We start from the raw sequence: 144,179 nt of genomic DNA, 5'->3' as shown, positions 1-144,179 counted from the left end.
CTGGATAAATACGACTGAATGATAAAAACCATTGTGCTTGGCTTTTGTAAACTATGAAAGGTATTTATATTGGTTGGAAATTGATGCAGTTATTCAAGCTCTTACGAGCCAAGGCCTATTCTTGTAAATGGGACAGCTACACTGGGATTCTTTATAATCTATATCGCTGCCTTTTGTATGTATGTTGAACGTCTTTCCCACCGTACGTAACCAACCGTGCTAATCGGAGGTGCGGGGTAAGGACTACAAACTAACACACAAATATCAGTTCGAAAGAAATTAGTTTTCAATCTCGATGTTTTACTTTGTCCGAATTCCAACCATCGGATAGGGTTTGCCAAAGACGCAAAAACCCGTTGTGTTGATATAACAAAATACGCGGATAAACAAAGAGATATTATCTTGCGATATTTTGCGCAATGGCCCTACTTAACGGCACTTCGAGAGGCAAGGTGCTGGCGCAACGTACTCCATATCATGAGGCCCGATAATAATTAAATACAACAAATTAATTGTGTTGGCATTAGTTTAATTCCCCTTGTGTGGACTGCAAGTTGAATTAAGGATGTGATACAAATTGCCGTCATGGTGCCGCATGTTCACGTGTGTGTGTGTGTGTGACTGCGTGTATATACGCACACTGGGAGCCGTGGCGCAGTGATTAACGCACTTCGATACATCACAAATGCTTTCCGCAAGCTGTCAAATTGATCGCGGGGCGTTTTTACACCCGACACGGCCTCGAACGTCGAGCGGCCCCATCGACGCAAGCCGCTTTGCTGCAGCTTTTTTTTTTTTTGGCGAGCCCATTCGCAATTGTCATCTTATTACTCGCACATCCTTTATCGGTCGACCCATTTTGTTAACGCCGATAGATTAAACAAAGCCGACGACGACTAGCGTTGCTATCGCGCGCGCTAAAATCAAACCTCGCCCGATGGGGGACTGGGGTAGTGGCATAGCACGGTCGGCATCGTCCCTGTTCATTATCATCGGCCATGATCGATCCACTGCTGGATGAAGGCCTTCACAAGCTGCGGCCCATGTTCCACGGGTCCTACGGTGTAATAATCCACCCAGCACCTGCACACGATTTGATTTTCGTTGCTCCGTCTCCTCGGCGGTCCCTGCCCCTAGGACGCGTTCCAGTCCTCTGCTGCCACTGCGCCATGAATCCAAAACCATTGGCGATCGTTTTGCCAACTTCCACGTGTCAACAAGGAGACTTCGTTGATTGTCCTGCGTATGCTCTCCAATCACAGCGTTCTTATTTCTCTCTCCCCTTTGTAATCGACCCTGCCGTAAGTAATGCAATGTGGGGTGAGGGTCTCCCTATCCAGTCAATGATTCCGTGAAACCTCTGGCCCATAGAACCCCTGTGCAGTTGCACCGCCTGTACTCTCGGACAGTTTTCGCCTCCCTGGTCGGGATGCGGTGATCCGTCCTGGTTTTTTTTGGTGAACGGCTGGGGGCATCTTTGGGAGGGAGGAGACCGACATGTTTCAACGGAGCGCCATTTCTGCGACTGACATCAATCCGAACCGAGCGTGAATTACAAAACGGCGCATCGTGCATCAACCCTCATTATCTGCTCAACAATGCACTCCCTCGCAAAATGCAATATATTTTTCCCTCTCGCTCTCTCTCTCTCTGTTCCCCCCCCCCCAAACTCCCCGTGCTTTCTGAATAATAGAAGTCACACTTTTCTTATTCAGGCAGAATGTCTGTTTAACAAAGTTTTGTTGTTGTTGTTGTAACCATTTAAATTCATACGCATCTAATGATACTTGCAGTTCGGAGTCCACACGCACATTTCAAAATACATCTGACCGTTTTCGCTGTTGTCTGCGAATATAGCTAGTTCATTAACAATAATATTAATAATTACGCTCGTTTTTCAGAAACATATTTAAAGCGATGGCGTTTTTGTGTGTGTGTGCAGTCGTTAATGATTGTGCTGAGAGCAGCCACTGATAAGAACGAGGTTTAATCCCTGGTGGCTGATGCATAGATTTGAACTCAGGATTTAAGCTCGGGGGGCCATGAGCCTGCTACAGCACTCCGATCCCTTCCCTGAGCCACTCAGCCAACTCAGAATAAACCTTTCTAATAACAAACTGCGATAATCGTAGAGATGGAACGTGAGTATGTTGAACTTGTTTCGCACCATACAAAGTCAACCGTGCTCATCGATGGTGCGGGATAAGGACAAAAAACTAAAACAAAAAACGCAGTTCTAAGGAAATTAGTTTTCAATCTAGATTTTAAAGTGCATAGCTCCAGTGGCTTCAAAATATTGGACGGAAGAGCGTTCCAGACGGCCGAGCCAAAAGCCGCCGCTGTTAGCATTATCGGAGTTCGCATGATGATGGTTTATGCTCCTTTACGAGGTCAGCGAGGTATTTTTGCTCGTTTGTAGCAAGCACTTCGTGTGTAACGAGTATGACCTTGGTCGATGTAGCAAATCAATCGACTAAGTATTCTAATCCACTTATATTTTTTTCGTGGTCGATTTTTCTGACCCCTTTAAAAATGGTGGCAGCCCCTAACCAGCTATGGCAATCGTTGAGTGGCTCACGCAGCTGATGACGTCATCAAGCCTATCACCTCCCGTCCAGCGGCACCCTGACCTCTGAACCACTCATCCACCGCTCTTCAGGGAAATTTAGTGGTTATTCTGTCGAGGCACGCTAGCCACGGCCATGAGAATGTGGAATTCCCAGCACTGGCTCAACCCCGCCCCTATTGGACATGAGAGGGGGTGGAGTGGTGGCGGAGTGGTTAGCACACTGCATTGTGAACCCGATGGTCTGAATTTGATTCCTTGCCACGGCTAACATCGATGATTTCTGAACTGGTTCTGGGCACCTCGCCCTGTATCACCCCGCACTGACCAGCATGGTGAAGTATGGTCAAACAATCTCCATGACCCAAACGGGATCGGGAGGGCTTCGTCGAGCAGTGGACTGAAAAACGGCCGATGTCATCATTATTTGTTTTAATCGATGAGCAGAGCTGGGATTTTAATGAATGAACCTCTGTAACCTGACACCTCCGTGGTACGTGTACTGAGCCCCGTGAAAGCCACACGTACACACGTACAACAACCACAACGACACGTCAGACATGGATAATACACACCAGGTGGAGCGGTGGCGCAGCGGTTAGCGCACGCCAGCGGCGACCATCAGTGCGGGTGGTGATATTTCAACCGGTCCTGGGGTTCTCCACACAAACTTGGCCCTCTCACTTCAACAACCCGCAAATGACTCACGTACGGTGACGCAATCGCAAAGGGGCCTTCATCCAGCAGTGGATTGACAACGTTGATTTCACATTACGCTGATGGTCTCTTGACCACCGCCACCACCACCATCATCATCGTATAACGTCGCTTGAGCTACACCTGGTTAAATAAATAAACTTGACGATTAAATATTCTGATAAAACCACAACCACACACACAATGGGCAAGCCAAACATATTTGAGAACCGGATATTAAAAAAGCCACACAGAATCCACCACGCATTACAATAATAATGATAATAAAAACAAACATTTTAATGTAGTAATCGCTCGCTAACATCGAGGGCGATTTCACGTCACAGCGTACGATCGTGTTTTTTCTGCAATATTTTGCTGTCTTTTCTTGGATTTTCTGTTTGCACTCAGTCACATATTCACTTTAAGGTGATTTTTGTTCATGTTTTTTATATGTTGCGGTTGCACCCGATTCAAGAGCCGAAAGGCTCACAGGGCTATACCAAATAAATTAACTTGAACTTGAACCGAGGTGGCGCTCCGAAACGTTATCGGGATTGGGCTGACTTTCTCTCTCTTCTCTCTCTCTCTTTTAGGACATCGCATGCGTGTAACACAGAAACAAGAGGGCGTTTGAAAAAGGCCCAAAAGACATATCCACGCAGGCAGAGCAAGACGCACGCACGCTCGCTCGGCGTGCGCGCTCGGAACATACTGCGGTAAATTACTGGAGAGGGTTACACTTTCCTAATATTGTTAGCAACTGTATCGTACGCGGGGACCCCTTGTGCGCGCGACGCGTTGCATGAATGGCGCGTGTGTTTATGCGAATCGCGAGTAAATATATACAGCGCGCTGACATTTTAATGTCGGAAAAGTGGATTTAATTTTTTTGGCACGCCTCGCCGAATTTTTTCTTTTCTGTGTCGTTGCTGTAAGGGATTTGTTTGTTTCAGAAACCCAAGGCGGGCTAATGTGTATCAGCTGCCACCAGTTACGCTCGGACTGGTTTGTAAAAGAAAACTTTATATTTTTCTCTCTCTCTCTCTCACACACACACAAGGTTTGGAAAATGTTAGCGAGCGGAGTGTTTGGAATTATAAAGTGATTCATGTAAACATTATTTTGTTTAAATTTTTGGTGTTTCCGAAAAACAAGCGCATTATTAAAGTAACTCGCGGGGGATTGCATTGTAAGTCGTTCCATATTGTGGCCAAACATTCTACCCCAGTGCTATAGAAAATAAAATCTCAGTTGCAACACTGCCACGGCCATTCACTGCGCAGCCGGATATTGTTGTTGGGTCCTTGCTTAAATATAATTGAATTATTATCACACGAAGGAAGCGCCATAATTTAATCTTGAGTCCCTGAGATTTTCTGGAAATTGTGTATTTGTACGAGTTATTAAAATAAAGATTCCTAGGGGTAACGTACTTATTATATTTAATATTCATTCATTTGCAACATGCATCCGTAGCATAATGATCACAGCACTATACGGAAGTCGTGTGTTCGATCAGTTGAAACGATGGTGCAAACTTCTTAAATTCTACCCCCCCCCAACAACCTCCCCCATCCAGCAGCGTGGAAAAGTAGACCAAGGTATTCTCGATCGAGACTCTCTCGAGCTGTCCGTTGTGTTGGCTCTTCCGACAGCAGTCACGTGAGGAAGCAATTGCAGGGCTGCGCCTTTGCCTTCCATTAATTGGTCATGTTTTAGCTGCATGTGTATAGAGTGATAGTCGCATTGCTGTTGCGCAACAATCGATTACGAGTCCCAGGTGAATCGGCCGTTACCTGGAGCATCAGTAAACGCCACGTGCTAAAACAGATGCCTGTGCATATCGAATGCTGCCTTACCGTACTGCGTTTACGATACAGAACACAGATCACCAGTGATGAGAGCAGCCGAGCTTCTGTCAGGTTGTGGGTTCAATCTCTGGCCAGGTTCGTCCCAGCTCCACCACCGTCATCATCATCATCATCATCGCCATAATCATCATCTGTCTGCGGTGGGTAAAATAAGTTATCACCTGGTGAGGATTTGCCAATTGGCAAAACTGTTACAGTAGGTCGATGGTAGAATATGGTTCGAGCCACAAAAACAACTAATCAATAAGTCACGGCCATAATCAATCTGCTGTTGGATGAAGGCCTCTCCAGGGCGTTTCATGGATGTATGTAGAACTTCTTTCGCACCGTACGTAGCCAACCGTGCTAATCGGAGGTGCACGATGGATCTTGTTTGACCGTACAACACCACGCTGGTGATCGCAGGTCGGTGAAAGGGGGAGAAGACCGAGAAAAAGTTCAAATATCACTCGCCATTAGCCATCGCCGGGAACCGAACTCATACTTACAGGTTCATAGCACAGTTAGCGAACTACCACCGTTCTAGCCGTAAGGAATGTGTCATTTACACATCTGGCTGAAACAAAAACTGCCCCAACGTTCCTTTAAGCACGGCGCATACTGTAAACATTACTAAAGTATAATTATTATAGCTTGACTGAATAACTTCCATCGTCTTCGCGATCGTCGCAACCGATTATTTGTGTTACAACGATATTTGACGTCAATGTAGTTGTTGTTGTTGGTCTGGCCCAAAAATCTGTTGAAGTGCTATGCCCCTGCTGCACTGCTCGTGGTATAGAGATGACGGGAATGACTCCATTAGTATTATTGCTCCTACCACTACTACTTAAATAATGTGCTGATGTTGCATTCGCAGATATTACGCATGAATTTTCCCCAGTGTCTGGCAGAGTAAAATCCCGCGCACACGCGCACACACATTCGTGTTCTCGGTAGGTCGGTCTTGTTTAAAAAAAAAAGAAAAAATCTCTTTATACATATAAAGCGCAAAGGCGGAACATTTTGCTCTGTCGTGCATCGGTGTAGCATTGTTTGAACAGGTTATGTATTTAGCAAAGCCGGGAGAAAAAAACGCATGGCTACATTGTGCGGTGATGTAATGCATTATTTATGTTGTTGTCCTTGGAGGAGGAAATGGATATGACGGTTTCTCGAGTGTGTGCATTTTACATATACGTGTGCGTACGTCCATGTGTGTGTGTGTCTTTGTTATGCGCTACATCGGTGACGATTATCTGAACCAGTCCTGGGCCTCGTTTAGGTCGCCTCAGCCTCAAATTAGGTACCTGGTGCGGTATGTAAACATCAACAATGGGGAGACAAAGGCGGTCGGGTGTGGTGCTGGCTACTCACCTCCTCGTGTACCGTGCCGGCTTTCATAGGTGCTTACTAACAGCACTTGCCCCAAAAGTCTGTTAAGGCTATACGGGGGATCTTTGTCTTTGTTACAAAAAAATATAAATACATGGGCGCACATGCTTCTGAACACACGCAAAGGCGTGTGTATGGAACATGCCATTCTATTGATTCATAAGCAGATGACATCATATTTAAATTCATCATCATCATGGAGCTACGGTCAATCCACTGCTGGATGAGGGCGTGCTCAGTTTCAGCGCGGTTTGTTTGAGAGCGGATTAAGCAAGTGAGCTCGTGTTGATCGTCTGTGAAATGTGCACTCTTGTACGCGTGTCTGGGTAACACAAACCCACAGCTCTACGCACGCACGTGTGTGTGTGTGAGGCGTGTGTGCGATGTAGCGGGCGGGTGTCGGAGAGAGACGCGGCGGTGATCCGCGTCCGTCATTGCGTGCGCGAGTTAGCCAAGGTCACGCCGAGGTCAACAGCTTCATCACAAATGCTGGTAAGGGCGATTGTCAGAAACGGGCACCGAAGCCGTTCCTCCGTACAATCCCACCCCCAGTGAGGATGAACCGCGAAGGCGATGCTCAGGACCTGTGTAAAGCGGAACGGAGTAATGGCAGCGTCAGAAGGAAACTCGCGCCCTGGGTGATTACGCGAAAGGGATCTGTGTGCATCGGTCAGGGACCTCCTTGCTGTGCTGCCCTCCGATGGCTCCATCGTCAGCCCTGTCTGTTGGGCGGCACAGCGGGCGCTGTGGTAACATTCTAGATTTGAAGCTTTCGTGACTGCAAGGATTCATATTCTTAGGTTTTTTCGGTAAAGTCACGTAGGTAAAAAAAATAAATTCATAAAAGTAAAATAAAAATAAAATAAAAATCACGACGTTTCGGAGGCAACACAAGCTTCCGTCTTCAGGTGGAACCGTCACAGCACGATAGCTGTTGATACAGCTATCGTGCTGTGACGGTTCCACCTGAAGACGGAAGCTGTGGTAACACTTTGTGTGTCTCATAGCAAGAAGGGCCTGGGTTCGAATCCTGATTCGGTCATCTGTCTGTCTGGTCTCCCCCCTGTTCTGCATGGGTTCTTTCCGGGCGACTCTGGTTTCCTCCCAGAGCTAATAAAAACAGCGTCAAGAACGTTAGTCAAACATCCCAATCCTGAAAGAATTACCTGCAAATTACTCAATTGGATTTACGCACAGCAGTAGCAACATCACCCCCAACTACGAAAACTTGGCAGGACCCTCCTGAAACAGATATCTTGAGTCGTAGGGAGGCTCTCCTGAGTAAACCAGCATAACAATAGCGATAATAATGTTGTGAAATGTATAACTAAGAGGTTTTGCTTAATGTTTAAAATTAGTTTTCCATTGTGTTACGGCGTATATAATAATTTGGCTGAGAAAAATTTGTTTTCTCATCGCAATTTTTTTCGGATTTTTTTTTAATTTAGCTTTATTGTAACAGTTAGCAACACTGAACATTCAATCCAGAAGTCACCAGTTCGATTTTATCTCCCCACGAGGCAGTACATACAATGGGGAAAGCTTCTTAAATCTCCCTTCAACGCCTCTGTCCACCCTGCAGCAGTGTGGATGGGTTCACCTAAGCGAGATGTTAACTACCTCGCCTGGTATACAGGAGGTTGTGGGTTCAATCCCGACTCTTACGCCTGTATATTGCATGTCTCTCTCTCTCTCCCCGTGGTCGCGTGGATTTTTCTCCGGCTCCTTCGGTTTATTCCCTCCACATTTAGAAGTCAACACGCGTTCAGAGTATTTGTCTGCTAAACATTTCCACGTGAAAAGCCTCTGCATTGGCCTATCACTTGCGCCAGGTGGCTTCTAAAAATAAAACTACATAGCTCAGTGGGGCCTTAGTTGGTAAAATAGGAAAAATGATTTAGTTTAGTTTAAATAGTTTAGAGTAAGTCCAGCGGGTCGCGACTGGTGGGTCAAGTGCGAGGGCCATTTACACCACGGCAGCAATCCGGTGGGTTAGCGTCGTGTGGTCATAAAACCTCTCCAGCTCAGCGTTGCTTAAAGTAAAAAAAAAACCCATGAGCGGTGTGCGTTTAACGTTTGCGAAGTGGCACAGTCTGGGTCGGAGTGTTGCCTGAAAAGGAAATTTTGACGTGCGTTCATTTAAGGGGGAGTGGGAACAGCGGGTCAGTGGAGCATTTTAACGCACAAAAAACCCATTCATCTGGAAATTATTTTGAACTTTATTTGAAAAGGAAGGGGGGGAATATATATTTATATATAACAAGAAAAGACCCAGATTCTGCCGGAGGGCAAGGAATAAAAAAAACAGGTTTAGCGTACATTTTGGCGACGGGATATAACGAGCGCGACGGAATGCTGATAAGTAAAAATTTTACGCGTGCAGGGACACACTTGCGTAGAGTATGCGTCGCCCGGATTTATTATTATTCTAATTATTTTTCGTAAAATTTAACCGATGTTATCCCGATTGTGCTGTCCGCGTCATGTCGTGAGATGACGAATCCATGTTGACGGCTCGCAGGGCAGCGCAGCCCTCCCTGCTAGAGAACGGCCCCACGGAAATGGATATCACAGAACTAGTTCGGAGATCCGTACTACAGGTCACCTCTGGTCCACACAGCAGAGGACAGCGCTCTCCAATCGACTCTCTATATGAGAGCAATGTTCGTCGCATTCCAATCAATCCGATATATATAAAAACAAATCTAGCCAGGTTAACTGCAGAACCCAATTAATGTGAAAAGTTGTTTTTGGCATTAGTGACCCGGATGAGACCATCATCTCACTGCAGTGGAGTACATGGCTTCACCAACCCAGGAACCCAGGATTTCCCCTACGGCGCCAGCTCAGCGCTTCTGACCTTTGAGCCACGTGGGCACCGCTCGGGTTTATTTTATTATAGAAATCATCTCATTCCCTAGACGGGAATAGTCAGCTAAAGAGGATACCCAAGTAGTTAATGACGAAGAAGAAATGTTAATCCGCTCACGGGTTTCACACAGCGATGCTGGGAGGTGCAAAATGGCATTGTCATAACATTAGGAATTTGTTCATTTCAAGCATCTGACGTTCTTGTTCTGACTTTTTTTGTTGGTTCACAGTGCCAGGTGGACAAACCAACTTACGAGGGTGGTTCTAGCCATTCCCTACACTTTTTCTCGCACGCAAACAACCCCCCCCCCCTCCGTTTAATCTCACCATCGTTGCAGGTCATCTATATCTCAAGATAATCTCCACTAGGGGTGGGCCAACGATGCCAATCAATGACATGATGAAATGTACAGACCGCGTCTCCTGCAACGGTTACAACGGTTACAAGGCTAGCAACAAATAAAATTCAGCATTCACAAGTGAAACTACTTTTCACTTCATCTCTGGAGGCCTTCCAGCCGGCGAAGGCCTCTGGGCTGCAGCCCCTAAAGCCCCACGCCTCAATCAGCCCCGGGTGTGGTCAGGACCGGTTTTTCAGCCATCGCTCGTCAGTGATGTCAGCCGTAGGCACGAATCGAACGTGTTTTCATCATAGATATGCGCGCTCGTTGAAACTGCTGTGTCATGGATATTTTACTCGCGGTTTCACAACCAACATTACGACTCGCAATTGTTTTATTTTGGCTTAGATCATCGTGGAGGTATAATTCCTTAGTCAAGGCGCCCTTCCTTCTCTAACCCAGCTTAAATATACGCTGCCAAGCTTGGTGGTGTTCATTCAGACGCTGTCTTTCCGACAGACCTGTTCTTCACCTGAGGACGGCTGCTTGCGTTGTGGCCGAAACGTCGTGAGAATTGTATTTTATTATGTTAACTTTTTATTATTTTATTATTTCCCTTCTACGTGACTTTACCGAAAGAACCAAGAAGATGAATCCCTGCAATCACGAAAGCTTTAAATCGACAAAATGGCAATTTGTTTTTTTTCACTAGAAGCCTCCACCACCCAGCGACAGAGCCAGACGAATGAAGTGGTCACGTCGCGGGGCGAACGTGACGATGGATTCGTGGAGTTGTTTTAAAATCAGCAACACCGGAGCAAGGCTGCAAAGCAAAAAGCGAAGTGTTGACACTTGTGTGCGACGATTCACTGGGGGTTACATCCAGCATCATCAGTCGCGAACAAAAGCTCAACTCTCGAGTGCCGTGTAATTATTACTCTCCAACAATGAAACGGCAGATGGTAAAGAATAACGATGGGGAGGGATGGAGTTACACCGTCCGTGACGACGTCCACGACGGCGATGACGACTCGTTGATGATATCAGCCCCTGTGCAGGCTCCTGGGTAGACGGGTCGCCACGGTGGCTATGAGATGTTGACTACCTCGCCTGGTATACAGGAGGTCGTAGGTTCGATTCTGACACTGACGCCTGATGTATAATTCGAGTTTGCATCTCTCTCTCTTTCCCCCCCCCCATCCCCCCCGTGGTCGCGTGGATTTTTTTTGCCGGGTCCTGCGGTTTCTACCTCCACGTGATAAGCCACTTCGTTGAGCTATCATTTGTGGCCAGGTCGCTTCTACAAAAGAGCTGCATTGCCCAAGTAGGCCTTGCCTGGTGAAAACAAGTTAATAGTAAATAGATTATGACATCACAGGGGCATGAGATGTGACGACGACAGCGAGAGGAGGTTCCTTCATCCAGAAATGGATTGACCAAGGCCGATGATGATGATGAATAATGGATGATACCTTCACAGACTACCCTGTAATTTTTAAACAAGTGCTTGGAACCGACATGAATTGAAAACGATAAGCCGCGAGAGTGAATGGAACACGTGAGTGTGTGTGTGTGTGTATTAATTCTTCATATATCATCGCGGCTCTTAAACGCTCGCCAACTCCACACATTGTACCATTCGGAATCACTATCGTGTGTGTGTCGTCCATAGAAGGGGGTATTTTTGGGGGGTTACATCGCGTAAATATATAAACGTGTCCTTAAAACCCGCCACCACCCGACACAGCCAACTAGTAAGGGTTGTCACGTAAACAGAACGTGGCCAATTCGTCACTAGTACAGCACACCGGTGTGTTGGAGGGTCAAGCCACAAGATTTACAATCTGCGTGTGTGAGTGCGTGCATAAGTGTGTAGTGGGGAGCGGTGGTGTAGCGGTTAGCGCGCTATGATACGAACCCGGCGACCCGGGTTCGATTCCCGCTCACGGCCAACACCGGTGACGATTATCTGAACCGGTCCTGGGCCTCCCCTAGGTTGACTCAGCCTCGAATGAGTACCTGGGTAAAAACATCACCACTGGGGAGACAAAAGCGGTCGGTCGTGGTGTTGGCCACCCACCCCCTCGTGTGCAGTTACGGCTTTCATAGCTGCTCGCTAACAGCACTTGCCCCATCAGTCTGTTAAAGGCTGTCTATACGGGGGATTTGTATATTTGTTTGCTTAAGTGTGTGAGTGAGCGTGTGAGTGTGTGAATGAGCGTGTGAGTGAGCGTGTGAGCGTGTGAGTGTGTGTGTGTGAATGAGCGTGTGAGTGAGTGTGTGAGTGAGTTTGTGAGTGAGTGTGCGAGTGAGTGAGTGCGCAATAGAGTGAGCGCCTGGGTTTTGGCGCGGTCACTCGACGCTGCGTATCTCGCACGATAGTTTTAATAGTACTCTGGGAAGCGAGTTGTTCGCCCTGTTAAATAGATTAGTGCGTAAGTGTCTCTCGCAGTGACGTCAAGAGGATTTCATTAGCCTAGCCGAGCCTGTGACCCGATTCCGATAAGCCCCTTACACTCCGACCGCTGCCTAGGTTCTATGGCCCCATCATTGCCAATATATGGGCTTAAACTGAGCCAACAACCTGGCCATTAGAAATCCGCGGAAGCGATGGAATCATGTACGGAGTGGTCAGTGGCAGGCAGAGCAGCGCAGTAGTAATACAATATTTACGAGCCACATTCGTAGACAACACTGCCTTGAATAAGGAGCGTAAATATGCGTGCGCAACAGACACGTGCGGTCAGGGGAAGCAGAACCTCGCCTGTCATACTGCAATGAAAAGTAAAAAATAAGAAAATTAAACGTAGTTAGAAATAAAACAAATCACTTTACCGAAAGAATCAAAAAGTATGGATTCCTGCGGTCACGAAAGCTTCATATCAAGATTGAATAAAAGAAAAAATAAGATTGTTTTTTTCCCCCACTGATCTGTGTTATGCCATTTCTGTATGATTCCAATCGTTTTTTATAGTCAAAATCGCCAAATTTGCGGAGCTCCGCTGCAAATGCAGGGAAAGACGAGCTCAGCCTCCACTCTGATTGTGCAACCCCTCAGACACTGGACGGAGCGTGGGCAAATGAGCGCGTGCTTGTTACTATCTCCCGGTAATGATTTGAATCATACAGAAATGACATTTATAACAGATCAGTGGAAATTTTTTTTTTTTCGTAACAGCTATTTTCATTGGAGTATGGCAGGCGAGGCAGCACGTCCCTGGTGTGCGACAACTTCCAACACAGCAACAGCGGCATCACCAAATACCGCAATTTGTTTAATTTTGAAGTATCATACGAAACGTGGTATAATCATTTCGACAACGGCATGTATTGTGCAGCGCTATTGCGCACACGTTTTTGGATGTACTAAATCAAATGCGTGCCGATTTCTTTTTTTTGCAGTTCATTGTCACTGATTAATGATCCGTTTCTTTGTCTTACTCTTCTCCAGCAACTGGTGTCAAATAGAGGGAGGCGCGTTATACGTGGGCGTCACGAGGGCCATCTGCCAGCCACTCGGCTCCAGCTCTGTCACTCATTCATCATCAGCAGCACGGGCAGGGGCCTTGCTCAATCCCCTCCTGGATGAGGGCCTCCCCCCCAAGCCGTCTCCATCCCTCGCGATGTGACGATCCGTGTAGCTCCTGCGCACGAGCATGGCTCATCACTACATCTCCATAGAGGACATCTTCTCGGGCGTGCTTCACTCATTTAGCCTGCACTCCATCGCTACTCTCGACCACAGGCCAACATCCCTTCGTAATTGTAACGTCAAAACAAGAAAAAAGTGAATAAAGCTGCCCGTTTCGATCGTTGAAAAGTACATGATGTTTATCTACGAGCTGATGCGCCAGGAACAGGAATATTTCCCAAGTATCAATCTAGATTTGAAGCTTTCGTGACTGCAGGTTCTTTCGGTAAAGTCACGTATACCTACGTATACCTACGTATACCTACGTGACTTTATGTATACCTACGTGACTTTACCGAAATAACCAAAGAGTATGGATTCCCAAGTATCCTTTTGCTTTGACTTCTCATCCGCAATGTGTGGCAATACGCACGGGGTTCCGGGGTGTGTTTCCCTCCTTCGACTGTAACTCCGACGTTTGTCTCGCCGCTTAAGAAGCATCCTCCCTAGAGGCTCTCATTGTCTTCCTTTCTCCATCTACCCCATCACCACCCCCCTCTTGCCACCAACCACAACCTACCCCCTGATGCCCACGTAATCTGACGCATTATTCATGATGATGCCCCCCCCCACTGCCACCCAGCGACGGTCCTTACTGATTGGTCTGTTAATCCCTGCATATGTGACGGGCCACAGTGTGGACACACAATACAACAATATTCACGGCCAGTGTGTCGGTTCACTGCTGCATTACAGCCTCTCAATGCCGTGTCAGTCGTTGGATGTTGTTCGACCATACTTCACCACGTCGGTCAGCAGTGTGCGTTGGTGAAGGGTGTGGGGGTGGCGAAAGGTCAAGTAGCGGGTCAGATGTCGCTCGCCGCTAATGCTAGCCAGGGCTGGGAGTTCAACTCAGGTCAACTTAGCTTTGTGGCGCCGTGTGCTCAGCGGCTTAAAATATAAATGCGTTTCCGTGTTAGTGCACATTTTTAATATCATTTAAAAAAATAATGCCATCGCTTCTAATATATCCCCTGTTTGATTCCATTTCCATGCCTGCATTGTTACACTGTACGGCGCTATTGTCAGATTCATTAATATGTATTACTCTCATTCATAACGCTCCTGCTTTGCTTTTCAAACCCAGGTCTCTCTTGCAAAAGGGATATTGTGTTCCAGTCGCCTTTCATCTGGCAGTCTTTCCCAACCCAGAGGGCTGGCTGCGGTGAAGCCACGCAGGAGAAACGTGAGCAAACGCTCAGGGCCTTAAGTAACCCACGGGTCGGGAACTCCGATTCATGGGCAACTCGGGATGAGCCATATGGCAGCTTAAATTCAGATCGCAATAGACATAAACCATCTCACGAACGCGAAAAGATAATTAAACTCTCTCATTGTTCTCTCGTCTGTCTGCCTAGCTCTTCTTTTGTATCGGACCCAATCGTTGCCTCTTGTCCACATCGCTCTCATGTCACTCCAAACACTGCCCTCGTCACAATCTCTCTCTCCTCTCATCTCACGACATCTCTGATCCTTTTTCTGTATTGATCTACATGCTCTACGTTTCTCTACAGCTCTCTCTCTCTCTCTCGTCCAAATACATCTCGATCTGTTGCCTTCTTCTCTTCTTTAGATTTATAAAATCACTCGCATTTTATAAATCGAAAGGGGGGCTAGGAGTGCCCCCCCAAATAATTTCTATCTCGGGCCCCCCACTGCATTAGGCACTACCGCTGGAAACTAGATTGTATACACTATATAATATTTCTATAAAAACCATACAGTCGGTGCATGTGGTACATTTAAAGTGTATTGTTATACGATACGTGATGTTGGCTTTAAAAAAAAAAGAAGTGTCCATTACGGTGAGTTAATTTTTAAAGCTGCACTTTGTGTGTAGACATTTGGGTGGTATGCCTTCCTTCCGATGCCCCGCCACATGTCTTTACAGATATCCAACACATACAACATTGTAATTCACGACGCTAAATACATAAACATGACACAACGGACTGAACATCGTAGGACAAACGACCGCGGTGTTCACAGTGCGTGTGTTATCTTGCCAGCACACAACATGTTTAAATGGAATTTGATATCTATAGAAAAATAGAGAACATCGTGTTTTTTTTTTCATGCTTTTTTTTGTTTTGGAACGACATTTTTTAGATAGTGTCCAAAAAGTACACATGGTGTTATGAACAAAAAAATGCAGACGTTTAATTAGTTTTTGTTTCCCTTAAGTAAATAACCACATGGAAGCCTCCTCCCCCCCACACATTCAGGTAATGATAGTACACAGTTGTGTGAGCTTGCTTCTCTATCTGTCTCTCTCTGCTAAAGGTTGCGGCGAACACACGGACAAATAATGTAGCGTGATCGCGGTTAACTTTGGCACAATGCGTGCGGTGTTTATTGTCAAGCCACTGTTATCACGTTGCAGCTTCGTTAAATGCACAACGTACATGTTGTGTATATAATTAATCGTAACATTTCAAGCACAGTTCCTATGATCACTGTTACATTGCTTTTATAGCTTTATTTTGGTGATTTCGAAAATGTTTTGGTTTAGCCATATTTGTTTGTTGTAGTACAGAGTTAGATTGATAACTTTAATCTAAATTGTCTTATGGTTGTTATTGTTTTGACGTGCATCCCACTTGCACACAGCATTGAAATACGGTGCTTTTTCTGGAAGACTTTTATGTTTTTTCCTGGATTTTTCTGTTTACACACAGTCACTTTAAGATGTTTTCTTGTTCATGTTTTTGTTTGTTGCGGTTGCACCCGATTCAAGAGCCGAATGGCTCACAGGGCTACACCCAGAGGTGTGGACTCGAGTCACGTGACTTGGACTCGAGTCAGACTCGAGTCATGAATTTGATGACTTCAGACTCGACTTGGACTTGCATAACAATGACTTTGTCCCACCTCTGAGGTGTGGACTCGAGTCATGTGACTTGGACTCGAGTCAGACTCGAGTCATGAATTTGATGACTTCAGACTCGACTTGGACTTGCATAACAATGACTTTGTCCCACCTCTGGCTACACCTCATACATGAAACTGAAACGTTAGCACGATACTCACTACCTGCTGCCGCGATCGAGTGGTTGACGGCGGCTGCGGCTATTTAATCGTCAGTTTGTTGTTGCTGTTGTTGTTGTGTGTGTGTTGGCGCCGACTCGGTAGTTCGATGTGGCCTCGACGAAGGGCAAAGACGCAGACCTGCAATTTTACTCGCACGCCGCCACTGCCGACGGAAGGGGCCAGCAATCGACGGTGCTCTACACACATTCACCTGGCCCGCTGGGTGGGCAGACGTGGCGGGCGGCGGAGGTTGTAAGAACTGCCGCGCGGGAAGATCGAATCGAACGTGCGAAGCTCTGGATTCACCACTACACTCGGGGCAAAAAAAAAAATCTCCGATTGCCTTAGCTGATCGTTAATATCTGCAGAACACGCACTCCCAAAGTGTTACATACACTGTACTGTCATGTGAACATTGCGCGCCCATTCCGATAACAATGCCGTGTAGATTTATATAGCCTCTGCATGTAACCGTATCTCCAACCGCTGTACAGAGACAGTGGGCATATTTATTTTATTTAGAGAGAGGCAGTCAGCCAAATCAGATGCAAAACACAGGGAGGCAACAGCACTGATGCCTGGTGGAAGGGAGTCCCAGACCTTGGGAACAGCAGAGGAGAATGAGCGACCTCCCTTTGAGCGAAGATTGATTGTATTATTATCATTATTTTAGTTTTCTTGGTTCTTTCGGTAAAGTCACGTAGAAGGGAAATAATACAATAATAAAAACAAAACAATAAAATTCTCACGACGTTTCGATTGCAACACAAACAATCATCATCAGGTGTGAAAATCACAGTAATCGAAACGTCGTGAGAATTATATTGCTTTATTTTTATTATTGTATTATTTCCCTTCTACTTGAGTTTACCGAAAGAACCAAGAATATGAATCCCTGCAGTCACGAAAGCTTTAAATCGAAATTATTTTAGTTGTTTACCTAGCAAGGCCTCACCGGGTCTCAACTTTATTTTTAGGAGAGTCTTGGGAAGGTTTCGCAGGTGTGGTGCAATGTTGCCACGTGTAATCCCAACTGAGTAATTTGCAGGTAATATTTCAGCCTTTGGTTGTTCGGGCCAAATACCCTGCAGTCAGTGACATTGTGTGCGTGTGTGTTCGTAGCGAATATAAATCCGTGGTTACTCGAGCAGAGAGCGCACGGAGGGGAGTAGAGTGAGATGAGAGGGGAGAGGTAGGAGAGTGCGTGGAGGGGAGTAGAGTGAGATGAGAGGGGAGAGGTAGGAGAGTGCGTGGAGGGGAGTAGAGTGAGATGAGAGGTAGGAGAGTGCGTGGAGGGGAGTAGAGTGAGATGAGAGGGGAGAGGTAGGAGAGTGCGTGGAGGGGAGTAGAGTGAGATGAGTGGTAGGAGAGTGCGTGGAGGGGAGTAGAGTGAGATGAGAGGTAGGAGAGTGCGTGGAGGGGAGTAGAGTGAGATGAGAGGTAGGAGAGTTCGTGGAGGGGAGTAGAGTGAGATGAGAGGGGAGAGGTAGGAGAGTGCGTGGAGGGGAGTAGAGTGAGATGAGAGGTAGGAGAGGTAGGAGAGTGCGTGGAGGGGAGTAGAGTGAGATGAGAGCGGAGTTCAGCAAAGGAAGAATCCATGGAGAATCTAGAAGATGAAGGCATTGGCGCGCTCCAGTTTGTCTTTGCATCGTCAAAGTGTCAACGCATCTCCATGCTCAATTGAGCACTGAGTCGTGCTCCTCTCTACTTAGCGGTCCCAAGTTGGTGCTGGGAAATCCCCCAATCCTCTTGCGGGGGTGAGTACGGACAGCCAGGATGAATCATACTAATTATAATAACAGCAACGATACCACATTAATAATGTGCCACACTTTGCCCCCCCCCCAGATTGTTTCACCATACGTACGGTGCGAAAGAAGTTCAACATATGATAATTGTTTTTTTTACCCTTCTATCTGGCAACAAAACTGACACCTTTTTACAAGGAGTCATGTTTGCATAGACCACAATACCTGCAGCCATAATGCAAACAAAAAACATAACTCTGATAATATATGCACTGTCCTTGAAGTTGATTGGTCCACACCCGAGACAGCTTTCCTTAGAGCCTAGTCTCACATGGGTTGGACCAGATGACGCGTTTTGGCAAATGAGGTTCCAATGGTGTAAGTTTAACATACTGTAACATACATACTTCGCCTTGATTGTCGGTGCGCGTTGAGAGCGGTAAACGCTCTCACACTTGGCCCATGGAATTCCCGGCTGGCTCGTGAACCTTGCTCGTCAGAAGTCGACGATTCAGTTACAGCACAGAAAGCTGGCTCCTAGGGGCCGTCCATAAATGACGTCACGCGATTTTGGACGATTTTTGATCCCCCCCCCCTCGTCACACGGCGTCACAAAAAGTCAGACTCCCTCCCCTCAAATATGACGTCACAAAGCTCTGCCCCCCCCTCCCCCCAAACCATATTTCCATTTTTAATATAAAATATGCTTCAAATCGCTTTAAACTATTGTCATTGTAGTGCGTATTTAATGTGGCGCTGCACTCTGATGTTGTAGGAGTGTTGTTATAACAATTAGTGTTGTTAACAACAATTAGTGTTGTTATAACAATTCCATATTTATTTAAAGTTGCGCATTTTGATGTGACGTCACATTTCTCAAACTCCCCCCCCCCCCTCGTCACACATCGTCACAAATGTCTGACCCCCCCCACTCCCTAGGTGCGTGACGTCTAAAGGAAAAGCGGGGGTGGTGGTGGACTTAACACGAACTCTAGAGGCGGGCGGAGTGGGTACGGCGCAAGTGAATTCCTCACGATGGGTCAACGAACACACGCGCTGGACGCGACGCAGAAACAAGCACACGATGCGTGGATATTCGCCTCCACTCCGCGCGTCTCCTCTCACTCGGGATCTTTGTGTACGAAGATCAAAGTCTTCTTGGTTCTTTCGGTAAAGTCACGTAGAAGGGAAGTAATGAAATAAAACATAAAATTATTATGTTTTATTTTTATTCTTTTATTATTTCCCTTCTACGTGACTTTACCGAAAGAACCAAGAAGATGAATCCCTGCAGTCACGAAAGCTTTAAATCGAAATTTAATCAATTTATAATGTTTTATTTTTATTATTGTATTACTTCCCTTCTACGTGACTTTACCAAAAGAACCAAGAAGATGAATCTCTGCAGTCACGAAAGCTTTAAATCGAGGATAAAAGTGTACGCGACGCACCATCATCGCATTGCCGCAGCGGGTTCTGAACCTTCGTTGCAGCCTTTGCACCCCCTTTGTTCTCAATCTTAAAAAAAATAAAAAAGTAGAATGTTGATGACGGACGTTTGTGTCGAGCTCGAAACGTCGTGATTGATTTTATTTTATACCCACGTGACTTTACCGAATAAACTAAAGAGTATGGATTCCTGCAGTCACGAAAGCTTCAAGATAGAATGTTATAATAAACACATCGGGGTTTGATGAAACAACGTAAGTTGTTGCTTACGTGCCCATACTTAATTTGTGTTTCGATTTAAAGCTTTCGTGACTGCAGGGATTCATCTTCTTGGTTCTTTCGGTAAAGTCACGTAGAATGGAAATAATAAAAGAAAAAAAGAAAACATGATAAAAACATATTTTATTATTTTATTATTTCCATTCTACGTGACTTTACCGAAAGAACCAAGAAGATTAATTTGTGTTTTCGATGATTATAACTTCGAAAAAAAAATCTGCCCATGTCTCGCACCCTCCCAGAAAGGGCATCTTGCACCCCCAGGGGGTTGGGGCGTGCACCCCAGGTTAAGAACCCCACTGCCTCACCGTGTTACGCTCGACTCAATGTTGTCCAGGCCCCCTTCAACAAACACGTACGATGTTGTGCATTCCATAACAAGGCGCTTAGAAGGGGCGCGCCGAGACTTTATGGGAGGGAGAGGGCTCAGATCCTCTACCCCTCCCCCCCTAGCCTCTGACACTACAAAGCTGATACAATCTATGAAGGTGTTCGACAGGACTGACTTTGTATTTTTCTGAAAAAATTCAACACATTCGTCACTGCTTTATATGGATACACTATAAACAATAGGTAACATATCAGACAATGGCCTTTCTTCATAATGCAGTTAGGTGCTATGAAGAACGCCCATTGCCCGAAACGTCACCTGTTACATATTAACTTCCTTTTAATCCCCCACACACGACGAACGCGTCCTAGTTTCTTTGTTCTTGTTAATTGTGCTCGCGCACCACTGCCAACGCAGCAGCAGCATCACCATCACCGCCAGACACTTTTGTATTTTTCAAGTGGAATTTCAAACCAGTCCGCTGCACACGCGACCGTCCAGGGGGTTCTGCACGGCACAATCGCGCACTCCAGAGCATCGCGACCCGATGGGACGGCGAATCTTCTTTCTCGGGGGAGGGGGGGGGGTGGTTATGAGCGGGCGTTGTGAGTGACCTGAAGCTGCGCCGCTCCGCCGCAGACAGCATTCGATGAATGAACGAATGGAATAATTGGAGCGGCTGAATATTTTCTCGGGCAGCGCGAATCGCACGACAGATTTACACGGGAAGGCAGCGGGACATGTAAATGCAGAAAAAGGCACGCCGCTGAAATGCCTTCAAACAATAAAAGGGCCCCTTGCTGTGGGTGACGGGGTGAAGTGCCCTGCACGACTCCCTGCGAACACAAAAGAACGGGACATTGTTACAGCACAAAGCATATTTCATGGTTAAACTCTTGCACCGATGAACGCACCATTCCCTACACGTTGACTCCCATCGTTTACTCCGAAGTGCAGGCAGATAGAGGGGGCGGGCGGGAAACCTCGTGGGGTGTGTGCCAGCGGATTCCAGTTAGCAGCCGTGATTCTTTTTTTAACCGTCCAATGTTACGCGTCGGTGGCCAAAATCAAATCTGTAAGACGACGGCAACCCTCCTCCCCCCGGTCCACGTGATCGTGACAGAACAATAGCACAGGCCCACAACATAAAAACCAAACAAACAAACAAAAACCCAGAAGTTTCAAACAACACGCAGGTATGTGTCAAGAATGCACGGCCGTTTTGTGCGTTATGCAAACGCAATCATCGTGAAGTGAAGTGCATTGTGGCCATCTCGTCTCAGGTCACCGTCAAGATAATTGTGAGTAGATGTGACCGGCTGACTGACTACAACAGAGATGCAGTCATAGATTCGTCGCCACGTGGTGTCATCAGCACAGTACTGCTGCAAAGTCTGCCTTTGGGAACAATATAAATCGTCGTGCAAATGCATACGCCAGTGGCGATATGAAATCGAAACCTTGATTGGGCATCCACTAGGTCAACTTGGCCTAAAATTTGACTTGGTATGGCGGGCTAGGAGCAGTGTTTAATGCCGTATAACAATGCAGGCATGCAAATGAAAGAAAATAGTGGATATTTTGGAAATTCTGAAAATATTATTACTAATAGTATTGTGTGGTTAATATCAATGTTGGAGAGACAAAGGAGGCTGGGCAGAGCAGTGACCACATTTTCACGCCATGCGCAGTGCTTGCTCTGAATAGGTGCTCATTTTCTTGGTTCTTTCGGTAAAGTCACGTAGAAGGGAAATAATAAAATAATACAAATAAAACATAAAATTATTCTCACGACGTTTCGGCCACAACGCAAGCAGCCGTCCTCAGGTGAAGAACAGGTCTGTCGGAAAGATAGTTCTGTCGGAAAGACAGTGTCTCTCAGACACTGTCTTTTCGACAGACGGCTGCTTGCGTTGTGGCCGAAACGTCGTGAGAATTATTTTATTAGTGTTGTTAACAACAATTAGTGTTGTTATAACAATTCCATATTTATTTAAAGTTGCGCATTTTGATGTGACGTCACATTTCTCAAACTCCCCCCCCCCCCCTCGTCACACATCGTCACAAATGTCTGACCCCCCCCCCCACTCCCTAGGTGCGTGACGTCTAAAGGAAAAGCGGGGGTGGTGGTGGACTTAACACGAACTCTAGAGGCGGGCGGAGTGGGTACGGCGCAAGTGAATTCCTCACGATGGGTCAACGAACACACGCGCTGGACGCGACGCAGAAACAAGCACACGATGCGTGGATATTCGCCTCCACTCCGCGCGTCTCCTCTCACTCGGGATCTTTGTGTACGAAGATCAAAGTCTTCTTGGTTCTTTCGGTAAAGTCACGTAGAAGGGAAGTAATGAAATAAAACATAAAATTATTATGTTTTATTTTTATTCTTTTATTATTTCCCTTCTACGTGACTTTACCGAAAGAACCAAGAAGATGAATCCCTGCAGTCACGAAAGCTTTAAATCGAAATTTAGGTGCTCATTAACAGCACTTGCCTTAACTGGACATCTGTCAAAAAAAGCTTTATAGCTCATCGGATTCCTCCAGTATAAATAAATATTCTGATTATGATTCTGAGTCTATGCAGCAAAACAGCCAGAGAACAGAATGTTTGGTCTTTATTCTGTACTCAATGTGCATGCATGTATGTATGTATGTTGATGTAAGAATGTAGTCATAACACACGTGTGTAGTCAAAGGCTTGTGTATTTGATGGAATCCTAAGAGAGCCTAGGTCTGACTCTGCGAACCATTAGAATCCTAATGGAGCATTTATTTGGGTCTATGAATCCTAAGAACCTCAAGGGAACACTAATCTGGCTTTCTGAGTCTTAAGATAGCCTTAGTCTGGCGTTGTGAACATTGCAAACTTTAAAGAAGCCTTTGTCTGGATCTTTTAGCCTTAAGGGGGCCTTGATCTGCCTTTGTGAAGCCTGCAAACTTTAAGACAGCCCTATGCTAGTTCTACGAATTCATTTTAAAGATTGAAAGGCTCATTATTATGGTTATATGAAGCCTAAGAACTCTAGGGCAGCCTTGAACTCACCCTGTAAAGCAAAAGAGCATCGTGTAACACACTCGTCTTGACAGGGGCACGTCATCTCCTTTTCCATTTGAACACATTTTCATTATATGTTTTTATTTTACCAGGTAAAGCCCCACTGAGCGATATGGTTCTTTGTCAGATTCGACCTGGCCACAAATGAAAGTCCAACGAAGTGGCTTATCACGTGGAAATGTATAGCTGCAAAAAACTCTAAACAGCACGTTGTTTCTACATGTGGAGGGAAGCACCGGAGGACCTGGAAAGAAATCCACACAACCACGGGGAGAAATAAACACACAGACTCCAAATACACAGGCGTCAGGGTCGAGATCGAACCCACGAAATCCTGTACATCAGGCCAGGCAGTTAACGCCTCACCACCGTGGCGCCCCAGATACAAGAGGCCCCATGATGCGTTGTCTATTGCTGTATGTACGTGTAACTTCTTTCGCACCGCCGGTGTATCTTACACCTTCAAAAGAACCACACTGGCAGACGTCACAATTGTGCCGCGCGCGCCCACGAAAGTGACGCACTTCGATGTGAATTAAGCAGGAGAGAGTAAATGTAATTTCAAGTTAATGAATTAATCCTTACGTATATTATGCACCAGACTGATGACATATATATTCCCCCCCCCCCCCAAATAATTATTGAATTTAATGAGTTTTGATAAGGTCGGACACAAAAATTGACGGTAAATTGCCACTCTCGCCGGAAGGCATGGCTTTCCATTATGCTGGGCTCAACTTCTTAGTCCATTGTATTGACAATAAAAGCACTTTAGAAGGAATCATTTTTTGGAGGGGAGACATTTGCTGGTTTATAAATGTTTATCAATGTCCGCTTCATTCACTCGTATCCAGACACGATAAGGGGAAAAAAACATTTTTTACGTTTTAATAACACAGGCCCACGTTATGTTACGTGCCCTTAATTTAACTCAGGCATTTACCAAAGCTTGGCATTTTTTTTTATACTTTGTTATTAATAGACATGTGCATGTAGTTAAACACACAGCCTTTGGCAATGTGCTTTGATTTGTAAAGGAAAATAGCTACACAATTTCAGAAGAATAGACTTTGTTTTATTATAATTTTCCGTCTGTTGTCAATCCACAGTTGGATGAAGGCCTCCCCCATGGGGCTGTTTGACGATACTTCGACCCTTCACGTGGCCTCAAAGTGCACCTAGCCTGACACAAGTGCCGCGGTGACGTCACCGCAACTTCGTGACAAACGGTGGTTATTGTTGCTGACCATACTTCACCGCGCTGGTTAGTGCAGGATGGTGTGAAGGTGAGATACAGGAACGGTTCAGATTTCATCTGCCAAAGATGTTTGCCATGGCCCGTGATCGAAATAGTATCTCCACGTTCATCGCGCGAAGCCCCAACCACTGCCCACAATCAGGTAATAAATTAGTAATTTCCACAGTAATGGGCCACTCACATATTCTTCTCTTTGGATTTTATCACCAGTTATCTCACCATTGTCCAATCGATCATGCCAAGAGAGAGAGAGAGCGAGCAGGCAATTATTTCTGGAACTTCTGCAGTAAACTCTAAACTGTGTTTTTTTATTGGACCAGGTAAGGCCCACTGAGCTATATAGCTCTTTATCAGAAGCGACCTGGCCACAAATGATAGCTCAACGAAGTGGCTTATCACGTGGAAATTTATAGCAGCCACATACTCTCAATGCATGTTTACAAATGGGGAGGGAAAAACCGGAGGACCCGCAGAAATATTTACACGACCACGGGGAGAACATGCGAACTCCAAATATACAGCAGGCGTCGGAGTCGGGATCAAAGCCACGACCTCCTGTATACTGGGCGAGGTAGTTAACATCTCCTAGCCACAGCGGCGCCCAACGGAGCAACCTGTAATGCTGCACTTGGGTGAGCCCATTTCAGTCAGCCATTCCTACACAGCACGAGACGGCAATCCTCACCATCTGTAGAGAATAGACCACCAAGTTCCGTATCATTGCGGGGGTGCGGGGGTGGGGGGCAAGTGGCAGATCCAAGAAAACGGCCAATCGCCCCCCCCCCCTTCATACGTCATGCTTTGGTATCATTGCCGTTTATCAGAAAAAAAGTACATTGCATATTCAAAAGTGGATTATTAATCCAGGACCATATTTGAAAAACTTGAAATTCACAACTTACAGCCTTTGGTAAGATTACAGATCAGCCTCCGTCTGGGGGGGGGGGGGGGCTAAGCCCGCAGGGGGGAGGGGGGTGAGAGCTCGATCAGAATGCACGACGATGGACAAAAGCAGATTGTATCGTCACTCTGTTAGGGTTTAGCATGTTTCTGTAATGTTGTTCAACACTGATGATATCGTGCTCCCCTCCCTCCCCTAAGTTGTTCATTGCCCCCCACCCCACCCCCTTTAAAACAAAGTCATGCTATAGGAGTGGTACGAGCACGTGTCAATCAGTCAATGCATTCATAACATAGAGTGCCTGTCTAAAAGTGTTATTTTTACGGATTGCTCTCTCACGCCACTGGTCGTGGAAGGGCCTCCGTTACAAAGTGCACTGGAGGGCCCCCCACCAGAAAGCATTTGACCTACTCTTCCACGATGACCAGACCTTCCACGATGACCGACGTTTTACCATACGCGACGAACCGTGGTGTAGCCATTTACTTCTACGCTCGCGAACAAATTTACGGCGTCAAGAGATTGAATTGTTATAAACACAAGCGCGCATTGTGCGAAAATTTCATCGCTTAAACATTGGCTTAATGGTACAAACACGGGCAAATATTTGCTTTTATAATAAGCTATAGAGCAGACCTTTACACACACAGTTTTGTTTTATGCAATGTGCTCTCAGGCACTGTTAGATATAAGATGTTATTACGCTGCATAAAAAAACATCGCAGATATGCAAGGTTTTAATTGTTGAAAAAAAGTTCCATTGTTATATATAAAAAAACAGTTATGCTGCAAAATATAAATAATTACTCTTATTTTTGTGGAGTACTTTAAACAATTTAGACTAAGGACAGTGTGCGGAAATTCTAAAAATAACGGCATTGCGTGGGGGGGGGGGGGTTGTCTTCACAGCGATCTGAGTGTTCGCATGCCGGACTTGTGATCCAGAGGTCGCCGGTTCGACTCCATCTCCTGCCGCGTCCAGTTGAAACAATGGGACGAGTCTCTTAACCAGTTCCTCCACCTCCGTCCACCCAGCGGCATGATTGGGTTCACTACAGTTAGTCGATCGGCAGGTCACGCGCGGTGGCTTAAAGTGTGGGTACTCCCACTTCTTCCAAAACGTTTGGCCAGTGTGGAAGAGTAGGCCAAAACACCCTCCCTAGAGTGGCACTCTGGAGATCCCTCGAGTGGAGGACCTTCTCCCAGCAGTGGCGTGAGCAGGGCATTGTAGGGCTGCGCCTTTTTGTCTCTTTTTGCAGCGATGTTTGAGTTGTTTTGGGGTATTTTTTAGGTAAAAAAAAATCATTACAAAATAACTGAAGCTCAGTGAATCAAGCCGATGCACTAATGGGACCAGTTAAAATCTACGCACAAGAGTTCACGGACTATGTACACACAACCAGTCTCGTGCAGATTTTCCTATTTTTCGGTTATAAAATCTCGGTTTTGCAATTACCGCAACTGCATGTTCAATTAACTTTAACTATATGTAATTAACGCCGAATATTCATTTCAAAATTATTAAATTCAGCAATTTCGCCGCTATTATCGTCAGCATCCAGTACAGGGCTTGCGAACCTCCCCGTGACCCATCAGAGCGCACACTTGTCCCCGTTAGCAACAATCTCATCCACTCATTTACCCCCTTGCAGTGCGGTAGGATCATGATGACTGGAGAATGAAAAGTCCTAAATCAGCCGTGGTGGTGGTGGGTGGAGTGATGGCGCAGTGGATAGAGCCCTGGCGCTATGATCCCCGGTGACTTTGGTTACATTGCCAGCCATCAGTAGCAAACCACTTTTCGCCACCAACCCGCATTGACCACCGTGGTGAAGTATGGTCAAACTGGGATATAGTTGCTATCAATGAGGCGAGAAGCAAAATGGGACACCTCCGCATTTACAGAGGGCTGCACATTTTTCCGAACAATAAATTTGTATTTGTTATGACTAATTATTTGGTGACTGTACTGCGTTTACAGTTGCTGAAAAGGCATAAAGAATAACAAAACCCAGAACATTTGTCAGTGACACCGTGGCCTTGAAAAGAAAAGTGTAAAATATGCGTCGACGATTCAGGCAATGGCTCTTATTTCACGGCTCTTACAGAGAGAAAGAGAGAGAGACAGAGAGGCCACGACCTCTCGTTGACGCATCTGTTGAGTTGTATCGTTTACTGTTACCGCTGAAGTGGATTGGGTTGGGAATGAGATGAAGTAGCAAGGCATGAGCTGAGCACGGGATGGGGAATCGCGCTGCGAGTCAACGTGGCACGGAGGGAGGGATGGTAGGAGGAATGGGTTGAGTGTGGGCTGTGTTCTAATAACAATATACATTTCACGTTTAACATTTACCAGGTACGCCCTCGGTTTTTTTTATTCCACGTTAAACCACCGGCCGACAAAGGGAGCCTGTCTTGACAGTCCGTGCGACGGGGAGATTGTCCCTTGAGCGTTTGTGTTTCCGCATCCACAGTGATATTCTTTGGTTTTATCGGTAAAGTCACGTAGGTAAAAAAATTAAAATTAATAAAAGTAAAATAAAATAAAAATCACGACGTTTCGGAGGCAACACAAGCTTCCGTCTTCAGGTGGAACCGTCACAGCACGACAGCTATCGTGCTGTGACGGTTCCACCTGAAGACGGAAGCTTGTGTTGCCTCCGAAACGTCGTGATTTTTATTTTATTTTTATTTTACTTTTATTAATTTTAATTTTTTTACCTACGTGACTTTACCGAAAAAAACAAAGAATATGAATCCTTGCAGTCACGAAAGCTTCAAACCTAGAATCCACAGTGATATTGAGGAAGAATGAAGAGATGCTGAGAGATGGTGGCTACAGGTTGGTAGTGACTGAGAGGTCTCACGATGAGCACGAAGGTGGCGTATTGCGGGACCGTATCCTAAGAGGGGCTGGGCTGAAGATATTGATGAAGTTAATTCCGCAAGGAAAAATGGGAGGGATGGGAAGATGAAGGAAATGGATCAGTTGGTGGAACATAATGAGACGGTGTGAGGCAGTTGGTGAGACAGTGTGAGGCAGTTGGTGAGACAGTCTGAGGCAGTTGGTGAGACAGTGTGAGGCAGGTGGTGAGGCACTTGGTGAGGCAGTTGGTGAGACAGTGTGAGGCAGTTGGTGAGAGAGTGTGAGGCAGTTGGTGAGACAGTGTGAGGCAGTTGGTGAGAGAGTGTGAGGCAGTTGGTGAGACAGTGTGAGGCAGTTGGTGAGACAGTGTGAGGCAGTTGGTGAGACAGTGTGAGGCAGTTGGTGAGACAGTGTGAGGCAGTTGGTGAGACAGTGTGAGGCAGTTGGTGAGGCAGTGTGAGGCAGTTGGTGAGACAGTGTGAGGCAGTTGGTGAGACAGTGTGAGGCAGTTGGTGAGACGGTGTGAGGCAGTTGGTGAGACAGTGTGAGGCAGTTGGTGAGACAGTATGAGGCAGTTGGTGAGACAGTGCGAGGCAGTTGGTGAGACAGTGTGAGGCAGTTGGTGAGACAGTGTGAGGCAGTTGGTGAGACAGTGTGAGGCATTTGGTGAGACAGTGTGAGGCAGTTGGTGAGACTGTGTGAGGCAGTTGGTGAGACAGTGTGAGGCAGTTGGTGAGACAGTGTGAGGCAGTTTGTGAGACAGTGCGAGGCAGTTGGTGAGACAGTGTGAGGCAGTTGGTGAGGCAGTGTGAGGCAGTTGGTGAGACAGTGTGAGACAATTTGGTGAGACAGTGTGAGGCAGTTTGTGCGACAGTGTGAGGCAGTTGGTGAGACAGTGTGAGGCAGTTGGTGAGACAGTGTGAGGCAGTTGGTGAGACAGTGTGAGGCAGTTGGTGAGACAGTGTGAGGCAGTTGGTGAGGCAGTGTGAGGCAGTTGGTGAGACAGTGTGAGGCAGTTGGTGAGACAGTGTGAGGCAGATGGTGAGACAGTGTGAGGCAGTTGGTGAGACAGTATGAGGCAGTTGGTGAGACAGTGCGAGGCAGTTGGTGAGGCAGTGTGAGGCAGTTGGTGAGACAGTGTGAGGCAGTTGATGAGACAGTGTGAGGCAGGTGATGAGACAGTCTGAGGCAGTTGGTGAGACAGTGTGAGGCAGGTGATGAGACAGTGTGAGGCAGTTGGTGAGACAGTGCGAGGCAGTTTGTGCGACAGTGTGAGGCAGTTGGTGAGACAGTGTGAGGCAGTTGGTGAGACAGTGTGAGGCAGTTGGTGAAGCAGTGTGAGGCAGTTGTTGAGACAGTGTGAGGCAGTTGGTGAGACAGTGTGAGGCAGTTGGTGAGACAGTGTGAGGCAGGTGATGAGGCAGTGTGAGGCAGTTGGTGAGACAGTGTGAGGCAGTTGGTGAGACAGTGCAAGGCACTTGGTGAGACAGTGCGAGGCAGTTGGTGAGACAGTGTGAGGCAGTTTGTGAGATAGTGTGAGGCAGTTGGTGAGACAGTGTGAGGCAGTTGGTGAGACAGTGTGAGGCAGTTGGTGAGACAGTGTGAGGCAGGTGATGAGACAGTATGAGGCACTTGGTGAGACAGTATGAGGCAGTTGGTGTAACAGTGTGAGGCATTTGGTGAGACAGTGTGAGGCAGTTGGTGAGACAGTATGAGGCAGTTGGTGAGACAGTGTGAGGCAGGTGATGAGACAGTCTGAGACAGTTGGTGAGACAGTGTGAGGCAGTTGGTGAGACAGTGTGATACAGTTTGTGAGACAGTGTGAGGCAGTTGGTGAGGCAGTGTGAGGCAGTTGGTGAGACAGTGTGAGGCAGTTGGTGAGGCAGTGTGAGGCAGTTGGTGAGACAGTGTGAGACAATTTGGTGAGACAGTGTGAGGCAGTTTGTGCGACAGTGTGAGGCATTTGGTGAGACAGTGTGAGGCAGTTGGTGAGGCAGTGTGAGGCAGTTGGTGAGACAGTGTGAGGCAGTTGGTGAGACAGTGTGAGGCAGTTGGTGAGGCAGTGTGAGGCAGTTGGTGAGACAGTGTGAGGCAGTTGGTGAGACAGTGTGAGGCAGTTGGTGAGACAGTGTGAGGCAGTTGGTGAGACAGTGTGAGGCAGTTGGTGAGGCAGTGTGAGGCAGTTGGTGAGACAGTGTGAGGCAGTTGGTGAGACAGTGTGAGGCAGTTGGTGAGACAGTGTGAGGCAGTTGGTGAGACAGTGTGAGGCAGTTGGTGAGACAGTATGAGGCAGTTGGTGAGACAGTGCGAGGCAGTTGGTGAGACAGTGCGAGGCAGTTGGTGAGACAGTGTGAGGCAGGTGATGAGACAGTCTGAGGCAGTTGGGGAGACAGTGTGAGGCAGTTGGTGAGACAGTGTGAGGCAGTTTGTGCGACAGTGTGAGGTAGATGGTGAGACAGTGTGAGGCAGTTGGTGAGACAGTGTGAGGCAGTTGGTGAGACAGTGTGAGGCAGTTGGTGAGACAGTGTGAGGCAGTTGGTGAGACAGTGTGAGGCAGTTGGTGAGGCAGTGTGAGGCAGTTGGTGAGACAGTGTGAGGCAGTTGGTGAGACAGTGTGAGGCAGTTGGTGAGACAGTGTGAGGCAGTTGGTGAGACAGTGTGAGGCAGTTGGTGAGGCAGTGTGAGGCAGTTGGTGAGACAGTGCGAGGCAGTTTGTGCGACAGTGTGAGGCAGTTGGTGAGACAGTGTGAGGCAGTTGGTGAGACAGTGCGAGGCAGTTTGTGCGACAGTGTGAGGCAGTTGGTGAGACAGTGTGAGGCAGTTGGTGAGACAGTGTGAGGCAGTTGGTGAGGCAGTGTGAGGCAGTTGGTGAGACAGTGTGAGGCAGTTGGTGAGACAGTGTGAGGCAGTTGGTGAGGCAGTGTGAGGCAGTTGGTGAGACAGTGTGAGGCAGTTGGTGAGACAGTGTGAGGCAGTTGGTGAGACAGTGTGAGGCAGTTGGTGAGGCAGTGTGAGGCAGTTGGTGAGACAGTGTGAGGCAGTTGGTGAGACAGTGCGAGGCAGTTTGTGCGACAGTGTGAGGCAGTTGGTGAGACAGTGTGAGGCAGTTGGTGAGACAGTGTGAGGCAGTTGGTGAGGCAGTGTGAGTCAGTTGGTGAGACAGTATGAGGCAGTTGGTGAGACAGTGTGAGGCAGTTGGTGAGACAGTGTGAGGCAGTTGGTGAGACAGTGTGAGGCAGTTGGTGAGACAGTGTGAGGCAGTTGGTGAGACAGTGTGAGGCAGTTGGTGAGGCAGTGTGAGGCAGTTGGTGAGACAGTGTGAGGCAGTTGGTGAGACAGTGGGAGGCAGTTTGTGCGACAGTGTGAGGCAGTTGGTGAGACAGTGTGAGGCAGTTGGTGAGACAGTGTGAGGCAGTTGGTGAGGCAGTGTGAGGCAGTTGGTGAGACAGTATGAGGCAGTTGGTGAGACAGTGTGAGGCAGTTGGTGAGACAGTGTGAGGCAGTTGGTGAGACAGTGTGAGGCAGTTGGTGAGACAGTGTGAGGCAGTTGGTGAGACAGTGTGAGGCAGTTGGTGAGGCAGTGTGAGGCAGTTGGTGAGACAGTGTGAGGCAGTTGGTGAGACAGTGTGAGACAGTTGGTGAGACAGTGTGAGGCAGTTGGTGAGACAGTGTGAGGCAGTTGGTGAGACAGTATGAGGCAGTTGGTGAGACAGTGTGAGGCAGTTGGTGAGACAGTGTGAGGCAGTTGGTGAGACAGTGTGAGGCAGTTGGTGAGGCAGTGTGAGGCAGTTGGTGAGACAGTGTGAGACAGTTGGTGAGACAGTGTGAGGCAGTTGGTGAGACAGTGTGAGGCACTTAATGGTGTGAGACGGTTGGACAGGACCTGCCACGAGAGACGTTAAAGATCACAAAAGATAAAATCCAAGTGTCATGGACATCAGCTCTCAATTATGAGGTTGATAGGGATGAGTTTCAGATACATTTTTTTAGGATATCCGAATTTTTTGCGCAGTGTAAGATTTTATTTCACATGTATGGGGTTTTAATAACTCTCGTTGTTTATCCTTGAAATGTAATCGTTTTAATATGTATTTTTTTCATTCATAATTGAATTTTAATTTATTGCATACATTGCCGTGAGTAAAACAATATTTAAATGTTAAATGTTTTACATGAAAGTGTTTTATATTTTGATATTTTTCTTCCAAAAGTGCCGTAACGTGATATCATTGCCCTGGAAGTGACACGATTGACGTGAAGACATTTCCTGTGATAGTACATTTTGAGATCAATCCGAAATAAAAACCAAATTTTCAGATAAATCGTAAATGCTGCAGGCCTGATTTTCAGAATTTTTCTAAATAATCTGAAAATTGGGAACACATCCCTAAAGAATGGAACGGGATCGATCCAGTGACTGCGTTCGTGTGTGACGGTGGGTAGCGGTGGTGTAGCGGCACTATGAACTCGACGACCCGAGTTCAATTCCCGCTCACGGCCACCAACACCAGTGACGATTATCTGAACCCGTCCGGGGTTTCCCCTAGGTCGACTCAGCCTCCAATGAGCACCTGGGGCGGTGTGTAAACATCGCCACGAGGAAGACAAAGGCAACCGGGCGTGGTGCTGGCCACCCACCCCCTCGTGTGCCGTGCCGGCCTTCATAGGTGGTGCTCGCGAACAGCATTTGCCCCACCAGTCTGTTAAGGCTGTACCGGGGGAAATCTTTGTCTCTGTGTGTTGACGGTGTGCGGTCTGTAAGACGCACAGCTTTCCGCGCTGCTAACCCCGACGTTTGGCAACGTACACTACGACTTTATTGCAACAACTGGCAGAGTTTTTGCTTCTCCTTTTGTATGGAGTGATAACAGATTAAAGACGCAATTTTAGATGTTGTTATCCAACCGAATGGTCTGTTCACAGGCAGAGTGGACCTCGTCCATTCCTCCATTAAAGGCGTGAAGACGGCAGGAGTGGAGTGTTTCACGTCGCGGTCGATGGTTTGCGATTCGTGGCCGCGCACCTCCCAGGCCGCCGAATCCTCGATGGCGTGCCATTTGTGGCGTGGGCCATGCCCGCTCCTCATTCGGTTGATGGTCGACCATTGGCAGCGTGGCCGATACCTGAAACCGGTGGAGGTTCCAGTGCCGGATGAAGCTAGTACGGGGCCTGTAGCATATGTTGTTATTAAGGGGCACTAAATAAAAAAAAAAACCACGTAAATATTAAAAGACACTTTTTTTACTTGCATTGTAAAGTAATTGTATGTCTTCATTTGCTATGCAGCCAGATAATACGACAAATCGCTAACCTTAAACACCCAGTCGTTCGTAAAAGTTGAAGGCGGTATAGTACTATAGCAAGAGAGCAAGTGCAGAATCACCGAACCGCAATTGGTAGCATGAAAGCATTTAGCGCGGGGCCCTTGAAAGTGCGGGGGCCCGTAGCATCTGTAGCCACTTTTGCTACAAGGATAATCCGGCACTGGGAGGTTGGATGGGTCTGGTCCTCCCGGTACGACATGTGTGTATGGGGAGTCTTCGCGTCGTACGCACGCACATCGCTGTGGCCGTCTGCTGGACACCAACGCTCGGTAAACTTTCACGGAAATCCGCTTTTTTCAAACTTTATTTTATTCACCTTCCGTTGTACTTTTTTGTGCGTATATATTTACAATATTTTAATTATGCGCGCTCGTTGATGCCTGCCGGCGAGACAGACACTGCACATGATCTGCCCTCCCCCCTCCACCTCCTTTTCAAACCCCCCGTTAGTTCTATCGCCAATAAACAAACGCGAAAGGCCGATGGCTATAAAGCGTCTCCCGTTTGTAATCAACACAAGGCCCGCTCGCGTGGGTTTTGAGCAACAACGACAACAACGAACAAAAAAAAACGACCCCATGCCGTGGGGCACCCACCAGCCGACAACACTCGCCCAGAATCGCGGTAAAAGAGAGCCACGTAGCCCCAGGGTGCTGGAGGTGGGGATGAGGGTAACCGAGCCAACCCCACACACTTCCACCGCCACCTTCCAAAGGCTCAGCGCACCACCCCCAGCCTCCATAGCTCCCCTTCTTGATTGAGCGTTGCAGCGTTTCTTCATACGCGCAGGGGATGTTGAGAACCGAGGTGCTGAATGAACGGGCGGGTGAAATGCGCGTGTCGTAGTGGCGTTGTTGTTGTTGCTGTTGTTGGTGTTGAGGCTCAATCTGGTCGGTGTTTTATTCGCGCTTGTTTAACATTGACTGTCGTGTCCCCACCCGGGACTCTCCCCCTTCCCAACCCTCCATCTCTCTCTCTCGACGTCCTCCCCTTTAAAACCAAGGTCACGGCCACAGGGCTGCAGTGGAAGGTTCACATGCGGTTATTATTATTATGATTGCCATTCTGCCAAACGACCGTTTGGGACTTTAACGATGTAAATTAACATGTACAATAATATCGGGTAAATGTCGCCACGGTGGTTTATCCACCGCGCACTGTAAACCCCGGCTACCTGAGCTCGATTCCAAGCAAATGACAACGGGTGGGTGAGTTTGGGTTGCCACCTCTCCTGGTTTTTAGCAGCAGCGTTTCGTTTTTAAATGAGGCAGCTGTCCTGTGGAATCTGTAAGTATTCTCACGGCATAAATAATCCTCAGGGTTTTGTCGGTTGTGTAACAATGCGCACACTCAAGACGATGCGGGTATTCTTTGGGTCCTTCGGTAAAGTCACGTAGGTAGGTTCAAAGAAAACGACAAAAAACTACGACGTTTTGATCGCAACACAAGCGGTCGTCATATACATATGGGATGAGTTTCATCATTAAACATTTTAGTTTTGGATATTTTGGATATGTAAAGACTTTCAGATTTTCAGATGATGTACATCATGCAATAATTCAACATGTCTTTGTGCTACCAAGAGTGCTGTTACTCTCTGGATTTTGTATTTGGCCCAATTTTCAGATTGCATTCCCCTCGGATTTCTCTAAAAATCAGAAACACATTCGTAATATAAATACGAAATAGAATAGAAAATAGAAGAAGACCTGATGATGCAGGCAGTGATGAGAAGGAAACTAGGCGCTATTTGGACACACGTGTAGGATGGACAACAACACAAAAATGAAAACGTGGTGTTGTTCCGAAATAAATGTAAGGAATTGAGAGGAAGACCTTGCAGAGAATGGCTTCACGGCGACATAAGAGATTGGTGCCAGAAAGACGTTGCCCTACTTGACGCATATTGGCACAAGAGAGAGGAAAGTGAAAACAAATGACGAAATGAGCAGTGGACACCAACGGGCTAGCTGCCCATGGATCGTGGCGAGGATGATGACTTCATCCTATGATATCCGAGTGTTTTACCCTGGGTTTGCTTTGTCAGAACAAGTCTCTGTGTCCTTATGCATGGGCTGTCATCTGGTCAAATAAAGGGACTTGCTCGATGGTGACTGGTGCGTGTGTTTGTGTCGGTGCGGTAAGAGAGTGGAGATTTTCACATTGTATTCAGGCGCTCCTTTCAAGGGCTAGCCTCGCCGTGTCGTGAAGGCCCTTTCATAATAATCGCTGTTTTTCCCGTGACCTCAATCAGTGCTCTTTGTTCATTAAATGCAACGGAAATTAACAACGAATTGGGGCACATTCATCCAGTGTCAACCCTTGCGTGGCACGGTGCCAGCATTCCCTAAGACATCATCGCCAGGTAGTGTGGGTCAGCATATCATAATGGTTAGCCCTTTGCTCAATCCACTGCTTCATGACACACATATATACCCCAGATTAATGTTACAGTCTTGAAAAACAGAAACTATTTTTGACTAAGTGCTGTTGAAAATAATATGACGACCACTACGTATATTTTTCTGTGTAGCTCTATGATGCGTTTTCAGGAACTGATATTCCACTGCTGGATGAGGGCCTCCTCATGCCGTGTTGGTCATGGGTAGATGTTTGACCACACTGGTCAGGACTGGTTTAGATATTGCTCGCCACTCATGTTAGTTGTGGCTGGACATTGAACTAAGATCGCCGGGTTCATAGCAGCAGTGTGTAAACCACTATGCCACTACTCCGCTCGGTATCGATGGTGCACGCCTGTTATTCAGCTGTTTGGATGTGGGGTTGGTGCATCACAGAGAGATGGAGCCACACATTCCGGACAGTTATATGGTGTCTCTGCGACTTAGCGAGTTGGTTTCTAACCTTTTTTCTTTTGGCGAGGAGTTGATCAGTTGAGTTTATACGTTCATGTCCAGGTTGGTGAGTTACTGAGTGAGTGTTTAGGAGTAAACTAAAAACGAAACTTTTTATTTTATTTTACCAGATAAGGCCCACTGAACTATATAGGTCTTTTTCAGAAGCGACCTGGCCACGAATGATAGCCCAATGAAGTGGTTTATGTGGAAATTTATAGCGGCCAAATACTCTAAACGCATGTTTGCTCTAAATGTGGAGGGAATGCACCGAAGGACCCGGAGAAAAATCCACGCGACCACGGGGAGAGAGACATGCAAACTCCAAATAGACAGCAGCAGGCATCAGGGTCGAGATCGAATTCATGACCTCCTGCATACCAGGCGAGGTAGTTAACATCTTGCCACCGCGGCGCCCTTGGTGAATATCTGAGATGCTGCTGGAGAACGACAGCAGCGGGGAGTTGCGTAAACCAGGCGATCCACGGATTGAGATTGGTGGCCGCGGTCCCACTCTGGGATATTCTTCATCGTCGCTTTTGCGCTCCTCGTCAACGCATCGTGCGCATCACCGACAGTCCACGCGTTTTCTCGGCTGTCACCCTCCTACAGAGCGACGTTCGCTGCACGAGAGTCACACTGCACGTTTTAATTCTCGGAATGGAGCTGAATTAAGTGCAACAACTAAATGTTATCGTGTTTTGTTGTTGTTGTTGTTCGTCTTGGTTCTTTCGGTAAAGTCACGTAGAATGGAAATAATACAATAATAAAAATAAAACATTATCAAATAATTCTCACGACGTTTCGGCCACAACGCAAGCAGCTGTCCTCAGGTGGAGAAAACAGAGTCTCGACAGACCTGTTCTCCACCTGAAGACGGCTGCTTGCGTTGTGGCCGAAACGTCGTGAGAATTATTTTATTATGTTTTATTTTTATTATTTTATTACTTCCCTTCTACGTGACTTTACCGAAAGAACCAAGAAGATGAATCCCTGCAGTCACGAAAGCTTTAAATCGAAATTTAGTTGTTGTTGTTGCATAGTCCTCGGTGACCCGGCTGACATCATCGACGCGATGCGTTCGAGTATCCAGTTTAATCACAAGTGGGCTGCCCGGATTCGAACCCAGCATCTCAGCGGTAGCCAACTCAGTGCTCTGACCTCTGGGTCACCCGGCCGACCATTTTTCTTTTCCTGATTATTAACTGCTGTAAATTATATTTCGATTTAAAGCTTTCGTGACTGCAGGGATTCATCTTCTTGGTTCTTTCGGCAAAGTCACGTAGAATGGAAATAATAAAATAATAAAAATAAAACATAATAAAATAATTCTCACGACGTTTCGGCCACAACGCAAGCAGCCATCCTCAGGTGGAGAGCAGGTCTGTCGAGAAGACAGAGTCTGAATGTCATTCATATTATGCTTTTATTTTTATTATTTTATTATTTCCATTCTACGTGACTTTGCCGAAAGAACCAAGAAGATGCTGTCAATTAATTTCGACGCCACCACTGCCAACAGGTGGACTCTTCGAGACTTGTACACGAGGGCTTAATCTTTGCCGGGTATGTCCAGATGAGTTGGCCAGAAACAAACATGTTCTCACACATCTCCACCACATCCAGTAGACCTCTCGCTGTGACTGTGACGAACCTGCCACCTATCCCAGTTATTACCAGCCGCGCAGAAAATAGTGAGAAATGAAGCTCCGCTGAGGCTTCACCACCGCCATAGAAATGTGGAATTATCACCACCGGCTCAGAGGTGTGTATAGGAGATGAGTGCAGTACTGCCGCACGCTTATTTGAATGGGAAACCACTCTCCCGATGGCTTTCATTGACTGCCAATGAATTTACCTTGAACATGAGTCAAAGGTACAAGTTAGAAGAAAGGCGGTCAGCGTATCGCACGGCACTTTCAGATTCTATATGCACTACACTACATTATACACTACATTATATATTACACAATACACTACACTATACCCTGCTATACACTACACTATTGTACAGTACACTATTATACACTACACTATACACTACATTTTGGCTAGTCATCGAACAAAGACGGTCACCACAATGCGCGCTTTCAAATGCGCTTCTGCGGCCGTCTGGAACGCTCTTCCGATTTTCGGAAGCCACTGAGCGATATCTAGATTGAAAACTCATTTCTTTTAAATAGCTTTTTACGTTTAGTTTCTTGTTCTTCTCCACGCACCTCCGAATCCCCACGGTTGGCCACGTACCGTGCGAAAGAAGTTCGGCGTACATACAAAGGTAGTGAAGGTTCAGCCCCTGCAATTCCTTGCTAGTGCCGCCGCTGGAGAGGAGTCCACGAGACGGAACTCTGACAGGGGTGGGGGAGGAGGAGGGGATTCAATCAACTTTCACCATCGTTCCAACTGCTGCGATGGGGGGGGGGGGGGTTGAACCGGTGACCCTGGTCACCTGGAACCAGTGACCCTCTGGATCGCAAGGCCACAGTGCACGAATCGTGACACCGCAGCAGCTTCGCCAAACATCGTGGAGAACGCGACGTGAAGGCGGTGTGTACACACACACAAACAACACACTTCATTGCGGCATCATGCTGTACAAGGGGCCGTATTTAGGAGGTGCACAAGTGAATGGATGATGCTAATCCAATTTATTTTTGGCGGAGTGGCCTGAATTAGATCTCCTATCAAGGCATGGGCCGTAATCGCCAAATAAGGAGAGCGAGCGGAGTATGTACGCAGGCGTACATCTTCCTTAATACATATCTCCCCTCTCCGCTCTCTTTTAAACAATTGCTGGCGACCCAAATTAAATTAAACATCAGGCTGCGCTCTGCGCTGCGAGATGGAGCCCCCCAGTTACACACAACGAGCTCATGTTTATTCATGGCCAATTAACATATGCAAATCGATGGCGTTAATTTCGCTAACCAAACTATAAACGCGCGGGGCGTGCAATTATTTATTATTATTATGACCGCGGAAAATTATTATTTTATTAAATTATTTTATGTTAAAACACATTTTGTATGTTATTTTATTCCACCCTCCCCCCGTCCCCCCCCCCCCATATTGGCACCCAGCAGCCACCTCTTTCTCCCCCCCACCTCCCCCCCCCCCACAACCACCACCACCTCCTCCCCCCACTTTATTTTCCGTTTTAATTTGCACGAAGCTCTCTGCTCAATGCCCTCTGATTTATAGCCGGGTTTAGGACGATGCTATCGGATTTTTGTTGCCGCGCACGTGTTCGTTGCACGCGCTCGCACACACACACACACCCCGCGTGCAAGCGCCCGCTCTGAATTTTTTTTGACAGGTTACAATTGACCACAACCACCACCAACAACAACGACGACAGAATCGACAGCAGCTACAACAACGTTTTAAAAATATATATATCTCGATCTCCGAAACCCATCCGTGGACATTTATAGCAGCAGCCAAATTGTCGAAACGCGTGTTTCTGCAGACGCAGAGATCCATAGAGACCCATAGAGACCCCTATAGACCCGCACCTCCGATGAGCAGGATTAGCTACGTACGGTGCGAAGGAAGTTCAACATACATACATCCGTTGCGACACATTCATACTTACGAGATCTAACCCAAAATCCCTTATTAAGAATACATACATCCCTGCTGTTGGATTTCAACGGTCACATGGCCAATAGGCACCGGTTCTAAACATCTCGACCTTGCACCATCCCTTGTGTGTGTTTATTTATTTTTTAAACATGCCCAGGTGGCGGCCAACAGGCAGAGCCACTCAGAGGAATGTAGATTTGGGCCGAGGTCAGGGCAAGAGGTCGGGGCGGGTGACCTCTGGATCGCAGGTTTAAGGTGCGTGGCATCTCTCTTCTTTGCGAAGTTGACCCTCGCTGGGAGTCGGGGGGGGGGGGGCGGCGGTGACCCATCAGTGCGCACCCTTCCCTCTCTTAACCTGTTCAAGCGAGACGGAAATTGTTTTAACGTTGACCTCGCCGATGATCCCTCGTGTTCCCCGTTTGCATCCGCGGATTAGCTTAAACGATAACTCCGTGCGCACGACGTCCGCTCGATCGCAGCGTGCGCTCGCGTCTTGCACCGCGCGACAGACCGAATCAACTCAGGATCTCTCCGGTGCGGTTTCGGATCGGTCACCGCGTGTTGCCCGGTGCGATGTCCGACGTTTCTCCCCCTCTCCTTCTCCTCCCCCACCCCCCCCCCCCCCCCCACGTGTACCGAGGAGCTTCTTCGGGAAATTAAATTCATAATGGCGAACACACCATGCAGAGGTTACCCGCGCAGACACGCACACGCACACTCCAGAGGGTTGCACAGCACGGCGGCCAAAACCCACGCAGTTGCATATTGCATTTATTTACAATTTCTCCCCGACATAAATGCGTCTGTGTATTCTGCGAATGGTTTTCGTCAAAGAGTAACAGGCTTTTAACCAGGAGTGATTCTCTTAATACATTTGCTGAGTAGAGGGATGGAGTGCTTTTTTTTTTCTTTCTCCTGCGCAGAGATTATTGCTAAATGCTGAACTGCATAATATATAAAACACATGCAGAGCTTAGCGTGCCCACATACAAACACACGTACAGTACATACATGCGTGCGCAGATACATGTAACCACGTGTGTGTGTTCCATGTCAGGACATGTTTGCTATGTTCGCGTCACTTAGTCCCCTGGCCGGGGCCTTGCAAACGCGATGTTCCATTTCAAGGGATTATCTCCAGGTGATATGATCTTCCAATCAGTAAATTATTTAAATAGTTCATTATGCAGATAATACTGCAAACATACGTTATGCATTAATGAGAATACAACAAGAAAGTACGTATGCACAGATTCGATAGCATGCATCGGAATAAATATCCTAACACGTTTGTCAATTGCACTCTGGCCTAAAAGGCGACGTTTCGGGCAATGATCCTTTTTCATCTATATTATTTTCCTTTTTAGGGCAGTGCCACTGAGGAGTGCGATGTTGTTCAACGTGATTGTGAACCACTTCCAACGCAGCAGCATCACCACCAGAACTAGTTCAAGTTCATTTATTAGGTAAAGCCCTGTGAGCCATTCGGTCTTGAATCGGGTGCAACCGCAACAAACAAAAAACAAAAACATGAACAAAAAACATCTTAAAGTGAATATGTGACTAAGTGCAAACAGAAAATCCTAAGAAAAGAGAAAAAAATCACCGTACACCAACGCTGTGTGCAAAAATCCCAGTGGGATGCAAGTCAAACAACCAGTGGGCTTTATTACCTGAGAAAATACAAATCGTTTCGTTTATTTTTAGTGATGTGCTTACCTTTCCTATACTTGTAACTTTCTGACCCGCCCCAATTGGACGTCTGTGAACAAAAATAGCTTCATAACTCATCGGATTTCTCAAGTATAAATATTCTGATTTGCTAGCCGTGAGCAGGGGAAAATAGAACTCGGGTAGCTGGGTTCGTAGCCCAGCGCGCTAACCGCTGCACCACCGCCCCGTTGCACAAGAACGCATACACACACGCTCGTACGGTCCTAATACGTACATTCGGATATTGTACTAAGTTGTATTACATTTTTTTCAGATTTCACTTGCTGATGCCTTTGCTAGAGCGGAGCGCGTTGCGTAACACGCGCAAGAGATGATGCTAAGAGGCATGATGGAGTGGTGTTGACTTTGCGGGGCGCTAATAAAAATGCATGACCGTTTGCTAACCTTCTTGTGATTATATAAATGCTATTTCTCACGAATAACTCAATCGCCGAAGCCAGATCTGGGAGCCGGCGTTTCTCTCTCTCTCTCTAAAAGTGTTAAACCGAGCCGATTATTAATAACAATGATTCAATGACCAAATCATCTTGTGACTGCTATAAGCATAGTGGTGTGAATAGTCATCATATATATATACACAGGCGCATGTGCGTGAGCTATGTAAACACTGCTCACTCAAAAGAGTTTCTGAACTGGATGTTTAAAAGTGTTCACAGGCGGGTGCTCATAGTTTTACGTTTCAAATTGTCACCTTTTATATAAGTTCACACCAATCATGTGTTATTTAAAGAAATGGGACTCAAATAAGTGAAACATATCGGCGTGACTTGATATGATGTGCCCATTTACAGTGTTGCACTACTGCATACGCTGCAGCTTGACATCGGGAGGCAGAGAGAGAGAGAGGAACAGAGTAGAGCACATTTGCAAGTTAGAGACGTCATATTAACGTCTCTAACTTGTCAGAATGGATGATGGCCTATCGTCTGTATGTACACATACACGGTGGCACTTTTGTGGCGAGATGTTAACTACCTCGCCTGGTATGCAGGAGGTCGTGGGTTCGATCCCGACCCTGACGATACCCGTATATTTGGAGTTTGCATTTTCTATTCGCGTGGTAGCGTGGATTTTTCTCCAAGTCTTCCGGTTTTCCCCTCCACATTTAGAAACAATATGCGTTGAGAGCATTTGACTGCGATAAATATCCACGTGATAAGCCACTTCATTGGGCTATCATTTGTGGCCAGGTCGCTTCTGAAAATGAGCTACATAGAGCCCTGTGGGCCTTACCTGGTGAAATTAAAAAAAGAAGTAGTTGATAGGTTTTAGTATGTTGAACTTATTCTTGGTTCTTTCGGTAAAGTCACGTAGAATGGAAATAATAAAATAATAAAAATAAAACATAATAAAATAATTCTCACGACGTTTCGGCCACAACGCAAGTAGCCGTCCTCAGGTGGAGAACAGGGCTGTTATTTTATTATTTCCATTCTACGTGACTTTACCGAAAGAACCAAGAAGATGAATCCCTGCAGTCACGAAAGCTTTAAATCGAAATTTATGTTGAACTTATTTCGCACCGTACGCTATCCAAGCGTGATAATCGTAGGTGGAGTGGCAGCCTAAGGGAGGGCACGCGCCTGAAAGTACGTCCAGCAACGAGATGGAGCGATGCAATCGGCTCGTGCGAAGGCTCTCGGTGGATCGTTGCATCACAGGATCCGTGAGCGATGGCGACCACATGGGGAGGCCTTTCTGGAGGAATCCGATGAGCTACAAAGCTCTTTCTCACAGAGGGCCTTCATCCAGCGGTGCGGGGATCGCGGCTGACGAGGAGGATGCTGCTGCTGATGTTACAGGAGCCCTTGCGACTTGCTTTACCTCGATAAGCCATCGTGTGTGCCATGATGTCAACAATGTAACCCATTGTCAATGTACGTAGCTTCTAAATGCAACAGCATCTGACGATACCGTACAGAACAATGAGACGTGGGCATTCTCGGCGGGTTCTATGTTTATTGTATAGCGAGAAAGGGGCAGTCGGGAATGGGCAGATGGGGTAGAGGAGAGTTGAGGCAGGACTTGTGGTAGGGAGTCGAGAACACGGACTGCTGGGGGAAGGGAGTTTCCAGACTGTGGGGGCAGCAGAGAAGAATGAGCGACCTCCCACTAGAGCGAGGGGTCAATGACATTGTTTTTTTTATTGCTTCTATCCTTTTGGTGAGTGGCGCTTTCCTGGCCTCTCTTGAGATCTGAGCAGGTTCATTCAACCAAAGTAACTTGAAACTCTCTCCCCGCTCTCCCTCCCCCACCCCAATGACTTTTTTCTTCCCCGATTTTTTCGAGTAATCCCACCGCTAATCGATCGCGAGTCATAAATGATCGGGATAAAGAGGATATCCCAGCGCGAGTTTATTTTTAACGCAGTGTCACCCCTAGCGCCTTAGTCTGTCTCGACGTGCCCCGAGTTAATTGCGAAGGGGGCGTGAAGAATCCAGTGACAAAAAATGCGTTCCCTTCGCATGCGCAATGAGCATTATCCGCCGGGCCGGTTTTTGTCTGCGGATGCGAGCGAGTGCATCCGAGGTGTCGTTCGCATTCGGATCGATACCGAGCGTGCAGGCCCTGTTAACACGAGCCACTGAAATAAATAACGGCGCGCGCTCACGCTTTGCATGCATGAGAATGCTCAAAACACACACACACACCATACGACTCTCTGCTACCACCCCACCCACTTACGTGTGTCACGTATGTCGGTGGTAATATATGAATGCAAATATATTGAGAAATAATATACGCACACACTAAAGACGAAATACCCCCCTCCCCTCCACCGCCTCCACTCCCGTATAGCCTTAACAGACTGATGGGGCAAGTGCTGTTAGCGAGCACCTATGAAAGGCCAGCACAGCAGCACACGAGGGGGTGGGTGAGCAGCACCACGCCCGGCCGCATTTGTCTCCCCAGTGGCGATGTTTACACACAGCGCACCAGGTACTCATTTTAAGGCTGATTCGACCGAGGGGAGGCCCAGTATCGGTGCTAAAAAATCACCACCGTTATTGGTCGTGAGCGGGAATCGAACTCCAGGCTCATAACTCAACGCGCTAACCACCGCAACTACCGCTCCCCACCCAACACACGCGCACTAATTTAATCGATGTGAGTGTACGTTCATATATTTATTGCGCACGCACGCACACACGTTTGTACTTCGCGGCGTGTCTGTGCCACGATTGCATTAAACGGGGGAGCCGCTCACATCATTCCATGCACAACAATAGGCGCGGCGTATTTTTCTTTAAATTAAAAATTTTCTTCTTAATATTTTGATTTTTTCTCTTTATCTTCATCCTCCTTCCAAAAGGCGCTCTCGACCCGAGACTCCCCACGTCGGCATAACGGGCACAATGTATTCCTATTTGGACGGCGTTTTACGACGGCGCGCGAGTTCGCAGGGGTACGCGCACGGGCACGCGCGCCTACACTCGGGGCCGTTCCGGAATTCGCCGGAAGGTCTCACAGCCTCCCTCCGTCCTGTATGCGATGCGCACCCGATGTTGATATCGCAGTCGACGAGAGGTAGCAGTAGTAGTAGTAATAACAATCTTGTGTGGGGGACGAGAAAGAGAGAGGGGAGAGAGAGAGGAGGAGGGGGAGAAGAGAGAGATAATGGCGGAGGCAATTTTTGAAGTGCTGCAATATTATTAAAAGGCGCGCCAGAAGACACACTGCATACATACACAATACGAATGCAATCAAGATTTTAGGGGGGGGGGTGGATGAGGGCGGGGTGGAAGCGATGGGGGGGGGGGGGGTCGGCAGGGGAATTGACAAAGGGGGTTGTGTTGCTGGCTCGCTGTTATGCGAATTTCAGCTGGAAAACGATACGATGAGAACAAAACGTGATCTGTAAAGCGCACGCGTGTTAATGTCATCCAGAATGGCATGTGTAAGCAACAGCGCACACATGCTTATCGTTAAGATTTCATGTTGCATTTTTGCTCATTTGCTCGTGACTTATTTGAATGACATTGACGCATCGCCATCAGCAGCCATTGTCTATTCACTGCTGGATGCCGTTGCCAATCCCTCACCGTCACGCAACGCCACAGTTCAAACCAATTCCTGGAAACGTAATCGATTTCATCGCTCCGTATCTGCAGGGGTCGCCTTCTCCGGAGTGTTCGCTCCGTTGGCTGTCGTTCTGTTGCTAGTCTCATCCACCGCCCGTCATCACTACGAGCCACGATGCCCTTGCCCAAGCCCACTTATGTTGCTTCCAAAGGGGTGTGCCTTTATCCGGATTCTACTGGCTAAAAAGCAATATGAGACAGAAAGCTAGTCTTCCCAGCCAAAAGAATATAAAAGCTCTAACATGCGTTACAATAAACTTAAGAATAACTTAAAACAGTTCACGTGAAGTTACATCACAGGCAGGGTTGAGAATGATTTTAGTGGGCTGCAGTACAGCAAGCAGGCTATTAGAACTCTGCTGTCATTACATTCTGCTTACAATGGTCTTGAGCCTGGAATTGAATTGGGACATGGAGTCAACAGCACGGATCGCTGGGGGTGGGAAGGCAGTTCCAGAGATGAATGAGCGACTTCCCACTCAGCGAAAGTTGGACTTGGAGCCAGCAGAGGGTCTTGAGGGTGAGGCGATGTGGAGTCATTTGAGAGTGCGGGCGGGGGGTGGAGGTAGGTCTGGCTAATGCTCAGCAAGCAGGGCACCATCGATTAGCACGGTTATTTACGTACGGGACAAAAAGAAGTCCAACATCTCTATATACAGACAAACCTCTCTTTTTTTCTTGACTTAACATATTATTTATTTACCTGGTAAGGCCCACAGAGCGAAAAATATCTCTTTTTCAGAAGCGACCAGGCCACAAATGATTGATCAAGGAAGTGGCTTATCACACGGAGACTTTGATGCAGCCAAATACTCTCAACTCATGTTTCTAAATGTTGGAGGGGGGAAAAAAACCGGAGGACCCTATGAAGGGGACCTTCAATAGGTATGTAGATCAGAAACGCATAAACTGATCAAGGTTGTCTAAATATGAGCCTCGCGAAGCAACAGTGAACCCTGAGAATATGCATTGCTCCTTCCTCTGGCTCCCTGAACTTGAGGAATCATGTTTCAACATGATTACAGCATGTTGCTATTTTAATGCTGTATGTTACGAAAGCATTGGGGGGTGGGGGAAAAGTGGTTACCACACTGCGTTGTGAACCCTGCGAACATGAGTTCGATTGCTGGCCAGGGCTATCATCAGTGGCGAGCGATATCTGACCCGTTTCTTGACCCTGCCCCCAAACCCACTCCCATTCACTAACCCAGACTCACAATTATCATTAAAAAAAACCTCCATGACTGTTACGGCATGGAGAGGCTTTCATCCAGTCGTGGATTTGCAAAGGCCTGCATATTATAGACGTTTTATCATTACTTCATTACATGGTGCATGTATAAACACTCATTAATTGCCTGAAATCATCTTCATATATAGAGAACTGCAGACCTTGGGCAATTGTTGGTTGTGTCGAGTCACTGCCTGGCTGCCTTCCAGCTTGTCTGTGCTTGCTAGGCGATTGTGAGATGAAACCTGCATAAATGATGACGCTATATATAAATCTAAACATTATCATTATTATGATAAGCATATTTTGAAGAACAATGACTTTTTGGAGGGCAGACCTTGGAGGTCACGTGTACACTTTGAAACAACGTACGGGATTTGGCAGAAGGAAGTGATGGCAACTTGTGGTGATTTCGACGTCGGCCGCGTTGACCTCTCGACTTTGATATTGAGAATGTCATCATCATCATCAGCCACGATGAATCCACTGCTGGATGAAGCCCCCCCCTCCTCCTCCTCCCAAGCCGTCGCAATCTCTCACGATCGTGCGATGCAACCATTCGCACACACGAACCGATGCCACGGCTCCATCTCCCTGGGTGTGTTGGTCCGTCTCTCAGAAGCGTTCCATTCCTTGCTTGGCCACCAGGTCGTCGTTATTTTTTGACAAGTTGACCAAATCGTTTTTTTCCAGCAACCTGCTCTCTGCCCAAGTGGCTTGCTTACTCACCGGTCAGAAATCGTCTTTACCCCGGTGTCTGTTCTCTGATCCGCGTGGCTCTGGCTCTGTCTCTCAATGCAATTACAGCCGTGTTCTACTAATATATCAGTTATCATTCCAAAGTCCCAACACTGCCCGTATGCACTTAAATGTGGACGTAGCCCTGTCCACCTGTCACTCACAAATCACACAACATGTGCCACGTGTTATGAGGCCCAGTGTGAACTGGTATTGAGCGCGTATGCACACACACAACCGTCTGTAAGGACAATATTCAGCGGTCCCTCGATTTGCGATGCTATCGATTAACCATGTTTTGATTAACGACCGGCCTGCCACAGGGTCCCATTGTTTCTATTAACGATAGATGTTCGATTAACGATGTGTTTATATTAACACGCGGCCGCCAATTTCGGCCAATCGCAGCGATCCTAAGTGGACTCAGCAGCAGACTTCAGCCAATCAGCGACGCCCTTTCATGAGTGTTTATTTTCTGCTCTATATATGCAACTTTTTATGCTCTATGTATTAATTACTTATCCATGCTTCTATTAATATAAATGTTTTAACATGTTCTTATAACGTTTATTTAAAAACAATTTGCGTGTTTAAATATTAGAAATTATGTTTTTTATGGTCAAAAGGGTCAACTTCCCATCGTTTTGGAACACATTAAACCTTTAACGTGTGTTTCCTAAATTCGATAAACGATCACTTAAATTAACGATGGGTTTCGTGGAACAAATTAATATATCGTTAACCCGAGGGACAACGAGTAGTTTGGCGTGTGTGCTTTGTCGTCATGTGTCCTGCACCATATCGTGGCGCCAGAACTCCCATCGACTGGTAAGACCATCATCACCTTTGCTATCTGATCGATGCGTTGTTTTTTTTAAAAATCTCTTTCTCTCTTCAGGCACAAAACCCACGTTGAGAAACACACACATATGTACAGTGCTGTACTCACTCACCCACCTGTAGATTGGTCGTCGGGGTCAGTTTTAAAGAGCCCCCTCGGGAAAGAAAACACATTCCAATGAGGGGTCGGCCAGGAGACAGTTGGGAGCTTCGATTAGCACGCTTGGCTGCTACGTACGGTGCGATAGAAGTTCAACACACGTACGTACGTACTCTGGTGTAGCTGCCAGCAGCTCACTGGACTTGCAAGCCCGAAGTCGACCTGGGATCGGATTCCATGTCCCGGCGCGGTGTTGTAAACAATCGGAAAGTTTCCTTAAATCCCCCGCACGCACCTACCGCCCCCTGCCCGAAGGGGGTTAGTGGAGAGTCGGGGAGAGTTCCAGGAAGGATGGGGAAGAGGATAAAAGTAGTGGGGAGAAGGGATCCTGGGGTCTGGAATGGAGTGATTCATCTCCTGATAGTGTTACGCACTTTGCTGGAGACGGAATGAAGGTCCGAGTCCAAGACTCACCCGGGCTGGAACCCCTTTGACACTCCTTTACACTCGTAAAATCAATTCCACATTCCTATGGAGAGAACTTCAAACGTAGGCAGCTTTAATGTGGACAAACTTTGGTTTCCCGCCCACCTACTCATCTCGGAGAGAGGCTGATATATCATGAATGATGATTGAGGATTCATAATGGCAATGGTGATTGATGACTGATGATGATTAATTATGATTTGATGATTATTGATGACGATTAGGATTGATGATTATGGTGATTATGATGTGTTTATTGATTATTGATGATGACTAATTATGATTTTTTTAAATTAATGATTTAATATTAGGAATATTATTGAGGATCGATTATTATGATTGTTGTTAAGTTAGGATTGAAGATGACGTATGATCGCTGCTGCTGATGATGATGATTACTGTTGATGTGGCTGATTTAAACCCTGGCTGGAATATAAAATAATGATATCATGATGCGCTGCCCGATCTAAGTCTATTCATGGAATTTATTAAACTTACCAAAATTAAAACCACGTTCTGAGCAGAAGGCATTTTCAGTACTGCACTTAAAATAGCAAGTCGCCAATACACAATGCATATCGCAATTAGCTGATGTAGCAAGATACGCTAAGTGTGATTGTTACGTAGAGAGGCGTGTGGGTTATGAATACAATAATTTTTGTGCAGATATCCATGAGAGTGTGTCGATCGGCAAGTCCTGTGCGGCGGGGTAAACTGTGGGTACTTACACATTCATATCTCTCCAAAGATGCCTGGCCAGCGTGGAAGAGTAGGCCAAATACCCTCTATTATACGAGCTCGTCTGAGTTCCATCTAGTGGAGACCCTTTTTCCAGTAGTGGTGTGAGCGGGCAATTGCAGGGCTGCGCCTTTAACCCATTTAAATGTGGAGGGACGGATGGATGAATGAGACATTGTCTGCTTCTCGATTTTGTTATTTATATTCTCCACAATGACGCGCGTGGTTATTTCGTGTTATCATTTAAAGGCAGAAAGGGAATCCCATTATAGGTCTATCTATATGTATAAAAAACACGTTTTTGTAATAGCAATATTAAGATATTTCTGCCCATATATTGTACTAACAATGCATAACCCCTTCATCAATCCACTGCTGGATGAAGGCCTCCCTTCCGTGGGTGTGTCAGCGCTGATTGACCATACTGGCCAGTGCGCGTTGGCAAGGCTTAATTGTATCCGCGTCTGCGAAGTGGATAAGATTTCCATGTCTCGGCACACCGCATCCAGTATGCAATCCCGCTGTGGATGTGGCTACTAGTCGTCACGTGCTACTTGCTCCAGCCTACCCAGCGAGCCGGAAAACGTGCATTGAAAAATTAAGCCCCCGCACAAGAGAGCGCTTGGTTGACAAGTCCCAGTGTGAGATGTAAAATTGCGCCTTATCTTCAAAGAGTTAGAGACGCAAAGGGTGTTTAAGAGAATGCTAATGGTTAACCCTGGCGGAGCGGTGGCGCAGAGGTTAGCGCGCCTGAGATATCAACCCAGCGGCCTGAGCACCTATTCGCCCCTGAACACGATAAACATGAGTGGCGATTCATATCAGAACGAGTGCTGGACCTGCTGCTCCTCCTCCTTCTCCTCCTCCTCACCCTCTTCCCCAACCCGCATGGGTGAAGTACGTGCAAACAACTCCCATTACCCACAATTGTGGTGTAGTGGAGGTGGTGGGGGTGAGGCACCTCATCCAGCAGTGGATTGAACACGGGCTGTAAATGTTTAAGCCCCCCCCCATCCCCAACCTCTCCCAAAGATGCCGGCTGTTAGTAATATTTTTATTTTAATGTTTGATATATCGCTTTATCTTGTGTTCTAAGCGCCTCCCCCACCCCCCCCCCCCCCGAGTCTCTCCACACACCCCCACCCCCGTCTTCTCTTACCCAGTGGCCCAGCCCTGCCTGGATCCACCCTGACCCTCCCTCCCCATCCATCCGCATCCCTCCCTCCTCCCCCTGTCACCATCTCATTTCTCTGCACAACGCGCATTTCGCTCGCCACGAGATGTCTTTTTTTAATAGCGAAAATGTTCACCCTCGCCTCGTCAGCTACGTGTCCTCTTTGCCATACAAAGATACTGCCATGTACACAGAATGTGTACTTCACCCACAAGTATGTTATGTATGTTTTAGACCAACACACAAATTGATTACCATTTTTTTTTATTGGGCCACCACCCGGTTCCAAAGCGTAAATAATAATTAACAGCTCAACACATGTGTCAATAACACTCTGGCCTTAAAAAAGTAATAAAAAAACAAGCACTTATAAGCGACGTGTCGGGAAATGGCCCTTGTTCACAGCACAAACGTGAACACAAAAATTTAAGATTCAAAGCCCAAGAAATGAAAAAAATTGCACAAACATTATACTCTGAAGGACTCCGCCTCCCCACTGAAATAAGGAATAAAACAACCATACACACGCATGGAAGCCGTCCGATTGCTGCCACGACAAAATGCGCTTTGCAAATAGTTCTTTTGTTTGCTCGAGTTTGTGTGTCCACGCTCTGGGAAAGCCCTCTGCTCAATTTGACCGGTTTTCAGCCGCGTTCGCCCCGTTCACAGCAACACGACTTTATGAACATCGGTCCCTCTTTACGAGAGTAGGATGCCTCCCCTCCCCGCGGGCCCCCCGTATAGCCAGACGGGCAGAGCTAATATATAAACCTGAGTTGGAAAGCGTTCAGAAGTCTTTGGACTCTTGGAGTGATCAAAAAGTTGCACAAGCCTTTTTTTCTTTTAAGGGGGGGGGGGGGGTTACGTGATAAATAAACAATTAAAATCCATACACCAGAGATTACGGGGAAATAAAACAAAACTTCACAATATTTTCCAAGAATTTGTTTCAACATGTTTAAACACTTAATAAATAAATAAACGCGGCTACGCACTGCACAAAATAATAACCGAAAACCGTGAGCGCTTTGTGTTTAAGGGAGAGAGAGAGCGAGCGAGCGGTGGCGCAACTGGTTAGCGGCGCACAGCGCTATACGAATCCGACCAGCTGAGTTCGATTCACGGCCACGGCTAACATCAGTAGCCAATGATATGTAGATATCTGATTCAGTCCTGACCCCCCCCCCCCCAAACACAAGTCGACACAGCCTTAAATGAGTGCCTGGAGCGTTGTGTGTAATGTAATCACCATCAGCACTGGGGAGACAAAGGCGGCCGGGCGTGGTGCAGGGGCACTACACCACTGTCTAAAAAAATACTAAACTGTCTGTGTAAGCGTACGGTGGGGTATGGGTTGGCGGTGGAGGCGGGGAGCCCGGGGTCTGTTTTGTCTTTTGTATATATAATGAAAAAAACGGTCCTACACGCCCTTGTACAGCCGCCTCTGTTTGGTTAAGCCAAAGCAATCCTGGCAAAGGATCAACTATTTTGAAACATAAACAAGTTATTGCGTGCTGCGCTATATTCAACGCGCTCCCATCTATTGATGTGCAATTTTATAGCGAGACAATGGAAGGCTTTTTAATGGCAAGGGCTGACCCATTCGAACGCAGGGGTGGGTTGGTTGGCGTGTTTGTGCTTTGGTGGCTGAGTGGGTGGGGGTACACCAGCCGGGCTGGGACAGGCTGGGTTGGGGGGGTGATGGGGTGGGGTGGGGTAGGTAGGGGGGGTTTGTCTGATGATAATAAAAATAAAAAATAAAAAACACACTTATTCTTTGAGCGCAGCTACACAGCCAGTCGAAGTTGCTGGGCCCTCCGGCTCGCTCCGTCATTTTCGCGCTGCGAAAACTGCGTGCTCCACTTTTGGTGTCGAGTGAGCGAGTGTTGCGAGTTGACTGATCTTGTCTCATCCGTGAAGGGACCAACCAACCCCCCCCTTACCCCTCCCCCCTCCATCATCAACATCATCCCCCCCACCACCACCAACCCCATCACCCTCACCCCCCCCACGACGTCCCACAAACTCGGAATGCACCGCATTACGAGTTAATCATGCGGGAATTCTTCATTATTCATTTGAACATAATCTTTTACAAACGATATTTCGCATGGAGAAGTAGGCGTCAGCTACTCGCTCAAGGTAAGCAGTCGCGCACTCTGCCTCTCCGGTGCGTACGCGGAGACACACGTGCACGCGCACGCACACGCGCGCGTACTCACCACGTCAACGTGTACACGCTCCGTGTTGCGGGCGCGCGCGGATTCCCCGTCTTACACGCGCGCGCGCGCGTGCTTGTGCATTCGCGTGTACACACAAGCGCACACTCACGCCGTCTCGTGTACATGTCCATCGCGCGAGTGTGCACAGATTCTACCACGCGCGCGCGCACACGTGTGTACACGCGCACACCACATCGTGTACACACGTCGATCACACACACACACAAGCACGATTGTCTGTTACGCACACACGTGTACACACACACACGTGTACACACGCGCACACCACATCGTGTATTCGTCCATCGCGCACACACACGTGTGAAATGCACACGCACTTATATAAAGTTTCATCCGTTTCGTAGCGATTTAAGGCTTCCTTAAGCGATCGCTTTAGGCTCGCCAACTCGCTATGTTGTACGATGGTGACGACGCTGCTACGCGTGTGTTCCATCGTACGGTGCTCAGTCACGGGCTATGATCAACACACGCGTAAAGCACACACAGCATATCGTCATCATCGGTCATGATCAATCCGCTGCTGGACGACGGCATCCTTCCACGCCGTCACAGTCTCTTACTATCCGTCCGTTGTGATCATTATAATCATCATCAACATCATCATCACCATCATCCATCTGGCAGCAGGCACACACAAGCTGATTTAATCGCTCCGTCTCCTCGGTGGGACGTCAGAGCCATGTCGGTCGCGTTCCCAATTCCCCCGTGCGTTCAATGATAATCACATCAGATTGCCGCTGTACGTGTTACATAAAGCGCACGCAGTCTACACAATACTGTACCACGGTTGCGAGTCATTGTTTTCATTGTATCTGGTGCTGCTGCGAAGGGCAGCCGCGCACAAACACAATAAACACAACACAGTCGTTAACAGAAACAACACTGTGGCTTTGCAAGAACAAAACATGTTTAATGGGCGACGTTTCGGGGGCAATGTTCGTTCGTCGTGGGGAAGGAGTCGTCGTTACCCTATTTAGTAGATGCCGTCTTGTGTACGCGTTAAAGAACGCCCTGGTACGGTACAACACAGCGGGCGCCGATTGCAGAACGTAAGATGTCAGTGCGTGTTGGTTATAGGCGTTCGGATGGCTGCGTTTAGTTTCGGCTGCATAAAATGCATCTTATCTCTGCATTGTTACAATCCATACGTCACTTGGAAAACCGCGCAGTTTAGCAGTGAGGGGGGAGAGGAGCGGACACTCGGTGCGTTAAGGGGCCAATGTCCTATCACGGGAGGGGTGGAGGGTTCGTTGGGTAGCCTTCTTGAATTTAACGCAATCTTTAACAATGTGCAAGATGACAAAACAAAAATAACCCGTTAGTGCTAGACAGACGCGATGCGGTAAAGTACTGTATATTCTTACAACGGAGAGATAGCGAGGATATTCATCCACCATTGGATTAATCGCCGCTGATGATTACGTGATTAAGCATCGCAACACCTATTCGTGCGTGCGCTACCAATGCACAACACCACTGCAGTCGATACGTTACAGTACCCGTGGCATTGTAGCTACCGCACTGCACGTCCGTAACACATTGTCAACCACGTGCGCATTGCACTCTTCATCATCAGCACATCGCCAGCATCATCATCGTCACCATCAGCCATGATCACTCCACCCAAGTCTTCCCCGAAAGGCGTCGCCATCTCTTCGCGCTCCGTGCGTTGTCGACAACCCACGTGTCAGAGACCCTGCTGCAGCACAAGCCCATTCCATCGCTCCATCTCCATCGCTGCCTAACCCGGGCAACCCCCCTCCTTCTCCCCCATCCATTAACGTGGGCGACGAACGCGGCACGGGCTCGGGGCTGAGTGAGTGAGTGAGCGGGAGGGGCTGAGTGAGTGAGTGAGCGGGAGGGGCTGAGTGAGTGAGTGATCACTGTTATAGAGCAGCGCAGCCGTGCTTGCCTGGCCGGGTTTCGGTGGGGTCGCTGAATCAGGGGGGGGGGGGTGCGACCCACGCCGGTGTGTCGCCAGGGTGCCTTTAAGGTGCGCTTGGAGCGGGAGGAGGACGGGGGGGGGGCTGTGTGGTTCTGGTGGGGGTGGTGGGGGGAGCGGGGGGGGGGTATGTTTAGTCATTGCACCCAGTTAATCCCAAGGGCATCCTGTGCACTTACACGTAAAGCGCACCGCATTTATTCCTGAATGGAGGCGTCCGTGAGCGACGCTGTCCCTTTAAATATAACCGGTGGGGGGGGGGGGGGCATGCTTCCGAGTGTAACACGCGCACGTGTTTGTGTGTGTATGTTTAAATGTTATATACAGTGTCGTATATATTTGCTTCTGTGTGTGTGTGTCAGCTGTGAATCCCGCAACACAAAGTTCGGTTCGCGGCCACGTTCGCGCCGCCGATAAGCGCGGTTGGCTACGTACGGTGCGAGAGAAGTGCATTGGGCGAGTGATATGGGTTTGACTCAGATTCAATATTAGACGATTACCCGCTAAGAATGCCGCCTTTGCCCCCCCCCCTCAGTAGGGCTTTCCCCTCCTGTTTGTAGTGGGGAGCGGTGGCGGAGTGGTTAGCGCGCTGCGCTACAAACCCGGCGACCCAAGTTCAATTCCCGCTCATGGCCAACACCAGTGACGATTATTTGAACCGATCCTGGGCCGTCCCCTAGGTCGACTCAGCCTCAAATGAGTAACTGGTGTGATGTGTGGTAAACATCGGCACTGGGGAGACAAAGGCGGTCGGGCGTGGTGCTGGCCCACCCACCCCCACTCGTGTACTGTTCCGGCCTTCACAGGTGCTCGCGAACAGCACTTGCCCAAACAGTCTGCTAAGGCTACACGGAGGATCTTTGTCTTTGTTAGAATAGTCCGGCTGTCAGTCACGCGATGACATCAACAAAATGCTCGCGCTCCTTTGACTAAAATAACCCGGCTGACATTTAAAGGGACTCTGTAGGGCCGAGCGACGTCGTGCGGCGCGCGCGCTATTTGGCATCGCCATCTCGAGGGGGCGCAACACTGCGGCTGGACTCGTAACAAACAACAACAACAACAAGATAAGTTCAACCGCTCTAATGCATTGGCGCAGTCGGATTGCTCTGGCAGTGCACGACTACCCGTGTTTTAATTGTCATACCACCCACCCGTTGTGCGTTTTTATTCATTTATTTGATAAATATTGTGTGTTATCGACGTCACGTTGCGGATGAGACAGAGATAACACTAGTCAACAACATTTTTTTTTCTGGCCTGGATTTTTGCAGCTGTTTTAGACTAATTTCAGGGTGCTGATTCCAAATCTGATCTCAGATTTGCTCTATCACATCTCATTTTTATGCTATCGGCATACCCCATTTTCATTGATTTTACCCGAAATTAACTGTGTCACTTATGATTGCAAGTTGTTGCGAGTCAGTGACTGCTTTAGTGTTAAAATATGGTACTGTATTTTAGAATAGTGTGTTTATAACATCATTTTATGTAGATATCCACATTTATTAAATATTTTTCTTCTGCAGTTTTTATTGAAAATGCTATATTTGATATCTCAAAAACCTGATGTGATAGATAACAACTGATGCCAGATTTGGAATCAGCACCCCAAAATTACATTAAAACCGTTGGAATACCTTATGCCAGAAAAAATGTGTTGACCAGAGTAATCCATTCGGATCCCTCGCGGAGCAGCCCGTGGAAGCGGACATCATAGAGCTGCCTCGGAGTTCACTTTAAGCGACCCTCCTCTGGTCCGTCCACGTGGCTTGGAGGGGCAACACTCCCTTCCCATCTCTCTGCACACGCGAGAAATGCTCCTCGCACGATAATCAAATCGACATACGGTATTCATTGTCAGAGGTCGAATTTAGACAACGTGAGTGCAGAAACGAGGTGGTTTTTTAGGTCACGTTTGCCCGAATCCATCATGCTCAGGATCTCAGCAATGCCAGTCCAGCGCTCTGATCGCCTGGCCAAGGATTTACTCCTCCCAATTCTCCCCCGTACAAAAAAAATCACCGATCCGCATTGGCCAGCGTGGTGAAGTATGGTCAGACGACTCTTCATGGCCGACGCGACTAGTGGATGCCTTCATCCAATAACAGATATTTTGATCACACAACAGGTCATATTGCCATGACGTTCTATATAAACTAAATTTATAATAACATTCAATTAATCTTAACTTGGAAAGCCCCGATGAGCCGAAAGACTGTGTTTCAGGAGAATCCTGCCACATTGGGATGTTTGAGTCACATCCATGAATGAGAGTTTTGACTTCTTGCGGGACGAATCCCCGAGGTGTCCGGAGAGAACCCAGCAAGCACCGCGCTGCATACGATGGGGTGTCACTCATCACTGAGAGAACCCAGCAAGCACCGCGCTGCATACGATGGGGTGACACTCATCACTGCCATCAGACCTCCTGGCCTCACTTCACAGCACCCCCCTAGCCTGGCAAGCCTCGACCTCTCCATGCATCCTCGTACTGACCGGGTTTTTAAAATAATACTTCGCTTACGAGGTCTCACCACGTCGGACATTCGGGGTGTAATCCCCGATCCTGTCGATGACTGCTGCCCACACGTGCCACTCGATGTGTCATGTGCACACGTGCCACACAACGTGTCCGTGCCCACGTGTTCCTCGGCTTACGACAGTTAACGATAGCACGTTCGAATTGGTTCCGAACACAAGGCGCGTTGCAATTAACGTCAGCCGATGAGTCATTGCACTGCAATATTGCTCTCAGATTATTGCACTCACGACGCATTAACAGCGGTGTTCGTACGTGGCGGCATATCATACCGTACAGCGCAGCCCCACTGGCGATTGAAGACCCAAGAGCCATCCCCATAGACTCCCTGCTAAATTCTTGTAATCGAGTCAAAAGATACAATCACACGAAGGGCATCGCGAGCTTTGCTCACGCATGCGGGCGGAGCGAGATCGAGCGCAGATGGAACACGATACACGCACGGAAAGATCGCACCCTTTTCTCGTTCTGATTAGCGTCGAGCAGTCGTTTCACAAGAGTTGTTTAACATCGACTGTGTCAGACTCATCAGAATATTTATTTATACTCGAGAAATCCGATGTGCCCGCACGGCTCGGTTCCACAGGTATCCAGTCGGAGCGGGGATTAGCACGCTTGGCTACGTACGGTGCGAAAGAAGTTCAACGCACAGTACATGCAGAACGTGGCAACAACGAACGGTGGACAAACACGACACGAGCGTGCCATGTGATGCGGGCCTGTGGCTGCGCTGTCGGACATTATAATATTAGCACCGTTGAAATGTATCAACGCCATTGGCAGATGGAATTTGAACGTGGCTTGGAACTTCTCGTTGTTCCACTCAGTCTAAAGTTAGTGCCCCGGGGTGACGGCGTGAGCAACATCGGCAAACGGGGAGATGAAGCCGGCTGGGGGTGCTCGCTAACGGCCTCGCGTTGCGCGATGCTTTCGAGCACTGCGCTCCGAAAATGACCAGCCAAGTTCGAGTCTCGGCCACGGCTACGACGAGTGGCGAATTATCCGGCTTTAACCGCCTTTGATGTGAAATTTTGGTTGTTGCTCTGCGTCTACATCAGCCGTGCGGAAGAAGTGGCGAATGACACCTGAATGGGTCCTATACCTGCACAAGAGTACTGCCACACAAACCTCGTGCCCGACGTGACACGGTCAATTTTGGGGTGGGGTGGAGGAGGAGGGGGGGGTTGGACATGGCACAGTTAAGACAACAACAACAGCAACAACAAAAACCTGTAAATAAATATTAAACCCTCGCCAGAATGAGTAACGACGCGATCTGATTTTGCCTATTGTGCATTCTGCTCTCTCGCTGTCACCCGCTGTGTGAATGGGCATAGCAGTGTGATGCCCCTCGTCTAATTGTATTTTGACTTGACTATAAGCAATTCAATGGGGGGGGAGGGGGGGCGCGGGTGGGGCTGAGGTTTTAGGAAGTGGGGGGCAGAGAAGTAGGGGGAGGGGGGGGGTTAACCTATCCCAGCCGCCACCATCATCTTTTCCGGCTTCTGTTGTGCTGCGTGTGTGTGTGCGGAGAAGCGGTAGTGCAGCGGGTTCGATTCTCGCTCACGGCCAAGACCGGAGACGATTATCTGAACCTGTCCTGGGCCTCCCCTAGGTCGACTCAGCCTCAATTGAGAACCTAGTGCGATGCGTAAAAACGTCGCCACTGGGGAGACAAAGGCGGCCTGGCATGGTGTTGGCCACCCACCCCCTCGTGTGCCGTGCCGGCCTTCATAGGTGCTCGCTAAAAGCACTTGCCCCTACAGTCTGCCAAGGCTATACGGGGCATCTTTGTCTTTGGAGATGCGTTTGACGGCCGCTGATATCAATGCGAATCCGTCCCCTGAACGCAGTGGGCAGCGGCACGTGACGTCAGCTCGCGTTCTTAGAGGTCCGCTTTGTGTTGCTGCCCAAGAGGCTCTCGCTGCGGGCAGGAGGAGGGGGGGGTGAGGTTTGTTGGGGGCAGCGGCGTGGCGAGGTGCTGATGCGATTACGAGGGAGGTTCTTCTTCTACCTTTGAGATGACACTTAGGAACAGGGCGGAGGCGGGGACGGTGGGGGATACAATGAACACGTTTGTCAATAATAATGATGTTTAGTTTTATTATAATATTTGTAAAGTGTCGGTCATGCAAAACTGCATCTCGCATACAGCCCATGAACAAACTACAGTGACAAGCTGGAAGGGCAACAGCCGGGCGGTGAGACGGCGCTGACAAACATGTTGACCAAGCTCTGAATTTCTCGACATATGAAGATGTTTTCAGCTAATTGATGAGCGTAGGAAGCCCACGGAGTGGGGCGTGGTGGTGGGGGGGCAACATGCAACAACGTTTAAGGCGACGTTGGTGGGACACACGCCACTTATTCACAGCACAAAATATCAAGGGTTGTTGCTCGAAACGTCGCCCTACCATTTGTATATTTTTTCTTTCAAGGCCACGGTGTCATTATTTGTTCTTGTGCACCAGCATCACGTGATTAGTCTTGTGTCATTTTGAAATGGGGACCGCGCTCCGAGCGTTTCTGTTAGCAGCGTCGCTCATTGCTCAGCAGGCAAGAGAGTTGAGATGACGCGCCTCTCCGCCTCTCTCTGTCCACGCCGATGTCGTCGCCTTTATAGGACTGGAGGGGCCAGACGCCGGGTGCGTGGTCGCACAGAAGAGCACCGTCATTAAGCTCGTCTGCCTCATTAATTGATCGCGTTGCGCGTGCATCGCGGGCATTACGGTATTCCATCAGTGCGCGCGTGCGTTATAATGCGCGCGTTTTGTATACAGAAATACGGTCAGGTCTTACGTCAATCACTCATCATGTGCTGCACGTACTGTTCATATTCAAGGGTATTTTTTTTTATGCAAGTAGTCTATTAATGGGAGTACAACTTCAATGCGTAACAATTAACGCATGGCGGAGGAGCGGTGGCGCAGTGGTTCGCACGCTGCGCTATCTGTTGAAGTGCGTCGGCTTGAGTTCGATTCCCCTTGCCACAGCCAACGTCAGTGAGAGTGGTATCTGAACCGGCCTTTGCCTGTGTGGTGAAGTATGGCCAAAACACCCCGAATATCGATACCGCGTGCAGATTCCTCTATCCAAGTGGATTTACTAAAGGGATGTACATTCATATTATTGAGGATAAACATATGCATGATAATCAGTGTGCCTGATATTTAATTCAGGCGTGTCAATGTGTGTGTTATTTATTCTATAAGCTTGCGAAACGTGGAGCCCTTTGAAAGAACATCCGTGCCGTTTTGAAACATTCAGGCTAGCCTGCCCACGGTCCATCCTGGGTTTAACCAGACCGGATTGTGTGAGCAGCTCATATATCCTTGAGAGATATGGACACAGTCCCATCATCCGTGAGCTCCTCCGGCAGGCGAGGCTACGTTGGCTGGGTCATGTAGACCACATGCCCAGCTACCTCGGGCGCAAGCACCTTTTGTTTGGCTGGATCGAGGAGGCTAAACGAGCCCGATACGGGCTAGAGAAGAGATGGACTGATGCGGTACCGGAGGATGTGGAGTTGAGTGGACTTGCCAATGATCGGCTCGTGAAGGACGCGACTGGGCAGTTGGAGGCAGTCGCCCTCCAGCAACAACGGAGGGCGGATGAGCGACGCTCACAACAATGAGTGGAGCGCCAGGTGCCTAAAACGCTGCGAGGTGGCACAGTAGGGAGTACAGGTGGTGCATCTTTCAGTCATCTCAGTCTCCCCATAACACCTGGGTCTATCCCATGACCTGCCAGTGAGCCTTCGATATTTGACGTGGCCTCAAGGCGCACATAGCATGGCACAAGCGCCGTGAAGACATCACCGCTACTTCATGGCCACCGGAGTTTATTATTACGTGGAAAGTACTGGCACAGTGGTTAGCGCTGTATTGCTCTATGTAGCTGGGAAGCTAAGTTCGATTTCCGCTCATGGGCCAATAACAATAGAAAATATCTGAACCGGTCCCGGGCCTCCCCTAGGTCGATGCAGCCTTTAATTAGTACTTAGTGTGGTGTATATCAGCACAGGGGAGACAAAGGCGGCCGAGTGTGGTGTTCATATGCGGTCACTAACAGCACTTGCCCCTATAGTCTGTTAAAGGCTCGATAGGGGGATCAGTTTTTTGCAAGTATTATCATCATGTGTACAAGCACTCCGATCATCTTGTGATTTTTTTGAAATATTGATCGAGTGATTGATACCACATTCGCAAACACAGATGCGTGCGCACACACACGCAAACATGGAAACACACGGCCGAAGGCTGCAAAAATGTGTTAATCTCGGCACAAGCGAACTGTTCATGGGAGAAACGTGTGTTTATCGTTACGAGAAGTAATGTAATTTAAGTCGTTGTATTGAATTAAAAACGCTTTATATTTAGCTCGCGTGTGCCAGTAATTCGTGGCCAGTTGTTATTCATTATTTTTAAGTGTCCGGTGGAGAAAGAGTGAGAGAGACAGCCAAAGGAAGCCTATGGGGGTGGATGGGTGTATGTGGGGGGGGGAGTAGTGAGTTGATTATTTTAAACGCTTGGATGAATGCCGAAGCTAAACCGTGGGTGACCTTCCCGGGGCAAGGTGAATGAATGAATATTGCCGGGGTGAGGGCCACCGGCCTCTCTTTAAAAGCCGCTCTTAAATTCCTGGGATTTTTGGGATTTATTGAAGGACAAAAAAAATACACGCACGGGCACGAGGTGCACCGAACCGAGGACCTTTAATGAGGCAGCGTGGCAGTATGTTAAAGAATTGAGGAATAAACCTGTAAACTGGACACACATTGCCACGTAAGCGGTTTTTGTTGTTGTGTAGTAACGCATTGGTCTTCCTTACCACCGCGCAAGGCTTTCATAGTTGTATCCGGGGGAAAAAAACGCTCCGTTGTGTGTTTGCTGGGTGCAGCGCATCTTGTTCTGCATGATGGGCAGGACCAACATTAACGTGGTTTCTTGTTGTGTTGTTGTTGGTGGTGTAGTCATTGGTGACTGGGATGAGGCTATCAATCCGCTACACCAGAGAGCCCAGGTTTTTAATGGCAGGTGGCTTACCCTTTTGATCCACATCCGAGCGAAGCCACGATCCTCGAAACGTGACCCCACTGCCGAAACGACACGGTGTTCCGACGTTCCGCTCCCAGCGCGGCGAAGCGAAAACGTCGGACATCGTGCCGGAGAGAGCTGTCCTGTTCTCTTCCTCGTCCGTTGAGTCTCTTTTGTGATCTCGCTTGCAAGGGAATGGTCTCAGTTGGTGCCCAACTGGTTATGAATAATAAGGGCAGTTGATTCACTGCACGTGTGTGCACGAAAATACGCGTACACACTCGTGTAACTGGCGCCCTTTAGTTAACAAGGCGTTAGTACACTGAGATTTGTTGTCCCTTTGGCAGGGATAACATATTTATGGTTGTCAGCACTATTACATATTTTTACAATCTACTTTTTGCCATGTGGGTTTATTTTATTTTATTTCAATAATTTGTATTTTGGATGTAACACTGGCGCATAATATTCTACTCATGAGAAAGGATTATTTCTCTCATTTATTATTTAGCCTATATTGTAATTACTATTGACTATATGTTCTGGCATGAATTATGCCATGTGCATGCACAACACGCATACAGACGCGCGTGTTTGCACGCAACGCGAAAGGGAGTGAGAAATTTGGATGCCACCGATCCTGCGATGTGGCGGTGTTTTGAGGCCGGTTTTCATTACATATATTTTAAAAAAACGTCTTTGCTGATATTGCAAATTTGACCTTTCTATGGAGAATGGGCCTTAACCAAATATTTATTGTTACGGACGACAACATTGGTGGCATTATGTGGCTTTATGGGTTGCTATTGGCCGCACGGGTTTTCCATCATTATTGTAGTTAAATTGCATTATAATATCCCAGTTTTATATATATACACATAGAGAGCCCTTTGTTTAGCCATTGCTGGATGAAGGCGACTCCACGCCATGGGCAGTCACGGGGGTTTGTTTGACCATACTTCGTCACACTGGCTCAGTGTAGGTTGGTGAAGAAGATGAGAGCCAGGCCCACTGCAGATGAGACTCGCCCAAATGATGTTAGCCACAGCCCGGAATCAAACTCAGGCCATGAAAGAAAATCATCCCTTATTAAAAGCAGAAAGTTGCTAATGTGCTTTGTAGTTTGCGCGTTTACACCCACGTTATGCATTCAAAATTAGTGGTGGTGGTGGTGGTGATGACTACGATGATCAGGATGATAATGAACAGGGCTAACCAGGATAATTGGTCTTTTCCCTACCGTCGTGACGACTGTCACTTTCACAGCAAATGTACGTGTGTATGTTGAACTTCTTTTGCACCTTACGTAGCCGACCGTGCAAATCGGTGGTGCGCGGATTTACCCGCTCATGCCACTGCGGGTGGAATTCAAGAAACTTGCTTCCCAACCCCCAAATTGTTTCCACCGCCACGTGGATCGTCGGATCGGATCTATGCGGTGTGGTGACCTTTGGGTTGCAAGTCCGGTGCGCGAACCGTTACACCGCAGCGCTATCCGTGGTGCCCTGGCGCGGTCTCACAGCGGTAGCGGCGGCGGCGACGGCGGCGCTATTAAAAATGCGGGGCCGTATCCATTAAGCGGCAATGAATCAATCTGATAATCGATGGATTGGTCCGGTCGTGAAATCCAATCACCGGCGGCGGCCGTAGGAAATCAACGGCGTGGCGTGACCCCCCTCTCCGCTGTGTTTGAGATGCATTCGAGCGATTGAAGATTTTAAAATGCATAGACCAAGCCGCGGGTGGGAGGTGGGTGGGAACCACCCCTGCCATCACCATCACCACCACCATTACCACCATCACAACCACCTCCATCACCACCACCATCACCACCACCATCATCATCACCATCACCAACATCACCTCCACAATCATCACCACCACCATCACCACAACCATCACCACCATCACCACCACAATCATTACTACCATCACCACCACCACAATCATCACCACCAACATCACTACCATCACCACAACCACCACAATCATCACCACCACCACCACCACAATAATCACCACCATCACCACCATTACCACCATCACCACCACAATCACCACCATCACCACCACCATCACCACCACAATCATGACCACCAACATCACCATCACCACAACCATCATCATCATCACCACCACAATCATTACCTCCACCATCACCACCGCCAGCACCACAGCTCCAAATATGTTCCCCACGCACACATGGCTACACATGTAGGTGTGTGTGTGTCCCTATATTGACTCAGCATTAAATAAGTACCTGGTGCAGTGTGGAAACATCAGCACGAGGGAGACAAAGGCGACCGTGCGTGGTGCTGGCCACCATAGGTGCTCACTAACAGCACTTGCCCCCACAGTCCATATGGCTATAGGGGGATTTTTGCCTTTGTCTGCTTGTCGGGGGAGCGGCAACGTAGTGGTGAGCACACTCCACTATGAACCTGGGGACCTGAGTTTGATTCCCGGCCATGGCTAAAATCAGCGGGGAGTGATTATCTGAGAAGGTCATAGGCATCTCAGCCTTAAATGAGCGCCTGGTGCAGTGTTTCAACCATTGGCACTGGGGAGATGATAGGCTGTCATGCAAAACTGTTAGTGAGCTTCTACAAAGGCCAGTTATACGCAAAGACAAAGGTCCCCCGTGTAGCCTTTAACAAGACTGCTGGAGCAAGTGCTGCTAGCAAAACACCATGACGTCACGAGGGGGTGCTTGGACAAGCGCCATGCCCGACCGCCTTTGTCTTCCCAGTGCGGAAGTACGAATGTTAAGGCTGAGTCGACCTGGAGTGTGGTCCAGGACCGGTTCAAAAAGCTCGCCGCCGTTAACGGACGCGAGCGGGAGTCGAACTCGGGCGGCCTGGTTCGTGGCGTCAGTGCGGCGTTGACCTCCGTGCCACCGCTCCCCCAAGTTATACAAAGACGCACGCGGCGGACAGACGCGCGGACACGCAATGGCTCGCACTTGCTTTGTTGTACATTAAAACAATGTTGAGACGTAGCTTTTAGCCTAAACACTAAGGGATTAATTATAAGCCGAGTCAAAATTTAAATAATATGCCGGTTAATGTTGCGTTAAATGTCACGGTCTTCACGCTGAATTCAGCGCCACAAAAATAGAAGAATAATTCTGCAGCTTCATTGTTTATTTCGCTCGTACCGAATTGTGAAATAAACCGAAATATCGGCCAGAGTGAAGCGTGCCTGGCTTGAGAATGCTGTACAAATGTGGCACACGGTCTTTAGAAACAAGAGGTGATTTTGGTTGAGGGGGGGGGGGCGATGGTGGGGTGGGGGGCGCATTTTTTTAACGAGTTAACACCAAAGTAGATGTCACGGTGGCACAATTGTTCAGCACACCGGACTTGCAATCCCGAGGCAACCGATTCGACCCCATCTCCCAGCACGGCACTTGTCCCTGTTACTTCTAAGCTACTGATATGTAACTATGAATTAGCCAATTTTGAAACTGTTAATTAATAAAAAAACAAATAAACAAACAATGTTCAATTGTCTCCCACGTGTGCAATGTGCAGGCACCAACTCTCATCCACGCTATCTCTCTGGCTTCGTTGATTGGGTGTTATGAAGAAGGGGCATTGCCGAAACGTTCCCTGTTATATAAATGTGTCTATTGTTAATGTTCCCTTTGTAGGCAGTGTTATTAACGAACAGGTCGGCGTTTTCTTTCTTTCTGTGAATCAAAACAGAGGGGCAAGTTGCTTAAATTGCCCACCTGGCAGCTCGCGTGCGGTGGGGTAAAGTGTGTGTGTACCCGCTCCATAACAGGGTATCTGGCGAGCGTGGAAGGATAGCTTGAAGAAACAAAATTGCCTGCAGGAGGGGGCAGTGCCAGATGAAGCTAGTACGGGGCCTGTAGCATGATGTTATAAAGGGGCCCTAAATAAATAAAAAACACGTAAATATTAAAACACAACATTTTTTACTTGCATAGTAAAGTAATTGTATGTTTTCATTTGCTATACAGCCAGATAATACAACATATCGCTCACCTTAAACACCCAGTCGTTCGTAAAAGTTGAAGGCGGTATAGTACTATAGTAATAGAGCAAGTGCAGAATCACTGAACCGGAATTGAAAGCATTTAGAGCTGGGCCGTTGAAAGTGCGGGGCCCGTAGCTACTACACATGTAGCTACTTTTGCTACTAGGATAATCTGACACTGGGTGAAGGCCCTCTGGACCTCCCTCTAGTAGAGGCCCTTTCTGCCACCAGTGGCGTGAGTGAGCGATCGCAGGGCCTGAACCCTGTGCCATTTCCCCCGCCGGACTTGGTCCATGTTACTTCGTCTTCGGACTTTGCCTGCCATCATCACAGACACACGCTGGGGACACGTCCTGGCGTTTGCGCCGGTGGTGGCTGTGCCCGCGTTAGCAAGGGGACGTTAGTTAGACCGACGTGGGACTGTGGAGCGTCTTGGACATTGTTCGCCTCGTTGATGCGCTCTTGAAATGTAACGTCACATTACGATTGCACACGGCGAAGCATTGGGCGGTGGTCAAAATGTGTTGTTTTTGTTACCAATCAAAATGTGGTTGTTTATCTAGAACTTCACGGTGGCTTCACGTGACACGTTGACGCGTATTATAATAATAAGCAGCAATTGATTGTCGTATGTACGTATGTATGTAGAACTTCTTTCACACCTGTACGTAGCCAAACCGTGCTAATCGGAGGTACGCGTTGGGGGAGAAAAACTAAACTAAACACAAAATTCAGTTTTAAATAAATTAGTTTTCAATCTAGTTGTATCCACCTTCCCTACCGCTCCCTCCCACTTCCCTACCACTGCCCTCCAAATATTTCTGCTGCCCAACAAGGTTCGTCTCATTTGGAGCGTAGCTTGTGTCACTTGTCGCCTCGCCGGGCGCTCGGGGCTACGTCGCTGCACGGCCGCCACCGCCGCCTGCTGTAGTCCAGCGTTGACAACTAATTTCTCTAGAACTGCTTTTTGTGTGTTTAGTTCGTTGTCCTTCCCTCCCCCCGTACCTCCGAATAGTGCGGTTGGCTACGCACGGTGCGAAAGAAGTTCCACGGACGTACAGCGGCTAAGGTTGGTGGATCACCGCGGGGATGTCGCGCGACTCCCTCGCTTACCCATGGGCGTCGAGGTCACGATCTCCTGGCTTGCCCAGGGTATTAAGACGGTACAGCAAGTGGGTTCATTCCTATTTCGTAACGGGGATTGCGTGCTGCCGCCCTCTCGTGTGCGTGGGTTTTCTGGTTTACTCATGAATGGAGTTGGCCAAACACCCCAATATAGCAGGATCACCAAATAAGTCGTTTAACTCCAATGTAGGGCCACAGAGCTTGGGCAATGGTTGGGACCGTTACAGGCGACCTCCCCACTTGTCTGTGGTGTTCCGCACCGCCAGGCGATAAATGTGCGCGTTGCAAATCTTGAGATGCATTTTGCACGAACGGAGGTGCAACAAACAAACTAATATATGGATTAAACGACGATTTACACTTTTGATGTATTCATTATTGTTTGTGCGCGAACAATAATCACGACGATGGTCACAATTTGCATCTCCAACCGCTGGGTGAGAGCATCCCCACGGCGCCGTGTCCGCAAAGGGGCCTTTGCTTGACCGGTAACTTCGCCGCGCTGACCAGCGTGGGGTTTGCTGGGAAGCGGGCGAGTGACCAGGAACATCGTTCAGAATCGTCGCTCGCCACCGATGTTGGCCGTTGCCAGATATCAAACGCGGTGTAGCCAGCGCCCCAACCCTTTGCGCCATTGCCGTCCGCCACTCGTGTTTGCGCAGTTAAAAATCACATCTTTATATGTAAGAATATTTGAGATCAAGTCATTGCCGTGGGTCTGTAGCGAACTGTCAACGTCCTCACACACAGGATCCTGGACTGGCTTGTGCACGTGTGTAAAGGGAGCCCACCACTCCAGCCGTCCTGCTCAGGGATCTTTATTCCTCCGATCAACACCACCACGGACACTTGTAGGACACCAACGCCGGGGTTGACTCAGCCTCGTCTCTCACCTCCTTACATCCCCTCTCTCACCCTCCTCATAAACCCTTCTCTCCTTGCCTCCTCCTTATACAACCCTCTCATTATATCCCTCCTCCTCCTCCCCTCTCCTCCTTATGAAGCCTCTCTACCCTCTCTCTCCCCTCCCCCTCTGCTCCTTACAAACCCTCTCTCGCCCTCTCCTCTCTCTCCGTCAGTCTCTATCTCTTTGCCCCCCCCCCCACTCCCAATTCCCAGTCCCCTATCCCTTGTGCGCGCCTTCATTGCCAGCGCCCTTCTATAGTGATTCCTCGGGTCCCTTGTCCTTTGCGTGACCTCCGTCCCCTGCCACACTCAAGGCTGTCCGTGACCCCTCACGAACCGGCACACAGATACAATGCTGTTGGACATGGGGCTCGTCTGGACATTTCAATGACAATACAGAGACACTTTGGCCTTTCATTTTTTTCCTCCTCCTCCGACGAACGTTTTGAATTCGAAGAATATAATTAGAAATGCCAAGTAGGTCAATTTGTGGGCTACTTTACATATATAAATACGTTGCAAGTTTGCACAACATTCTTCAATTACGGTACCTCACATCAGATAATAATTGGGAGGAGAAAGAAGAATAAAAAAATATTTTAAAAATAAATATGTCGGAAGGAAGCAAAGGAGGAAGGAAGAGAGAGAGAGAGGAGGGGAGGGGTGGGGGTAGAGGAGAGTTAAAATAAGATTCTTGTAAAATTGAACACACATGTGCTTGGAAATATATCCCCGCTGGATAAAGGATGTCACAAGATCAGAGTGCATGGGAAGGGCGGCTCTGGGGTGTTGAAAGGGAATTGGCAGCAATTGCACGCGGCGGTGCTCGGAGAAGGTCGCAACGATCTGACCGTGTTCGGAGTCGCGCGGCGCGCCGAAACGTCGCCCTTCTAAGAGACGATTCGGACAGCCAAAGACTTCCGCCACAGTCGTCGACGTCGTCTTCACGCGAACGTCGCGGGGGAGCTGGCGCGTACGGCGTAGCTGAAGCGGAAATGTATTTGGGGGGCTGGGCGGGCGGCCCCCCACGGGCCCCCCTCCCCCACCTACATCTCCCCCCTCCGCCCACTTCTTTCAATAAAACAAATCTTATTTAGATGACAGAAGAGATTATAGACAGCAGAGAGAGATGTAGTGAGACGAGAGGAGAGCGGACACAGACAAGATAGAGACGCGGGCGTTGATTTGGCTGCTCACGTTCGTTATTTGTTTTTAGTTTATGTTTCATTGGAGCTGCTATATGATGAACCCCAATTTATTTATTTATTTCTTCCTTCTTCTTCATGAATCTGGATCCCCCTCTGAGTGCCGCTTTTGAGGCCCCTAAACCCCCAGCTCGACTTTTTTTTTCTGCTCGACCCGAGCCGAGTGGTGCGCGAGATTCCCGCGGACTTCAGGCTTAAAAAAGTGGAGCGAGGATCGCTGAGGCTCGCCACATGCTTACAAACAACCTCCTATTCATATTCTTAGGTTTTTTCGGTAAGTCACGTAGGTAAAATTATTTTAAAATTAATAAAAGTAAAATAAAAATAAAATAAAAATATTTTATTTTTATTTTATTTTACTTTTATTAATTAGGTAAAAAAATGATAAAAGTAAAATTTAATAAAAAAAAATATTTGTATTTTATTTTTATTTTACTTTTATTAATTTAAATTTTTTTTTACCTACGTGACTTTACCGAAAAAACCTAAGAATATGAATCCTTGCAGTCACGAAAGCTTCAAATCTAGAATTAAACAACCTCCTGGCTGGCGGCTCTCGCTCGCTCTCGTCACAAGTCACACGTCACAGACGATCGTTGCGTCACGCGAGGCCCCTCCCCCCTCTCTCTGCGTCAATGGCGGTCGACGTGACACGTGGGGTGCCCGCGGTTCGATTTGCCGCGCGCGCGCACGAGGCGACTCTTTCGCTCGCGACGATGCACTGACCTCGTGCATCGGTAACGAATTGACTGTTTCAAAGATTACACAGACTGCGAGGACATTACGGCACGTACGTGTGTGTGCGTCGAACTATATTCGTGCCGTACGTAGCCAACCGTGCTAATCGGGAGGTCACGTATATATGGCTCGCCGGGTACGGAGTGATGCTGAAAGGTTGGATATGCGAGAAAATAAAGAGACAATTACGCCGTGCACAAATTAGTGCACTGGGAGTGGACGGTTAATTTGATCAGGTCTGATACAACGACAGTTGGACATGTGACATACTGTATATGCCACTGTAAAACCAATGGGACAAACGAGACGGAACAAAGAGGGAAGGACGGCACGAACGGAACGGTAAACTCCGGGACGAGCACGACTCGACTCTTGAAGCAAACCGTGAGCACAATTTTGTTCACGAAAGAGAGCGATAATTTCCACATTCCTATGACAGGGGCCATTTTCACCAATCGGATAACCACTATTCGTTGGGTCCTTCGGTAAAGTCACGTAGATAGGTTGAAAGAAAATAACAAAAAACTATGACGTTTCGATCGCAACACAAGCGGTCGTCTTCCTGATGACGACCGCTGTATCAAGTATCAAGTAAGAGGTCTCTCTTACTTGAGAGGTCTCTCTTACTTGATGCAGCAGTCGTGCTGTGACGGTTCCACCTGAAGACGGAAGCTTGTGTTGCCTCCGAAACGTCGTGATTTTATTTTACTTTGTATTAATTTAATTTTTTTACCTACGTGACTTTACTGAAAAAAAACTAAGAATATAGTCGTCTGCCCTGCCAGTGACGCAACGACGTCGCTATGAAGCCGGGGGGATCCATCCACCCATTGGAGTAATTCACGAGGGCATTTAAAAAAGAAAAATTGGCAGGCGGCCTCGGCCCGTGACGCCGGCCCCCACCCTCGTTTTTCCGAATAACGTCGCGGAGTCTTCAACGTTCGCTTGGAAGCAGCGGGGGTGGAGTTTTTTTTTCTGCCTCCGGATTTAGCAACGTGCGTCCATATATATTATTGAGATTATTTTCGCCGCTGTAAATTTCCACGCGGTGAAGCCACTCCGTTGAGCTATCATTTGTTGTGGCTTCTGAAAAAGAAGCTAATAGCTCAGTGGGCTTTACCTGGTAAGATAAAAAAAAGCTATTGTCTAGTTTTATTCGTGTATATTTTTGTTACTGAGTTGTTTCCCTTTCCTATACTTTGCACTGTAACGTTCTGAGCTGCCCCTACTGAACATCTATGAAAAAGAGCTTTCTAGCCCCATCGGATTCCTCCAGCATACATACATATTGTGATTATGATAATTCACTGGCGGTATTAACTAGGGCAGCAGCATCCGCACCACGAGCCTCTGTGACGAGCGGCAGACGCGCCACCAATGTCACCAAAATCTTTGAATCTTAATTTTCTCAAATACTATTTGGCTGTTTGCACTACTCTCAGATTTGCTGCCACGGGGACATGTACGAATATGGTCCGGTGTAGAGTTTCATTTGGAAAAGGGAAAAAAATGCTTTTAATAAAATATCTTAGCAAAAGCAAACATATAAGGAATAATAATAATATCCTCTGGCAGAAATAACGTAAACCCACCCTTAGTTCAGAATTCCATTTTACAACACAAGCGACTGATGAAATGTGGGATAAAAAAAAAAGTGCCGATGACCAAATCTCCCAGAATGCACACGATCTCATCAGATCTCTAAAGCTAAGCAGGTCTACACCTGGATAGCACTTAGATAGGAAACCACGTACGCATTTTTATTTGTTTAACTCTTTTTATTTTACCAGGTAAGGTCCACTAAGCTATGTAGTTCTTTTTCAGAAGCGACCCCACGACAAATTATAACTCAACAAAGTGGCCGATCATTGTGTAGATTTTTATAGCAGCAGCAAAATACTTTAAGCGCACGTTTCTAAATTTGGAGACATATCCGCACGACCACGGGGAGAACACGCAAACTCCAAATATTCATCCATAATAGAGGTTTTTTGGGGTTAGTTTGCGTAAATATAAATGTGTCGTTAAACCAACCACCACCCGATAAGTCTATTAGTAAGTCTAGATTTGAAGCTTTCGTGACTGCAAGGATTCATACTGTTAGGTTTTTTCGGTAAAGTCACGTAGGTAAAAAATACCTTGATACAGTAAATTTAGCTGAGACGGTCCCACCTGATGACGGAGACTTGTGTTGCCTCCGAAACGTCGTGATTTATTATTTTATTTCTATTATTATTTATATTTTTTTACCTACGTGACTTTACCGAAAAAAACTAAGAGTATAAGTCTATTAGTAAGGTTTGTCACGTAAACAAAACATGCCAATTAGTTACTAGATCAGCACACTGGTGTGCTGGAGGGTAAACCCACAACATGAATCATTCGAGTACAAAGTTTTGCTGGTAATTACAACCAGCTTCATCAGGCGACAGCCAGGATTGTGGAGAATTCCTCCTGTTTCCAAATATACAGCAAGCGTTAGGGTCGGGATCGAACCCACAACCAACGCAGATTTTTTTTTAATACAAAGCCTGTATAATCTGCCTATAAACAGACCCTTTCGGATAAAGGTCAGCCGTGTTTATATCCGAAGCAGTGTAGCTTTTATTAAAAGCTCCCCTTCTTCCCCTTACCAGTGCAATGTAAGAATGTGTTGCTTATATCCGAACTGTGCCGATATAAGGCGTGCCTATATCCAACTCCCACTGCAATCATTGTCAGCAACGCTTGTTTGTTCAAACCGTTACTATTTCTCTCAATATAGCCAATCATCGATTCAGTGATGAACATCGACTGCTGCACTGTGTACATTCCGAGGGGCTGAACCATTATGTAAATCGTGCACACAACAACGAGGAATTCCGATCATCACGGTTGGCTACGTACTGGTGCGAAAGCAGTTCGAAATACATACATACGACATTTTTACGACATTTTTACCGCCCAAAAAAAGAAACGGTGGACGAAATGAACCGTCAAAGTTCAAAGTTCATTTATTAGGTATAGCCCTGTGAGCCATTCGGCTCTTGAATCGGGTGCAACCGCAACAAACAAAATAACATGAACAAGAAAACAACTTAAAGTGACTATGTGCAAACAGAAAATCCAAGAAAAGACAGCAAAATATTGCAGAAAAATCACCGTACACCAACCCTGTGCAAATAAACCGTCGAATGTAAACGAACAGCCTTTTGGCGATCCACTGCTGGATGAGGCTCTCCCCACGCTGTGTTTGTCTCGGGGGGGAGGGAGGGGATAGTTTTGGCATACTTCACCACGCTGGTCAGTGCGGGTTTGGTGATGAGGGGACCCCCAGGACCGGTTCGATTATCACCTGTCGCTGACTTTAGCCGTGGCCGAGAATCCAACTCAGCTTTTAGTTGTGCGGTAGTTTGGTTACAACCGTACACACCACTGCTCCCCACAGCGCAGAACACAATTACAGTACAGTGTACAATGTGGATTCACATACCCAACATCTAAATGTTCCCACATCTCATTGCAGTGCGCAGAGAACTGGGGAGAGCACATTAATGGGCCCATCCAAAGTGCCCTCTGGCACAATTTGACTTATAGCTTCTAATAATACATTCGACTTAATGTCCTTTATTATCATTATCATTATTACATGTATTGTTGTTATTATCTGAAACGTGTTCCACACCGCAACCATTTTCGACCCGTGTTTCTTTTTTTTTAGTTATTATTTTAGAATAAATATTTCACGTGGACAATGCCGTAGCCTGAGATGGTACACGTTGTTCGTAAAGGTGCGTTGGGTGTCCGGTGACACGTAATTAGAAAATTTTATTTGGTGATGCTGCTGCAGCTGCATTGGCAGCGGTGCACAAAGCACAAATAATGACAAATAAACCACTCAACACACTCACGTGGCCTTTAAAGGAAAAAAAAATAGGTGACGTTATAGGCAATGGCTCTTCTTCACAGTTCGTAGAAAAGCCAGGGATGTAAGAGCCCCTTCTCGATTATATATATTTATCTATTTATTTTGAGGGCACGTTACGACACGTCTGTAAACACTTTAAGTCTACGGCTTATACGGTATGCATGTAGACAATGAACATCGCGTTCTTCAAAAACGACGAGCGTTGTGTAAGCATATTTCATGCTGCAAACGTTTTATTGGGAGGTATTTTTTTCCGCAAATTTCGCCACGCGTTTGTTTTGCGGGGAGTGGTGGTGCAGCGGTTAGCGCACCGCGCCATGAACCCGGGGGGGCCTTCGTTCGAATCTGGAACCACGGCTAACATCAGCTGCGAGTGAGATTCGAACCAGTCCTATGCCTTACTTCGGTCAAATGAAGCCTTAAATGAGTCGCCGATGCATTCATTGCGTCAACATCAGCACGGGGGAGACAAAGGTGGTCTTTCACGCTTTTCCGACCACACCACCTCGTCGTTCAGCCATGCTGGCGTGAGGCTGAAGAGGTGGCGGCTAACGGGGCCTGCCTTGACACGCCGTACGTGGAGAGGGACGGGACTGTTTGTGCCCACGCACACAACGCCATCGCGTCTCTTCGTACAGCCGCTGTCGCTTGCGTAGAACTTCGTTAAGTGTACGAGGCCCCGGGTGGATTAGCAGTAGACTCAGCGCATTAGTCGCCGATCAACACGGGGATGTTGACGGGGTGTCATTGTTAGCACACTGGACTTGCACACCAGAGGTCACCGGGTTCAACCTTCCTAGGCGGCAGTTGAAACGAACGATGCAAGTTTCTTAAATCTTTACCCCCCCCCAACCATCTCGCCTTTGTCCACTCAGCAGTTAGTCGACTGGCAGGTCACGTGTGGTGGGATGAAGCGTGGGTAACTCCCAGCTCTTCCAAATAAGTCAGGCCAGTGAGGAGGAGTAGGCCAAAACATCAACTCGAATGCCCACCAGTGGACACCCTTCCGCCAGCAGGGGCCTTACGCAAGAAATGTCAGGGCTGAGCGTTTTTCCCTTTGTCTATAAACTCGTATTCCAATCGGTTTAAGCAATAAATACATTGCCCGGCCTCCCTGTGCATCAGTGAGGAGGATATCGCGTGAGCATCATTCATCAAGGCGCTGGTCCTTGCCGGGCAGCGAAATAAACATCGCGACAATCTTACTGTACTGTGGGTTGCTGCTTTTTTGTTGTTGTTGTTTAAACATTTCAATAATTGCACTGTGATAATCGGCATCGTTAAAGCGGCGTATCTAGTCAATTGCGAAACAGTGGTTGGTGCACTGCGCTATGAACCCCGGTGACTGAACTTGGCCTGATCTTCTCTAGCCTGTGCTCACTTGAATGAAGTATGGTCAAAGAATTGTCGTGACGGGCACGGTTTGGGGGAAGCTTCGATCCAACAGTGGATTGACAATGGGAAGTAAACTAATGTCCATTCAGACGCTGTCTTTCCGACAGACCTGTTCTTCACCTGAGGACGGCTGCTTGCGTTGTGGCCGAAACGTCGTGAGAATTATTTTATTATGTTTAATTTTTATTATTTTATTATTTCCCTTCTACGTGACTTTACCGAAAGAACCAAGAAGATAAACTACTGTAGTTATTTGTTTTTACATCTCAGAGTCGATCAACAAGTCTAATGTGGTGGGGTAAAATGTGTGCTCCTTAGCGAGTTGCCTCGAGCAGAAGCCCTTTTTGCCATCAGTGGCGTGAGCAAGCAATTGCAGGGCTGCGCCTTTACCCTTTCTATTTAGCTTAGCTAGACCAAGCATGTACAGATAAATAAGTCTCCCTTGCGAACGGTACATTTTAGTAACGGTCTCTCGCCTCTTTTTTAAATAATCACCATCGGAATCTACATTTAGAGTGGAGGAATCCGATGAGCTGTGAAGCTCTTTTTCACAGATGTCCAGTGTGTGACGTAACTAAAGACGTCACGTGACATAACGTGCAATGAAACGACAGGCCGTGCTCTACCCGCTGGACAAACTTCCCACCCCCCGCACAGAATTAAGGCGAAATGGGTTTTGATGCCAATAGCTCGCGGAAAACGCCTAATTGGCACGCTAAAGCGGTGCGTCTTCCCGGCGAAGAGCATTCTACGGCGCTGCTTTGCGTCGTCCAAGTCTCCAAGATGCTTCGCGCAGCCTCATCACAGGTCTGCGGGGTGTGGGTGCGTTCGTCCGTGGCCCGGACACACACCCTCGCACCGCGGCGGAACGCATGTTGGCTGCTACGTTGGTAAATTGAAACCCTGAACTGGCAATCGTCACTTCTCATCTCTATCCTGTAATTTTTATAGAAATATATTTTTTCTTTCAATTATTTAAACACACCGGCTTGCCCATTGCCGCAGCTCCCCGTGTCTGGGGCCCCCCCGCCCCCCTTCCGAGTGAAAGCTGTGCGCGTTTTGAGCTGACGACTTGCCCGCCTTTGTTGCGAAGGATATTAATGTGGCCCTGCAAACGTGGCTGAAATGCACCGTCGCAATGAAAGGGGGGGGGGGGACCACAGATGGCTTCGACAAGAGCGCGCAAAGCAGCCTATAACTCAAAATTAATTATTTTAATTACCTATTTATTTTAAAATGCACTGCACTGCGTACAATGGTGTAACATCCATTATGGAGGCTTGACGCAAATAACTGCGGGGAAATTTCCATTTTTGTCATTAAATATTCCTCATTAGATTGTGATAAATGCGAGCTGCATTGTGGCTCACTAATTAGTACGGAGGCCCTGCATACAAGATAATACCATAAAGAAAGGTATTTTTAAAATAGTAATTGATTTTTATTGCAGACATGCGCTGTCAAATATCGCAGGACGAATTCAATTAAAATAATGTTTTATTTTACAGCGTGTCAAGAAACATTCTCGCAGTGTTGTTCATTACGCGATTAACACGTAAATATTGCACGTATATATATTTTAAATATCTCTCTCTCATTTCTTTCTCTCTCGCTCTGTAACAGTTGTCAAAACACACCAGCACTGTGATGTACTTCACATGAACGTCTAATGCGGTACGCGTTATGAGCAAAACACAATGTTCCATTTTTATGGATATTTTTTTAGTTTTTCCTCGGAACATTTAACAAGATAATCATTAAAGTAACAAGGCAAGTGGACTATTTCCAAATATTTAACGAAAATAAACTTGCCTCGCCACGCGTTGTAACGTCGCCCTGTAATCGGGCTTGGCTTTTTCTCGTTTTATTTAATTAATAAAACGCTAAAATTGTTCGACAATTGCAGCTTTTGTTCGCGCGACGATGTGGATGTCTCTCTCTTTTTTATTTGTTTAAATTTAATCTTCACTCCAAGCCTCCTTATCTTGACGATCTCTCGTTCCACATGTTGCCTTCTTAATGCGATTACAGAAAGAGGCTTGAAACAGATTCCCTATTAATGTCAAATATAAATAATAAAAGTCGAAAAACAAATACCACCCCCCCCCCAAAATAAAATATACGAACAGCCAATGTTCTATGCATGTCGACGCATTCGTGGGTAGAGTTAAACAAAGAGCTCAAGACGTTCGTAGATAACACTGAGGCATTGAAATAAAAATAAGTATAATAGGTTACGTTTCGAAACACATTCCTCCTGCGGAGGGAGCTGGTAGGAACGTTGGGTTGCTCGGTCAATGGCCAGGGTCAACGGCGGCGTGGTGTATTCCGCAAATATGTCCGACTGTGAGGGCGGGCACAAGCCGGCGTGAGTAGGTTAAACGTTGAGTTTTATAAGGGCACCACGGGGTGACCAGCCTTTCCCCACCCAGCCCCACCCCTCCCACTCTCCACCCAGCCCCACCCTCCCCACCCAGCCCCACCCCACCCCCCACCCAGCCCCTCCCCACCCTCCGCACCCAGCCCCTTCCCACCCTCCCCTCTCCACCCAGCCCCACCCCTCCCATTTTTGGACACACGACGGACGGACGGACACAATAATCCCCTGTGGGCTGGTGTGACCAGGAGGTTCCTACCGGTATTAAGATCGTTACAATGGTCTCCCTGCTCAAACGAGAGCACGGTGGTGCTGACCTCTATCGCTCGCCAACGGTGGAAACTCCACACTCTTTCGGCGAGAGCGGCGACAATATAACACATTGTAAGGGTTGGCGGCAGTGGTAAAACTTCTGCCTCGCAGTAAGAAGGCTCTGGGTTCGATTCCTCTCTCTGTGAGAAGTTTGGATGTTCTCATCATCTTCTGGCATGGGTTTACCCCCCAAGGTTATCCGGTTACCCTCCAACCGCTTTAACGCACAGCAGACATGGTGGCCTTGGTGTTGGCCACGCACACCAGTGTCGGTAATGGGGGGTTATTTGACCATACTTCACCACACTGGTCAGTGCGGAATTTTGTGAGGTGGGGGGGGGTGGTGTGTGACCAGGACCGGTTCAGATATCATTCGCCACTAATGTTCGCCACGGCCCGGAATCGAACTCAGGTCGCTGGGTTCATGATGCCGTGTTTCTCGCATATTAAACGCCCAACAATACATGTGGTAAAGGCCAAAGGCGCAACCCTGCAAGTTGCTCGCCCACGCCACTGCTGGCAGAAGAGAGACCTCCACCAGAGGGAGGCCTAGAGGGGCTAGAGAGCATATTTTCCCCTCCTCTTCCATGCTGGTCAGACATCTTGGAGCAGCTGGGAGTACCCACACTTTACCCAACCACGCGTGACCAGCTGATCGTGAGCCCGTTTGGGAGGCAGGGGGTGGGATTGTTTCAACTGCTGCGCCGGGAGATGGTATCGGACCCCGATCGACCTCTGTATTCCAGTGGTCTGCTGACCACCACACCAGAGTACGTACATTCGTACGCTCAACTTCTTTCGCACCGTGCGTAGCCAACCGTGCCAATCGGAGGTGCGGGGGTTGGGGGGGGAAGGAAGGACAACGAACTAACGCACGCGAAAAGTAGTTCGAAGTGGCAGCAGCAGCAGCATCCCTCCCAACGCACGAAAAAGACAAACCCACCAACAAACTGTGGCTTTTCCCGTCCTTCATAAAGACCGCTATTATTGCGGCCAGCTTCATTCATTACGACTTGAATTTCTATAGTGAATCCACATGTCATCACTAATAACCCTCCTTGTTTAAGTGAGAGTCTTTTTTTGTATGCCGGCCGTGGCCAGACCCCGCGTGTCTGTTTCCTGAAGTTCGCCTCTTTTAATAAATTGAACCTTTGTTTGGCCAAAGTCTCCCCCCCCCCCCCCTTGGGCGAAGCAGCCTGTTACATTTATTGTTCTACGATTCGGTTTTAATTGCTTCCAGTTTTCATTCGCCCTCTCACCAGCGCCTGGCCACCGTTCGTTCATGCGGTTTCCGCAGAGAGAGTCGAGCGGAGGCGGCTGTCGGCATCCTCCTAACATCATCGACATCATCGTTGTCATCTTGTTATCGTCTTTAATGTATTATCATCACTGTCGTCGTCATCGTAGACATCGTCACCATCGTCATCATCATTCGCACCGTCATCGGTATCATCATATCGATCATCACTATCATCATCATCACCATTGTCATGATCATGCAAAAAAAAATTCATCATCGTCATCATCACCATCATCTTCATTAACGTCATCACCGTTAACAAGGTACTATTTTATCCTAATTCATGGCAAATTCTCAGTGCCATCGTGGCAATGTGCCATTGTTTTTCATGGGCGGTTCGCCAGTGCGAGCGTCGCCAATGCAGCACAGTACTCCATAATAGAGGGTTTGTTTAGCTAGATCGCGTAAATATGTGCCGTTAAGCCCGCCACCACCCGACACAAGCAACTAGTAAGGTTTGTCGCGTAAACAGAACGCGGCCAATTCGTTACTAGTACAACACACCGGTGTGTTGGGGAGCTTGGTATGCTCTGTTTACGTGACAACCCTTACTAGTTGGCTGTGTCGGGTGGCGGCGGGCTTAACGGCACATTTATATATTTACGCGATCTAACCCAAGAAACCTCTATTATGGATGATATTGGTCGCGAAAGCCTACAGTGCTGTCGGGTTTTTTTCCCCAGCATATATATTGGCGTTAAAATCGGACCGAATCACCAGGCTGATCCCCAATCTGAGTGAGTGACTGCACGGGAGAAAACCATCGCCTGCACGATCCGAGCAGGCGATCGGAGAGATCCGTGTTTATCCGACCGGGTGAAGGAAAGCATACGGACCCAAGTTGTTTGAAAGACGTGGGTGGCACCTTGGGACGTGTGGCGTGGTGAGGGAGCGGCAGAACCGAGCGAGCGGGAGAGAAAAGGGTCAAGAGAGGTCACCAGGCGCACACAAAAATACAAAAAAACAGCGAGCGAGCCGTCGCCACGCTGGGGGCGATGTGCCCTGTTCTGCATCATCGTGAGCCGTGCTCAATCCGCTGCTAGATGAACGCCTCCCCAATCCGACGGGCCCTTGCTGCACACGAGGGTGACTTCGTCGCTCCATCTCCTCGGTTGGACGTTCCCCTCGGATGACAGCGACGCCCGCCGCCGCATCCTCCCTCCTCTGTTCACCCAGCAGATCGCGAGTGGCGGGGTAAAGTGCGGGTACCTCCCACTTATTGCAAGTGTGTGGAAGAGAAGGCCAAAAACACCCTCTCTGGAGGGGCTCCCCGGAGCTCCCTCCAGCGCAGGGTTGACCCGCCAGCAGTCGTACGACCAAGCAAATCTCAGGGCTGCGCCTTTTACCGTCGTGTTTATATAGCACCCCGGCGGTGTGCAATGCGTGTATTAAATGCGCCGGATTACCGCGATGAACTCGCGCTTTGCATTTATTTATTAATTCCGCGCATACTGGCGCCGCTTTTTTCTCTCCCAAAACAAGCAAGCGCACACACACGCACGCAAAAAAAAGCGCCACTCCGAAGCGCTGCGTGGGGATATAGGTGGCTTTTCGCGCGCCGTTAGGGACACGCGCTCCCTCCCTCGCTCGCTCCCTCGCTCCGCCGCTCCCGCTCGCAGACTCGCCCGACTGATGCCCATTCACATAACCCGCCCAGGGGGTAGGCGGCGGCGGCGGCGGGGGAGGCGGCGGGTGCAGAGCTCGTCGAGAAGACAGCAAAGCGCGATTCGCGACCACCCCGCCCGCCCGCCAACCCGCGTGGACGGGGGTCGAAACGTCTCCAATCGGCACGACTCTCCCCCACGCCGTACCCCCCACCATCCCTCGTTCCGCGGACTAATTTGCGCGGAAACGTTCGTTGCATGCAACAACAAAAATAATAAAGACGCGATGCGGGCCGCCGTCGTGCCTCGCACGTGTGCGCCGCATGCGAGACCGGGATTTTTCACCGTGATTCCTGGAATTTGTTTTTATAGTTTTCTTTTTGTTCACGGCGCGATTTTACACGTCCACGCACGCGCGCGCGAGACTCTGCCGTGCGTCAAGGGCATTGCCTCCGTTTTGTTCGTCGACGCCTCCGCGATGCAACGGCTCGCACACCAGACTTGCAATCCAGAGGGTCAAAGGTCACGGTTCAATCTCCCGGTGCGGTCGTTGAAACAATGGGCAAGTTTCTTCAATTTCTATCCTGCAGCAGTGATGGGTGCGATGTACTTGGACGCTCGGCAGATTCCCTATGGTGGGGTGTAAAGTGTGAGGACTCCCACCGAGACGCCTGGCCAGCGTGCACGAGTGGAACAAAAAACCCTCCAGTGAAGGCCCTTCTGACAGCAGTGGCGTGAGAAGGAAATTGCACGGCCGCGAATTTACCGTTATAATTACCGTGTGTGTGTAAAGAATGTGAGTGTGGTTTATTTGTTGAACGGCCAATGGACGCGTTGTCCTTGAGTGAAATGTCTGTGGAGAGCGCGGGGATAAGTCTGCAAAAGCCGGGCAATCACTCGCTGCTCCGCCACTCCGATGCCACCGGTCGGCTGGGCTGCCACGAATTAAATTTGTCGTCCTACCAGAGAGAAACAGATGCATCCTCAAAGCTAATTCCATTCATTCTCCCGTAAACGCTCATTGTCGTGAATACAACATCGATGGGGTGGCGGCAGCGGTCAGCGGACTGCGCTGTGACGCCGGCAATCGGAGTTTGTTTCCCGGCCATCGGTGGCGAGTGATATGTGAACCGATCCCTAGGCCCCCCTCCCCCTGACCAGTGTGGTGAAGTATGGGTCAAACAGTCCCAATGGCCAACAACCGTGGGGATGACTTCATCCAGGCGTGGGGGGATGCCTCTGGATTGCAAGTCCAGTGTGGCTTTCGATTGCAAGTGCAGGGTTCTGACCATTGCATCACCACGGTAGTAGCAACATCCATAAAAAAATTGCACCATGGAAGTGGCGAAATGTGAAATCTGCAACATAGAATATTTTTTTTTGTTTAAACGCTGGTTATATTACCAGTCTTATCACGTTGTTTACACATGAAGAAAAAAATTGGCCGGCATTCCAAACATGAATGCCACATATCATTTACAGAATGCCCCTTTTGTTGGCGGCACTGCTCTTGGCAGGATTCGGAACTATGTACAGAGATCACTAGGGACTCGACAGAGGAGGGGTTTAGTGTTGCCGAGAACTCTCTGCGTCCTTGCCGTTTAATTGTCGGCGATGACACGGACCCAGCGGTGGCGCACACCAGAGGTCGCAACCGGGTACCCGATATCCGTACCCTACTCGATACCCGGCTACTCGTACCCGGCTGGGTACGGGTACGGGTAGCCGTTTGCAACCCTGGTGCGGCCGGGTACGGGTAGGCCGTGAGTCACTGGTGAGTAACCGTTTGTCACTCATTTCGGGTAGGGTACGGGTACGGGTAGGGAACGGGTACCCGTACCCGGCCAGGTACGGGCACGGGTAAGGAATCAAAACCCGTTTGCGACCTCTGGCGCACACCATCGCTCGTTGCAGAGGTTCGCGGTTCGAACCCAGCGGCCGCCCTCATTATAACAGCGAAACCTCGGACATCATCCCGAAGAACGCGCGGCGCAACGCCAATTCGGTGGTGAGATGTTAACTCCCTCGCCTGGTATGTAGGAGGTTGTGGGTTCGATCCTGACCCTGACGCCTGTTGTATAGTTGGAGTCTGCACGTTATCCCCATGCTCGTGTGGATTTTTCTCCGGGTCCTGTGGTTTTTACCTCGACGTTTAGAATCAACATGTGTTTAGAGTATTTGGCGACTATAAATGTCCACGTGATAAGCCACTTCGTTGAGCTATCAATTGTGCCCAGGTAGCTTCTAAAAATAGGTCAGTGGGCCTTACCTGGTAAAAGAAAAATAGTTTAGTTTTAGTTTAAAGATCCTGTGATGTCATTCGCAAGAGTAGGCTGTTTGGTATCGGCGTCATGGTCCAAATTGGTCACATTTAGAAAATTTGGAAAATTACACGGCAGATGACTCGATTCAAATAGACATCACAATCATCAGCCCTGTCTGCAACAACGCAAAGTACAACGTGTTTTTGTTTGTTTGTTTACGTGGCAGGACCTTCTTGAAAATGTCACGAGGCCTAGTGAGGCCTTCCCGGATAAACACGCGTAATATTAATAATAATTTACGACTCTTGGTATTCACACAATTTCGATTTAAAGCTTTCGTGACTGCAGGGATTCATCTTCTTGGTTCTTTCGGTAAAGTCACGTAGAAGGGAAATAATAAAGTAATAAAAATAAAACATAAAATAATTGTATTATTTTATAAAATGTAATAATTATATTATAATAAAGTAAATAATTGTATTACTTTATAAAATAAAATAATTGTATTATTATATATAAAATTAATAATTGTGCTTGTGATGCAGAGGTCACCGGTTCGTTTCAATCTCCAGGCGAGGCAGTTGCAATAAAGTGGACGTTTATCAACCCTCCCCCCACCATCGCCCCCACATCCACCACCAATTCACGGACTGGCACTGATCAGCTTGGTGAAGTACTGGTCAAACAACCCCTTTGACCCTTGACCGACTTGGAGCAGGGAGGCCTTCATCCACAGGGGACTGACAACAACAAAAACTTTAAATGAATTGGGATCTCCTGTACCACGCCGGGCTGCTACGAACACAATGTGCAATAGTTGTCTGCACGCGAAAAAAAAACCAGATTGCGTTGTTCATCTGCGTGAACAGAAGGTCCCTTGTTTTTCAAATTCTCGACCTGCACTTAATGTGATCTTATTACCCTACGTGCAATATTCCCTGACCAATGTAGCATGATCTTGTCCTCGATGTAAACATTGCCGTCTGCCTTATTAATTTGAACACTCGTAGCTCCGTGAAGCGAAACGTCGTACGTCGTGGCGAACAAACTACGCAGTCGAACCGCAAAACGCATCGGAGAGCCATAAAGTACAGCACAACCGCGACAAAACCAGAGCGGTTGAAATGTTCAGTCCATTAAATCCACTGCTGGATGGAGGTCTCCCACCCCACGCGAGGACCAGTCCCAATATCACTCGCCACTGACATTAGCTGTGGCCAGTCACAGAGACAATTCGGTGAGGTCATGAGTGCCTTGTATAGGTAGCCCTAGGTCCAGTCCCTATTTAAGTTTTTGACCAAATTTTTCACGGCTTTTCTCAACCCACCGCCAGATGCAGCCCTCCACGAGCGGCGCCAGTCGTGTCATAGTGGCTGTGTGACCATACTTCTACACACTGGTGGGGAACCGGGCGAATTACCAGCCGCACACTCACAGACGGCGGGGAATTCTACTCGGGCTGCCTGCAGTCGTTCGCAGCGCAGTGTGCTTACTTACCCCACGCCTGCGTCACCGCTCCCAACCCTCTCGCTTGAGTTGCATTAATTGACTTATTGCACATGCCGGCCATTTTAATACGATTGCGCGCACTGACAGCCGCGTCTCCCACTGCCAGCGCAGTTTTTTTCTTCTGAGCGCTTTCCGACGCTGAACGGGGCAAGAAATGTCGCGGTGTTTTTTTCCCAAAAGTGGCGCAAACTAGTGAAATCGCGGCGACCGCTACCGTTTGGCCCGGGCGGAATGATTTTTTTTTGGTCAACGCACGTGCGCGTGTGCTTGTGTGTGCGTGTGTGTGTGGCTCAGGCGGTGGCATAAGCGGCTAGCGCGCCGCGCCACGGACCCAGCGACCCCGCATTCGATTCCCGCTCACGGCCAATAACAGTGGTGAATGTATGAAGCGGTCCCGGTTCTTCCCAGGGTCAACTCAGCCTTAAATAAGTAGCGGACGCGGTGTGTAAACATCAGCGTTGTTGGCAACCCACCCTCCGCCCCCCCCCGTGTGCTGTGCCAGAATTCATAGGTGCTCTCTAACAGCACTTGCCCCAACAGTCTGTTGAGGCTGTACGGGGGAATCTTGGCCCTTTTGCATGCGCGAAAGATGTTCAGGATAATTGTGCACGCGTGCCTGCTGCCCATCAAGCGTGTGTGTACATGTGCATGCACAAAGCACAGTGTGTTTATTTTACATCGCGGCCGCAGAGTGCAGACCCAGAGGGTCGAAACAGCAAGTGGCCAGTGACAGACCCCCACGACCGAAGGGTGCAACACAGATCAGAGTGTAGCGCGTTTCTTCGCGATCCAGAAGCAGTGGTGGGAATTCCAGGTTATTGTGGCAAAGACCGGCCTCTCCATATAGGGCAAGCGGTGAGTGACGGTGGCCTTAATCTGTCCACCTATGACAAATTATAACGATGATGGGCTCAGTTGCTTCGAACCAGGGTGTGAACTCATTCCTCTGTGATTAGGGGCCCTGATGCTGTAATGAGTGAGCTGTCATCTTGGGAGTGTGTTTATTCAGCTTGCGGCTTATTGGGTACAGTATGTGGTACATATTGATTTGCGTTATTTTTAGCGCGACAGAGGACGTTATTTAATTTTCAGCACGAGACAAAGCGTGAAGTGAATCGACTGGATTATCATGTGTATCATCACATCTTGGAGGGGTAAAAGTAATTTGAGATAAATTACAAGAATGCTTAAAGCATCTTCACCACTTCTTATTTTAACCCATTGCCGTCAACTGATTTTCCCCACCGGTTACATTTTTTCCACTGCAAAATACCTTTTTTGGATCAAAACGGTTCTAAATTGGCTTGGACTTGGACGCGGTTCTGTCGATCTATTACCATAAGTTCCATGTTCTGTGTGTGCAGTGCGAATGATAACTCTTGTCTCAAACATCCCTTCTCCTCTCTCTCTCTCGTCCTTTTAGGCATGTGCACTGGCTAACCACAGCATCTGGGCAAAAGTATGCCAGGTGCATCCTTACAGCCCGTGCTCTCAACTCCGCACTCTCACCTCAGGGACCTGCAGGGAAGCATCAGCACTGGCAGGAGCACCTCCAGCAACAGCAGCAGCCGTGCATTTTGCGAGCCGCAGCAGCCGATGGAGGGCGGCTCCGACGAGAACTTGAAAGCGCTGAGATCCTCGGCGATCGGGGGCGGTGGCGGCGGTGCCTGTGGCATTGGCCTCGGCATCGGTGGCATCATCTTGCCGGGCGACAGCGGGCAGCCACACTCCGCCCCGCGCAAGCTGCTCAAGTACCCGTGCGGCATCTGCGGCAAGCGCTTCCGCTTCAACAGCATCCTGTCGCTGCACATGCGCACGCACACGGGCGAAAAGCCCTACCAGTGCCCCTTCTGCGACCACCGCGCCGCGCAGAAGGGCAACCTCAAGATCCACCTGCGCACCCATCGGGCCGGCGGTAACAATGGCGGGAACAACGGCGGTAGCAACGGCGGTCACGGCGGCTGCGGCGACGGTGGACCCGCTTCGGAGGTCGTCCCCCTCTCCGGGTCTCCGGCGTGCGACGGCGCCGCCGTCCGGAGCAAAGAGGCGGAGCGGCTGCTGAACGAGCTCCGTGAGCGCGCCATCCTCCGCGAGCGGCAGCTCAAGAGGGCGGCCGCGGCGCCCGCCGGGGTTTGCGGCGGCGGCGCCGTCGGCGGCGCGTTGGTGTCGCCGCAGGCGCCGCCCGCTGTCGCCGCACCGCCCGGTCGCGCCAGGCTGGTGGGCGCCGCCGCCAAGGACGCTGCCGGCGGCGGCGTTGGCTACGGGCTCGGCCGAGAGCTTGGCATGAACGCGATGGCCGTGGAGAGGGAACACGGCACGGGGAAAGTAGTGGCGGTGGCGACGACGGTGGTTGCGGCGGTGGTGGCAGCGTTCAAGTGCCCGTTCTGCCGCGGCAAGTTCCGCACGCAGGAGGAGCTGGAGAGGCACCAGCGCATCCTGCACCTCCCGTACAAATGCTCGCAGTGCGATTTCGCCGCAGCGCGGGAGACGGACTTGCTGCGGCACCTTGAGGGACACAACGGCGTCGTCGCGGCCGCTGCCACCGCCGCCGCCGCCACCGGCACCGGCACCACGGCCGCGGAGAAAAGCGCCGAGACGCGGGGAGCCCCGGCGGGTGCCGCCGATGAGCAGACGTGCTGCGGAATTTGTGGCCAGCGCTTCGCCCAGGCCTGGTTCCTCAAGAGCCACATGCGCAAGCACAAGGACTCGTTTGAGCACGCCTGCGAGGTGTGCGGACGCCGCTTTAAGGAGCCGTGGTTCCTCAAGAACCACATGCGCGTGCACGGAGGCGGCGCTGGCGGCGGCGGCGGCGGTGGCGGCGCGGGGAGGAAGCCTGCCGACGGCGACCCTCGCACCGCCACGGTGAACGGCGTCGCGCAGGCCATGCCGTCCGTGTCGGCCAGCGCCTACGCGGCGTGCCACGCCTGCGGCTCGCTCTTCGCCAACAGGAGCAGCCTGCTGGCGCACAGCTGGTGCCACCACGCCGCCCCGCGGGACAGAGCCGCCACCGCGGACGAGGAGGAGGAGGCCACGGAGTCGGGGCGGCACGGAGCCGCGGCGGGGGCCTCCAAGGCCGGTTTCCTGCAGACGTTCGGCCTGCTGCCTCCCGTGGCGCCCGGGCGAGGCCCCAACATGGGACCCATCCCCGAGCTGAACCCCATGAACAGCTTCCAGGCGTGGCAGCTGATGACGACGGGCGCCATAATGGAGCCGGCGTGCGCCGCGGCGACCTGCGAGGAGGAGGGCGCGGACGACGAGGACTCGGGCGACGGAGCGGAGCCGGCGGTTGAGCGCAACGTCCCGGCGCTCGCCGGCGCGCGAGCCAAGATCGTCCTGGCCACGAGGGCCAAGCGCAAGCCCGACATTCTGAGGGCCAAAGAGCTGAACTCGAAACGCCCGCGGTGCCAGGACGTCGTGACGGACAGCCGGGGCGACGAGCGCGGTGCGGGAAAAGTGGACGAGCCGCCGCAGCCGCCATCGTCGTCGCCGCGTTTGGAACCAGTAGAGGAGCCGCCGTCCGTGGACGCGGGTGAGGAGGCGGGTGCCGACGAGGAAGTCGCCGTGCTGCCGTTTTGCGATGAGGTGAAAGCAGCCGGAGGTCTGGAGAGCTCTGAGAGTGAGCAAAGAGGCGAGAGTTTGGAGCTGCAGCTCAACAGCTTGATTGAGAAGCTTCGCATTAGCTCGTGCGATAACGCCGTCTGCAAGGCCATCTCCGCATCGGAGGACAACAAAAACACGGCGGATGAGGAGGAGGAGGAGCCAGCGGAGGAGGAGGAGGAAGAAGAAGAAGAGGAAGAGCAGGAGGAGGAGGAAACCTCGCCGCCAAGTCAGGGTTTTGACGCAGCTTCAGACGAGAAGGCAGCCTCACAATCGGGAGCCGCCCTCCGGGATCCAAATATCCTGGGAGGAGAATCGGCGGGATGCTCGGATCGCGACGCGGTGACCGCGGATCTCGAGAGCGGGAACGAAATACCGCCGAACCGGAGAGAGGGCGGCGCCATCGCGGACGGTGACGCGAGGTCGTCGAGCGACGAGAGCCCGGAGCGCGGAGGCGAGGAGACGCCGGGGACCAACCCGGGCTCCGACGGGAGTCGCCCGGATTCAGCGAGCCGAGCCAGCACCCCGGAGTCGAGCGGCGTTGTCGCGGCCGCGGAGATGGAGCCGGATCAGTCGGAGAAAGAGGAGCGCAGCAGCCCCTGCCGTGCCTACACCGCCACGGGTGAATCGCTCGGTCAGTCGGTCGGTCGGTCGGTCGGTCGGTTTATTTCGGATGAGGCTCAATGAGCTAAAACGATCTTTTTTCAATGGCAACAAATACTAAAGCGGAGGGCACTTTAACAAGCAGTAGGTTTTCGCGACCAATATCATCCATAATAGAGGTTTTTTGGGTTAGATCGCGTCAATATAAATGTGTCGTTAAACCCGCCACCACACGACGCAGACAATTAGGAATGAACCTTACTAATTGGCTGTGTCGGGTGTTGGCGGGTTTAAGGACATTTATATATTTATGCGACCTTACCCAAAAATAACCTCCGTTAGTGGAGAGCATGTTACCCTGGAAAGGGAGGTCTTCATCGGTCTTGTTCAGCTTTCGTAACTCTCATTTCACCCAGAGGGGATGCTGCCACAGTGGTGCAGTGGTGACCTGCAAGACAAAAAGGTCGCCGGTTCGGCAGTTGAAACAACGGTGCGAGTTTCTACATCACGTTGTGACGCACGTACACACCGCTGCCCCCAAATCAGACGGGTCCCCGCCGAAAGGTGTAAGCATAGTGTTTTTTTTTTTTATAAGGGAGAGGGGGTGAGGAGGGGTGGCAGGGATATAACCCAGAAACGCACATAAAAAATTAAGAAAAGAAAAACATAAGACGTGAACTGGATGAATAATTTACATTTTTTAAGTGGCGCATTTCTATAGATCTCAATGCGTACCGTGTATGGAAAGCAGGAAATAAACAGAACCTCCTGGGTAAACGGCCAGAACTGTGGGGTAAAGGCCAGTTTAAAGAAGTGAGTTCTCAAGACAGACTTCAATAGGTATTAGCAAAGGCACAAAGCGTTGTTCCACATCCCGATCACCCCAGGAACAGAGCCTTGACCTTGGGAGTCCTCAGAAGAAGGCAAATCGATGATCTCAGGGACCTCGTTGGAGAGTGAATGTGGATCAGTTCCTGCAAATTTTGCGGAGTTAACCCGTTGAGAGCCGAGTAGGTCAGCAGCAGATTCTTTACTGTGCTCACATAACCTATGTGCCCGGGATGCAGGTTAGGCAATTAATTGAGTAACTTCCCTTGGCAGTCATGGGCGCAGATTTGTGCGAGTTTCCGTGTCAAATGCAGTTTAAATTTACTGTATCGTGCGCTGAATGCCAATTTTGTTAGATCATCACATCTACAGTTTGTTTCGATTTAAAGCTTTCGTGACTGCAGGGATTCGTCTTCTTGGTTTTTTCGGTAAAGTCACGTAGAAGGGAAATAATAAAATAATAAAAATAAACATAATAAAATAATTCTCACGACGTTTCGGCCACAACGCAAGCAGCCGTCCTCAGGTGAAGAACAGGTCTGTCGGAAAGACAGGGTGGTGTTCATTCAGACGCTGTCTTTCCGACAGACCTGTTCTTCACCTGAGGACGGCTGCTTGCGTTGTGGCCGAAACGTCGTGAGAATTATTTATTATGTTTTATTTTTATTATTTTATTATTTCCCTTCTATGTGACTTTACCGAAAGAACCAAGAAGATACAGTTTGTTTGTGAGGAATAATGGTTGGCAACACTCGACTGGCCATTCAGAGGTCGCCAGTGCGTCCCTCGGGGACAAAAGGGAATTTAAAATGAATAATCGTGATGGCGAATAACACGAAGGTAAAGGTGCAGCCACGCAATTCCTTGCTTACACCACTGCCGTCAGAAGGACCTCCCTCTAGTGACCTCGCCAAAGGGGGTGCGTGGCCTTCTTTCCCATGCTGGGCCAGACGTCTTGGCATATAGGCGGGGAGCACCCACAGTTATCCTCACCACTTGCACCGTTGTTTTCGAGTCAGGGAACTGACTCGAATTGGCGAATCTCTTGTATTGCGAGTGCGGCGTGCAAACCCTAGCGCCATGCCAACAAACCACGGTGGTCCCAAAGAAGATCACTGAAAATAAATGGTGCGCTCCAGGAATCTTCCCCCCCCCCCACCCCCCGAATAACGGCATATCCCACCACCAATATACCCAATTGGGTGTCTGTGGAACGTGGCATTTGTTACGAGGTCTTTCTCGGAAAAATTGCACATTTTGAATATATTTTACGTGTAACCTTTTAATAAATATACGCTCGCCAACCGAGTGTTTTTAAAACAATCCTCATTTGTTGAATCTAGACTTGTGACCTTATAAAAAAAACATGCATACGTTTAAAAGGCCTCCAATTTTCACGTGAATGTTTTTTTGTTATACTTAATAATAATGCATTATTTATTGAGCACATAATCCTCTTTAAATTGTGAGACGTGCACGTGTATACAATGCATCAGGGCGGAGTACCACGCAGACGCAGGCTGCCAACGCAGTTCATTTTTATTTTTGTTATTTAGTTTTTTCGTTCCCAGTTGTCTGAGCTCATGGCATGAATAAAGAATTGCTGTGAAGCATTTCAGCAGAGGGCGTGCGCAGGGCGCACGCCCATAAGCTAGAAGGGGATGATCGTCGACGGTCAAGGGTAGCGATTTGTATAGCGGCAGCCAACGAGCGGAACGCTTCTCGACCGTGGGAGATGGAGCGACGAAATCAGTTCGTGTGCGGGCATTTGGGCGGATGGTTACATTGCGGGCTAGCGAGTGGCGGTGGCAGTTTTTTTCGGGCAGGCCTTCGTCCAACAGAAGATAAATCAGGGATGACGATGATGGTGACGATGACGGTGACGGCGATATCTATAATGGCGTTTTGCCCAACAAATTGCTTCTGGCAAGGCTTCACCATCCCATGTGTCCACATGGCACCCAGCCTATGCAATGTCACGTCCTAGGAGGTCAGCATTTCAGAGTCAATGGAGACTTTTAAGTCCCAGCTGAAAAAAAGGCCATTTCTCTGTCTCTCTCTCTCTTGCGTTTTTCTTTATCTCTCTCTCTCTCTCTCCAGCCTCTCTCTCCCCAGTCATTCCCTACGTATATATCAGTCATCATGATTATGATTACGATTATTATTCATGTTGGGGGCCATGGTGACGTCAGCGCCACTGAGCGGCTGGTGCGGTGGCGCGTGCGAGCTCTGGCCACCTGGGTTCGATCCTCCAGCTGTCGATCAAATCAGCGGAAGTGCTATCCGAGTCTGTCCTGGGTCTACTCTGGGTTTGCATGCGTTACGTAAGAGCCCTTGGGGGGGGGGTGGGCGATTTGTCCACGTATCGCCACGCTGCTCAGTGCGGGCCGCTCAAGGAAGGTGCGGAGCGTGCGTGCGTGCTTGAGAACACACGAGCAGCAACGACGGCGTTTGCGGCACACTGCTGTCCTCACAGCCACCGTGTGGGCCAACTTGGCCTTCGATGAACACGTGATCGGTTCACGCTGTACAGACATCAGCACTCGGGAGACAAAGGTGGCAGGGGGGGGCGTGGGATGCTGGAAACAACCACCATCACCACCACCTTCTCACTCGCATTACTCGCCGCTCGCATACCAGAACTTTGCCCCCTTACGGTCAATAGCGGCTGAATGGATTGCTGCTCCCTTAGTCCCTTTGTATTTTTGTTTTCACGTATGTCTGCAAACGTCCTTGCGCGCACGCGCTTTTGGGCACAGGGTGAGCACGCGGAGAGATTAACTTCGGCTTTATCCCGATTAGCCATATGGTTCTATCTCGGGCGTTCCAAAGTGCATGTACGTCAGGTGTGGCTGGTACACGTAATTGAATTAAGGTCTCTCGGTTATTGCTATTCACGTTCAATCTGTCGGCACGCTCTGAATCCAGGCTGCCACCCACCCGCCTTCTCTCTCTCTCTCTCTTCAGCGTAATCCCCGGTGCTTTTAATGCAGCAACAACAAGAAAAACAACGCGCACACAAACGCAGCAGCAGCAAAAAAACGCATTTTTAATTCCTGCTTGAAGAAGCCCTTCCATTAATCAGCACGCTCAGGAATGCGAGTCACTAACACGAGTGTCCACTCGTGAGAAATTGTTGAACTAAATCGTCAAGGTGTGAAAAATGTTGAGCACCTCCCCCCCCCCCCCCCCAATGCATAATTCAGAATTACAGTAATGTGCAAGATTCCGGCTACAATCACCAAGTGAAAAACCCATCCGTCAACACAAAATGTAATAAACTTTGTCCGCAAATCACGCCACGTGACAAATGGGGTGCCGCAGTATCCCCCAGCTCAGTCCGGTTCATCTTGAGATTAATGCCCCGGAGAGCTTAATATGGTTTACGGAAACGCATTTGGTGCAAAATCGGTCTTTTTGTTGTTGTTGTTGTTGTTGCTGTTGTTGCTGCTGCTGCGTGCACAACACCGAGCTGATAAAGAGCTGCTGCCACTGTAGCTGCACGGCCTGGAGTGACGGGCAACCTCTCTGCCGGCCCTTGATTTCGCCGTCTTCCTGCATCACGTACTTCTTATCTCTCCGCTTGCCTACCTTCATGCCAGAGGTCGCAAACGGGTTTTGATTCCTTACCCGTACCCGTACCCGGCAGCACCAGGGTCACAAATGGGTACCCGTACCCGTACCCGACCGGGTACGGCTACCCGTACTCTACCCGTACCCTACTCGAAATGAGTGACAAACGGTGACTCACCAGTGACTCACGGCCTACCCGTACCCGTACTTGGCCGCACCAGGGTCGCAAACGGCTACCCGTACCCGTACCCGGCCGGGTACAGGTAGCCGGGTATCGGGTAGGGTACGGGTATCGGGTAACCGGTTGCGACCTCTGCTTCATACCTGTTTCCTGCCGACATAGAGTCAAGAGCCACGTCATGGGATGGTTCTAATATCACTTGACACCGCTGCTAGTCGTGGCCGGGGATCTAACCTTGGTCGCTGACCGCTGCGCCACCGCTCTGCCGGGTGTTCGCTAGCGAATTTTGGCGAACGCAACTAACACACAAACGGATCTATGGGAGGAATTACAGAACGATAAAAAAACAACCTAATGTTTGAAAAAGACGAAAGTACGACAATTTTGTCGTGCTTGTGGCCTTGTTATCTCTGAATCCAACGCCCACCGCCGTTCCCTGCGATTGTCAAGGAATGCTCACTCTGACAATTTGTGTGTGTGGGGTTGTGTGTGCGGAAGTGACCGGGGTTGTGTGTACGTGTCTGTGTGTATGGATGTGACCTTTGTCTGTGTATATGGATGTGACCTTTGTCTTCAGAGTGGGGAGCGGCGGTGTAGCGGTTCGCGTGCTGCTGCGAACGAACCTGGCTACCCGGGTTCGATTCTCGCTCACGGCCAACACCAGGAACGATTATCTCAACCGGTCCTGGGCCTCTCCAAGGTTGACTTTGCCTCAAATGAGTAACTGCTGCGATGTGTAAGCATCGCCAGGAGGGAGACAAAGGCGGCCGGGCGGGGTGTTGCCCACCCACCCCCTCGTGTGCCGTGCCGGCCTTCATATGTGCCCGCTAACAGCACTTGCCCCAACAGTCTGTTACAGGCTATACGGGGGATCTTTGTCTTTGTGTGTGGATATGACCGGAGTTGTCTGTGTGTATGTGTGTGGATGTGACCAGATTTGCGGTAATGTTTAGAGATCCGAAAGGAATAACGTCGCGGCTATATATATATTTTAAAACAACGCTCCGCTAATGTTTGAAGACAGAGCTCACCCTGCTGCAGAGCGCGCCGAGAGCTCCGACCACGTGATGAAGGGCGAGGGGAGCTGCTCGAAATCAAGGAGGGACCATATTGCCCGAGAATGGCTCGTGAATAATTTTGGATGCTCAATTTTCGGGAGATAAAAAAAAAAAATTTTTAAGAGTAATTGCCAACATTGATGCTGCGGGAACTTTTTTTCTTTTGCGACATAAAGCCTGCTATTTCCACACGTGTTAAGAGCATTAAATGATTCGGAGTGCGATGACTAATGATAATTTGCAAATGAGTGCAAAACCGTATTTAAATACAAATGAGTTTAAAATAGCTTCAGACTTCTTTTGTTAAATGTTCCCACTTAAAAATGTGGGATAAAAGACTGGCTCTGAATGGCAAGTAATATGCCTCAATTTATTTTTCATGCGTTTTAACATTTACACGTTAATGAGTTCATCCTTCACTTTTGAAAATAACATATTAAACCATACTAAGTGTCAACAAACATGTTTGTTTGCGCTAACGGAGAACAATTAATTGAAATACATTTCTGTTTAAAATATATATATATTACAAAAAACATATCAGTGTAGTATTTTATTTTTGTCTTTGTTGCAATCTTGTGATCTCAGAAATAAGTTCTTGGTTGTGTTTTTTCTTTCTCCAAAGTTCACTGAAAGGTCTGTCTTTAGTAACAGCACGAAACACTTAAAACAAATCTGTTTAAAATTAGATGTTTACATGAGACGTCCCAAAAGCATTAGCCCCGGTTTTTTTTTCATTTGTTAAAAGAAAAATTCTCAATGCATCTTGGCAGCTGGACAACCAAACATGAAACCACCACAACTAAAACTGAGAGTTGAACGCCTGGAGGGATATTTGATAGATGTATAATTTTTGGCAATTTCAAAACCGCTCGCCTAATTGTCTAATTCTCGGCCAATTAAAAATTAGCATTTCTTATGCCCTGCAGGTACGGCAGCCTCTAAAGTGGAAGGCCACGGTTCAAGGGGCAGAGGTCGCGGGTCAACGCCAAAGGACTGTCCGTTTTGTGGAAAAACTTTCCGCACGTCCAACCACCTCAAAGTCCACCTGAGGGTGCACACAGGTAAGGGCGTGGAGCAGCGGTGTCCCTCCGGACAACGAGTTGGACGTGGCGTGCATGAGGCAGGGCAGCAAGTAGGTTGCAGACCAAACTGCGCGGAGCTTAAAGATTTCTCGTTTTCTTCGGGTTTTTCTCGCCGATAAATATTTATTTTTCGAGACGTGTTTTTATTCCACATCCTATCCCTCACATCGTACATTGCAACATCCTGACCATCGGGCCGATAGTGCCTGGGGCATCGACGGTATCAGGCACACCGGACTCATCAGAGCAGGCGGGAGGAGGGCGGTGGAAGGGTGCATGGACATTATTGTAATAAGAGTAAAAATGACACGTGTACATTTGGCGTCCACGCCGTTGTTACAGCACAAGGCTATCACGAAGCACTGTTTTACAGATAGGTATTGGCTACCAGTAGGAGGAGGGGTTGGGAGCAGGAAGATGTTGCTATTTAGGCTTCACCCAGTCAAATATTTTGCGAGCGATTTTCAACTGTAGCAGATTTAGACTGTGATGCTGACACACATACAACCTTCTGTTATATATATATAACAAAAATGTAACCAATAAATGATCCATTGGTACTATCGACCGTGCACATTCTGTAGGATTAAACCGTTACGTACATCTTGCAGGCGCAACGAATTTGCGACCCCCAAACTCGTCAAAAGGGGAAAGAAATGAACTTTTCCGTGTAAACATACAGCCCTTTGTCTGCCGGATGAGGGCCTCCCCCCACAGCGTGACCGTCGTGGTGGTGTTTCGACCGTACTTCTCCACACCGGTAATTGTGGAGATAGCCGTATGAGCATGGTACAGTACAACAATCGATTTTACAGCATTGCCCTCTTCTGCCCACGAATTGCCCTGCAGGCGCTTGCCACTCCTGGCCGACAGGGTGGCCCAAATGTCAGGACACACAGGGATATTTTATTTACTTAAAAATACAATTTTATATCCCGAGTTAGTATAAGAAAAAAAACATTTTTTATATCTGTCATTCTTCTTCCTGTGGGGTCACCTCAAATCGGTCATTGACAAAACTCGACTAAGAACCCCAAATTATTTGAGACAACAAAAGATGAATGTTAAAACATGACGCTTTGTAATATAAAAAAAAAATCCTCAATTAACTTCAAAAGATAATTTGTGCATCATGCATCAATGTTAATCGAACATTTGGTAAAATAAATTAAATAACCCTTCATGATTTGTTAAAATTAACATAATAACCCTGTGTGTCCTGACTTTTGGGCGACCCTGTTTGTATTGTGATCGCCCCTCCAAGCACTATCCAGGCTCATCTCTGCTTAGCTTCCACAATCTAATGAGATTGGGTGCATTCCAGGTGGTTTGGTCAAAAGCGTCCCTTAGCAATACCTCCGAACACAAGGCCTTGACGCAATTATCCCCCAGCAGAAGCGTCACCCAGGAAGGTTTTAAAGATCAATGCTTTACGCGTTACAGCAGTACTTACTTGCTCGTATGAAGCAAAGCGTAGATAAATTCAATAAACGTTACGAAACTCCCATGGGGACATCGACTCAACAGCAGTAGTACAATGCACATCATGTTTTCTCACTCTGTACGACTTGAGGTTGAGAGCGTTGATGCGTTAGCTCGGTCCGTACCTCCAGTCTGTACCAGGCAGTCATGGATGTTGCAATATGAATTCAGTTTGTAGTTGTGTTGCTGTTAGCGACTTACCCTTGTAAAACAAGGCAAACGTCTGCGATGAGCACGGTCGGCTACGTGTGAAATTAGTTCAACATACACACGTACGTATTAACACTTATTTGAACATCTTAACACCTGTTAAATTGCCAGAAAGGGTAAAACCTATTGTTATGTTTTCGTCATTTTGTTCACTTGGAAAAAATGTCCCATATTATGGTACAACACTGGTCACTGGCTCGATTTGATCTCAGAATATTCCAGTTGAAACAATGATAAAGCTTTTTATAAACCCCCCCCACCCCCACCTGTCCAGCCAGCATTATCAACAGGTCCACCGCAGTCTGTTAATTGGCAGGTGTGGTCAGCGTGCAAGGGTAAAAACCTCTCCAGAGGGGCTCTCCAGAGCTGCCTGCCAAAGACGTGAGACGGCAATTACAGGGCCGCACCATTGCCTTGTGATGACGTGGCTTTTGTGCCCTCGCTTTGGACGTGTGCGAGGAACAGGTGAGAAGCCGTACAAGTGCCCCCACTGCGTGTACGCCGGGACCCAGCCCTCGTCCCTCAAATACCACCTGGAGCGACACCACCCGTCGGCCCAGTGCGGCGCTAGCCCCGACGTTGCAGACTACGATGACGCAACACCTGCACAGCAGCCACCGCCACCGCCGCCCCCACCGCCACCGCCACCACCGCCACCACCGCCCCCGCCTCCACCACCGCCGCCTGCACCGGCCGACACCCCGGTACCACGACCTCTGGCTTCAAATCCCGTGGATCCCAACTCGGGAAAACCGCCCTCCTTTGCCCCTCGGCCTGGAAAGCTCCAGAGCCTTGGGCGGGGCTTTGTCAGCGGCGGCCACTCGAAAGGCGTGGGTCCAGCGGCCGCGCAAGCGCAGGCCGGCAGCGGCGGCGGTGGCGCTGGCGGCGGTGGCGCTGGCGGCGGTGGCGCTGGCGGCGGTGGCGCTGGCGGCGGTGGCGCTGGCGTGGAGATCCGCAGAGAGGGCGACGTGAAAGCGGAGGAGCGCGACGCATCGCGGCCGCTCTCGGAAGAGCACGGCGCGCTCACCAAGCTGATCTTCAGCTCGCCCGAGATTTTCCAAAGCGTCATCCTGTCCAACCTGGCGCAGGCGTACCGGGGACTGGTCGGCAATGGGCTGGACTCGGTCACCAAGTTCTACCAGATGCTGCGCAACTCCAAGCTGGCGGCGTACGGTGACGGGAAGGCCTGCGCGGCGGGCCACGCGCCGCCGAACAGCTCGACGGCGCAGGCCACGGACGCGAGCAACCGCGCGGACGACGAAGGAAGCAAATCGCACCGCAAGTCGGTGAGGGCGGACGCCGACCCGCCGAAGCGCGACGTGTATGACGGCGCGCCGGCGAGCGCCGGCGGTGGCGGTGGCAAAGGTGTTGTTGAATCGACCGGCTCGAGCGTTGCGGAGAGCGAGAGTGTGTCCAACAACAATGGGCTGCACAACGGTCAGGGACTCGGCACCTTCCGCCGGAAGCGCACGTTTGACAGCGACGGGCTGACGATGCCCAACGGACTGCAGACGGAGCCGCTCGACCTATCCAAGAAGGCGCACGCAGAGGCTGTGTCGCTCAAGCTCCCAGGCGATGGGCCGTCACGTGGCGAGGCCTCAAGCACCGACACATCATCGTCGTCATCATCGTCATCGTCGTCATCTTCGTCTTCATCCTCCGGCCTCTCTACAGTCTCACAGGACGGCCCGCTCTACCGCGGCCGCCCGTCTGGCGAACGCGACGCGCCGTCATTTTGGGCCACGGCATCCATCTCAGAGGGGCAGCAGCTGAGGCGAGCGGGGGCGGCCGCTGACCGCTCGCGATCGCCCGGGCCCACCGAGGGCCCCAGCAGCGGCGGCGCCGGAGCCGGCGGCTTGCCGACGGAGCGCCGCTGCGGCACGCCATGTGGGAGGGCGGGAGACGAGCGAGGCGGCGGTGGCGGCGGCGCCGCGGGCAGACCGGCGGCGACAGCGACGGCGCACGCTCGCTCGCTGGCGGTCGGCTCGGCAGGGCAGCTCCTGTCGCTATACGGCGGGCGGCTCGGCGTGGCCGGCCTCAACTGGAGGAGCGAAGCAAACGGTGCGAATGGCGTCGACCGCGTAGGTTTTTCGCGGTTGTGCTCTTGTACGGCTCTCCGGTGTGTCTTCTTTCAGGTTGTACCGCGTGTTGTTCCGCACAATGTCCAACGTTCGGCCCTCCATGTGGGAGTTTCTTCAGTTTCTGGGGTTGCCAAACGTCAGACATTGTGCCGACCAACACGCGGTACAACTTGAAAACTCATCCGAGGCCTATGGCCGTGTTTATTTTGATATATAGTTTCATATTTTTTAAATATATATTTTCCCATGCGCGTGTGACAAAAAAAGAACCTAATTGCATTTTTGAAATTGTAATGCTCCTTTGTGATGTCTTGTATTTGGCCATGCAGACAGACTAATATTTTTTTTTATATACGGCAACAATATTCCTTAGAATTAAAACAACTTTAACTAATTATTTAAAACCTTTAAAAGCCTGAAAAGCTCCATATATTTATTTGAGAGTAATTTTAAACCACTTTGTTCATACAAAAAAACACCTCCGGATAGCATTCAAGTATTGAAGTCACAAACAGCATTTAAAACCGCAAAATATCATGATCAAAGCCCCAGAGATCAGTTTTTATTCACATTTAAGTTGAATACCTTTGTAAAAGCCAACTACATTATGGGGAAATGGCATGTTTACAATAATCTCTTGTTATTGTTGCAGGGAATATCATCGCCCACAGTCCCTAATTTGCCTACACGTATCTTTAGAGGCACCGCGGTGACGAGATATTAACAACCTTGCCTGGCATACAGAACATTATGGGTTCGATCCAAACCCTGATGCCTGTATATTTATCATTTGCATGTTCTCCCCATGGTTGCGTGGATTTTTCTCCCGGTTCTCCAGTTTTTCCTCCACATTTATAAACATGCGCTTAGAGTATTTGGCTGCTTTTCATTTCCACATGATAAGCCACTTCGCTGAGCTATCATTTGTGGCCAGGTCGCTTCTGAAAAAGAGTCATATAGCTCAGCGGGCCTTACCTGGTAAAATAAAAACAGTTTTTATAGTTTAAAAGTTTAGGTTTGGGAAGTGTCTTGGAACTTTCTTCTTGTCGGTTATTGTACTTTTGTCAGTTCCAGCGTGAGTGGCCAGTCTTTGAGTACACTGGTGTCCAAGTCTGATGTTTAAACCTGACCTCAAAGCAAACTCCTGCCAGTAGTCCATAGGCCAGAGCAAAACCGGCACCAACCAAGATAGAAAGGTGTAGGTGTACCAATATATATGTCACGAATACGATTTCATTCTTTGATAACTCCGCTGATTTCAAATGGTTCTCACATCATTCTTCCTCATTGGCCACGTAAAGAGATTGCAACCGCTAAAGTTGCGCCACCTCAGGCGGTGCGGATCATGGAGTTCAGGTGGCACCAGGGGGGGGGGGGGTCATTGACGCACTGTGGAGTTGGCAGTGCCCTCCTGGCGATTTGTTCCTACTGGTTATTGGTAAGGTTGCAGACAGGATCCAGAGTTCTCCACCGCCTCCCCCTTCCTCTCGCTTCATCACGGCTTAGATGAGTTTTTTGCTACGCGATAATGATGTTAATTGTCCATGAGAGGTTTTTTTGTTGGGAAGAAATATAAATGTGTCGTGAAAACCGCCACCACCCGACACTCCAATTCGTAAGGTTTGTCACGTTAACAAAAGATGCCAATTGGTTACTAGTTCAGCACACCGGTGTGTTAAAGAGCAAACCCTCAACAATTAAAATTCGAATACCGTAACATTTCGCCGGCAACTACAATCAGTCTAATCAAGCGACAGCCAGAATGTGAATTGTATAAAATCTATACGACTATCGGTGACTGCTGAGCCAACTGTACGTTGCTGCTTATTTAAAGGCCGCATCATCAGCATAATCGGCATTTGTGTCACCTTGTTGATGAGACTTGAAAACACCCGGAGCGCTGTGTGAAATCGTGGATGTCTCTTAGCCATGTCGAAACTATTTTGCGGGTGTCTGGACACCCCACGGGCGCCCCCCGCACCCCTGGGGTGGCAAAGTGGTTACAGCGGCAAGGACTCGCAATTGGAAGGTGGCACGTTCGAATCCCGATCAGGAATCGGCTCAACTCATCATCCGAAGGCGGTTAATGAAACGTGTACCAACTCTGTAGGACGGCAGTGGTCGCTCACATAGCAGAGCAAGCATCCGCCATGGCAACGTGGAAATTCCACCACTGGCTCAGCATCACCAACGGTGACAAACGGCTGCTTCGCGGTAGCAACGAGTCCATTGCCCGTCTGAGGTTTAACTCCCGATCACGGGAAGGAACATTTACCTTCGTTGAGGGCCAAATAGGACATTCAAATATACAACCCCTGGTGCTACCCCAATAACAACGCCGAATCTGGTCATGGGCCGTACCGGAACGGAGCCACGGCAGGCTCTTTAACCCAGACCCACCCGTGCCACAGGCACCCCGTCCCCTGACCAGCTGCCGGTCTGGCTCACACTGGTGGTGTCACGTGTGCGTGCGTGCGTGGGACGGTCGGCAGGGTACATGAAGAGCCACGTGCGGGGCCAGGGAGACCTCATGTGCAAGCAGTGCGGCAAGGTGTTCAGCCAGCCCAGCCACCTGCGGACTCACCTCCGATCGCACACCGGTATTTCCAGCAGCAGCAGTGGCGGCGGCGGCACCGCGGAGAATGCGATTTGTCCGCGAATCATTTTTTTGTTTGCTCGTATTCAGCTGTTAAGAGTTGCACGTGTATCACACGACGGAAGCGTGGACACTGAGTCACGCTTCAGCTGTTCGCTCTACGATTCGCGAACTGTGCAGTTGGTTTCCGCGGTTGTGCGGCATTGCTTCTCCGACGCGTATTAAAACTAGACGAAAGAACTGACGAATTTTATTTCACCAGGAAACCAGGTAAGGCCCACTGAGCTATATAGCTCTTTGTCAGGATCGACCTGGCCACAAACGATAGCTCAACGAAGTGGCTGTATCACGTGGACATGTATAAATGCACTTTTCTAAATGTGGAGGGAAAAACCGGAGACGAAGAAAAATCCACGCAACCACGGGGAGAACATGCAAACAAATATACAGCAGGCGTCAGGATCGGGATCGAACCCACGACCTCCTGTATACCAGGCGAGGGAGTTAACATCTTATTCTAGGTTCTTTCGGTAAAGTCACGTAGAAGGGAAATCATAAAATAATAAAAATAAAACAATAAAAATTCTCACGACGTTTCGATTGCAACACAAGCAATCATCATCAGGTGTGAAACCTACAGGAAGAAATTTTTTGCTGAATTTTTTAATTTGTTATTTTTATTATTTTATTATTTCCCTTCTACGTGACTTTACCGAAAGAACCAAGAATATGAATCCCTGCAGTCACGAAAGCTTTAAATCGTGCGCTCTTCGGGATTACGTCCGACGTTTCGCTCCAAGCGCTGGGAGCTTCTTCAGGAACTGAATCGTCGTGAACGGAACGAAACGTCAGCTTACTATTATGCCGAGCAACCACGATAGAGAGATACGACCCGAAATAACACATCAGACAGCGATGTATTTGTTCGGCGCTTTTGTCAATCCACTGCTGGGTGAGGAGGGCCTCCCGGCTGTTTGATCGTACTTCACCACGGCCGGTCAGTGCGGGTCGGTCACTGAAGGCAGGGAGCACAGACGTGGAAGCCTAGAAGTACAGTACAACAATTTGTGTTTCTGCTTTCCATCTCCGCTATGCACAATGTCGCACGGCAACAACCCACGATGCCTTTGTGATGCATGGTGGTCGCCGGTAGAAACTTCCGAGATCTGAAGAGATCGGCTCGTTCGAGTAGATCTGCCCATAGGCTTGGTTGTACCGTAAGGACAATTGCAGCCCCTTTCGTCAGCCCGTGTCGGCACTGGGCGTTGTTTGACCATACTTTGCCACGCTGGTCGGTGCGGGTTTCAAGAGATCCTTGCAGTTACACGACAGGACGTCGTTTAATAGCGTGCTTTATTCGAAATCTGTCAAGAGCTTGAAATTCTAATTTCCCATCGTGATCGTAATTTTTATTTTTTGACGCGTCTAATGTCATGATGTCTAGCCGTTACTCTGAGCGCTTGAGTGTTTATTACATCTCGCAGGACTGTGCAGGATGGCAGCGGCTTGGGGAGGCCTTCATCCAGCAGTGGATTGACCAAGGGCTGCTGATGATGACCATGAATAACTCTTTAAGTGTGTTCCATTTAAATTGAAGTATTACAATTCACTCTTTGTAAAAAAAAAAAATTTCAGTCGTTTTGTCTTTTCCATGCTTAACCCTCTTTTTTAACTCACTGGGTTATCGCGAGGTGATCCATTCATAGATACCCCACTATAATAAACACTTATTAATTGGCCGATAATAGCTTAATATATAGAGGACCACAGAGCTTGGTGGTGGTGGGGTGAGGGATATGACGCCGTGGTTCATCACTGCGTGGCTGCTACCTTCCTCCTAGCGCTGTGCTCTTTGCTAATTTTCATCCGGGCGGCCACTGTCGCCGATAAGACACCATCAGTGTGAGGGCCGCCACACATTTGAAACCATTGTTGGGTTTGACAGCAGCACGACAGTGATGGGGGCGTTTTCACTTTTGTGTATTGACGGGGATCGCACGTCAGGGGCCGCAAGTGGCCCGCGGGCCTTGCGGTGAACAATGCTGGCCTAGCAACTCTGAGTCGCTTTCTCTGTACGAGAGGGAGTGTGGCGTGGTGTTATTATTAAAGCAGCCTCTACAGATCTCCCACAAATGTTATTTCATAGATTATATTTTTTACACTCCCCTCTATAAGATATGGAGCCATCGTTGGTACAACAGTCTGCCAGCTGGTGAGAATAAAGTAAAAAGGAGATGTGTGTGTGTATGTTGAACTTCTTTCGCACCGTACGTAGCCAACCGCGCTAATCGGAGGTGCTGGGGAAGGACAACAAACTAAACACAAAAAGGGTAGAGCAATCAGTATCTATAAATGGATCACCCTGTATGAAGACTATAATTTTGTGTCAGTGAAGAGAAATCGCCCTTGAGCAAATCACCCAGAATGCCCCTGCGTCTCGTCACATCTCAAAAAGCTAAGCGGGGCTGAGCCCAGACGGCGCTCGGATGGGCGACCGCAGGCCGTCGTGATGCGCCACGCTTTCGAGCAGCGGGGGCATAGCCCGCCGTTATACTGCACTGGCATGCTTCTCATGTCGATGTCGCGTGCCGTCAACTGAGCCGCATTGGCCACCAGCGGTGCAATCCGGTGAAACGGCGCCCCAGCCCCCCCCCCCCCCCCCCGTGGCACACGTGGCGTGGGGAGGAGGCCCTCATCTAGCAGTGGATTTGCGCCAGGAGGGCTGCGAGACGTTTTGCTACTTTTTTTTTCTTTCTAGATTTGAAGTTTTCGTGACTGCAAGGGTCCATACTCTTTGGTTTATTCGGTAAAGTCACATAGGCAACACAAGCTCCCGTCTTCAGGTGGCACCATCACAGCATTGCCCACGTGCAGAGATGCTGTCGTTGTGCATGTGTGCGTGTGTGCGTGCGCGCGTCGGTGTGTTTACGTGCGTCGGTGTGTGTACGTGCGTCGGTGTGTGTACGTGCGTCGGTGTGTGTACGTGTGCGCGTTTCAGGATTAACAGGACGCCCTATGCGGTGGCAGGAATGTTTACAACGTTTTTGTTATTGTTAGCAACTGTTTTGGGTTTTGCACTAGTTTCACATTTACATTTGCTTTGTGCCAAGTTTATTTGAACATTTTCTACTGTTCTACAGTGGTTTTTAACCACGAAAGTGATGATGATGGTGATGACGACGATGATGATGAAGATTCAGAATCAATTAATAGTACGGTATGGAGTTGTTGTTTTTTTCTTCAAGACTTCGTTTACTAGAAATACAATGTCAATTCGTCAAATGCTAATGGTGTACAGCACCTTTGCTGATCCACTACAGGATGAACATAGGCCAAGAATTTAGCCATCTATATCCAGACGCTGGGTAGATTTTGTGCCGTCCTTCTACACACTACTCAAGTGATGATGATGATGATTTTTTTACTGAAATTTTACTGGTGAATTGCAGGCCATCTTGACATTTATCCGAGACCAAGTTTATTCCGAGTGAAGTATATAAAACAACCTCCAACCCTTCGTCAATGAATTGTTTGGATGAAGGCTTCCCCACACGGACGTGTTGCTCATGGGAGTTGTTTGACCCTACTTCACCACACGAGAAACTGCCGGTTGGCGATGGTAAGCGGCATTAATTTTGGGTAGCATAGTACAGTACAGTGCTGCTAAACTGACCTGGTCTGCCGACGATGTCACCCCACTGCAACAACAACTGCCATTCGCCACTAAGTAGCAGTGACATCACCACGGCGCTTGTGCCAGACCGTGCACGTTAAGGTCACCCCACTGAAAATGTTGCCACTGACCTGGTATCGAACTTGGAAAGGTCACGAGGTTCAGAGTGCGGTGCGCGGACTGGCGCTTCACTGTTCCACACCGAGTCTGTTGGGCACCATGGGGCTCTGACAGAAATGTAATTTTAAGAATGTTTCTAAAAAAATAATCTTCTTACATTACCATCAGTACAGTTGTCCCACGAGCAGATGTTTAGTAGCAGACAAATCCTTCGAAAGTCAATACGAATGGCTCATTTGGGATCCACATTTGGTTATTAGGTCAGGCCACGTGGCGGTAGTTTTATGCCAAAAATTATTGTCATTAACCCTCAACCACCTGATACGATTGTCACGTTCACACAGATATTATTTACACGTGGCACTCTATTTAGATGTGCCAAGATCGGAATTTTGGCATAAAACCACTACGTGGCCTAACCCCAAAAGCAAACCCCGTACGAATAATTGCGTTGGCTACGAAAACCTGTTGTTTGTGAAACTCATTTGCACTGCGAGTACAATTATCAAAATGCTGTTGACTCATTGCAGCCTGGGGGTAACCGATAATGCGGCGTGATATCTCAGCGAAGATATCCTCCTCCATCAAAGCCGCCATTATCAAAGGTGTCCCCCCCCCCCCCTTTCGCCGCACCCGGCGAAACGAGCCGGGGGTTACATCGCTCCACACGCCTCTCCCGTTTCCAGAGGGACGCCGCGAGCTTTTGTACTTTTGCGCTTCTCTGCGGGTCTCTCGCGCGCGCGCTTTCTCTAATGGAAGGAAGTCCATCGAATTTTATGAGCCCCCTTAATTCCTCGCGGCGGCGCTTTGCACGAATCTCCCCCATAAGCAACGGCACTTCCGAGGCTGCGACGATGGACGGCAACGCGGCCGCGGTTTGTGCGAAGGAGGATAAGAGAAAAGAAAAAACGAAACGGGAGAGCGAGTCTCTGTGCATTGGCACTAGCGGTTGCCGTGATATATTTTCTCACAATACGATTTTAACATTTTCATCATTTTCATCATCATGATCATCTCGATGTCAGCTTCTCATAAGCTTGGAATTGTATTTTGCATTTTTGTTGTCCCTTATTGTATGTGCGCCTGCTGCATGTCCAGTAAGTAATGATAGAGATTACTTAAGTGTTCTCCGACGGCTCTTCACTTAACATAATGCTGCCGTAAGTCTTCTCTAAGCACTGCAACTTTAAGATCTATAATGCTTATAATGCACATTCTGTCGGTTGCACTAAAATAATGAATTATTCAAACCAGCCATGAAGATGTTGTTGGTGTCATCATATATCAGTTGTACCTTCATTTACAAGGGATAACATCGAGCAAATCACTCAGGCAATGGGTAATAGGTATTTAATATCGAACTTTAATTGCAGTGTCTTTTCATATAGATTTTTTGGTCAGAAAAAAAATCAGAAAAAGTTACAACAATCACGAGATGAGATATTTTGCTTGCTTACAGCATTCATCTCAGCTACCTGCGTGGTCTACCGGTGGGGAGGATCTTTGTCTTGGTCTTTAGACAGCCATTTGAAGGGAAAGCGAGGTCAGGGAACCGTCAATAAACTGTCGATCATTTGGGGCCGTGTCCCGTACTGCGTTCCGTGGGATTTCTCCGGCAAACTGCGGCTTCCCCTGGAGCAAAAAATGACCCAGTAAGGACGTTTGAGGAACATCGCAAGCAGGGCTTTCCTAAATAAAGAGGCTCAGCGAGGCTTTTCTGAGTAAATAAAGGATTATTATTATTAATGCTATCGCCATGCGGCTTTATAAATCCGTTACTGGTTTGCGCAGGGGTCATCCGTAATTATACAGTGCTGTGTACAGTAATTTAGCAATTTCATCTTCCGAGCTTATACGAGCGTGAGTTATTCATTAGCATCCCGCTCACTTTCGCCGCGCTATAAATGTGCGCGGAAATTATAACAATTATGGATTGGATCTGCGCATACGCGGCATCTTTTAGTCACATTCTTGGCTTCCCCCATTGTTCAATTTGAGACTGCAATCAATTAAAAAGCGTCATTTTACATACATAAAGAGAGGCAATATTATTATGGTTCCATTTAAGTGCTTTTTCCCCCACCCCCAAGAATATATTATTGATATTTTACACAGTGATCAGATCGCCAGGAGTGTGCCTAATCCCTTCAGATGTCGGAAGCGAGCAGGGTTGAGCCTGGATTCCACACTCGCATGGGCCCAACCACCGACGCACATAACAGGTGTTATAGGCTGCGGTGAGGACTGAGTTGTCAGCAGAGGGCCGTGTTCGTTTTGTTTAGCATGTCCGATTAGCACGGTCGGCTACGTATGGTGAGAAAGAAGCTCAAAACATACATACGCAGAAAATCCATTGCCGTGATGTACATCTAAGTGTTGGTAAAATGAACCCTGATAACAGACGCGAGCTTGCACGGGAGAGGGCCCTCATCCAGCAGCGGACAGACGATGGCCTGTGCATGGACAAGTAGGCAATAAGCAACACTGGCTGACGCCCAGTAAGGAAGGAATCAGATTGTTTACATTGCCAGGATTTGAACCTATAAGTAGGGAGCCCAGAGGTACAATGTTAGACCACCCACCCAGCATGGGAAGGCTGCTTTATGACTCCATGTGACTTTATTTGGACTCGCCGATCTGATTACAAGTCCCCTGACCCCGTGCGATTAAATTAAAAATGTAAAAAATGTCTTAATATAAATATGTTTTTTTTACAATTGTGCCTCCTTGTATTTAAGCCACACTGGCAAAGGCGCAGCCCTGCAATAGCTCGTTCGTGCCACTGCTGGCGAAACGACCTCCACTCGAGCGAGCTCTGGAGAGCCATTCTGGAGGCTATTTTGGCCTACTCTTCCACACCGACCATGCATCTTGGAAGAGGTGGCAGCGTCCACACTTTACCCCACTGGGCTTCCTTAATACGCGTGGCTTGCCGATTGAATATTGGCGATGTAACCATATTGGTGATGTAACCAATTATAATACAGGGACTCCTTTACTTACGAAAGAGTTAGGTTCCCGAGATGTCTGTAAGTCGATTTGTTCGTATATGCGACTTCTGTCGATTCCAAACATATACGGCATGTACACTAAACACGGGGAATGTCTTTCAAAGTTGTATAATCTCCCGTAGATGCCACCAGTTCTTCTTACTGCCACCCTTAACACTTTCACCACTGTCACACTTCTAAAACATGATGGGGGTTGATAATGTTCGTGAAAAGCACAGAGCGTCGTAGTGAACTGCACAGCGACAACACAGCAACAGACAATGGCAGTGGCCCAGGCTGAAATGCTGGGTAATGAATGGGAATAATGGGTAATGAATGGGAATGCTGAGTAATGACACCGAATAACCACCGCCATCTATTGCGCGACGGTTGAACTTACGACGGCCTGAACAGGCAACTGGACATACGGACAGGTTTGTTCGTATCTCTGAAAGTTCGTAAGTCGAATGTTCGTAAGTAGAAGAGTCCCTGTACTTTACTTTTATTTAGCGTCATTCATGCCAACAGCATCCAAAAACGCTATACATGAAGTAATGAATTATATTCGTAAGGACCAAATCCCATATACGCGGTTGTGTACGGATGGCGCGACAGAATCCCAACACGCACACATACATACCGAGAAAATAAAAAACCCTACTACTACCAAGCAAAGTAAAAAATGAATAAACAAATTTGGAAATGGCACCAAAACTAAAAAAAGCACAAACAACAAAATTATCACAACAAAGAAACGAGTCCATTAGGTCTACTGGCATACAATCACCAACTTCCCAGCCAAGCCAAGGAAACCTTCACAGGAGGGGGCGGTGGTGGCAGTGGCCAAAAATTTACGACTCGTTTATACCGCTGGATGGACAGAGAGAGAGTGCGGCGTCGGTGGAGTTAAGAAATTCGCCGCCCCTTCAACCACCGCGCCGGGAGATCGAAAGGAACCAGTTACCCTCTGGATTGCGAGCTGCAGCAAAAACACGGCACGGCAAATCCCGAGCGCGCCTAACCGTTAAAACACAGCAACATCGTCGCTATACACGCATATGCACACTGCACTGCAGTGTTCAACACAATGTGCTTCTATTCACTTGACGTTATATGATTCACAGCTGACACAATATAGTGCGTTACACGTGTGTGTGCCCCGTTTCCCGTGCATGAAAAATATTTCACTCGCTCTCTCTCTAAGGGACAAACGGATGACGCACAAAAAGTCGAGATTAGTGCGTCTGCTAATAAGTCCCAACATGGAAATCTGCGGATGTTTTTCATGATTCCAATAGAACATTCGCATTGCGGACGCCGAATAGTTGTCGATTCACATGGCAAAAAGAGGGTTAATGAGTAAAAATGTGTTTCTAGGCATTATTACGTTTTCCTACGTATTTTTTGCACACACCAAAAAGAGGAACATTTTACTAATTAGTCCTACTATTTGCCTTGCTTGTAATCAGTTTTTGATTGCGCCTGGGGCCTGAATAATGAGGGAAGCACAAAGCGGATATTTCTTTGTTTGTGTGTGCTTCTCTGTATGAAATTGAGTATTTTAAAGATACGCAATCTGCCACATTTAACGTAAATTTCCATTGCTTTTATATCGCATTTTTACGTCGTTCTCTTCAGCCGACGAAAGCAAGGTGTAACCTCCACCGCCCACCTTAAAATCATTTTGCTACAAATTCTCTAAAGCCTATGTACTGCATATTCCTTTAAAGAATTAACATTGCAGTTGAAACAACCAAAATATATTCACCAAGATGAAAACACGATCATCTTTGACAGACAAGGTCAATATGTTACATGCAACGTTTTACAAAGTGATATCCTAAATGGTATTGCTTTTGCGTGAACAAGCACTGGCTTTCCTGATTGGATATGGCAAATTATTGTAAATGAAATGGATGTGTACATGTGTGTTTGTATGGTTGTGGGGTGAGCGGTGGTGTAGCGGTTAGCGAGCTGCCTAACACAAGTCGCGATTATCTGAACCGGTCCCGGGCCTTCCCTAGGTCGATTCAGCCTCAAATGAATACCTGGTGTGGTGTGTAAACATCGCCACTGGGGAGACAAAGGCGGCCGGGCGTGGCGTTGGACACCCTCTCGTGTGCCGTTTCGGGCTTCATAGGTGCTCACTAACAAGACTTGCCCCAATCGTCTGATAAAGCTATACGGGGGATCTTTCTCTTTGTGGTTGGTGCAGCGGTGGCGCTGTTGGTTAACTCACTGCGCTACGAACCTGGCGATCGGAGTTCGATAGCCCGCTCCCGGCCAACATCAGTGGTTAAAGTCTGAACCTGTCCTGGGCCTACCCTCGGGTGACTCAGAATTCAACTGAGTACCCAGTGCAGAGCATGAACATAAGTACCGGGGAAACAAAGGCAGCCAGGCATAGTTCTAAGACTTGTAGGTACGATGGGTGTCATGTGCCGTGCGTGGAAACATTTTGTGGTTCACCAACGATTTTTAATATCTAGATCTTTGACATCGTAGGGTTGCTGCTGTGATGGGGCGATGTTAAAGTATATTGTACGATATAAGGTCTACGCCAAGTGTATTGTCCACTTTGCAAATGATTACCATGTTGTGATCGTTGTGGCTCATGTAAAAAGAAAAAAGAAAATCATCTATTTTTCACTGACCAAATATTTATGAAATAACAAAAGCACGAGAATTAAAGCTGTAGAGAAATAGCTATTACTCATTATGTTAGGGCTTTGCAAGATGTTTTCTGGGGTAATTGATGGCGTGGCAAATATGTGATCTCATTGTTTTTAGTCTATTTCATCATTTAGTTACTCCTCGTGTAACTGGCAGCGTGTGCGTTATCAGCGTTACAGATTGTAAAGCTGCAATCATTAAAATACATCTGACAGGCTTATAATAAGTGAATTGCAGTTGACAAACTTTTCCGTGTTATTTTATTACTACTACTACTACGCTTGGTTACACAGCGAAGCCTCACTGAGTCTCTCTTTCAGGAGAATCCAAACAAGTTTTGTCACGAGAGGGGGCAGTGATTGCTATGTATATTCAAATCTAGTAATTTGCGTTTTTTTATGTTTGGGAAATTTGGAGCATGACGCCAACACACGACGGCCTACTCTTGCGAATGGCGTCATGGGATATTTAACGTCCGCTGTGCAACCAATTGAGTGCGGTGTTACGGTTATTACAACTGCAGCATTAACCAGGGCGGCCGCTGGTTTTGAATCGCGAACCTCTGCAGCGCTCAGCAATGTCACCGTCCTTTGTCAAAAATACAACAAAGCACAAAAACAGTACAATAAAACTGCAAACTGCAAATTACAAAGTTATGGGTAACTTGTATTGCGACATGCATTATATGTTGGAAATGCAATATCGTGTAATTTCGTAAAAATGGTATCACAGCAACCCTATATGGCTGTTGCATAACTTGTGGACCTGCCCTCCTCATTGTCAGGCCCTGTGGCGGCTGTCATTCAGGGTCAGTGGGGGCCTGGGCTCCACTTTTGAATATATGTAAAATAAGACATTCACAAAAGCCTGCCCATGATAATGACAATTTATTTCATTGCAACGAGCTAACACTAACAGTCTTTTCTTTGTATTTTATCACAAGTTATCTCACCATTGTTCAATCGATCATGGCAACAGAGAGAAGGCAATTCTTCCCAAAACTCCTGCAGTAAACTAGAAACTACTTTTTATTTTATCAGATAAAGCCCACTGAGATGTATTGCTCTTTTTCAGAAGTGACCTGGCCACAAGTGATAGCTCAACGAATTGGATTACCACGTGGACATTTATAGCAGCCAAATACTCTAAACGCACGTTGATTCTAAATGTGGAAGGATAAACTGGAGGGCCTTCAAAAAATTCCACGTGATCACAGGGAGAACATGTAAACTAAAGATTTACAGGCGTCAGGGTCGGGATCGAACCCACGACCTCCTGCATACCAGGCGAGGGAGTTAACATCTCGCAACCGCGGCACCCCCCGTCCAGCTTGGTGCTTCCGTGCCCAACCAATATTTTTACCCACCAGCTGCCACTGCTCACATGACTATTTCATCCGCGTCGGAATAGCAACGGAGGTGATGGTGAATTAATTCCTTGCATCTCTCTGTGTGTCCACCCCCCCCACCCCACCCCTGCCCCTGCGACGGCCAACAGGCGAGCGCCCCTACCGCTGCCGGCACTGCCCCTACAGCGCCTCACAGAAGGGAAACCTCAAGACGCATGTGCAGTGCGTCCACCGGCTGCCCTTCGACAACAGCGAGTATCCCGACCGCCGGTTCAAGCGGCTGCGGGGCGACAGCCCCCCACCTCTGCCCGGCGGGGACGCCGGGGGAGCCGACGACTTCTCGGGCGACGGTCGCGCCATGCTCTCCGCCGAGGATGCTGCCGCCTCGGCCCCCTGCTCCTCGCCTGCCCTCCCTTGAAAAAAATGCACAACGATGAGGATGATTGCGGCGCCGATTCACGCTGGGCTGCTCATCGACGACATCGATCGGGGGCTCGTGGTCGCTGGTGGACTGGAGTGGGTGGCGTGTGATGAGTGGCCGCAGCCGTAACGAGAGGTCTACTGGATGTGGTGCGCCGGACACGGAAAATATTTTTCCGGGTCGCTGACCCAGGGAGAACCGATCGAAATGAAGCCTCGGATGTGACACGGCTGAAGGGAGATATAGTACCAAAACGTGAATGGCTCTTATCTTTGTGGACGCAAACCGGAGGTCGTTGCCCTGGGCTGTGGGACCTGCGGGTCTGACGCTGCCTTCGTTATTGGATTAAAAACAAAAAATACTTTCAAATTGCGGTCAGGTGTGCCGTTATGACGCTCTGGTTGTGACACCACGATGGCACTCCGAGACATTTATCATCACGACAATTTGATTTGATGTAGAGTTTGGATGTATATACTGTATAGAGTGAAAAAGTGATTGCATCTAAACACGCTGTACAGAAACAGCAGGCAATGTTTAATTCATAGAGAGAACCAGGCAGTCAGTCATAGCCAGGCCTCAAATCTCGCCACTTGAACAGGGGTAGATGGTTAACAGCCTGGAGGAAGGGGATTCAGGACTATGGGAACAGAGAAGAATGAGTGACTGGGTGTGGAGGGTGTGGAGGGTGTGGAGGGTGACTGGGTGTGGAGGGTGACTGGGTGTGGAGGGTGTGGAGGGTGACTGGGTGTGGAGGGTGACTGGGTGTGGAGGGTGACTGGGTGTGGAGGGTGACTGGGTGTGGAGGGTGTGGAGGGTGACTGGGTGTGGAGGGTGTGGAGGGTGACTGGGTGTGGAGGGTGTGGAGGGTGACTGGGTGTGGAGGGTGTGGAGGGTGACTGGGTGTGGAGGGTGTGGAGGGTGACTGGGTGTGGAGGGTGTGGAGGGTGACTGGGTGTGGAGGGTGTGGAGGGTGACTGGGTGTGGAGGGTGTGGAGGGTGACTGGGTGTGGAGGGTGTGGAGGGTGACTGGGTGTGGAGGGTGTGGAGGGTGACTGGGTGTGGAGGGTGTGGAGGGTGACTGGGTGTGGAGGGTGTGGAGGGTGACTGGGTGTGGAGGGTGTGGAGGGTGACTGGGTGTGGAGGGTGTGGAGGGTGACTGGGTGTGGAGGGTGTGGAGGGTGACTGGGTGTGGAGGGTGTGGAGGGTGACTGGGTGTGGAGGGTGTGGAGGGTGTGGAGGGTGACTGGGCGTGGAGGGTGACTGGGTGTGGAGGGTGTGGAGGGTGACTGGGCGTGGAGGGTGACTGGGTGTGGAGGGTGTGGAGGGTGACTGGGTGTGGAGGGTGTGGAGGGTGACTGGGTGTGGAGGGTGTGGAGGGTGACTGGGTGTGGAGGGTGTGGAGGGTGACTGGGCGTGGAGGGTGACTGGGTGTGGAGGGTGTGGAGGGTGACTGGGTGTGGAGGGTGACTGGGTGTGGAGGGTGTGGAGGGTGACTGGGTGTGGAGGGTGTGGAGGGTGACTGGGTGTGGAGGGTTACTGGGTGTGGAGGGTGTGGAGGGTGACTGGGTGTGGAGGGTGTGGAGGGTGACTGGGTGTGGAGGGTGTGGAGGGTGACTGGGCGTGGAGGGTGACTGGGTGTGGAGGGTGTGGAGGGTGACTGGGTGTGGAGGGCGTGGAGGGTGACTGGGTGTGGAGGGTGTGGAGGGTGACTGGGTGTGGAGGGTGTGGAGGGTGACTGGGTGTGGAGGGTGTGGAGGGTGACTGGGTGTGGAGGGTGACTGGGTGTGGAGGGTGTGGAGGGTGACTGGGCGTGGAGGTTGACTGGGCGTGGAGGGTGACTGGGTGTGGAGGGTGACAGGGATCACTACACCAATGTAGTGACATCACAGGAGCTCTATGATGAAGTGCCTGACTGAATTTAAGGCTCTGATTTTTTTCTCTCATTTACGAAACTACAAATTTGCATCAGCTGATCCGAAACACACAAAGCCTAGGGTATGCATTTACAAGACAAGAGCCGTTTACATATTTTTTGGTTCCCATCTTCCTTTTACTCATTCGCCTGGTGTTTATTTTAACATATGTATACATTTATAATGTTAATATCCTTTTATTTATCCTGCTGGGAGGCACCATGGCAAGGTGTCTAACTCACACACGGAAAAGTCGCGATTTCAAAATCATGGTTGGCGGTTCGCCCGGTCCGTCATCCCTCCCAAGTTACGCTAAGTCAAGAGTGGGTTCTTTTGACGAGAGACTGGTGCCTGTCACAGGAATGTAGAATGTCCACTGCCGGCTCAGGACCGCCAAGGTAGATGAGCGCCGCCCAATGCTTATTTTGCACGTGAGAGGACGCTTGAACTTTGACCCTGACTATTTATCCGGCAAGCCTAAAGTGAGCCGCGAGTTTTAATCTCGTTCAAATGAAATCAAGAAACTGCTTTGGCACCGGTGTGGAAGGACAGACTGAAGACCGCCACCTCACCACCATCTTCATCATCAACGCCGCCATAGAATAGAAAAATACACTGGGCGAGGGTGTGGCCATTAAAAAGGCGTCAAACCGTTATTCGTTTGCCGGTAGAATTCTGCAGGAGTTTGAACCGAGTGGTGAAATTTTGGCAACGCATTCCTCACATACGTTTTTTTTTATCACGAGGTGTTCGATGTGAACCCACCCCAACAAAATGGCGTCCTTACGAGAGTGAGCAAAATGTGTCAATTTGTATGCGAATTATGAATGGCGCTATTGACACAAAAATAAATAATTCCAAATGTTTGCCCATGTGCGTTCTGCTTGTACCACGTGTTGTTCGGCACTGCGTCTGACGTTTTCCTCCACGTGCTGAGAATTCACTTCATGAAGAAGCTCCTGGCATGTGGAGCGAAACGTCGGATATCCAGCTGTGCAACACGCAGTACAACCCCAAAAATAACCCATCGGAGAGCTGTACAGTACCATTGCAACGACAAAAAACTAGGAGTGGAATTCCAAAGGATGTTTGGCAAAGCATCTGTGTGTATACCGTGTATAAATATAGGCTAGGCTGATGATTCAGGCAATTAACTTTCTTCAGTGGAAAGACAGATAACTCTCTCCCTGAATGTCACCCTTACTGTGTTTTTCTATGAAAAGACGATGCTGATGATGAGGGTGTTGAGGGTTTTTTCTCACTTCCTGGTTTGGTCTCATCGTGTGGACTTTTGCCCTCGTACTATCGCGTGGATTTAAGCGTAGGCCGCCATTGTACCATTATTGGCTGTAACAAATCCATCAGCTACACTCCCAGGAAATTGAAGGACAAGGTGTTTGAGCCAGTCGAATTGGCATAGTAACTTAACGGTCAAGGCTGGATTAAGTTTGAGGGGGGCCCTGGGCTGTTATAGTTTTGGGGTGGGGGCAAGGCCCTCTTTGTGTGTTCAATTCCCTTTAGGGGTTTACTGCCATGAGCCACATCTAATATTAAACGCTCCACTGTTATTCACCTCAGTTGTTTAAGTTTGTAAATGTGACCAACAAATTCTAAAGCTATTGCTTTCATGACCAAATTCCACATTCGAATTTATCATAGTATTTTCTTTCAACAATAATAAATCTGTGTTCAGGATATCTATATATATTTTGTGGGGGGGTGGACCTCAATCCAAGACCCTGGGCTGTAGTCCTTGCGTTAATCCGGCGCTGGTAATGTGTACATTTACGTACAATCGATAGTAGTTACTTATTTATGCAGGGAAATCTCACAGAATTTCTACATGTTGGTCAAACGTCCCAAGCAGGATACCTCAATTGTTCTTGACACACTCAGTACGGCTTTCACGGATCAAGACAAACATAACTGGTGTTATGCAGGAGGGCCCCGCTGAGTGATATTAAGGCCACGTTTTAATAAAAAAAAATGTTTGCATGCGGGAGGAGGAAACCGGAGTGTCTGGAGACGCATTGAGCATACGAGGGGACAGCAATTCTAAAATGAATCTACATTTGTATTTTTCGGCTATGCCTCTGTCCAAAATCACCCAGAGTGCACCCAATCCCATCAGATCTCAGATCTCGTCAGATCTCAGAAGCTGGGCATGGTGTGAACTTGGACAGTGCTTGCACGGGTGACCACCATGTGCACAAGACAGGTGGAGTAACAAGCCGTGGGCAGCAGAGGGGGCAGGGCAGCAAAATATATTGTTTTGCACTTCCCCAAACTTCACCAACCCACGTGGTGAAGGCGTTGGGGAAGGCCCTCATCCAGCAGTGGCTTGACAAACGGGCTGTACATAAACACTGTGTAAGGCTTCTCCATGAATGTTTATGACAATGAACCCTGTGGCATCCTTTCACTCTCTTGGAATGATTTCACGACGCTAAATTATTAAACGGGTGGCAATGAAATACCCAGTGGTGATTGTATGTGGTAACTCTTCATAACACGTGTTCTCACGGAATTTTTTTTTTACTTTTCAGTTTTATACAACGTCCGGTACTGGTTCTTTACCTCATTCGGTATCATTTAAAAAAACGTACGATCGATGGTATTGTCAACGGTGCAGGGCGGGAGTCAACTGAGCTGTAGACGATTTTAACTCAAGGTCATCTCACGGTCTCTCGCCGGTGCATTTTTATTCCAACCACCTTCAACGTTAAGGGTGGAGGTCACGGCTTTGCAAATTGCGTGCGGTGCGGTCAAATATGGGTTACCCTCCATTTCACTGAAGTCATCTCCTCGATGGAGATATTATGTTCTACGGCCTAAATTAAATCTGGCGCAACACACGTGCAAGTGCAGCATCATTTTTTTTAGAGGTGCATTCCAATATGATGGTATTTTAAAAAAATATGGTGATGGGATACACGTGACTCTTTTTACCGTGGTGAATATGGAAATGGGGAGGGGTGCGGTGGGGTTCGTCGTTACTTGAACTATCGAGGTGACCGATTTTTTTTTTCTGGACCACACTCCGGGACGACGTCCCCCAATCGTGTCACGTTCGCCTGCACCGCTCTTCAATTCATCCGCACCTCTGTGGCAGGGCGTGGCACGTGCTCATCGACGCGCACATCACGACAACGATTCCCCCCCACTCACCCACTCACGAACTGCTCCCATTGGGTAGTGGCCAGAGTGATGATGCCACGGACTCCATGGTCTTCGTTTCTGAAACATCACTGCCGCCCAGAAGTCTTCTTTCTAATTATCAGTATTGTATTTAGCCAGTTTTTATGTTGGGGACGGCAGGTGATTATTTATTTATTACCCAACTTACGTTTATTTACCCTGTACTCAACTATCGATGCTATGTAGTGCTGTGTCATTGTATGTACTATGAGGAATTTACGTTGAAATAAACATATTATTATTTATTACTGTTATTGTTACTTTGACACTGGATGTAGCTCATATTTTTTTATCAGCGTTGTACAATATTAGTCTTCATTTATTTCAATGCGGATGCAACCACGGACAAGAAAGGCAGCGTGGTCCAAAATTCCAAACTCGCAGGGAGGGGGTGCGGGGGGGGGTTTGGGATGTTACCACGTGTCCTTGGGCGCAATGTCCCACGTTTTGCTCCGTGTGCCCGGACCTTCTTCAGTCGATTGAGGAACTCGAAATACCTACGTCAGTCGTAGTCCGAGATAAGGTTAACATTTCACACTCGGCAAAGCCGCGTGTTCAAAACCCCTTCACAGACTTCGTTCGGCCACTACCACTATCTCCAACTTTCACTGGCCCGTCTTGTGTGCAATACTAAGCTTGGCCAAGCCCATGTGGATGGTGGGTGAGGGTCAGGTTGCGTGCAAGTCACCAAATCAGGCCACCAACATATATGGGTTTTCAATTTTGATCACAGGATGCAAAAATATAAGGAATAATAAGAATTTAGAGCTGGGACGATTTGTAAATTAAATCGCCTAAAAATTGTCATCGACAACTTTTTAATGTTTCTGGTTCAACTATCTGACCCTCTTAAAAATGGTGGTTGCCCCAATAGCCCGCTTCCCGAATGCAGGAAACCCCGACGAGCCACGCCCAGTGGTGACACGGCAGATGATACTCTTCAAATCTAGAACGGCAGATGATGTCACCAAGATCCAGCCTATCACCTCCCGTCCAGCTGCACGCATTGAAAATTAGGTGACAATTCCAAACAAAATTATATTTGCTATTAGTTTAGTGCAACGCAATTCGTGGAATAATCGAGCCGATAATCGATCGTGTAATAGATTACTTCAATAATCGGATATCTCAGCTCCAGAATGCATTTGCCAATTAATTATGATTATTTGTGCATCTCGCTCATTACCACGAGGATATTGGTTTGGATATATGGGCAATCAAGTTTTTTTAAATATGTGTAAGGAAACTAATGTGCATGGAAAAACCCCCACGCTTATGAAGGAAGAGCACTCAAACCCTGCACAGGTAGGTAAGCAAACCTGTCCTGCCTCTTATAAGCAGCAACAGGGCTCGGCAACCTGTAGCTCTGAAGCCGCATGCGGTGACCCTTTAAGGACTACAGTGGAGCTCTTGACATTTTGACAAAAAAATGGCTCTTCTTGTTATGTTGGTTGCCGACCCCTGACCATGGAAGTCCAGTTCACCATGGAAGTCCAGTTTAGCATGGGAGTCCAGTTTACCATGGAAGTCCAGTTTAGCATGGAAGTCAAGTTTACCATGGAAGTCCAGTTCACCGTGGAAGTTCAGTTTAGCATGGGAGTCCAGTTTACCATGGAAGTCCAGTTTAGCATGGAAGTCAAGTTTACCATGGAAGTCCAGTTCACCATGGAAGTCCAGTTTACCGTGGAAGTCCTGTTTACCATGGGAGTCCAGTTAACCGTGGAAGTTCAGTTTAGCATGGAGTCCAGTTTACCATGGAAGTCCAGTTCACCATGGAAGTTCAATTTACCGTGGAAGTTCAGTTTAGCATGGGAGTCCAGTTTAGCATGGAAGTCCAGTTTCACATGGGAGTTCAGTTTACCATGGGAGTCCAGTTTACCATGGAAGTCCAGTTCACCATGGAAGTCCAGTTTACCATGGCTCCTAGCATGTGGACACGCAGCTAGGTTTCTGCGACATGAACCCATTGTGATCCGCAAACCCTGTCTTTAATACCCCCTCTCCACTGGCACATCTGAGCCGAGCCAGCCCCGGGCTCTCGCGGTACGAGTGCTCTTCCATGGACTATTGACGGTGTTCAGGTCAGATCCGAACCGTGATACACTCGCCCCACAAGACATCATGATCTGGCACGGGGCCAAGCAGGGCCAGGGGAGTGGCTAGCGACACGTGCATTGGGTGTGACGTCAGTCGTTAGAACTGAAAAACGTTATCGCTGCCATGCTGTCAATTACTTTAATTTTTTTTGTAAATCACTGATTTAAGGGTAATAGCTATCAATTAAAAGCTTCACGATTTTTTTTATTTTGTAAGGATTTGTCTTACTAAATGAGCCACGATCAGAACAATATAATTATAGTTTGCAAAATTGATGATTGTTATCGTGGACCCTCCATCATGCAATCTTATCTACGGGACAGAAATACGTCGTTTCGCAATCACGTAGTTACTTTATTTATATCGCGACCTGATTTGAGTCGCCTAAACCCCACACTTACGTCGCTGACAGCATCGTCCGTCCTGTCTCGTTATACGTCGCCTCTCAGCCTATGCCTCCACCGCCTACTACCTGTAAATCACTTGGATTGACGTCGTTTCGATATTCATCGTCGCACCTTTCAGGAACGCATCCCCGACATAAACCGTGGTGCTACTGCATTGCCATATCATGACAAGCCGAGTTTTCTCCAACCGTTCACTCTATGCACAGTACATTTATCCTACTCATAGCTTCAATAATCCTTCAACAATCCATACTCCCTCTGCCACGTGCACGTAATATAATGAATGCTACTAAGCTTCCTAAAAACAAATTGCATTTCGGAGTTTACGGAAGAAAAATACCAACGTCTTCGAAGCTTGCTTGCCAGGCACTGCTAATTGGAATACTTTTTTTTTTTAGAATCGGTGAGATTTTGAATTTCCATTCCTCGTTGAATTTTCGACAGCAGGATCTGCTCCCATGTACCACGTGTGTCAAATTGTTCTGACATGCGGACCACTTTAGCCAAAACATGTCTCCTAGGAGGGCAGGGTGCATATTCAATAATAACCAACTGTAATTCATTTTGAAGTGCAGTATGTATTTATACGTGAATACCTGTTTATTTCGATGCAAAATGTAATGTTTTTTTACAGACATATTCACAGATGAAATCCATGGTTCCTAAATTTCAACTTGGGTGGAGCGATGGGAGCAGTGGTTGTCTCGCTGCGCTACAAACCTGATGACCTGAGTTTGAATCCCAGTCAAGGCTGTCATCAGCCGCCGGTGATATCTGCATCGAGTCCTGTGTCCACCAATTCAGCAACCTGCAATGAACTGACCAGCATGGTGAAGTATGGTCATACAACCCTACAACCAACATGGCACGTAGAGGCCTTCATCCCAGAGAAGCATTGTTTTATATTTATCTTGGTATAAATTTGGAATTAAAGTACACATTACAAAATTGACCAGTCCACCAGTGTGTTTCAGTAAGGTGTGTGGAATGTGGAATAAGTTAACCCAAGGTCTGACAATGCCCCACAGAGACTGTGTTTAGCATTTGACACAATTGCATGTATACTGACAGGCATTTGCAAGATCCATGATGGTAAGTTTGCAAGAGACCAGTTTTTCTAGGGGTTTTATGCAATCTTTTGAAATTATCGGGCTTTCAAAAATCCAGGCAACAACAACAAAAAAATAATACACGAAGCCATAATGTTGCAAATAATGGAATTTCATGTTCATATTAATGTGATGTCCGCATATAATGGGTGTGTGCGGTGTATTTGGAGAATTATAGAAGGACGCGTAATGTAAAAATAAATAACGCTTCAAAAGTGTGCTTCTGCGGCCCTCTCCCCCTCCCACCACTGTCTGTCATTTGAAAATGTATTTTATAAATACAATTATTTATTCATTGTTTTTTTTTTGCGGGGAAATTTCCGTTAAAATTGATAAACGCTCGCCGATCCCAGCTCCGTTGAATTAATTTCACACTCGAGTGGCTGCTGAAATTAGGAAGCTTTAAAAAAAATCTACTCAGAAACAATGTTTATTACAATTCAGGAATGTGCGATAGAGTCCTTTAAAAATAATGAAATAAAGAGTGCATCCGAAAATATTATTTTTTCAATCCGCTAAAAGGATAACGAACAACCACAATCAGAGACCATTGCTGCCTAACATTAACATTTGCAATGGGTCATACACGTACAAAGATCTGACGGTGTTTGAAAGTGTCACAGGGAAATTAACTCAGCAAGCAGCGAAAGTATGAGTAGAAGAATTCTTGACAAAATGCCATTCTACTGCTGTATAAAAAAAAATCTATGAATCTGCAGTAAAAATGCATCGTATATGTGTCCTTTTATTTTCACTCTGCCTGATGAGAATGTCTCTTTTTGTACTGCTCCATGGCCGATAAAGGAAATATGTTGCTACGCATATATGACTAAATATATAACGGTGCACATATTTCTATTGACATCATATATGCAATTTCACACTGCTTAGCTTGATACATAGCATTTAAACAGGCGGATTATTTATTTATTTATTACTATTATTAGCGTTTTTTTTACCCGTACATTTAAGAATTATTCATAAAGAATTGCACAAATGAAAATAATAATAGTAATATATGTATTAAATGTTATATAAATCTATATACAGCAAGCAGTATTACTTATGGGATCAGAATCTAAATTAAAATTTAAAAAATGATAACTTTCACATTTAAGGACCTATTTAAATGTAATAAAAATGTCAATCTCGTAATGCAAATGTGGAAAATAATCCAACTTGCACACATACTCTTCAGTGGGTTCTGGATATTTTATTCGTGATATTTAATATTAGTCTGTAACGTACGGTTTTTTTATCGATTTTTTTTTCCATCGCCATTATCATCGGCCATGGTCAATCAACTGCTGGATGAGGGTTCTCTCGCAAGCGACCGCTACCTCCTAGCACCCTACGATGCAACAATCCACCCACCGAATCCTCACGCAAAACTGATGTTGATTTGTTTTTTCATTATGTAATTTCTTAAAAAGGGAATTAAAATGTGCGCTGCATTGACTAATTAGAGCGAGCAACATTCGTTGTGCTGTAGCAAGTCACTTTTTTCTTTTCCTGCAAGAGACCACACAACAACCATTGACTGCTATCAAATGTTTCTGCTCACAATATTAATGTCTTATTTTAACAAAAGTAAAGTATCCTGCCCGGCAGTCCGAGTTCGATTAATAGCAAACACCAGCAGCAAGTGATGTATGAGCCGGTTGTGGGGTCTCCACCTGCCTCACCCCCCCCCCCCTGGCTACTGACCGGCGTGGTGAAGTATGGTCAAAGAAGATGTTGTGAAAGGACGCTCACCCAGTAGTGGTCCGACAAAGGGCTGTCAATTACTATAAGTGTTCTTGTAATTTTAATTCAGCCTTGTCATCTTAACATAACATATAGAATCTTCAAAGATGCTGACATTGTTAAGGAAAAATTGAATATGGTAATTGGGCCGGTTTTTTTTCTTCTGTAAGTGAAGTTGGAAGGCTGTTTAATGGGTTGAGATATAAAATGTTGAATAGCTTTGAAATGTGCATCCATACACTAATGTATTATGACATTGCATATATATTGTACCGAAGGTTTTTTTGGGTAATAAAATTAATTGACAGTTAAAAAATGCATAACGAACTTTATTACACTTATATTTCTGTTAGAAAGTTATTGTTCTTCTTCCTACGAAAACTGAAAAATGAATCACATCTACAAACGATTTCCTTTATAACCCTAAAAATCCACACGATAACTTTCCACAGCAAGGTGGGGTGGTGGGGAAAAAATATTTCGTCGAAGAAGGTCGTGTACGTTTGTGACTTTCTCGAACGCTTTTTTCCGATGCATTCAATCTAGCAAACCAACAAGATGATGTCACGTGAGATGACGTCATCGCCTTGGCCAGCAATGCTAAATCCTTTTAGCGCTGTTTTTTTTTAAATCGGCGAGTTTTCGTGGCTTAAGTCCCGAAAAAAAACCCACAACGTGACAATTAAATTCTGTTCATATTTGGATTATCTTTATGAGAGTTACCCCCCAACCCCCGTCACCATTACAGATGGACAGACGGACGGACGCGGCTAATGCATTAACGCTTTCGACCTTGGTTGGAAAGCGTTAACAAAAAAGGAGAGAAGAAAATGGGAGTAAAAAATTTAACAAAAAATAAAAAGAAACGGGGAAGCAGAATAGTTTGCAAAAAAAATAAATTTTCGACAGTTTCTTCACATTAATCATCTATCAAAAAAAAGCATAGCACAAAGATAAAACAGGAACAACCGTGAAGCCATGCTATTAATATGTAAATTTTTCTCATGAATAATAACAGAGGCTCATAAATATTGATGGCGTCCTTTGGAAACAGACATGTCACAATAACCTCTCATAAGATTTATATACACGTCAAATAATAACACTGTATATTGTAACAAAAATGCATTCACCCACAAATATATAACTGCGTTCGGGGGGGAAAAAATGCATTAGAGAACATCAGCATACATACACCATGTTTGTATGTGTGTGTACCCCGTGGATTGGAGTAATAATATCTCGAGGTCCATTCTTTTCTCTTATAATGACATTTTCTTCTTGAGAATCCATTGCATTTTTAATCGCTTTCAATGCATTTTTAATTACCGTTGGCTAATGCTAGTAAAAGGTTGGTATTCAATAGTTAATTACCTGTAAATAGACTTGATCTCAGGTCCATGTGTGTCAAGTACGTGGCTTTGCCTGTCACGTCCAAACATTAGTAATTTCTTGCATTGTAATCAAATGGCTAGTACGTTAACAACAACAAAATAGCCGTTCATCAAAATGTTTTCCCTCCTCGCCACCATTACCACCGTGGCCCCACTTTTTATTTCGTGTGGCAAGATGATTCTGGGCCAGGGTTAACATCAGTGGCGAGTGATATCTGAGGCGGTTTTGGCCCCTCATCATCCTCCTCCACTCATGTCACCAAGCCACACTTGCATGATCAAGCGTGGTTGAAGTCACAGAAGCCTCACGACCTACATGGCCTTAGGAGGGCCCTCATCCAGCAGTGGACTGACACAATGGCTGGACATGGTGGTGGTGATGATGTGGCGGAGCAGATGCTGAAGTTTCATCGGGAAGAAATTGGGCTGCATCACCCGGCATGTACCGAACCACAATTATCATAACCAATGCTCCTGGTGCCCTTTGCAATTATAGCGGAATGTGAGAGTGAGAGAGGGGTCAACATAATAAAGCACGACTTTCTAGGACAATTAGCGAGGCAAATTAAAATATTTGGTGGGCAATGAATAATTCAATAACTTACACGCGAACTGCAAGCCTATATTTGTACAAAGCTGCCAGTCATGAAAAGCTTTAAAACGATACGTTAACTTGCGAACACACAATAGCGAAGCTAACAAAACTGTGAAGTGTTTTTTTTTATTCTTCCAATTAGAGAATTGTACGAGGGGGAAGAGATGTCCATTACAGCCAGTAAGCAGCGGCACGGCGTTGTGAACCTCACACGGCAGCCCCACAGCTTGAAGACTTTCCCGACGACAGACCACGACCAGCCTTGCCCGTCAGGACACAATTAATGCCCCAGCAGAGGGGGGGGGGGGAGGAAGGTGTTGTCTGCAACAGGAACACCACGGGGGTTTTTTTTTTAAGAAAGCAGAATCTTCCATTCGCAGAAAAAAGAGAAAACTACGTAAATGACGGCTAATTGGAGGCAGTACTGGACAGCTATCGGGTGAGATGTCTGGTTGGCATGATGTCTGACGTTTCTCTCCAAGTGCTGGGAACTTGCTCAGGAACGGAACTGAATTTCTCAAGTGGTTCCCTACACGTGAAGCGGAACTGAATTCCCAATTAATCTTCCGGCACGTGGAATGGAAAGATCGCGCGCATCATGTCGAACAACACCTGTTCTTCACCTGAGGACAGCCCTGTTCTTCACCTGAGGACGGCTGCTTGCGTTGTGGCCGAAACGTCGTGAGAATTGTATTTTATTATGTTTTATTTTTGTTATTTTATAATTTCCCTTCTACATGACTTTACCGAAAGAACCAAGAAGATGAACACGTGGTACAACCTAAATCGTAATTTCCTGAAGAATCTGTCGGCACGTTGGACCAAGTACCACCTGCAGATGTCTACTCTCCGGATGACCACTTAGTGTTTTACTCCAGTACACAGACACTGTTGAGATCACCAAGTATAAACATGTGAATGTAGATGAATGTGGACATATTCATGTTTAAGATATTGTTTTCATTGTTTTTTTGTAATGTGTGATACTTTGTACGCTGGGCGGGCTCCCTTGAAAAGGAAAGAGAGAGAGAGAGAGTTGTATAACTCAACGATGAGCTTTGCTTGGAGAAACATACATTTCTGAACCGAATCGACTCTTAATTTCGGTACCAAATGGAGTCGACTCAACCCCCACGATTGGTTCCAAAACTTAGAATCGAAATGACGCAATTGTGTTAAAAAAATCTAATTAATATAAATTGTAGTTGTACGGATTTTTTTAATAAAACAATGTTTAATTATAGTAATATACTGGTAGGAACCTACTGGTTATACCAGCCCACAGGGGATTATTGTGTCCGTCCGTCGTGCATCCAAAAATGGGAGGAGTGGGGCTGGGTGGGGATGGGCTGGTCACCCCATGGTGCCCTTATAAAACTCAACGTTTAACCTACTCACGCCGGCTTGTGCCCGCCCTCACAGTCGGCCATATTTGCGGAATACACCACGCCGCCGTTGACCCTGGCCACTGACTGAGCAACCCAACGTTCCTATCAGCTCCCTCCGCATGAATGTGTTTTATTTAACAGTCATTACGTGAACGTGACTTTCTCGAAGTCGGGTCACCGGGTCTCTGAGATCACTACGCTGATCACCGCACCACTCCTCAAATCGTGCAATATAGTCCGCTATTTTACTTTTCTATTTACGTTGTTTCACTATAACGTCGCCAACGTGTTGTAAAATGCGAGCATCGTGACAATGACTCGTGAGCGATATTTTAAATGTGATTGTGATATTTTCATTAAAACAATATGATAGAAACTTACGTGTTCACAATGTGTTGTACTCTATAACCTAATTGAGTGTTCGGACTAATTAATCACATTCTTTTTTTGGATATTAATAACAATCATTAAGCAAAGCACATACCGCGTGTTCATCAACTGCTACACGCCAGCTGTGCCACGCCGTGTGGGCGACGAGCGTTGTTTGGCCATACTTCACCACAAGGCCGTAGCCATGGAGTCAACATTGGGGGGGACCAAATCTTCCAGGGGGGCTGGGGGTCCCCCCCCCCAGAAAAAAAAAATCGAAATTTGAAAACGAATTTCCTGCCTAAAATATTAAAAAATTCACTAACACATAGGATGGACTTTTTATTTATTTTTTACAATGTCTAATAGTGTATTGCATTACATTGCTCTGTTTTTTTTCTTTTTTCGTTTCATTGTATGTAATGACAGAGATTAGGGATTCATAAAGTACAACCATAACCACAATCATATGAACAGAAATCTATTTTATAGCAATATATTGGGGGGGGGGGGGACATTTTGAGCATATTTGAATATTGCGGGGGGAGGGGGGATGTGTCAATATATATTCTAATTACGGCCTTGCTTCACCACGATGGCCATGTCCTGTTTCGTAACCCAGACGGAGGTCTCAGTTCAAGTGCACAGACATCGCTCACGGATTGCAGTTGCACGGATTATAACCTACCCCCATCTAGTGGAAAGGCGGACGCAATTGCTTTCTGTGTTTGTTTTGGGGGATGTCACAAAATACAAGTCCCGGTGTATTTGTGTGTAGCCTACATTAAAGTGCAAGCATTAGCCCTGATCGATCCACTGCTGGATGAAGGCCTCCCCCAGTTCTTTACCAGATCTCAGGGTGCTGCAATGTAACTAACAGTCCGCCCAGCGCACGGGTGAATTAATCGCCCCATCTCTGGGACATATTTTATTCCTTCGCTGCCACGAGGTCATTATTATTGAGCCGATAGGTCATCATCTCTTCTGGGAGGTGTTCTGCCCAAGCGTGTGGATGGTGTCCTGACTAAAAATAAATAGCCATCTCCTATTTGCTAATAACATGATGTTAACGGTTGCAAAATTATTCGCGGATATTACTGCAGAACCTTCACACATCTGGACTCAAGGTAATGTGCAACACGTTTCCAAAACAAAACTAAACTTTGATTTAAATCTTTTGTGACTGCAGGGATTCATGTTCTTGGTTCTTTCGGTAAAGTCACGTACAAGGGAAATATAAAACAATAAAAATTCTCACGACGTTTCGATGGCAACACAAGCAATCATCATCATCACCTGATGATTGCTTGTGTCAAAAATCGTCCAAAATCGCGTGATGTCATTTATGGACGGCCCCTTAAGTGCAGTGTTCTGAGACGTAGTTATGTTCAGCTTTAAGCTCGCCGGAGTTGCAAACAGCATAATTTGGAAGCGTAAAGTTGACCTAACCTCTTGTTAGACGTGGCACAGAAGGAAACGAAGCCAGGAAATGCTGTGCGATGTGGCGTTGAATTCATTGTATGGTTAACTCTCGACAAAGACGGGGAAATTGGCGTTACAAAACCAGAAATAGTCGTTCCAACTTCGTGGTTCTTTCGGTAAAGTCACGTAGAAGGGAAGTAATAAAATAATAATAAAAAAACATAATTGAATAATTCTCACGACGTTTCGGCCACAACGCAAGCAGCCGTCCTCAGGTGAAGAGCAGGTCTGTCGGGGAGACAGCGTCTTCACCTGAGGACGGCTGCTTGTGTTGCTTCCGAAACGTCGTGATTTAATTTAGTTATTTTCATTTATTATTATTTTATTCTATTATTATTGTTTTACCTACGTGACTTTACCGAAAGAGTACAGACGTTGTTGGCACGTCACATTAGGTGACGCTTTTATTTCTTTATAATATTGGAAAAGTGCAAGCAAATTGTGCCTAAACAAATTTACGTTTCCGTTCCACCTTTCTGCTTGTGTAATGACGTCATCCGTTCATAATTATTAATGAGAAGGGGTGGGGGGTGTCCATATTCTTAGGTTTTTTTCGGTAAAGTCACGTAGGTAAAAACATTAAAAAGTAAAATAAAATAAAAAAATCACGACGTTTCGGAGGCAACACAAGCTTCCGTCTTCAGGTGGTACCGTCACAGCCACGACAGCTGTATCAAGTAAATGAGAGATTGCAGGAGTTACCACTGCGTTTATTTTGAGGGCGGCACCCGCTAATGAATGTTAATTAGTGGGGGCTGACGTCACGAGCGTTAATGACGTTCCTGGGGTGATTCTCGTGTCCATATTGGCCGCCCGATACAATTCGGGCGCACGTGAAACGCGTTTCACAATTGAAGCCCGCGCCCTCCTCGGCCACCGTTCCCGTCATGGCCGAGTAAGTGTTTCTGTTACCGGCGGCAACGGCGTTATTAAACATTAACACTTTCTCTTATGCGCGCTCGTCTCTGATTATTAATCTCTCACTTCGGTGTCCTTTGTTCACAAGTTTGGTACGCGTTTATTGCGAGCTGAAAAGCTGTTTTGATTTAGTCTATCGCAGGACGCGGGGTGGAGGGAGCATGGCCGTGCTAGTCGAGGCGCAGAGTCTGGTTGAAAGCAATATTTTTTGTAACAATCTTAGTGATACAATCTTCAACTCTAACTATTAAAACGCATACAGTGTGAACGTCGTAAGCTTGCTGCTGCTGCTACTTTTGCGACAATAATCCGTCACTCTTACCTACAGTTTAACGTTTCAATGCTGGTGCACTATGGATGGACTTCTCTTGCCACACTAACGTGGAGGCTGTGACATTTTTTGCCTCGGATAATTCAGCACTGGGGTCATAACACGAGTAGCATCGCGATGAGTCAGAAGTGGTCGTGCCGTGGATCAATCGGTCCCTGCCATGAGAACGAGGAATTGCCATCAACTGGGTTGAGGCAAACCACTGTACGCGATTGAGCAGAGCGACTGAAATTGTTGAGTCGGGAAGATTGTAAGAGAAGACAAGCCTCAATTACAGAATATACAAATGGTCTGTTGTGGTTTACAGAATGTGTACATTAATGTTAATGAGGTGTGTGTTACGCAAATCCTAATTGCATGCAACTGTTATGCGTGTCGACAGTTTCTCAGATCGCAAGTTGGGCAAAGATGCCCAGATGAGGGCAGCCATAAATCAAAAGCTCATAGAGACTGGAGAAAGGGAACGGTAAGATCAGCAGAAACTTGGGAAAGAGTAAACATGCAACTCCACAATTATTGCTTTTCTTACACGACTTGTGGCAGAAGGGCCTTCGCTAGACGGACCTCAACAAGACTCCTTCGAGAGGATATTTGACATAATCTTCCATGGTGGCCAGATGTTTTGGAAGAGTTGGAGTATCCACATTTTATCCCTACCACCACGTCACCTGCCTATCGACTGTTGTGCACCCAATATTTTAACTACCCTCCTGGGAGATTTAATCAAACCAGCGACCTCTGGGTTGCCAATCCAGTGTGGTAACCGTTACACCACAGTGGCATCCTTAAGAAATAAATGATTTGATTTTAATACCTTCAATTATTTGCATTGTTTGTGTATGTGTGGGCAGTTTGAAGGAGCTTCTGAAAACGAGGCTGATGGAGTGTGGCTGGAAAGATCAGTTGCGGGCTCACTGCAAAGGTTTGCACATAATTTTGTACATGTACAGCCCTATATCAATTCACTCCAGGTCAAATGTGTTATTTTAAAATATTTCACCATGATGGTCAGTCTGGATTGAGGAACAGGAGTATATACGTGGGAGCATTGAAGTAATATGTGCTTTGAAAATCAGCACGCGATAGGAGGGTTAAAAAAAATTCATCCTACTGCTTACATCGGTGGGTTTGGCAAGTGCATGACCAAACTTTAACCACGTCTGGGTAATTTTTACAGCTGTTCTAAGTGCTATAGAGCCACTATTCACATGTATCTGATCACATCACATACATATAAGCAGTATCTTTATAGATTACAGGAGTGACATTTTAAGAAATATTATTTTGCTTGAAAAAAGTAAACACGGAAGTATGTAATATATGGTAAAGATGGTCATACTTGCTCACCGTATGAACCCCATTCCCAAATACATTGGTACCTCGGCATACGTCGTTAATTCGTTCCAGAAGGTAGGACTTATACCAAAAATGACGTATACCAAACAAATTCTTCCCATAAGAAATAAAGGGGAAGGAAATAATCCGTTCCAGAGTATAAGAAATTATATTTTCTATGGCATATTATACATTAATGGGGTTGTATAAAATAATTTAGACACTATTTATTACTAAAATGCATAAATAAATTAAAATAAATGCATAAATAAATCAAAATAAATTTAAATAAAAATACAATGTAACATCACTTTACCTTGCTGAGAGGAGTTGATAGCCTATGAGGATGGTGGTGAGGAAGGGGAGGAGTCGTGAACGGGGTCTACGCGGCGGGTACGCGGTGACTCATCCCGACCCATACAAGTTCTTGCAAGCGCGTCGTATCCCAAGCAAGACGTCGTATCCCAAGACATTTTTCTCTCGTAAAAACACGACGTATACCAAATTCGACGTATTCCAAAGCGGTCGTATACCGAGGTATGACTGTATTAATATGGCCATGAGCCGTGAACGACACCCTGTGGTCACGCGGCTGGTTCGCTCGTGCTGCTCGACGGGAGCGCACCAGGATGACTCTCTCCTGGTCCCGCTTGCCAGGGGAGAGTTCCCCGGGTAACTCCTGCTTCCGACAATGTTTCCTGTTACAAGTAACGAGTTGTTAAAATTGAACTGTTTCTCAATCGAGCCGTACTTGATCTGTTTAACACATAGGCTTTTGCGACCGATATTATTAATATGGTTTTTGCTGCTGCTCTATTTAACACCGGGAGCAACAGGAGAGCTTCACCATTCTTGCCCACTGAAGCTGATAGTAATTACCAGCGAAACGTCGTACTCAAATTTTAAAATGTCTGTTGATTCTCTCTTCAACACACCGGTGGGCTAAAGAAGTGAATTATTTTGTCCTTTGAAAAACGTGACACATTTTTACTGTTTGGCCGTGTCGGGTGGTGGAGGGTTACGACACATTTATAAATAACGCGATCTGACCCAAAAACCTATATTACGCACTTGATCTATCTGGGAGCTGCAGTTTGGCCACGCATCCCCTTGTACAGATTTACATGAAATCAGGGATTGCCACTGTTTAATACTTCAGAATGCTTGCTTTGTTGTTAGTGTGATATGGCCTTCATTAAAAGCTCACATTTCCCAAGTCGAATCATATTTTAAGACACGCCACTAAAGGGCAGCATTATTGTGTTCTTTTAACACTAAAACCTTTACGATGTGTGCCGTATTAATTTAAATTGATCCTAACTTTTCATGGCTCTAGTGTGATTTTAAAGTCGATAAAAATAGGTTACGAGTAATGTGTTGAGTAAAAACGATCAAAATCGTTAGTGAACAAAAAAAACTACAACAGCTATGCAAAATCTAGTTAACAAAGAGATTAGCTCCAAAAAGATGTGATACTTACAAAAAGGTGATTTATAAGAAAATTGAAAGCCTCTTAAGGATGCAGTGCACAAGTGGCTGCATGAAACAAAACATGTCAGACAAAATATACTAAAAGTATCCCCGTTCTTCTTAAAGAACACGTCGGACTGTTTTGTAAAGTATCTTGAGATGCAGTGGTGTTGAAATTCTATTAAAAAAAATCCAAATTGTACTGTAACAATACAAGCCCTGTAAATATGCGATATAAAAGTGGCCAAGCTAAACAAGACATTTTAGACAAACTCTGCTCTTTTTGATGCTACTTTAACATGACCGTACATCTCTCCATGTACATGTACTAGCCATTTTGTCCATCCATTGCTGGATGAGGACCCTCCCCATATTGTGATGGTCATGTGGATTGTTTGACCATACCTCATGCTGGCCAGTGCAGCTTAGGCAAAGCCACTGGTGATAGCCATGACCAGGGGTCAAACTCAGGACCTCATTATGCAGTGCGTTAACCACTGCACTAATACTCCACACAGCGTGTTTTTACATCGGCTTAAATGTATACAGGGAATAGTTTTTTTGACCAATAAACATTCTTCAATGGTGCCTAAGTATTGTTATGAAAATTATTGCCAACCTTTTTTTGTAACCTTTACAGATGTCATTCGAGACAAGGGACTTGAACATGTGACAGTGGAGGACTTAATTTCAGAAATCACACCAAAAGGCCGAGGTTTGTGCTAAATCTGCATTCTGGTAGTGCAGTACAATGTCGTATACCTGACTCACTGGGGGCTGAGGGTCGCCTAATGAGGGATGCTGGACATATTTAAAAGCGCAGACTGCTGTAAACATGGGAAAATGCTTTAGTGTGCTTTAGAATTGAGCAAATGTACGAGAGGTTAAGAACACAGTGTGTGAATATTTGGTTCTTTCGGTTAAGTCACGTCTAAAGATAAAATAATAAATTAAATTAAATAATAGCATACGACAGTTCTAAAATTAAGATTGAACACAGTGTGTGTGAAAAGGTGATGTTTGCACACTGACATAAGGCCGTAAATAATAATATAGTAATAGTCACACCAGACCATACTTAGGATTCTTAAAATTCAGTGTAAATGCCAAATTCTCCAAAAGCCAAACTAAAGCAAATTATTGACGATCTTAAGCAGAGGGAAAACATACTTCAAGCTATCTTGCATGGTTAGCATGTGATGTTTTGTATTAATTTCTCCTTCATTTTTTACCCTTCTAATTGTGGAGCTTTTCAATCACGTAAATAATCATTCCATTAACCACAGACTTATCAAATATGATTTTTATACGTTGCAGGATGTGTACGTTAATTATAATGTTCAGTAACGTGAACGTGTTTTTTTCCGTTGATTTACCTAGCGTTGGTGCCAGACAATGTCAAGAAGGAGCTGCTGCAGAGGATTCGTGCTTTCTTGGCGCAAAATACTAACTTTTAGAGTTCTGCCAACAATTCCGTACCACAACATGTTGATTAGAGCGTTGCCTCACATAATGTATTGCTCATGCCACCATTCCCTTGTGCAGTTCGCACCCCGTGTGTCCATGTGACGTTTTTACGTAGTCATTTTTTGTAAGCAATAAAAGTACCATTAACAAAGCCAAAATGGATGTTAAATGTTCATGATTTTCACGAGCTCGTGCTCAAGGCACTCCAACTTTGTGTTTTAAGCTTCATAATTTGGTTGTGGTATTTAATTTGTTGTTAAAGATTTGTAGCAGCAGTTAAGATCATTTTCACGCAAATTAACAGTTTGAGTCTAATGTTTAATAATTATAAGTCATGCAGGTAAACGCAGGACATTTAAGGCTTTTCTGTATAATCTGTGCATTGGTCTCATCAAGACAATCTCCAGTGCTGCTCTGATGATTCCAAGATTGAAAGCCTTCCTGTGATGGTGCTTTACAATCATCAGTATCACTGAAATAGGTGACGAAATCCAAAGGTTCAAGCAGTGAACTGAAGAGTCTGTAAATCTATTCATCTCTGCTAAAATGCATGTTCTGGAACTAAGTAGTCTTTGTTGGATTTCAACATTTCCAGTTATATGTGGTTTGTGTTGGTGCAATTAGGGAAAGGGAGGCTGGGCAGGCAGATCTCCTATGTCGGTTCTTCAAACAATAAATTCAGACCGGCTGTGACAAGTTTGGCATATTCTTGGTTCTTTCGGTAAAGTCACGTAGAATGGAAAAAATAAAACATAAAATAATTCTCACGATGTTTCGGCCACAACGCAAGCAGCCGTCCTAAGTTGGAGAACAGGTCTGTCGAGAAGACAGTTATTTTATTATGTTTTATTATTGTTTTATTTCCATTCTACGTGACTTTATTGAAAGAACCATGAAGATGAATACCTGCAGTCACGAAAGCTTTAAATTGAAAGTTTGGCATATGCTGGTGGGTCACGTGACTTCATATGTCACGTATACTTATGTCACGTCATAACTTGTACATTTGGTCACTCTGTACCTCTTGTCTCTGGGTCTTTTATCTGTCTTTTGGTTGTCTTGCGTTCATCTCCAGCTCAATAATATTCACTGCTTGTCTGCAGTTCTCCCATCTCTATCTCTTGTTAATCTTTCTTTCATCTCTCTTATCTGTTTCACTTTTGTGTCATGCGAGTCATCTTTCAGTGGGTCATTGCTCGCCATGCCACTCTCCCAATACCTATTTTTTTCCACCGTACAATCAAGGTTCGCCAGAACTATTTCGAAACCAGCGCGGCACAGCTGAGGAGGTGACAGGTTGAGTTTCCACTGCAGAAGTCGAGCCGTGCCATTGCCGTCAAACGCAATGAGCGAAACGTGTCCTTCCAGTGTACCAACTGACTGATGTCGTGTGCAAATGAACAGCATCATCCCCACCCCTGCCCTTGCTTTGGTGGCTCCGAGCTAGAATCGGATGTCTTCTGAGGTCAGCGTGTTGTGGTTTGATTTCAGCCTGACACGGAAAATCAATTAGAAAGCCACCTGTACCTCGAGGGCCCCATGCCTGCTTGGCTCGGATGTGCCACTTGAAAAGGGTTCAAGAGTCCTTTGCGAACCACCTCTGGTCTGGCCATCCAGTTGAAGAACCATGACCTATGTGATTCGTGAATTGATTATTGTAGGCAATGAGGAAGTCTGTGTTTCTAATCTATGTTCAGTTTTGTGCGTGCTATTTTAAGTGTGGCTTTTGTACAAATTATATGGTTTCACTGATGATAAAAATAATTGTTCAACGTTCCAAGCAGGAACCTCCTGGATATCTTAAGAAGAACCCATGAGGTTTTCCAAAATAGAAATAATTTCCAATTGGTGAATTAGTAAAGTGCTTGGATGGATTACCATGCATACATCCGATATGAAACATGCAAAAAATGCGTGTTCCAGGCTATTACGAAACTCCTCTGCTCACTTGATCATGCCCCCTCCCTTCAATCCGAACTGATCAGCGTGGCGAAGTATGGTCAATTAACCCCCACGGCTCGCATTGCATGGGGAGGCCCTCATCCAGCATTGGTTTGACGAAAGGGCTACATATACACATTAATAACGTACGTGACTACAGGTGTGCATTGTACTTGTTTGTGCTTGTCTTTAAATATTTACCATCAAATGTGAAAGTTTTAACGTCTGAAAAATTGCAGCTGACATGGAGATCGACACTTTATTAGTATGGTTCACTTCATATTGTGTTTGCAGATCTCATTTTTTTTATGCATCTCCAAGACAATGGTATGCCATTGTTTAGGTCACGCGTCTGGTGAATGACCTTCTTTGCATGAAACATTTTGTATTGCATTCATTAAGACTCTTCTTATTGTGATAAATTCTCGCAGCACAAACATTTTTTTCTAAATCCATCATAAGATACTGTGCAGCTTTTCGCGGTTTTGCGTTGTGCCATGGGGGTGGTGTTCAGCAAGATGTCCGGACATTTCGACCCACCTAAGTTCCATTCCCGAGTTCAGTTCCTGAAGAATTCCCGAGCACGTGGTGCGAAACGTTGTACATCGTGCTAAACAACACCGATACTTTATTTCCGAGAGGATCTTTGGAACACAATCTTGAATTGGTTGTGTTGATGTTGTTTTTATGTTTTGTGATTGTACGCAAACATCAACAGGCTATTTATTTTTAAAAATGGGTACGTTAGAAAAAAAGTTCCACATTTATTTTAAAACTTAATTTCCACGGGCTACATTTTCACAATCATTCTTTATTTATCCTGGGCAAATCCGATGAGCTATTAAGCTATTTCACATATGTCCAATTTGGGCGGGTTCAGAACGTTGCAACAGCAAACAATACAACAAAGTATAGGAAAACTAAGCAAATCACTAAAATGTTCTAATAAAAAAACTGAAAATTTTACCAAGTAAAGCGAACTGAGCGATTAGTTATTTTACAGAAGCCACCTGGCCACAAATTATAGCTCTACGAAGTGGCGTATCTTGTGGAAATGTATATCAGCAGCTAAATAATATGAATTGCTATTTCCGTCTTGCATTTCTCAAAATTGGTTGTCCGTCGTCAAACAAGCATTAGGATAAAAATGGACAACGCTGCCAAAGTAACGTATACATGAAATAGTTCACCGAAATATAAAAAAAACACATGCATGTTGTGCACGTGCGTATCTTTACAAGCCCGTACAATTGTACTGTATATGTATGCTGTTTTAAGTTTGTAAGTCGATGCATTGGTGTCATTTTTCAATTTAACATTTTAGAAACATTACTTTGAAGGTGAACTGGTGGATGTGGAAGCATTTGTGCCTTGACTGCTTTTGTTGTGATAATAAATATTTTTCAAAAGACTATGTGGACATAACCCGCTTATAATTTTATATACGTTAAAATATATCAAGCAAATTTGAGTTTTCCATAATAGGTTTTTTTTGGGTTACTTCGCATAAATATGAATGTGTCGTTAAACCCACCACCACCCGACACAGGAAATTTAGTAAGGTTTCGTCACGTAAACATTCCTGCGGAGGGAGCTGGTAGGAACGTTGGGTTGCTCGGTCAATGGCCTGCAGGGTCAACGGCGGCGTGGTGTATTCCGCAAATATGCCCGACTGTGAGGGCGGGCACAAGCCGGCGTGAGTAGGTTAAACGTTGAGTTTTATAAGGGCACCATGGGGTGACCAGCCCATCCCCACCCAGCCCCACCCCCGACCCGGCCCCACCCAGCCCCTCCCCACCCTCCCCTCTCCACCCAGCCCCACCACTCCCACCCCCCACCCAGCCCCACCCTCCCCACCCAGCCCCTCCCCACCCCACCCAGCCCCACCCCTCCCATTTTTGGATGCACGACGGACGGACACAATAATCCCGTGGGCTGGTATAACCAGTAGGTTCCTACCATTATATTACAATAATTAAACATTGTTATATTTTAAAAAAATCCTACCAGTAAGAAAACGTGGCAATGCGTTACGAGTACAGCACACCGGTGTGTTGGGTGAGTAAACTCACAGAATGTACATGTTGGGTTTACATGATGTTGTGGGTTTACTCTCCAACACTCTGGTGTGCTGGACAAGTAACCAATTGGCATATTTAGAAAAACCTTACTAATTGGCTGTGCCGGGTGGTGGTGGGTTTAGCGACACATTCATATTTACGCAATCTATACCCAAACCCCCCTCTATTTGAGATAATATTGGTCGCGAAAGCCCCCTGCTCCACCCACCACCAAACCACTCCTCCCGTATCTTGATTTGAAGCTTTCGTGGACTGCATTAATCCATACTCTTTGGTTCTTTCGGTAAAGTCACGTAGGTAGACAAATACTTAATTTTTATTTAAAAATATTTTAATAAAATATTTTATTAAAATATTTTATAGGTATAAAATACAATATTTTATTATTTTTAGAAAATACTTTATTTTTAATTTAAAGTATTTTATAGGTATAAAATAAAATATTGTATTTTATACCTATAAAATATTTAATACCTACGTGACTTTACCGAAAGAACCAAAGAGTTATGCCACTCTCCCCGTGTTAAACACAATCCACTTTCGATTCAACCTATGGGTGACGTCATCACGGCGCGCCCAACACGTAAAAAACAAACACGTGGGTCACAGCGTCACCACTGCATTGCATTTTCACAATCCCGCAAGAGGCTTCATCATCTTCATAATTTACAGATATTTTTGTTTGTCAAGCCTCTGCCGGATGAAGCCTCTTCCCCTATGAACACGCGGTCGCTCATGGGATTCGCTTGACCATACTTCACACACACGCTGGTCAGTTCGTGCGATGCGTAAGAGGGCCCACCCCGTGGGATGCCGATTCGTGTAGGATTCGCAGCTCGTGTTGTGTGTTCGTCTCAATAAGTCGGCCAACCCGGGCAGGCCAACAGCACATCAGGGTCTGTTCCGTGATCTCCTTCTCGTAGCTGTCAACTTATAGGGTTTAAAGCGTATTCTTGTGCAGGGAAATTTAGTTTTCATGTCCATACGGCGTGCAGCCGTTTCAATAATAAATGCGTGTCGGTGTTTCGTTGATATTTATAAGGCCGTAATTGGTCTGGAATAAGGTAGGGCACTGATAAGGGGTTGACAGGGATGCCTTTTATCTTGCCAGCGAGCCTTAAGACACTCCACGTGACGGTCACAAGGTGCACCTAGCCTGGCACAGGCGCCGTGGTGGGTGTTGTGGCTATGGATGTAATGCAAGACGTCTTGAGTTGATACAGTAATACGGTGTACATATCTACGGGACCTTTTTGCCATTATCACCTTTCTGGAAATAAAACAGGAGTCGTTTAAGATGTTCAAACATAACATACTGTAGATACATTTTGAAAGGCATCAGGTCTGCATTAAGTACACGTACATGTGGCAAAACATGCAAACATAATATATGCATTGTCTTTAAAGCTACAGTTCACACTTCTGTTACAGGTTTTTTGGGGGGGTTAGATCGCTTAAATATATAAATGTGTCGTTAAACCCGCCACCACCCGACACAGCCAACTAGTGAGGGTTGTCAAGTAAACAGAACGTGGCCAATTCGCCACTAGTACAGCACTAGTGTGTAGTGTATAGTGTAGTATACTAGTACAGCACTAGTGTGTAGTGTATAGTGTAGTGTACTAGTAAAGTGTGTAGTGTATAGTGTAGTATACTAGTACAGCACTAGTGTGTAGTGTATATTGTAGTGTATAGTAGTGTAGTGTATAGTGTAGTATACTAGTACAGCACTAACCGGTGTGTTGGAGAGCCAAGCCACAACATTTACAATCTGAGTACGACGTTTCGCCAGTAATTACAACCAGCTTCAGGCTACAGCCAGATTTGTGGAGAAATCCTCCTGTTTCGTTTCTTAAATAGAGGGGTAGGTGTGATGGGGGGGTAATGTATATATGTATATAATTGACTATGGGTATCCATTGCGGTACATCACATACAAACCTTACTAATTCGCTCTGTCGGGTGGTCACGGGTTTAATGACACATTTATATATTTACGAGATCTAACCCCAAGAAAACCTGAAGACGGCTGCTTGTGTTGCGATCGAAACGTCGTGATCGATTATTTTTTCTTTACCGAAAGAACCACCGAGAATAGATTCCTGCAGTCACGAAAGCTTAAAATCAAGATTCACGCTTCTGTTGTTTATTCAAGGAAAATGTTTCAATTGCACGGTATTTAATTGCACAATGCACACACTTTAATATACAATTACTAATGTTGTGACGTCGGGACACCAGTTAATATATCCGCTGTACCGTGTTCTTCGGATTATAAGACTCAGCCCCCAGAGGTAGAGCAATTACTTTGGACATGGCCAATGCACTGTTATTCACTGAAACAATTCATCCACAGGTTCCAATTCGCGCTGTGTTCTTCACTAATTTATAGAGGGTGCGGGAGGGGACACTTTTGCCGATTAGACATCATCACAAGTGTGAGGGCCAGACATTTGAAACCATTGTTGGGTTTTAAGCAGCATGGTGATGATGATAGGGGGTGTTTTCACTCGTTGTGTATTGTTGGGGGGGGGGGGGGGCGCATGTCAGAAAGACAAATTGCGTTTCGTCAACGTTATCTCAACACACTCGTTAAATGTGGTGCACGGTTTGAGAATTACAAATCACTTCCTTCAATCGGTGTAGTTCATCGAGCTCGGAATTGGATCAGCAAGGGTTATTACATACAGGGTTGCCCAAGAGTTGGGACACAAGAGGGTTATTTAATTTGTTTTAACACTGGCATTAAACAAACTTTCATTGTTGATTCTTTAAGTCTACATTCGGTCTATTATTAATATCTATTTTTTCTTCTTCCTTTGCAGATGACATTTTAAACATGGAAAGGAAATTGACTAAGGACGAACGCATTTCATTGGTTTCTATGTATGCTAAGGATGGCAGCACGTTCCGGTCAGTCGCCGAAGACTTTAATGTGTTGCACCCTGACAAAAATATTGGATTTTCATCGGTCAGAAAAGTGATCATGCGTTTTAAAGACACTGGCAGTGTGCATGACCGACCGCGCAGTGGTCGAAAAAAAAGTAGCACGAGTGAAGCCACATCAATCATGGTGCTAGAGCATGTGATTACCAGTCCAGAAAAATCCACTCGAAAATTGTCACGAGAAACAGGTGTGCCAAGAACATCCTGCCAGCGCATACTCAAGGAGGGTCGCTTTCACCCTTTCAAAGGTCACTTGGTTTGTTAAAAGAAATCTTAATAACCCTATGTGCCCTCACTTTTAGGCCACCCTTTATATATGTACGTTGAGGTTGCCGAGTGAGCCAATAGGTGGTTTGTTTGTATGTCTTTATGTATGTATGTATGTTGAACTTCTTTTGCACCTTACGTAGCCAACCGTGCTTATCGGAGGTGCGGGGGAAGGGACAGCAAACTAAACACAAAAAAGAAGTTTCAGGTGCATCTGTGAAATGCTGCGGGTAAATGATGCAAGTGAGCAGCAGTGGCATTAACCATGCGGACTGAGTTTGGCGACGGCAGTTTGCAAATTGTTGATTATTGCTTAGCTCCCTCGCATTTTTTGTACGATTTTTTTCCCTCCAGACATAGTGATGTCTAGTTGCATGGAGGGCGAGAAGAGAGAGGGGAAGGAGGGTAGCGGTGCGGACGATGGCGGCACCGTCAAAGTGGAGACGGATCCCTTCCTCGCCGGCCTGACCCTGATCTCGCAGGGGGCCGAGGCTCGCGTCTATCGCGGGACCTTCCTGGGCCGCCCTGCCGTGCTCAAGGAGAGGTTTCCCAGGAAATACCGACACCCGCAGCTCGACTGGCGCCTGACGAGGAGGCGTACTGTGCAGGAGGTGCGGTCTCTGCTGCGATGCAGAAGGGCAGGTGAGAGTTTCAAGTTCATTTATTAGGTATGGCCCTGTGAGCCATGCGGCTCTTAAGTCGGGTGCAACCGCAACAAACTAAATATGAACACAGATACGCGTGGGCTATGCTTCGTGATTTGTGATCGCTACTGTGGGGTGCAATTCAGAGGTCGCCATTTAGATCCGATTCGATCTCCCGGCGTGTCAGCTGAAAACAACGGGGCAAGTTTCTTCAACCATACAGCCTCTGTACACCCAGATGTATAAATGGGTACATCACAGTCAGTCGACAAGTTGCTTGTGTTTGGCTAAAGTGGTGGGTACTCCTCTTCCAAGGTGTTTGGCCAACGTCGAAGAGTAGGCCAAAATATCCTCTCGAGGGGCCAAGAGCTCCCCCTATTGGAGGCCTCTCCGCCAGCATTGGCGTGAGAAACGATAATCCACTTCAGCACATTTTTGTTTCACGCCCATAACTCAGCAAGGAAAGGTTGGCCTTTATTACGATACCAAGTTTGGAAATGTACCTTAGGGCAACATGTGGATTTGTGCAAGGTTTGTTCATAGTGGCACCAATAGACCGCCATTTGTCACTAATTGACGGTGACATCACCATGGCGCCTGTACCAGGCCAGGTGCACTTTGAAGTGGCACAGGCACATACCAGCATACAACGGAATAATTTGGAATATATGTTGGTGGTGGAGTGTAAAGCACACTGCCATATGAACCCGGCCGCTTGAGATTGACCGCTTGCTTCGGTTACCATCAGTGGCGAGCGATATCTGAACCCTGCCTATCCGCCCTCTCCTGTACCAACCCACATTGCTTAGCACGGTAAAGTACAGCACGGTGAAGTACAGCATGGTGAAGTACATTCAGAAAACCCCCACAATCAACATGGTGTGGGGGGGGGGGACTTCATCCAACAGTGCATTGACACACGGAGGAGC

At 47.5% G+C, this 144,179-nt stretch overlaps 3 protein-coding genes across 6 annotated transcripts in view; all 3 read left to right on the top strand.

Annotated features, from left to right (window-relative positions):
* Positions 1-53,023: 53,023 nt before the first annotated feature.
* LOC133355941 (zinc finger protein 516-like) lies at positions 53,024-114,820 on the top strand. Of its 4 annotated transcripts, XM_061573381.1 has the most exons (7): positions 53,024-53,365; positions 87,054-89,861; positions 96,400-96,534; positions 98,713-100,308; positions 102,821-102,928; positions 104,409-104,499; positions 113,878-114,016. In XM_061573381.1, the coding sequence occupies exons 2-6, from the start codon at positions 87,092-87,094 to the stop codon at positions 104,459-104,461; spliced, it is 4,662 nt and encodes a 1,553-aa protein (XP_061429365.1). In that variant the 5' UTR covers positions 53,024-53,365; positions 87,054-87,091; the 3' UTR covers positions 104,462-104,499; positions 113,878-114,016. The 4 variants fall into 4 exon arrangements, with proteins under 4 accessions (XP_061429365.1, XP_061429364.1, XP_061429363.1 ...); XM_061573380.1 differs by lacking the exon at positions 104,409-104,499 and having other exon boundaries at positions 87,054-89,849; positions 113,878-114,820; XM_061573379.1 differs by lacking the exon at positions 104,409-104,499 and having other exon boundaries at positions 113,878-114,820.
* Positions 114,821-130,612: 15,792 nt separating this feature from the next.
* Positions 130,613-138,724, top strand: ENY2 (ENY2 transcription and export complex 2 subunit). Its single transcript, XM_061573320.1, has 5 exons — positions 130,613-130,745; positions 131,482-131,565; positions 131,951-132,021; positions 134,545-134,619; positions 135,285-138,724. The coding sequence occupies exons 1-5, from the start codon at positions 130,738-130,740 to the stop codon at positions 135,359-135,361; spliced, it is 315 nt and encodes a 104-aa protein (XP_061429304.1). The 5' UTR covers positions 130,613-130,737; the 3' UTR covers positions 135,362-138,724.
* A 3,589-nt stretch (positions 138,725-142,313) lies between these two features.
* TP53RK (TP53 regulating kinase) overlaps positions 142,314-144,179 on the top strand; it is a 3,458-nt gene continuing 1,592 nt past the window's right edge. Inside the window, 2 exon segments of the mRNA XM_061573419.1 lie at positions 142,314-142,587; positions 142,961-143,248. Of these exon segments, the coding sequence (XP_061429403.1) occupies positions 142,380-142,587; positions 142,961-143,248 (496 nt within the window). The 5' untranslated portion in view covers positions 142,314-142,379.

The sequence above is a fragment of the Lethenteron reissneri genome, chromosome 52, assembly GCF_015708825.2.
Source record: "Lethenteron reissneri isolate LAM-NWPU_2019-01 chromosome 52, ASM1570882v1, whole genome shotgun sequence".
Classification (NCBI taxonomy): Eukaryota; Metazoa; Chordata; class Hyperoartia; order Petromyzontiformes; family Petromyzontidae; genus Lethenteron; species Lethenteron reissneri.
The sequence above is the reverse complement of the archived record's forward strand: the minus strand, read 5'-3'. Positions and strand labels throughout refer to the sequence as shown.

Coding starts and splice junctions, on each gene's coding strand:
- LOC133355941 (XM_061573379.1), top strand. CDS start 87,092: ATGCCAGGTGCATCCTTACAGCCCGTGCTCTCAACTCCGCACTCTCAC. Junction 96,535..98,712: donor CCACCTGAGGGTGCACACAG/GTAAGGGCGTGG, acceptor TGCGAGGAACAG/GTGAGAAGCCGTACAAGTGC. Junction 102,929..113,877: donor TCACCTCCGATCGCACACCG/GTATTTCCAGCA, acceptor GACGGCCAACAG/GCGAGCGCCCCTACCGCTGC.
- ENY2 (XM_061573320.1), top strand. Junction 131,566..131,950: donor GAGACTGGAGAAAGGGAACG/GTAAGATCAGCA, acceptor ATGTGTGGGCAG/TTTGAAGGAGCTTCTGAAAA. Junction 132,022..134,544: donor GTTGCGGGCTCACTGCAAAG/GTTTGCACATAA, acceptor TAACCTTTACAG/ATGTCATTCGAGACAAGGGA.